The sequence below is a fragment of the Sceloporus occidentalis genome, unplaced genomic scaffold (genome assembly GCF_023333645.1).
Source record: "Sceloporus occidentalis isolate IW3139 unplaced genomic scaffold, rSceOcc1.0.p SCAF_307, whole genome shotgun sequence".
Taxonomy (NCBI): Eukaryota; Metazoa; Chordata; class Lepidosauria; order Squamata; family Phrynosomatidae; genus Sceloporus; species Sceloporus occidentalis.
In genome coordinates, this window is record NW_028317287.1 from 1 (window position 1) to 132,345 (window position 132,345).

General features: G+C 50.6%; 2 protein-coding genes and 1 long non-coding RNA gene across 3 annotated transcripts; all 3 read left to right on the forward strand.

Annotated features, from left to right (window-relative positions):
- The first annotated feature begins 6,322 nt into the window (after nt 1-6,322).
- Nucleotides 6,323-9,554, forward strand: LOC149274951 (beta-enolase-like). Its single transcript, XM_089505024.1, has 6 exons — nt 6,323-6,432; nt 6,555-6,650; nt 7,829-7,887; nt 8,828-8,897; nt 8,996-9,190; nt 9,469-9,554. Exons 1-6 carry the CDS (start codon nt 6,348-6,350, stop codon nt 9,552-9,554), a joined length of 591 nt encoding a protein of 196 aa, XP_089361150.1. The 5' UTR covers nt 6,323-6,347.
- A 1,280-nt stretch (nt 9,555-10,834) lies between these two features.
- LOC149274952 (uncharacterized) lies at nt 10,835-12,380 on the forward strand. The gene is made up of 3 exons (XR_016279415.1): nt 10,835-10,943; nt 11,066-11,161; nt 12,339-12,380. It is a non-coding gene; the product is annotated as an uncharacterized LOC149274952 (long non-coding RNA).
- A 25,966-nt stretch (nt 12,381-38,346) lies between these two features.
- On the forward strand, nt 38,347-102,955 carry LOC149274953 (uncharacterized). The gene is made up of 11 exons (XM_089505064.1): nt 38,347-38,415; nt 38,522-38,584; nt 38,690-38,752; nt 38,858-38,928; nt 99,833-99,911; nt 100,156-100,211; nt 100,524-100,575; nt 100,655-100,705; nt 100,897-100,961; nt 101,491-101,569; nt 102,896-102,955. The coding sequence occupies exons 1-11, from the start codon at nt 38,389-38,391 to the stop codon at nt 102,953-102,955; spliced, it is 666 nt and encodes a 221-aa protein (XP_089361190.1). The 5' UTR covers nt 38,347-38,388.
- The last annotated feature ends 29,390 nt before the right edge of the window (nt 102,956-132,345 follow it).

Consider the following 132,345-nt stretch of genomic DNA (forward strand, 5'->3'; position numbering starts at 1 on the left):
GGTCTCCCTGGCTGTTTGTAAGGCTGGTGCGGCCGAGAAGGGGGTCCCCCTCTATCGCCACATTGCTGACCTGGTCGGGAATAAGGAGCTCATCCTGCCTGTCCCTGTGAGTGACTTTGCAGTGCTTGAGATGGGGGTGTTTACACAGGGGAAGGGCACAGGGGAAGGTGGGGAAGGGGCCTGGGTCTTGGAACAGGAGGGGCTGGGCCCTGGTTCCTCAAAGGAGAGGGCAACCAAGGCCTTGGGCTTTTGGGGGGGGGGGGCTACAGAGGGAGCAGGCTGTGTCCTGCCTGTCAGCAAAGGTGTCTTCCCAGGAAGGATGGAGGAGGCCAGCAGATGGGGGAAGCACCCCCAAAGCAGGGCACGAGGGCATTGGGAGGCATTGAATGGGAAACCACCAGCTTGGCACTGGATCATAACACTTTCCTTCCCCCAAACTCCCCAGGCCTTCAACGTTGGGAACAAGCTGGCAATGCAGGAGTTCATGATCTTGCCCGTGGGGGCCACCAACTTCAAGGAGGCCAATCTTGAACTTACCTCAGATACTGAACGGAGTTGTTCCCGGCGCTGAACCAAAGACATCATGTTCCTTGGATGCTTGTCATACAATTCCCCACGTTCCTCAGTGGTGATGCAGCTATCCACTTCCACCTGAAACATATTCGTATTAAATCATTGCATTAAAGATAGACAAACTGAAATAAAGGAGAAGGAATGGAGGTTGTATTGTCTGCAATGGAAGAAGAGGTCCCCCTCAAGATGGTGGTCAGGACAGACCAGCCTCAGGATCCTTGAGAAGGGACCTAATCCCTGGAAGGCGGAGGGCTTTCTAACCGAGTATCCCTTTGCCACACTGCTGAGGATATATAAAACACACACCAAAAAGACAAGGTTCAAAAGAGTGGGTGAAGTTGGCATCTGTTCAGTATCCCTCTCCTGTTAAAAATAGATTAGTAGGGTCGAGATGAGGCTCCGAGGGGGAAGGAATTCCAGGTGTGTTGAAGGTCAGGATTACAGAGGGGCGTCCAAATGGGCCGGTTGCCCAGCAAAGCTGACGTTGGTTCAGGATGGGCAAAAAAGGAAGCAGTCTTGGCATTTGCACACCTCAGGCACAATCAGTGCGCGGAATTTGCTGCTGCCATATGGATGTGAGGGGGTGGCCACTAGCCAGCCCACTTTCAAAGCCAACGAGGCAAAGGAAGGGAGGGCAAAGAGCGGAGCGCAGGGAAGGAGATTCCTCATTTCCATCTCTTTCATTTAAACCACACTTTTCTCCCCACATGAGACCCAGGGGTCCTTCCTCCATGAAGCACAAGTTGTCCCTGAGGAGAGGTAATGAGGTGGGGGCTTGGGTTGCAGCCCTCCCTCACTGAGTGCCAGGAATGGATTGCCATCTGTCATTGGGGATGCTTTGATTGTGAGTTCCTGCATGGCAGAACGGCATTGGACTGGATGGCCCTTGGGGTCTCTTCCAACTCTATGATTCGATTCTATGATTCTACCCCTTCCTTTCCCCTCTCATCCCACAGGGCAGCTCCCTCCCAGCGGCCACTCAGAATGTCCCTGCTCACATTCGGATGGGATGCCAGACAAACAAGGAGGCCTTTGCTGGGCCCCTTGTGCCTGGCAGCCCCAGTCTTAATCTTGGGCCCATGTGCCGTGGGCCTTCCAGCCAGGTGCCCTCCTCAGCCACGGATCCCTGCACACTCCAGGGCAGGGCCAGGGCCAGGGCATGGGTGGCAAGTGGGTGGGCCTGGTTCCTTTGGGGTCTCTGTTGAGTCTGACCACCAGGAGCAGTGGGTCACCCTGCTGACCTCTCCCCTCCTTCCACAGCCATGTCCATCCAGAAGATCCTTGCCCGTGAGATCCTCGACTCTCGGGGGAATCCTACGGTGGAGGTCGATTTGCACACTGGCAAAGGTGAGTGCAGGCCAGAGAGCATGTGGGTTTTGTCCTCCTGGTTTTAAGGGGTGGGTGGAAATCTGTTTGTTTCCTTGGAGGTCAGTCAAGGTGCCCCGTTGACCCTTTTCTCTCCCTGCCAGGCCGCTTCCGGGCAGCCGTGCCCAGTGGCGCCTCCACCGGCATCTATGAGGCCCTGGAACTCCGGGATGGAGACAAGGCCCGCTACCTGGGCAAAGGTGAGAGGGTCCAGACCCACCTGATGGGCTGCATGGAAGGGCTTCCTGGCAGATGCCCCGGGTGGGGGGTGGGCTGGGCTGCACCAGGGTCAGAGGTCAGGTTGGAGGAGGAGGACGATGAGAGGAAAGGGCCCTGGGACCAGGAGGGGGCCTTTCTTGGAAATGTAGGTGCCTGAGTGCTGGCAAAGAGAGGCTGCAGCATGAACAAACTCCTTCCTTTCTCCTCAAAAGAAACCTCACTCAGGGGTATAGCTGTGGGGAAGCCAAAGGAGCACATTAGCCCCCCATAAGAGCTTTGCTCCCCCCCCCCAACTGCCACTATGTAATTTCCCTTCAATGCTCACAGTTCTAGCATTGCAGAGCGGGAGACCTTGAAACTCCTTCCCACCTGGAACGCCTCTTCTCCTTGCCACCTTTGCATCCCCTTGGAAACCCTTTGCCTTTCTTTGCATGCCTCCATGGTGGTTCTCAAGGCTCAGCTGAAGTTCCACAGTGCTGCAGTGCTGGAGATGTGGGGAACTGGTGGGAGATTTCTCTGGGGAGGGAAGAATCCTTATGGGGGTGCAATGCCCTCCTTTCCCCTGCTCCAAAGGTACATCTCTGGAAATGGGGAACAGGCTTGTGGCCCTCTTGGTTGCTGGATTGTGTAGCAGTGGCTCTCATGAGTGGCTTTAGGAAGGGCTTTGTTTAAATCTTGGGGGTGGTGGTGGGGGAACACTTGGAGGACCCCTCCTTGTCTGACTCTGGAGCACAGCTTGTCTCCAGGAAGAGGCAAGCCTCCTCCCCACCAAACCTCACCATCTCTGGCTTCCCCATGGTGGCTGGGGCCTTTGGATAAGGCCAGGGAGTCCTGGCCAGGTGCCCTCCCCATTTCTGTGGGATGCTCCTGCTTCCCACCATCTCCCTCTCCTCAAATCTGCCCCACTGGCTCTGTCTGCCTCACTCTCTGCCACTTGTTTTGATCAGGGAGTCTCTGACATCTCCCAGTTGGCCCACTAAGTCCACCTTCTGGCTCATTCACCCTGTTTCAGTCCTTCTGTGCCCCCCCCCCCCCCCGGCCAGGATAGAAGCTGGTCCTTGGGCAGGACTGTGACCGTGGGAAGGGGCTGCCATTGCTCCCCTTCATCCACCCATCCATCCACCCACTCCTCCCTCCCTCCATCTGTCTGTCTATATAGGGGTGTTGAAAGCCGTGGAGTACATCAACAAGACCATCACCCCAGCCCTGATTGAAAAGGTGAGCTTCGGGGGGGGAGGGACCCCGCAGCGGCTGGGATAAGTGGGGGGGTGGGAGGGAACAGGACATGTACGAGGCTCCCTGGGTGCCCTTCTTCCCCATCTTGGGAACCCATCTGACATCTCCCCATCACCAGCCCACAAGCAGGTCCTCTCCAGGACACAATAGGTCACAGTGGCTCAGGCCAAACCAGACCAACTCCTCCAAACGAGTACAGAGCAGGGATTCTGGTTGAGCGGATACCACAGATCCACTCATCAAATGACCACGTGGCCATTTTGATGGCCACATTTTCCATGTCCCACCCGTTTATTCTCACAGAGGAGAACAGAAGCCTCTTACAGTTTGTCTATGGCTGGGAAATGGTGCTCATCACATGCTCAGAAGCCCCTTCACTTGTTAATGAGGGGAGTTCTGCCTCTATGTAATGTCTGAGATGCAGCTAGGTCTCTCTTGGAATGCCACTTGTTTGGCAGAAGGATGTGGGCAGCACATGGGAGCAGGAGGAGGAGGGGGTAGACCAGGCTCCCAGGGGTAGGTCCTTCTGTGGGGTGTTGTGGGGGAAGGGGAGAGAGGTGCGGCCAGAAAGCACCTGGGGAAGAGAAGTCCAGCAGACATCCCCCATGCGCTCCATGCTGAAAATACCAGACAGCATCCAGTCCTTGGTCTATTAATGGAGGGGGAGAATGGATCAAGAAAATTGAATTTGCCATGGCTAGTCAACATTTCTCATCGTATCTCTTGCATCAACAACTCTTTGGACTGATTTTCAATTTCCCTAGTTCTGAATTTCAAGCACAAAATATGAATCTCAGCAGGTTTCCAAGTTTTGTGACAGATTTAAGCCGCAAGCTGGGATTTGGCTTTTTCTGGAAAATAAAACCCAGAGATAGACAGACCGACTGACAGACCTCCGCTCCTTTTCTCTCCCCTCTGCTAGAAAATCAGTGTCGTTGAGCAGGAGAAGATTGACAAAATCATGATTGACTTGGACGGGACAGAGAACAAGTGTAAGCAGAGCCTTTCTTGGGAGGAAGGGGAGGGAAGGGACCCCTGGGCCATGCTGGCCCCCGGTGCCTCACTTTTATTCTGCCTTTCCTTCTCACAGCCAAGTTTGGGGCCAACGCCATCCTGGGGGTCTCCCTGGCTGTTTGTAAGGCTGGTGCGGCCGAGAAGGGGGTCCCCCTCTATCGCCACATTGCTGACCTGGTCGGGAATAAGGAGCTCATCCTGCCTGTCCCTGTGAGTGACTTTGCAGTGCTTGAGATGGGGGTGTTTACACAGGGGAAGGGCACAGGGGAAGGTGGGGAAGGGGCCTGGGTCTTGGAACAGGAGGGGCTGGGCCCTGGTTCCTCAAAGGAGAGGGCAACCAAGGCCTTGGGCTTTTGGGGGGGGGGGGGCTACAGAGGGAGCAGGCTGTGTCCTGCCTGTCAGCAAAGGTGTCTTCCCAGGAAGGATGGAGGAGGCCAGCAGATGGGGGAAGCACCCCCAAAGCAGGGCACGAGGGCATTGGGAGGCATTGAATGGGAAACCACCAGCTTGGCACTGGATCATAACACTTTCCTTCCCCCAAACTCCCCAGGCCTTCAACGTTGGGAACAAGCTGGCAATGCAGGAGTTCATGATCTTGCCCGTGGGGGCCACCAACTTCAAGGAGGCCAATCTTGAACTTACCTCAGATACTGAACGGAGTTGTTCCCGGCGCTGAACCAAAGACATCATGTTCCTTGGATGCTTGTCATACAATTCCCCACGTTCCTCAGTGGTGATGCAGCTATCCACTTCCACCTGAAACATATTCGTATTAAATCATTGCATTAAAGATAGACAAACTGAAATAAAGGAGAAGGAATGGAGGTTGTATTGTCTGCAATGGAAGAAGAGGTCCCCCTCAAGATGGTGGTCAGGACAGACCAGCCTCAGGATCCTTGAGAAGGGACCTAATCCCTGGAAGGCGGAGGGCTTTCTAACCGAGTATCCCTTTGCCACACTGCTGAGGATATATAAAACACACACCAAAAAGACAAGGTTCAAAAGAGTGGGTGAAGTTGGCATCTGTTCAGTATCCCTCTCCTGTTAAAAATAGATTAGTAGGGTCGAGATGAGGCTCCGAGGGGGAAGGAATTCCAGGTGTGTTGAAGGTCAGGATTACAGAGGGGCGTCCAAATGGGCCGGTTGCCCAGCAAAGCTGACGTTGGTTCAGGATGGGCAAAAAAGGAAGCAGTCTTGGCATTTGCACACCTCAGGCACAATCAGTGCGCGGAATTTGCTGCTGCCATATGGATGTGAGGGGGTGGCCACTAGCCAGCCCACTTTCAAAGCCAACGAGGCAAAGGAAGGGAGGGCAAAGAGCGGAGCGCAGGGAAGGAGATTCCTCATTTCCATCTCTTTCATTTAAACCACACTTTTCTCCCCACATGAGACCCAGGGGTCCTTCCTCCATGAAGCACAAGTTGTCCCTGAGGAGAGGTAATGAGGTGGGGGCTTGGGTTGCAGCCCTCCCTCACTGAGTGCCAGGAATGGATTGCCATCTGTCATTGGGGATGCTTTGATTGTGAGTTCCTGCATGGCAGAACGGCATTGGACTGGATGGCCCTTGGGGTCTCTTCCAACTCTATGATTCGATTCTATGATTCTACCCCTTCCTTTCCCCTCTCATCCCACAGGGCAGCTCCCTCCCAGCGGCCACTCAGAATGTCCCTGCTCACATTCGGATGGGATGCCAGACAAACAAGGAGGCCTTTGCTGGGCCCCTTGTGCCTGGCAGCCCCAGTCTTAATCTTGGGCCCATGTGCCGTGGGCCTTCCAGCCAGGTGCCCTCCTCAGCCACGGATCCCTGCACACTCCAGGGCAGGGCCAGGGCCAGGGCATGGGTGGCAAGTGGGTGGGCCTGGTTCCTTTGGGGTCTCTGTTGAGTCTGACCACCAGGAGCAGTGGGTCACCCTGCTGACCTCTCCCCTCCTTCCACAGCCATGTCCATCCAGAAGATCCTTGCCCGTGAGATCCTCGACTCTCGGGGGAATCCTACGGTGGAGGTCGATTTGCACACTGGCAAAGGTGAGTGCAGGCCAGAGAGCATGTGGGTTTTGTCCTCCTGGTTTTAAGGGGTGGGTGGAAATCTGTTTGTTTCCTTGGAGGTCAGTCAAGGTGCCCCGTTGACCCTTTTCTCTCCCTGCCAGGCCGCTTCCGGGCAGCCGTGCCCAGTGGCGCCTCCACCGGCATCTATGAGGCCCTGGAACTCCGGGATGGAGACAAGGCCCGCTACCTGGGCAAAGGTGAGAGGGTCCAGACCCACCTGATGGGCTGCATGGAAGGGCTTCCTGGCAGATGCCCCGGGTGGGGGGTGGGCTGGGCTGCACCAGGGTCAGAGGTCAGGTTGGAGGAGGAGGACGATGAGAGGAAAGGGCCCTGGGACCAGGAGGGGGCCTTTCTTGGAAATGTAGGTGCCTGAGTGCTGGCAAAGAGAGGCTGCAGCATGAACAAACTCCTTCCTTTCTCCTCAAAAGAAACCTCACTCAGGGGTATAGCTGTGGGGAAGCCAAAGGAGCACATTAGCCCCCCATAAGAGCTTTGCTCCCCCCCCCCCAACTGCCACTATGTAATTTCCCTTCAATGCTCACAGTTCTAGCATTGCAGAGCGGGAGACCTTGAAACTCCTTCCCACCTGGAACGCCTCTTCTCCTTGCCACCTTTGCATCCCCTTGGAAACCCTTTGCCTTTCTTTGCATGCCTCCATGGTGGTTCTCAAGGCTCAGCTGAAGTTCCACAGTGCTGCAGTGCTGGAGATGTGGGGAACTGGTGGGAGATTTCTCTGGGGAGGGAAGAATCCTTATGGGGGTGCAATGCCCTCCTTTCCCCTGCTCCAAAGGTACATCTCTGGAAATGGGGAACAGGCTTGTGGCCCTCTTGGTTGCTGGATTGTGTAGCAGTGGCTCTCATGAGTGGCTTTAGGAAGGGCTTTGTTTAAATCTTGGGGGTGGTGGTGGGGGAACACTTGGAGGACCCCTCCTTGTCTGACTCTGGAGCACAGCTTGTCTCCAGGAAGAGGCAAGCCTCCTCCCCACCAAACCTCACCATCTCTGGCTTCCCCATGGTGGCTGGGGCCTTTGGATAAGGCCAGGGAGTCCTGGCCAGGTGCCCTCCCCATTTCTGTGGGATGCTCCTGCTTCCCACCATCTCCCTCTCCTCAAATCTGCCCCACTGGCTCTGTCTGCCTCACTCTCTGCCACTTGTTTTGATCAGGGAGTCTCTGACATCTCCCAGTTGGCCCACTAAGTCCACCTTCTGGCTCATTCACCCTGTTTCAGTCCTTCTGTGCCCCCCCCCCCCCCGGCCAGGATAGAAGCTGGTCCTTGGGCAGGACTGTGACCGTGGGAAGGGGCTGCCATTGCTCCCCTTCATCCACCCATCCATCCACCCACTCCTCCCTCCCTCCATCTGTCTGTCTATATAGGGGTGTTGAAAGCCGTGGAGTACATCAACAAGACCATCGCCCCAGCCCTGATTGAAAAGGTGAGCTTCGGGGGGGGAGGGACCCCGCAGCGGCTGGGATAAGTGGGGGGGTGGGAGGGAACAGGACATGTACGAGGCTCCCTGGGTGCCCTTCTTCCCCATCTTGGGAACCCATCTGACATCTCCCCATCACCAGCCCACAAGCAGGTCCTCTCCAGGACACAATAGGTCACAGTGGCTCAGGCCAAACCAGACCAACTCCTCCAAACGAGTACAGAGCAGGGATTCTGGTTGAGCGGATACCACAGATCCACTCATCAAATGACCACGTGGCCATTTTGATGGCCACATTTTCCATGTCCCACCCGTTTATTCTCACAGAGGAGAACAGAAGCCTCTTACAGTTTGTCTATGGCTGGGAAATGGTGCTCATCACATGCTCAGAAGCCCCTTCACTTGTTAATGAGGGGAGTTCTGCCTCTATGTAATGTCTGAGATGCAGCTAGGTCTCTCTTGGAATGCCACTTGTTTGGCAGAAGGATGTGGGCAGCACATGGGAGCAGGAGGAGGAGGGGGTAGACCAGGCTCCCAGGGGTAGGTCCTTCTGTGGGGTGTTGTGGGGGAAGGGGAGAGAGGTGCGGCCAGAAAGCACCTGGGGAAGAGAAGTCCAGCAGACATCCCCCATGCGCTCCATGCTGAAAATACCAGACAGCATCCAGTCCTTGGTCTATTAATGGAGGGGGAGAATGGATCAAGAAAATTGAATTTGCCATGGCTAGTCAACATTTCTCATCGTATCTCTTGCATCAACAACTCTTTGGACTGATTTTCAATTTCCCTAGTTCTGAATTTCAAGCACAAAATATGAATCTCAGCAGGTTTCCAAGTTTTGTGACAGATTTAAGCCGCAAGCTGGGATTTGGCTTTTTCTGGAAAATAAAACCCAGAGATAGACAGACCGACTGACAGACCTCCGCTCCTTTTCTCTCCCCTCTGCTAGAAAATCAGTGTCGTTGAGCAGGAGAAGATTGACAAAATCATGATTGACTTGGACGGGACAGAGAACAAGTGTAAGCAGAGCCTTTCTTGGGAGGAAGGGGAGGGAAGGGACCCCTGGGCCATGCTGGCCCCCGGTGCCTCACTTTTATTCTGCCTTTCCTTCTCACAGCCAAGTTTGGGGCCAACGCCATCCTGGGGGTCTCCCTGGCTGTTTGTAAGGCTGGTGCGGCCGAGAAGGGGGTCCCCCTCTATCGCCACATTGCTGACCTGGTCGGGAATAAGGAGCTCATCCTGCCTGTCCCTGTGAGTGACTTTGCAGTGCTTGAGATGGGGGTGTTTACACAGGGGAAGGGCACAGGGGAAGGTGGGGAAGGGGCCTGGGTCTTGGAACAGGAGGGGCTGGGCCCTGGTTCCTCAAAGGAGAGGGCAACCAAGGCCTTGGGCTTTTGGGGGGGGGGGGCTACAGAGGGAGCAGGCTGTGTCCTGCCTGTCAGCAAAGGTGTCTTCCCAGGAAGGATGGAGGAGGCCAGCAGATGGGGGAAGCACCCCCAAAGCAGGGCACGAGGGCATTGGGAGGCATTGAATGGGAAACCACCAGCTTGGCACTGGATCATAACACTTTCCTTCCCCCAAACTCCCCAGGCCTTCAACGTTGGGAACAAGCTGGCAATGCAGGAGTTCATGATCTTGCCCGTGGGGGCCACCAACTTCAAGGAGGCCAATCTTGAACTTACCTCAGATACTGAACGGAGTTGTTCCCGGCGCTGAACCAAAGACATCATGTTCCTTGGATGCTTGTCATACAATTCCCCACGTTCCTCAGTGGTGATGCAGCTATCCACTTCCACCTGAAACATATTCGTATTAAATCATTGCATTAAAGATAGACAAACTGAAATAAAGGAGAAGGAATGGAGGTTGTATTGTCTGCAATGGAAGAAGAGGTCCCCCTCAAGATGGTGGTCAGGACAGACCAGCCTCAGGATCCTTGAGAAGGGACCTAATCCCTGGAAGGCGGAGGGCTTTCTAACCGAGTATCCCTTTGCCACACTGCTGAGGATATATAAAACACACACCAAAAAGACAAGGTTCAAAAGAGTGGGTGAAGTTGGCATCTGTTCAGTATCCCTCTCCTGTTAAAAATAGATTAGTAGGGTCGAGATGAGGCTCCGAGGGGGAAGGAATTCCAGGTGTGTTGAAGGTCAGGATTACAGAGGGGCGTCCAAATGGGCCGGTTGCCCAGCAAAGCTGACGTTGGTTCAGGATGGGCAAAAAAGGAAGCAGTCTTGGCATTTGCACACCTCAGGCACAATCAGTGCGCGGAATTTGCTGCTGCCATATGGATGTGAGGGGGTGGCCACTAGCCAGCCCACTTTCAAAGCCAACGAGGCAAAGGAAGGGAGGGCAAAGAGCGGAGCGCAGGGAAGGAGATTCCTCATTTCCATCTCTTTCATTTAAACCACACTTTTCTCCCCACATGAGACCCAGGGGTCCTTCCTCCATGAAGCACAAGTTGTCCCTGAGGAGAGGTAATGAGGTGGGGGCTTGGGTTGCAGCCCTCCCTCACTGAGTGCCAGGAATGGATTGCCATCTGTCATTGGGGATGCTTTGATTGTGAGTTCCTGCATGGCAGAACGGCATTGGACTGGATGGCCCTTGGGGTCTCTTCCAACTCTATGATTCGATTCTATGATTCTACCCCTTCCTTTCCCCTCTCATCCCACAGGGCAGCTCCCTCCCAGCGGCCACTCAGAATGTCCCTGCTCACATTCGGATGGGATGCCAGACAAACAAGGAGGCCTTTGCTGGGCCCCTTGTGCCTGGCAGCCCCAGTCTTAATCTTGGGCCCATGTGCCGTGGGCCTTCCAGCCAGGTGCCCTCCTCAGCCACGGATCCCTGCACACTCCAGGGCAGGGCCAGGGCCAGGGCATGGGTGGCAAGTGGGTGGGCCTGGTTCCTTTGGGGTCTCTGTTGAGTCTGACCACCAGGAGCAGTGGGTCACCCTGCTGACCTCTCCCCTCCTTCCACAGCCATGTCCATCCAGAAGATCCTTGCCCGTGAGATCCTCGACTCTCGGGGGAATCCTACGGTGGAGGTCGATTTGCACACTGGCAAAGGTGAGTGCAGGCCAGAGAGCATGTGGGTTTTGTCCTCCTGGTTTTAAGGGGTGGGTGGAAATCTGTTTGTTTCCTTGGAGGTCAGTCAAGGTGCCCCGTTGACCCTTTTCTCTCCCTGCCAGGCCGCTTCCGGGCAGCCGTGCCCAGTGGCGCCTCCACCGGCATCTATGAGGCCCTGGAACTCCGGGATGGAGACAAGGCCCGCTACCTGGGCAAAGGTGAGAGGGTCCAGACCCACCTGATGGGCTGCATGGAAGGGCTTCCTGGCAGATGCCCCGGGTGGGGGGTGGGCTGGGCTGCACCAGGGTCAGAGGTCAGGTTGGAGGAGGAGGACGATGAGAGGAAAGGGCCCTGGGACCAGGAGGGGGCCTTTCTTGGAAATGTAGGTGCCTGAGTGCTGGCAAAGAGAGGCTGCAGCATGAACAAACTCCTTCCTTTCTCCTCAAAAGAAACCTCACTCAGGGGTATAGCTGTGGGGAAGCCAAAGGAGCACATTAGCCCCCCATAAGAGCTTTGCTCCCCCCCCCCAACTGCCACTATGTAATTTCCCTTCAATGCTCACAGTTCTAGCATTGCAGAGCGGGAGACCTTGAAACTCCTTCCCACCTGGAACGCCTCTTCTCCTTGCCACCTTTGCATCCCCTTGGAAACCCTTTGCCTTTCTTTGCATGCCTCCATGGTGGTTCTCAAGGCTCAGCTGAAGTTCCACAGTGCTGCAGTGCTGGAGATGTGGGGAACTGGTGGGAGATTTCTCTGGGGAGGGAAGAATCCTTATGGGGGTGCAATGCCCTCCTTTCCCCTGCTCCAAAGGTACATCTCTGGAAATGGGGAACAGGCTTGTGGCCCTCTTGGTTGCTGGATTGTGTAGCAGTGGCTCTCATGAGTGGCTTTAGGAAGGGCTTTGTTTAAATCTTGGGGGTGGTGGTGGGGGAACACTTGGAGGACCCCTCCTTGTCTGACTCTGGAGCACAGCTTGTCTCCAGGAAGAGGCAAGCCTCCTCCCCACCAAACCTCACCATCTCTGGCTTCCCCATGGTGGCTGGGGCCTTTGGATAAGGCCAGGGAGTCCTGGCCAGGTGCCCTCCCCATTTCTGTGGGATGCTCCTGCTTCCCACCATCTCCCTCTCCTCAAATCTGCCCCACTGGCTCTGTCTGCCTCACTCTCTGCCACTTGTTTTGATCAGGGAGTCTCTGACATCTCCCAGTTGGCCCACTAAGTCCACCTTCTGGCTCATTCACCCTGTTTCAGTCCTTCTGTGCCCCCCCCCCCCCCGGCCAGGATAGAAGCTGGTCCTTGGGCAGGACTGTGACCGTGGGAAGGGGCTGCCATTGCTCCCCTTCATCCACCCATCCATCCACCCACTCCTCCCTCCCTCCATCTGTCTGTCTATATAGGGGTGTTGAAAGCCGTGGAGTACATCAACAAGACCATCGCCCCCAGCCATGTCCATCCAGAAGATCCTTGCCCGTGAGAGCCTCGACTCTCGGGGGAACCCTACGGTGGAGGTCGATTTGCACACTGGCAAATTCTGGTTGAGCGGATACCACAGATCCACTCATCAAATGACCACGTGGCCATTTTGATGGCCACATTTTCCATGTCCCACCCGTTTATTCTCACAGAGGAGAACAGAAGCCTCTTACAGTTTGTCTATGTCTATTTTCCCTTCAATGCTCACAGTTCTAGCATTGCAGAGCGGGAGACCTTGAAACTCAGAATGATTACCAACCTTTGAAGTTACACCAGTCTGACGTATCGGAGAAAGTTTCCTTGGAAATTTTGGCTTATACGCTCTAGATCCGTCAGAAAGGACGTAAAACATCCTTCCTCTTTCGTATCCTCTGCCACTCGCCATTTTTACGGCAAAGAATGTCTTTCTATGTTGCTATGATACACTTCAGATTAGAATCATAGAATCATAGACTTATACAGCTGAAGAGACCACCCGTCCCAAGGAGTTCCAACAGAGAATGCTGTCTGCATTGGCATGCCGTCCCTGCCAGGTTGGACACAGGGGGCCCTCCAGAAGACCTCAGCCCCCAGGCAGGCCATGCATTTGGGGGCAAGAGGGGAGCATCCTCCCTCAGTCTGGGGCCCAAACTTAAAATGGAGGTGCTGATGGGTGGGCCGATGGTCGTGCCAGGAGAGCCTCCCTGGCGGCTGGGAAGCTCATGCAAGGCTGGAATGAAGGAGCTACTTGAGGGTATAAGATTACAGAACTCAGGAAATTCCTTATTTTTGGAAGGACTAGAAGTCCCAGAATCCTTCAACTGGCATGGCTATACTGACTCTCTGAGGCCTGAACACTGATTCCTTCCACATCATCATCTCCCTTCTATCTTTCCAGAACCTGAAAGCTGTTGTTGTTGTTATTTCATATCCTTTTATTTCGAGGTGTCATTCCTCTGTACAGACACCGGGGGGCGCCGGGAAGCTCCTAGGCCCTCTGCGAAGCCCTTTACTTCCATTGGCTGCTGCTCCTTCCCTTAATCCTCCCGGTTCCTCCATTCGACAGAGTGATTTCCCTTCATGGTGCAATGCCTCAGTGCGGACACAGGAGGGCGATAGATAGCAAGAAACGAGGCGCTGCCTCCCAGTGACGGAACAAACATCAGAGAATTCAAGTAGACCCAGAGAAGGGCCCCGCCCCTTCGCCGACGGTGGCGCATGAAGCTAAAGGTCCGCCCTTGGAGTCTTAGGAAGCCAGTTCGATCCCGGTTTGGGCTTTTACAAAAAGAAACCTGCTTAGAAAAGAGGAACTTTAATTGTTTTAAAATACTTTTTTAAATTTTATTTTAAATTTTTTTTTATTTTAATTTTATTTTACTGTATAAAACATACATTAAATATAAATATAAAATATAAATTAAAATAAAGAATAAAATAATAATAAAAACATTATTCACTTACTAGATCATTATATCATTTACTTAGTGGGGGCAAACTTTACTTTATTTGTGGTTTAGGTGTTAAGAGGGTGCCATATTTATTTTATTATTGGCTTAGATTTAGTTGGTGAACGAAATGCTTACTTCCTTTATTCTATATTGACTTGCTTTCTGCCACCCTTTTCTCATTTACTATTTGCATAGTTGCAGGGGGGAACATTCATTGATTTTAGGATTTATTTAGTTGCTAGGTGCAATTTTTATTTCATTGATGATTGACATCATTGGTCAGTCCAATATTCATTTCGGTTATTATTTGTTTATTTCGTGGGTGCAATGTTTCTTTATTATTTACATGGTTGGGGGGGACATTATTTTCATTTCTTATTTACTAGTCGTTGGCTAGAACATTTATTTTATTTGCTGTATTTGCAAATTAATAAATAAACTGTAATAAATTATGAATTATAATAAGGACAGGTTGCTGACCTGTCGCAGTATTGCTTCTTCGTGGTCATCTACGAATACATATAATTTCATTTTCACTGCGCCTGCGCAGTCTGTTCGGAAACTTCTAGAATCTCTGGGCAAAGTACACTTTGCAACATAAGGAAACTTTTGGGCAGTAACCCCACCCACCCATTATAAAGCCTCTGCTTCCCACTCTTTTCCCCACTTACGCACTTTTTACGCCGCATAGGCGCTATGAGAATAAGCCAATAAAGAGCAGGACACTGAGGGGATGGACGGGTGGGATTTGTATGTATTCGCAGATGACCACTCGAAGAAATACCGTTACAGGTAAGCAACCTGTCCTCCTTCTTCGTGGTCTCTACGAATCATACAAATGGGTTGAGACTGACAAGCTTAGGTCAGCGGCGGAGGGAGTGTCCTGAGACAAGTTGAAGTTCAAACAGAATTGGTTTATTAACAATAAACTCTAGAACCAAACCTTCGTGTCAATCATTCTTTGTGACAAACCTTAAACCGAGACTGAGGACTTGAACAATAAATCCTGAGCAAAGTAAGGCACATGGTACCTAGTAGCTAATGCAATTCAGATATCAGGTCAAGTAGAGGCCAGACAGGGCCTAACAGATTTATCAATAAACATGAGGTATCCGCACATAACTCATGATTACCTGCAAGCAGCGCAGGCGAACAAATAAGCAATAGGGAACAAAAACCCTAATGTAGAGGTTATAAGACAGCACATAGTTAAGGATTTCAAAACCACAGGTGTAAGCAATTCTGAGAGCACATAACAATGTAATCAGTGCAATCCTGAGATTAATACTGCCCTTCCAAAGGCTGTATCCCGTTTGGCCCTGACATCCAGCCTGTAATGTTTGATAAAGGTCATTGGTTGGGACCAAACGGCAGCCTTGCAGACATCCTCCAAAGGCATTCCATTCAAGAAAGCGGAGGATGCTGCCACTGCCCTGGTTGAGTGGGCCTGAACCCTGGCTGGGACAGGCTTTCCCAACAGCTCATAACAGAGATGGATGGTACTAGCCACCCATTTAGACAACCTCTGAGGAGATACAGGCAGCCCCTTTTTCGGTTCCGAGTAGCATTGGAACAATCTCTCGGACCGACTTGAAACCGCAGTCCTGTCCAAATAGAAGGCAAGAGCCCTCCTAACGTCCAAAGTATGCAGGTTGCGTTCGACCTCAGTGGTCAGGTCCAGGGCCAGGGTAGGCAGCACAATGACTTGACACATATGAAAAACCGAGACTACCCTCGGAAGGAAGGTGATATCGGTGCAGAGGACAACCTTATCTCTATGGAACCTAAGAAAGGGTTGATCCCTCCGCAAAGCACAAAGTTTGCCCACACGGCGAGCAGAAGTGATGGCCACAAGGAAGACATTCTTCCAAGTCAATAGTCTTCAGTCAGTAGTGGCCATTGGTTCATAGGGTCTATCTTGCAAGGCAGACAGCACAGCATCCAGGCTCCAAGCCGGGGTCGTTGTCAAGGCAGGAGGGTGAAGGTTAGCACAACCCCTCAAGAAAGTCTGTACCAGAGGGTCCCTGAAAAAAGAAGGTTTGCCGGATCGTGAGAAGGTCGGGACGGGGCTCGAGCTGAAGAAACTCTCTCTTGGAGAGCTGCAGAAGCACAGGGAACCACGGTTGTCTTGGCCACCAAGGGGTGATGAGGATCGCCTCCGGACGATCCGCTGTCATCTTGGAGACTATCCTGGAGATCATTGGAAACGGCGGGAAGGCATATAGCATCCGACCTGACCAGATGAACCCGAATGCGTCTCTGAGGCAGTTCTCGCTTTGCGTCCAGGAGCAGAACTGGGGACAGTGAGCGTTGTGAGCAGTCGCGAAGAGCTCGATCCGGGGGCAGCCCCATCAGTCGAAGAGGTCGCTGACTGTCTCTGGATGAAGCCTCCACTCCTGACAAGTGGTCGCAGATCTGCTGAGTTGGTCCGCTGAGTCGTTCTCGTCTCCAGGCAAGTGGATCGCTTGGAGGGTGATCCGTCTCTGCATGCACTAGTCCCAGATTCGAAGTGTGATGTCACCTGGACTTGGTCTCTCCCTGCTTGTTGATGTAGTACATCACCGTGGTGTTGTCCATCCTGGGCAAAACCATCTTGCCTGTCACATTGCGTTCGAATGATCGTGAGGCTTTCTCCACTGCAAGCATTGCCAGCGCGTTGATGTGGAGACATCTTTATCCCTGGGACCATCTGTCTCTTATCACGAGATCGAGCAAGTGTGCTCCCCTGCCTTCCAGTGATGCATCTGTCGTGAGGGTCACCTGTGGCTGTGGCGGGACGAACGGCATGCCAGCACAAACGTTGCAGGAGTCTAGCCACCATTGTAGAGAAGAGGCGACAGGTCTCAGGACAGTGAGCTACTTGGAAGGATGATCCTCCATTGGGTTGAAGACCGAGAGGAACCAAGCCTGCAAAGGATGGAGACGAAGCCTTGCCAAGGGAGTGACAAACGTCATCGACGCCACGTGTCCTAGGGCCACCTGGACATCCCTGGCTCTGACCCTTCTGTGGGCTATGCAAGACTGGACAGCCGTTGACAAAGCCTGGAAATGGTCTCGAGGGAGATATGCGATGCATAGCACGGACTCGAGGACAGCGCCGATGAATCTGATGTGGGTGGACGGAGCGAGATGGGACTTCTCTATGTTGACAGCGAGCCCTACGGATGCCAGGAGATTCAAGGCGAACCCGGTCGCCTCCTGAAGATGTCCCTGCAAGGTCACGGCGAAAAGCCAATCGTCCAAGTATGGGAACACAATGTACCCTCTTTGATGAAGGTAAGCCACCACTAGTGCCATGCACTTGGTGAAGACCCTCGGTGCAAGACCAAAGGCAAGGACATTGTAGTGGTAGGCGTCGGGCCCGACGGCGAAGGTGAGGAATCGTCTGTGGGACTCCCAAATTCCTATGTGGAAGTAGGCGTCCTTGAGATCAATGGGCGCGAACCACAGTCCCTGATGAAGCAAAGGCAGGATAGAGGCCAATGTTACCATACGGAAACGGCGATAGTCAAGGAATTGATTAAGGCTCCTTAAGTCTAAAATTGGTCTGATGCCCCCATCTGCCTTAGGCACAGTGAAGTATCGTGAGAAGAAGGATCTATGGAAAAACTCGGGAGCGACAGGTGAGATTGCTCCCTTGCTGAGCAAAGAGTGTATTTCGTCGAGAAGGGTGTCCGAGGGTGGGGTGCAAACAAAAGACCCGGTTGGGGAAAGGTCCAAAAACTTGAGGGCATAACCCCTACGGACAATGCTGAGGACCCACGAGTCAGATGTGATGGAGGCCCAGATGTTAACAAAGGGCCTCAAAATATTGAAAAAAGAAGGTGGGAGGGTGGCAGAGACGAAGCACGCTGAAATCTTTCAGCTCCTCTTTTTGGCCTAGTCGGGCTCCTGCCGACGGTTATTGCGGTACCGACCAGGGGTGTTCTGTTGACCGAAACAGGAGGAGGACTGTGAAGGGTACCTCGGTCTCTGGCATCCCTGCTGCTGGAAGGGACGGTCATGTTGGTAGGACCGTTGGGACTGACCTTGGTTCTGCCAAGGGCGCTGCCTCTTCCTGAATGGCGGAGTGGGGGCTGAGGACATGCCATGCTTTCTAGCGGCTGCCTTCACTCAGTATTTCTTGTTGAGTGTCTCATCAGTCTCGGCATGGAAGAGCCCGGACCCATCAATCGGCATCTCCTCAATAGCAGCTCTGGCGTTGAGGTTGAGATCAGAGCCCCGGAGCCACGCATGATGACGAAAGGCGATTGAGGCCGCCATCGCTCTCCCCATACAATTGGTCACATTTCTTGAGGTAGTGATGAGCCAGCTACCTATGGAGTGGGCCTCATCTCTGATCTCGACGAGCTTGTGTTGGATCTCGTCTGGCACATCAGGGATCAAAGGAAAGATGCCCTCCATCAGCGTCTAGACGTATGCCCCCATGCACACATTGTAGTTGGCAGCTTTGGCGGCAAGGGCAGCAGCGGAATAGGCCTTTTTGAGCAGCAGATCTACCTTCTTGGCTTCAAGGTCCCCCAGAGACGTGGCCTGTTTCTGGGTGAAGGTCTGCTGGGAGCCCTCCACGATGGCTGAGTTCTGCTTTGGATGTGATGTCAGCCACGAACAGCAAGAGGGTGAAATCCTGTAAAGGGACTCCACCTTACGGGATGAACCAGCCAGAGAAGTAGGGGAGTCCCATGCCCGCTTCAAGATGGTCTCAAAGACGGCAGTAGGGGGATCGAAGGAGGAGTCGGTACCCTGCCCTGTACTTGATGCTCGACGGGGTCTTGGGCGCCAACATTTGAGTAGGAGAGCTCAATTATATATTCATTAAATGAACAGAAGTTGTCGGTTGGGGAGACCGGTTCTGGGCGATGCATCTCCTGCAGGGAACCTGGGGGTGACAGTTCCGTCTCGGAAGGCTCCTCCGAAGACAAAACCATGTCGGGCTCTGATTCAAGCTCCTCGGGCTCCTGAAGCACAGCTGGAAGCTTGGGATGGGATGGTTCTCTAACCGGTACCGGGACTGTGGATGTTGAAGGCTTCTGCGGTCGGCGTGCAGAAGTTGCAGATGACTGCTTCGACGCCGGCGCCACTGGTCCCGGTGCCTTACATCCCAAATGCCTAGATGAAAAGTATTCGAAGGCATGCTCCTTGGACACAGACATATAGTATTGGTCCATCTCCAATTCGTAAAAGAAGTCAGGGTCTTCCTCCCGAGGAACCTCCCGTGCAGGCCTCAGAACTGGCGTGGTGGAACGCCGCCCAGAAGACACCGATTCTTCATCCTCAGACCTATCCTTCTCCTTCCGAGTGGAGGATGGAGACTCGGAAGACTCTCCCATGCCTGAAGCTTTATGAGGGCGTTTCGCGGGTTTGGTGGTGGCGCTGGGCACATTAAGACCACAGGCCACGGAGGTGGCGGCACTGGGTTCAGCAGAACCATGGGCCGCATCGGCTGGAGGCGCAGAGGACACGCTGACCAGGCTGTGACAGACGGGGGCAGAGCCAGTTGTCGGAGCTGAAGACGGCCGGGGATCCCCTTCCTTTGGTTTCTTCAGGACGCCTTGGGCAATGGCGGAGGTGAGGCGGAGGTGAGGCGAGATTCCCGGTTCTTCCTCGCCTGGGATGAATTTACAGAGTGGACAAGCCTTGACGTTGTGGTCCCTCCCCAAACAGAGAAGACAGGAGGAATGGGGGTCCTGGACCAGCACCTTACCGCCACAGATGTCGCATTTCTTGAACGGAGCCGGAGACATGGTCGAAGTCAAAAACGAAGCCAGAGTCAAGCCGATCCAAAGTCAACAATACACTGGGAGAGTAGAGCCAGATGAGTCAAAGAACAGTCCAAAGTCAAAAAACCAGTGATTCAATGAAAAAGAGGTAGCAAATGCAAGCAAAGTTCCCTCTACAGCAGCCAACGCAGCGGAAAAAAGGAACTGGGGAAAAGAGTGGGAAGCAGAGGCTTTAGAACGGATGAGCGGGGTTACCGCCAAAAGGTTTCCTTATGTTGCAAAGTGTACTTTGCCCAGTGATTCAAGAAGTTTCTATTTGTATGATTCACAGAGACCATGAAGAAGAAATTACAATATTAACTGGACGAATTAAAGACAGACGTGTTTATGGGGCCACTTTATCGAAGGCGCCATCATGGGACCCAGCAACTGAATAACTCATAAAATAAAGGTTGGCCCTCCACTGGCTGCCCATTCGCTTCCGAGCGCAATACAAGGTGTTGGTTATCACCTATAAAGCCCTAAATGGCTTGGGCCCAGGGTACTTGGAGAACCGCCTCTCCCCATATAATCCGCCCCGCACACTCAGATCAGCCGGGAAGCATTTGCTGACAGTCCCAGATTTTAAATACGCCACAACATCGCGTAGAGCCTACTCCATCTCGGCTCCTTTGCTCTGGAACGCGCTTCCCAGTGAGCTCCGCTCGGTTCCTCCCTTGAACGGTTCAGGAAGGAATGAAAAATCTTCCTGTTCCAAACAGCTTTCCCCTAATTTTCTCCCTTTGTAGCCTCCTTCCTCCCCCTCACCATTATTATCTTTGTTGTAAACATCTTATGCTAGTTGGATATTCCTATTGTGATTTTAATGTATACCTTGACCCCCCAATGCATAATAATTATCGGCTTGTATCGCTGTTGCCATTTTTGGGTAAGGTGATCGAGAGGGCGGTTGCGATCCAGCTCCAATCGATCCTAGATGAAACGGATTATGTAGACCCATTTCAAACCGGGTTACGGGGTTGAGACGGCCATGGTCGCCTTGGTCGATGACCTCCGTCTGGGCATGGACAGGGGAAGCGTGTCCCTGTTGGTGCTCTTGGACATCTCAGCGGCTTTCGATACCATAGACCATGGTATCCTTCTGGGGCGCCTGGCGGAGGTGGGAATCGGGGGCACTGCGCTTCAGTGGTTCCGATCCTACCTCTCTGGGAGGTTCCAGATGGTGCAGCTGGGAGACGTGTGCTCCGACAAGAGACCCCTAACATCTGGGGTCCCTCAAGGAGCCATTCTGTCTCCCATGCTTTTCAACATTTACATGAAACCGCTGGGAGAGATCATCTGGAGACATGGGGCGCGGGGTTATCAGTACGCTGATGACACCCAAATAGTCTTCTCGATGTCTCCGACTGATGCAGTGACCGGGGATGGCATCTCTCCTCTCGTGGCCTGTCTAGAGTCAGTAATGGGCTGGATGAGGGAAAGCAGACTCAGCTTGAATCCAGAGAAAATGGAAGTACTTGTGATAGGTTCTCCTGGCCCAGGGATGGCGGTGGTTCCACCTGTCCTGAATGGGATCACGCTTCCCGTGAGGGACTCTGTACGCAGTCTGGGGGTGCTCCTCGACTCGTCGCTCCACCTTACATCTCAAGTGGACGCAACGGTCAGGAGCACCTGTTATTAGCTTCGGCGGATACGCCAGCTGCGTCCCTACCTGAGCCCGGGGGACCTAGAAACAGTGGTACACGCTCTGGTAACCTCTCGGTTGGATTTCTGCAATGTGCTCTACATGGGGCAACCCTTGTACCATACTCGGAAGCTGCAACTAGTGCAGAATATGGCAGCAAGACTGATCACTAATACATCTAGGACCAGTCATATAACACCGGTCTTAAAAGACCTACATTGGCTGCCTATTCGCTTCCGGGCGCAATACAAGGTGTTGGTTATAACCTATAAAGCCCTAAATGGCTTGGGCCCAGAGTACTTAAAGGACCGCCTCTCTCCGTACAATCCGCCCCGCACACTCAGATCCACCGAGCAGCATCTGTTAAGAGCTCTGGAGGCTAGATTGGTTAATACCACTAGAAGGGCCTTTTCCATCTCGGCCCCCACCCTCTGGAACTCGCTGCCCATTGAGCTCCGTTCAGCAACCTCCCTGGCCCAATTCAAGAAGGGGCTGAAAACGTTCTTCTTCAAGCAGGCTTACCCCTGATTCTTTGCCCTGAGAGCCCCCTCTCCCCCCCTCTGTTAGTAGTTTGTGATCTGGCACAAGTTCTTTTATTACGGTTTTAATGGTATTGTTTTTATAAATTGTATTGAATAGGGTTCAATACCTGATGTTTCGAAGGGCGGGATATAAATAAAGTTATTTATTATTGTTTTATTTAATTGTTGTTGTTGTGTAATGTGTTTTTACTCTGGACTGTTATTGTTGTAACCCGCCTTGTTCTATGGAAAGGCGGGCAATAAATAAATATATTATTATTATTATTATTATTATTATTATTATTATTATTTAATCACTTTTATTTTATTATTGACTCCCTTTATTTGATTCTTCAAAGGGTTGCTGCCATATTTCTTGTATGGTTTACTTAGGGGTGGTTTTCGTTTTTATTTTGCGATGTCCATGGTTGGCGGGGCTGCCTTTTTCACTTATCATTTCTATATTTGCTGGGTGCAAATTGACTTAGAAGGAAGGAACAACACTTTTGCTCTGACTTTTGTTGGAATTATTATTTAGTTGGTTGCGGGATTCAACATTTAGCTTATGATTTCCTTGGTTGGAGAGTGCAATATACATCTATTTTGTACCCACCAACTATGGAAATAATGGATTAAGAAGTTCTTCCATCAATTAATTACATAATAAATAACATAAATGGGGAATCCACCAAGAAAGTTAATAATAAATGGAAAAAAAACCTTCACCCAGCAACTAAATAATAAAATGAACGTTGCAAACACCAACAAAGTAAATACTGTACCAAAATGAATATTACACCCACTTAATAAGTAATAAACAAAATAGATGTTACACCCACCAATTAAGGAAATAATGATAATAATAATAATAATAATAATAATAATAATTTAATTAAATGATTAATGAAATAAACATTTGTTTATTTGTTGCCTGCCCCAACAAACTAAATCATACATTACAATAAACATTTCACCTGTAAATGACTTCCGTAGAGCAGCCTAGAATTGGAGGGACCCCTGAAATGCCATTCAGTCCAAAGCCTTTTGGCCATCGCATGCAGATTGATGACAGACACAGAAAGACAATAAAAACAAAGCAATTAATGTCACATCCAGTGTGCTTTATTTCTTCCAAAGGTGTTGCCGTAAGTAACCATCATGTATGGAGATATATACACACACATAAAGTACAAAACGGGTCCAGAGGACTCCTAGGATCACACACAGTAAACATCCCATGCATTGGAATTACAAGAGAGAAGGGAAGCAGACCCTGTTCTCCCAGGCAGCCATAGAACATGAAGGCACTCCATAAAACAAGGTCACTATCTCTTGGCCCTTTTAAAAAGTGTACAATAGATGCTACATGTTCTCTTTGGATTTTTTGTTCAGACTGTTTTTCCACAGGAACATGAGTTCAAAACACATTTGCTAATAGAGAAACATTGGGCAACACATACCAGTCGGGAATCATAGGGGAACGGCTGCCCATAGGCAATCAGGGGGGAACACTTTCCCATAGGGAAACATTGGGGGACGCTTTCCCATAGGGAAACATTGGGGAATGCCTGCCCATAAAGAAACATTGGGGAACATTTGCCCATAGGGAAACATTGGGGAACATTTGCACATAGGGAAACATTGGGGAACGCCTGCCCATAAAGAAACATTGGGGAACATTTGCCCATAAGGAAACATTGGGGAACATTTGCACATAGGGAAACATTGGGGAACGCCTGCCCATAAGGAAACATTGGGGAACGCCTGCCCATAGGGAAACATTGGGGAACATTTGCACATAGGGAAACATTGGGGAACATTTGCCCATAAGGAAACATTGGGGAACATTTGCACATAGGGAAACATTGGGGAACGCCTGCCCATAAAGAAACATTGGGGAACATTTGCCCATAAGGAAACATTGGGGAACATTTGCACATAGGGAAACATTGGGGAACGCCTGCCCATAAAGAAACATTGGGGAACATTTGCCCATAAGGAAACATTGGGGAACATTTGCACATAGGGAAACATTGGGGAACGCCTGCCCATAAAGAAACATTGGGGAACATTTGCCCATAAGGAAACATTGGGGAACATTTGCACATAGGGAAACATTGGGTTCAGATGCTGTTTTTTCTGAGTCAGAAAGAAACACAGAGCTTTTGAAAAGAGATCCCCTTTTGAGTGAACTTTACTGTAAATTAAATCTGGGCTTGGATCAAGTGACTGAAGCTTTGGTAGAGCTGAATGAAAAAGGCAACACTCTCCTGTTGAAATCTGGAGAAGACAGAAGACAGGAGGAAAAAAAGGACATTTTGGACATTATATTCAGCATCACTCAGTGGAATCAGGATGCTAAGAAGGACCTACAAGATTATAAAAGGAGAAAAAGGCATTTATTAAAACAATCTGCCATGAAGACAAAGCAGGAGAAAACCAAACAAAAGACAAAACCTAAAAGGGACAGGAGGAAAAAAGCCCAAAGTCGGGATTTATCGGAGGAGGAGTGTCCAAGTCCAAAGAGAGATCGTTCTCCCCTTAGGCCACAGAGGCTCCTGGAAGAGGAAATACCCCTCCTTCCTTTGGCCAGAGGAAAACAAGCCCATTCCCAGAGAGCTGAAAGGCAAGACACTGGAGGAAGAGAAGAGGCTTCTGGTGGGCAGCCTGCAGAGACTACACCTTGCAGGGACTCCATTGACCTCGCAAAAGACTCTCAAAGCAAGGAAGCAGACAGCCTGGAAGGTCCTTCCTTTGAACAAAGAAGGGAGAGCGAAATGGAGTTCTCTGGCATCTCTTCCTTGGCTGCAACTAGTGACAGTGACACAGAGACCAGCAGTGAGGAAGAGGAGGAAGAAAGCCCTGAGGACAAAGCCCAGAGGAAAAGGGATAAGAAGAAAGCCAATAAAAGGAACCGGGGCCCTGATCCAGAACACCAAGTCACTAACGAGTACCTGGTCTATAAATATGACACGGACTTCCAAAGCGTGGAGGAGGAAGGGGAACAGACTGATCGGGAGAAGACCCTTTCGGAGGCTTCTCAGCAGAAGAGGCTCTCCCGAGAAAGGCAGATCTCTGCAGCCTGGACTGAATGTCTCCATACGCGGTGGGACAAAGTGACCGATATCATCTTGCCAAAGGACTTCGATAGGTATGACACTCTGAAACTATGGGGCTATGCGGTGGCTCACATTGCCCTGCCGACATCGAGCCATCGCCTGCCCAGCCTAAAAAAGTACAGCAGAGATAAACTTTGGGGGCTCTTGGAGAAAGGTTTCCCTCTCTTGAAGTCTGTACTTTCGGGATTAAAGGTGCCCGACTCGCAGGAGCAAGTGTCTTATGCCAGGACTCTAGCCTTAGACATTGTTCAACGCCTGCTATTGGGCAGGAAACCCAAGACGTCTCTCATCGTATTACCGGACTGGCTAAAGGAGACCCAATTGATAAAAACCTTCCAAGAGATCCATCGAATCTGGGAATGCACCCCTGAGAACCAGAAACCTCCGGTTTGGGCGCAAGTGGACAAGAGGGGAAAATGGTGTCCAGAGAGGCCTTGATGGAGTGGCTCTTAAACGTCGTAGCAGACCTGAGACAACGGGCAAAAATAGCTAAGCAGTCAGGCTTCGATCCGATGGAAGAAAAGACTAAAGGAACTGGAGCAGGGAGAGCTGTGGAGAAAGTGGAGAAAGCAGAGACCCCGAAAGAACCAGAACGGGCAGAAGGACGTCAGCGGACCGAGCGGCGCTCCAAAGGACATTTGCCATTGACTCCTGTCCTGGGGGTGAGTGCCACGATTTCACCCCCAGCAATGGGTGAGGAAAGCAGGGAGGTTAGAGGACGAAGGGAGGCAGCAGGGGAAGGGAAGGAGGTGCAAGGAGTGGGATTGGGAAACACTAGGCAAAGAGGGACACTGAGTGATATCAGCAGTTCGGATTTAGAGGAAACGGCTACCACTTCTCAAGCGAAGAAGAAACCTAGAGGGGAACAGCCTTGGTCAGAAAGAGTAGAGGTAGAATTGGGCCCAGCAACCGCACCGGATGGAAATATCTTGGGTCTGGGAGAGGAATTCAGGGGATCAGATTCACTGGGTCAGGGTTTGGGGGCTGGAGACAACTGGATGGAAGGTACTGCTGTTTCAGCTGGTGTTCTTTCCCAGGAACAATGCAAAAACCCATCCTTGCCAACCAAAGGACTAACTGCCCAGAAGAAAAGGCTTCTGGAAAATGGAGATGCAGCTGAGAATGGTCATATCTCGGCAAGACCCCGATTGGACCGGGAAACTAACAAAGACACACGGATTGGGAACGTAAGTCTAAACCCTCTGCCAGACAGACACATAAAGGGAAAGGAGGGCAGTCGCACGCATGGCAATGGCGCTCATGGAGAGGCACCGCAGGGTTTGCCGACTTTGGCATCCGGAGGACCCCTCGGGGTGCCGGGTGACAAGCTGCAAGAACTCAGAAAGGAAGGGAGGACATATGCCAGTATAGCGGGAGAGTCAGGGTCTTCCAGCATGACGGTAGATGAAGAGACATACCTTGACCGGTTCTTTAGTGAAGCCTCGGATGTAAGAAACCCTAGAGCACGCTTTGTAATACGGTTTAAATATTTAGGGTCAGACCCTGAGAAAGGGTCACGGGCCTATATTTCAAAGCGGCTTCTGAAAGATACATTGGACGCTCAGAGGGAAGATATTGTGGCAGTGATTCAGCTTCCGGGATCTACAGAAATAGATGTATGTTTAGCATCGGAAAGAGTTTACAGGCATTTCTGGATTAGCTGTAAGAGGGTGAAACGTCTGAACCCAGATCTGCTGTCGGAATATGAGATGTTCCCTTTGTTTAGAGGTGATACCAAGGTTCTGACTATAAGTTTCAGAACCACTACTATCCCTGCTGAAGACGTAGCGAGGTGGGTGTCTAAATACGCCACGATCCTGACAGGGCCAGATAAAAAGGAAGATGAGCAAGGCTACTGGACAGGGGAATACAGATGCGTAGTCTCCTTTAAAAATGAAGACCCTGAGTACAGGCATGGCAAGATACCTAAGTACTTTTTCCTAGGGGCTGATAGAGGGATCACCAGGTACAGTGGCCAACCACAGGCCTGCTTCCAATGTGGGTCCTATGAGCACCAGAGGCGCCTGTGCACCACTCCTTTGTGTTCACGGTGCGGCACCAGGGGCCACCCGACAGCTGCGTGCCACAGCAGCATCAAGTGCAACTTTTGTGGGGAACTGGGTCACACTTACTTTTGGTGCCCTCAGGCATATTATAACCAGCAAGATGCTCGAGTCTTTGAGAAGGCCCAGCAAGTAGCCAAAACGGGAAAAGAAAGGGCAGAAGTCCAGGAGAAGACAAGGGTTTTGAGGGAGAACTTGAGAAGGAGGGGAGAAAAGTTACCAAATCCAGAGAAGTTACCTAATTCAGAGCAGCAGGAGGACAGGGGCAGGCATAGCGACCCATTGCTTGCAAGGGAAGAAAGACAAAATGGGGCAGACAGATGCACAATAGGTGCTGAATGGAATGTAGTGCGCAGACGAGGGGCAGGAAGAGAAGAGGGGAGGCCACAGGAGAGGAGAGGTCCCCGGGAACAGATAGTCACAGAGAACAATAGGTTTCATGTTCTGGTGCATGAAGAAGAGGGTCAGAACAGGTTGGACAATGAGGAGCCCACCGATGATAATAATAATAATAATAATAATAATAATAATAATAATAATGATAATAATATTTATTTGTATACCGCCCTCTGGCAAACCAATCCGGGCGGTTAACAACAGTAAAATATAACATATGACAATTAAAAACACTTTATCCCTCCCCCCTTAAGACAGTATTAAACAGTATAACATATTAAAACACAATATCAATGCATAAAAACAACAATTAAAAACTAAAACCCCTGATATCCCTCTGTTGATCCTCGACCATCACTAAGATGGGGCCACGGGAGGAATGAGAGAATCAGGGAACCTGGGCCGGGATGGTTGATCTGGAAAGGCCTGCCGGAAGAGATCCGTCTTGACCGATAGCGAAGTCTTGGTAGCTGTCCAGGAGGTAGCAGATAGACAACCCATGCAGACAGAGGAATTGAAGGGGCAAAGGACTCCAAAGACCCCTAAGAAGAAAAAACAAAAGGAACATAACACACAGAGGAGTGAAGGGGAGGGGGAGAAGGTGATAGGAGGAACAGAGCAGATGGAGGTGAGGCAGGTGGTTGAGCCCCCCAAACCAAAGTCCTGAAGATCCTTCTAAAGACCCACCTGAACCCATGGTGATAGAAGTAGGAGCTGAACCAATAGGGACAGAAGTACCAGCAGAAGTACTAGCAGAGAACACATTGAGTGAAGCATCTGAGAATTCACCGCAGTTGTTTTCAGAAGAAACAGTAGCTTCAATACAGGAATCTGGTAATAGATTGGTGGAGCCTTGCGGGACGGATGTGGAACCCTTTTCCTGCCCCCTTCTACCCCTGACCCTTGATGGTGACCCTCCCCCTCCTCCTCCTCCTCCGGCTCCTCCTCCCCTTCCTCCTTCCCCTCCTCCCCCCCCTTCCAGTGCTCCCTCCCTTGCAACCACCTTCCCAATATCCCCTTTACCAACCCCTGTCTCTTCACCCCTTTCCCCTTCCCCCCAAATTGGTGAGGCTACACCTCCGGTTGCACCGGAGGAGGTAGAGAGGACCCAGCTGGAATCGGAGGACCAGAGGACTGAGAATCCTGGAGAGAACAAACAAGACTAGAATGGTTGGGAAGCCTTTATTTGGAAAGAATTTACCTGGATGTATTTTAATTGAATTGAATTAAATTTAGGTCAAATTCAAAATTAGAATTACATTAAAATTAAGTCAAATTCAAAATTACAACTAAAATTAAAATTACAAAATTAACAAAATTTAGAAATATAAAAACAATGGCAGTCTTTGTTTGGGAAGGAAAATCAATTACCTGTTTAATGGTTATGGAAATGTTTAATATTGACACTAGTCTTGACATTGTTATGATTATTTGGGTTAGGATAGTCAGGGTTAAGGTAATGTTGAGCCAAGATTAATCATGGTGTCTCTAAGAATCACCTCTTGGAACGTGAGAGGGCTGAGGATGGCCGACAGGCGGCAGGAGATCCTTCCTCTTCTGGCAACCGTGGCGCACGACGTGGTGGTCTTGCAAGAGACCCACCTGGTGAGCGAGCAGCAACGCTCCCAGGGGCAGAAACTCTGGACTCAAGGACCCTCCATTTGGTCTTATGGGGAGGAACACCAGGCAGGCGTGGCGGTCTTATTTAAAGCTAGGCAGGACCTGCAGATTGACTTTGTCTGGAGGCTTTACCGGGCAGGTTGCTGGTTGTGGACTTTACTGTGCTGGAGATTTCGAAGGATGGGAAGGAAGAAAGGACTCCTTTCCGGCTTTGCGGGCTTTATGCCCCAGTGGTGGCATCGCAACGGAAAACGTTTTGGCCTCATTTGAAAGGGTATTGTGCTACTTACAGGCATCTATTGGTTGTAGGGGATTTTAATAATAGGACCAGACTATCTGATTATTCAAATTATGTGGATCGAGGTAAAACGGGGAAAAAGTCAACCGCTTTAACACCCGAGGAGAGACTTTTGGAGACCTTTTTCTCAGATCGGAATTTAACAGATAAAGCCTTGGAAGTGAGTAATCGGTTCAGTTTTTTCCCTCTTCCCTGCAAAAAAGCATTTATGGATAAATATGGTTCGCTGGAGGGAGGCAAATTCACTTGGTATCAGAAAGACAGAGCCAGTCGATTGGACAGGATCAGAGCCCCTGCCGAACTGAAGGCCTTGAGTTGCCAACTGACGGTCACTCCGTGGTCTGACCATGCCATGCTTCACATGCAGTTTGCTTTGGGCTTGGAGCTCTACTCCAGAGGGAAACCTCTGTGGAGGCTTCGCCCAAAGACTCTTGGCAACGCCGGCTGCAAGGAGGAGATTGCGGGCGTCTTGGCAAATATGCTGACGCTGCAGGATCTCTATGTTGGAGAACTGTCTGTCTGGTGGGAGAGAGCCAAAAAAGTCCTCAAGAAGACTTGCCAAAACTACGAATATGTTATCAATAGGAAAGATTTGCAGGGCTATCAGAGAGCAGTCTACCAATTCTTGAAATGCCATTACAAGGTTAACAACGGCCTTCCAGTGAACCAGAAAGTGTTGGAATGGTCCAGAGGTGTAATAAGAGAATTTCAAATTAAACAGAAACGTAAGAAGAAATATCATAAAGAATTCAGGACCAAGGGGTCAGTGGTGGACATTGAGGATTGGGCCAGAGCCAAGGCCCCTCAAGCCTCAGTGGTCATGGGGGGCTTGAGGCACAGTGAGCAGGACCCAGTCAGGAGGGACCCCAGAGCAATGCTGAGAGTGATGGAGGATTTCTATAGGGACTTATACGCAGGGGAAGAAATAGGAAAGGAGAAAATCAAGGCTTTCTTGGAACACGTGCCCCAAAATATCCAAGACAAAATGTACCCAGGGCTGACTCAAATAGATAGGGATGAATTGGTGGCCCCTGTGACAGAGAAGGAAGTCCAGGAGGTCATTGTCCAGGGAAGGGGCAAATCGGCTCCGGGACCAGATGGACTCGGATGGAGCTTTTACAAGGCCTTTGCCAAGTGGCTGGTTCCCCCTCTCACCCGAGTCATCAATGAACTCTTGTCTAGAGAGAGCCTGACAGACTCCTTTTATCAGGGCGTTTTGATTTTCTTTCCCAAACAAGGAGATTTGACTTTGCCCAAAAACTGGCGACCGATCGTTTTGACAAACGTGGATTACAGGATTGTGGCAAAGGTTTTGAACAACAGACTGGCAAAAATAGCACCCAAAATGGTTTTAGCTTCCCAAACCAGTGCCGTTCCAGGGCGCTTTATGGTGGACTCTTTGTGTTTGTTTAGAGAGGTCTTTCATTTGGCCCAGAAAGGCAAGTGGGAAACAGGGGAAATACTGCTCTTGGATCAGGCCAAGGCTTTTGATCGCGTTCACCATCAGTTTATGTGGGAAGTGCTGGCAGGGAGGGGTCTCCCCATCCGCTTTGTCAGGTATCTCCAACTGCTTTACCTGAAGGCGCAGGTGACTCCTCAGGTGAATGGACACAGGGGGACTCCGATTAGGCTGAAGTCGGGGGTCAGGCAGGGCTGCCCCCTGAGCCCCCTCCTCTACGTCCTGGTTCTGGATTCGGTCCTTTGCCAAATCCAGGCAGAAGAAAGCATCAAGGGTTTGAGGGTCACCCTGAAGCCCAGCGGAGGAGTCATGCCTTTTCCCATAGAGGCTTCTAAGGTTGAGCAGGTGAAATACGCAGCCCATGCAGATGACATTTCCCTCTTTGCGAACGATCGAAGGGAGATAGCTTCAGCTATGGCTATTTTTGAGAGATATCAACAAGCTTCAGGGGCTCAGATAAACTTGCAGAAAAGCTCTTTGATTTCCTTTTCCCAAAAAGAGGAAAGTTTAATTTTGACTCCAGTAGAAGTTGTTGGTAGGATTCAGGAGGAGCAATGCGAACAGTCGGAAAAATTAGAGGAATATAAAATGTTAGGTTTGAAGTTCTCTATTAAGCTTTTCGGGTGGGAGAAGAACTGGTATCTCTGGTTGGAAAAAATAAAGGCGTGTTTTGATAGATGGAAACCGTGGCAGTTAAATGTCTACCAGAAAGCAGTGTACATAAAGACTTACCTGATGCCGCAGGCCTTGACTCTGGCCGCAGTGTATCCACCTCCCCAAAAGGTTTTGGGGGAGGCAGAGAAACTGGTCTTCCGTTTTCTCTGGGGAACGGCCTTTTTTCCTCTGGCTTGGGCCGTGGCCTATAGGAAAGTGGAACAAGGAGGGTTAGATTTGCCTGCGCTGAGACTCAGGTTCCTCTCAGCTTTCCTCAGCCAGAACTTTGGGAAACTCAGCCAACGGTTTCATCATGGATCTGGCCTGGAAGGGTGGCTGGCCCTGTTTGCCAATCACTGGGTGAATGAGAGCTGGGCCCAGAAATGGTGGCGGGAGGAAGAACCGGTGCCTTTCCGGGTGACGGCCGCCATGAAACAGTCCGGCCCCGACTTCCTCAGGGAGGTCTATGGGCAGATTCAGCACAACAAAGTCCTGGCAGAGTGGTTTCGGACCAAGGCGGGATGCATCAGGACCTTGAAGGGTTTTCTCTATTGGGAAATGGTGAGGGTGGTCTTCTTTCAGCCGCAGATGGAAAAGGACACCAAGAGGGACCAGTTGTCTCTCTATTTAAAAGAATGGCCCCAAAGCATCGAGTGTTTCACGGACCGGAGGGTCCCCTTCGGTCTCTGGGACATTCGATGGAGATTTTACCACCAAATATCTTGTTTAAAGGGGAATCAGCCTTGGCTGAAGGAAGCAGAGCAAATGTGTCCTAGACTGTTGTGTCAGAAACAATCTTGTGTGACTAGAAAACTATACAAAGAGACTACAGAACACTTTATAAAGGACTGTCCCTCGGCCAAGGACACTTGGGAGAAGGTGGCCGCTGCTTTGGATTGGCCGGACCTAGCCGGTCAGCCCTGGGAAGCGGTGGCCTCTGGACTGGAGCCGGAGTCAGGGGTCAGAGGACCGCGTTGAAGGCAGGAGAGGAAAAGGAAGAGAGGACACAAAGGGGGGACGGTGGACTCATACTGGGAAGTCCCTTGGTCAACAATTAGACTGGTCAATCTGTATGTTTTGCTGGCTATGGTTTTCCAGAGAAAGAAAGAGTTAGCGACACAAATGCAATCAGATGTTAGGATTGCTGTCCGTTTTGTATTGAGCAAAATAAAGACTCTGAGTGTAATAGAAGGAGGGAGGATGTCCTCCAACAAATGGAGGGAGTTCTGGCCATGGCTGACGGAGGCCACATCACCTGAGAAATGGCATCCATTGCGCATATACTCTTGTCATATGTTTATGTAAAGCATGTCACTTTTGGCTCTAGATTATTTATGTATCAGGATGTAAATTCTGGGTTTTGAAAGATTCGAAATAAGGGTAATTACAAAAGTAAAAGGAGAAGATTTAGACTTACAAGGGTTTTATAATGTTTAATGTTTTGTAATGGTATAATGGTTTTGAAACAGCTGAAGTAGCAAATTTGTTTGTAGGATGTACTTTTTTATATTAAACTTCATTTAAATTTTAAAATTCACACTCAGTGACAATAAAAACAACATTTCCAAAAAACAACAACATCTAAACCATCCCAATTTTACCTATAATCTGTATATATCTTGCAGAACTGACGACCGATTTCATGACGCTTCATAGATGATGCCTGCTATCTTTAACTCCAGACACTTCCTAATACTTACTGAGGGCACTCTATCCCTTACATAGATGTATCATACTAACTCTTAGTAAACAAAAACTGTATCACAACTAGAAAAGTCATTAGGATCAGCTTATAAACCTTGTGTTCCTGAATCTCCATTTCTACTCATCGTAACTAACCAGACTGTTTAAAATCCTGCTCAACGTTTTCCCTCCTTTATTAATCATCCTCAAAAGCAGGAACTAATTCTCCCTGAAGGTCTTTTTGCAGGTATTTTCTCCAAGGCTTCCATTCTTTATCAAACATTTCCAGCCTTGTTTGGCTTATCAGAGAAGTTCATTTGTCCATTTCGTACATAGCTAACACTTCCATGCTTCTATTGTAGGGATCTCCTCTGTTTTCCAGTCTTTGGCGAAGACAGTTCTTGCCGCTATAATCATAGAGAATAAAGGCTTTTCTTTCTCTTCCCCCAAATTCCAGGTATCTCTCAGATTCAGAAGGTAGACATTTAATTCAGGTCCTGATCTATTCTTCCCCAGAATGACTTTGACTTAGGACACTGCCACCAACAGTGTCAATATCTACCCATCTCCTCCTTTTTGCACCTCCTACATCTATTAGGGTTATGACTGTACATTTCAGATACTTTATGAGGACTAAGGGACCATCTATACCTTGATTTGTAGAGGTTTTCTCTAATCTCAGTTCTTGGGGGGTGTTTTGTTTTATTTTGCCATAATTTCCCCCAAGAATGTAGTTGTAAAGGTCTTTTAAATCTCTGGCCCATTCAATCATATATTCCTTCACGGTTTCATCTTCTAATTCAGGATTCCTAATCAGGAACTGTTTTATTATTTGGTCTAATTCAGGCTCATCTCAGCCAATTCCTAGATGCTTACTATCAATTAGAAACCTTTCTTTTAACTGTCTATAAGCAAACCAGTTAGATATAGATCCTTCCTTTTGCAGTTCTTCTTGAGATTTCATTCTCCTTTCCCCAATTCAACCGTTGTTATATTTTCCTATCTCACCCATTCGTTTTCTTTCAGATCTTCTCTTTCAAACAAAGCGTCATTTGAAGATGTCCGTAATGGGATCCATGGGCACCATTTCTTTCTAGATAGCTCCCATGTTCCAAGCAATGCTTTCCTAATTAAATGGTTCTTTGCATTCCCATCCAATTTTGTTTCATCATATATCAAATATCCATCTAACCCATGATTTAAATCTCAGCTCCCTGGCAGCCTTTCCTTCGCCAGACCTCTCTCTCCGGAGGGAGGTCTTGAGGAGGAAGGGCCCCCGAGGGAGCCCAGGGCCTGGCAGGCTACCCTTCTGGGCTCCCTGGCGGCCTTTCCCTCACCAGACCTCTCTCTCCGGAGGGAGGTCTTGAGGAGGAAGGGCCCCTGAGGGAGCCCGGGGCCTGGCAGGGCGTCATCCTGGGCTCCCCGGGGGCCTTTCCCTCGCCAGACCTCTCTCTCCAGAGCGAGGTCTTGAGGAGAAAGGGCCCCTGAGGGAGCCCGGGGCCTGGCAGGGCGTCATCCTGGGCTCCCCGGGGGCCTTTCCTTCGCCAGACTTCTCTCTCCGGAGGGAGGAGGAAGGGCCCCTGAGGGAGCCCGGGGCCTGGCAGGGCATCATCCTGGGCTCCCCGGGGGCCTTTGCTTCACCAGACCTCTCTCTCCCCGGAGGGAGGAGGAAGGGCCCCTGAGGGAGCCCGGGGCCTGGCAGGGCGTCATCCTGGGCACCCCGGGGCCTTTCCTTCGCCAGACCTCTCTCTCCGGAGGGAGGTCTTGAGGAGGAAGGGCCCCGGAGGGAGCCCGGGGCCTGGCAGTCCACCCTTCTGGGCTCCCTGGCGGCCTTTCCTTCGTCTTTCGGCCGAGGTGAAGAACCGAAGGGAAGGGCCTGGGACGGGTGCCCAAGCCCTTCCCTTCGTCTCCTTCCCCTTCGGCTGACAGGGCCCATTTGAGCCCGTTTGGCCGAAGGAAGGGACAGAGGAGGAGAGGCCGGGCACACACCTCCTCCTCCCCACGGGACTTCGGTAGCCCTGAGGTGTCCTTCGGAGGACACCTCAGGCCTGGCGAAGCACCGAGGAAAGGAGCAAGTGCTGCACGCCTGCTGCTCCTGCCCCTCACGGGCCCTTACTGGTCCCCACCTGTCTCTGAGAAGCAGCTGGGGGCCAAGGAAGGGCAGGTGCATGCCTGTCACCCCCTCTCCCAATCCCACCCCCTACTTCTAGCTGTCTCTTAGACAGCTGGAGGTCGGGAAAGGGAGCAGGGAAAGCCCCACCCCCTGGAGGGTGGAAGCTCCACCCCTGGCACGCGGCCCCACCCTCGGAGGGTTCGGCCCCCCAGTTGTCTGAGAGACAGCAACCCGGCCCCCAGTTCAAAAAGGTGGCCTACCCTTGCCCTAAAGCCTAACTCCTAACCTTTCCATCAGTCTCTCTTGTCTAGGTCTTTCCCCCTTTCTCCATTCATTGTAGTCTATCGGGGGGGGGGGGGGTCATCCTTGGACATTTCCAGTAAGCTGGCCAGGGGTCAGTCTGGATGACCACAAGATATTACCCTTTTCTAACCCTTCCATCAGTCTCTCTTGTCTAGGTCTTTCCCCCTTTCTCCCTTCATTGTAGTCTATCTACTTTTTACAACTCTTTACTTGCCTCAAGCTTTCCCCATTTCTCTCTTTTCAGTCAACCAGACTACCTCACAGGGGCAGCGGACTCTCTTGTGTCTTAAGCACAGTCTGGATGACCATTAGAGATACTCATTTCCAACTCTGTTCTATTTCTGGTTTGAGCCTCCCAGCCCCTTCTTGTCCTTAACGTCAATCATTCTGAATGACAGACTCACCCTCCCATTTTTCATGGACATTTCCTGTGTTTCCCCAGTTGCCCAGCATCCTTGTCCAGTGTTTAAATCACTGAACAAATGCACTTTGTTGGCTATGGTATCTATCGTGTGTGTGTGTGTCTGTGTGTATGCAGGGTGTCACTAGCCCACCTTTGAACCCCTCACACACACAAAACGGCAGCCTCTTTGGGGGAAAAGCAGCCCAATGTTGGGGCGCCATGAGAGACGCCAACGCGTTTCACACAACAAGCAGCAAAACCAACCTCACCTCCGTCCGCTTCTGCCAAATTGTCATCTTCCTGTTGCTTCTTCTTCCCCCTCTTTCTGCAAACTTGCCGCTTTTTCTTTCCAGACGCCTCCTTTGAACCGTTTTCGTCCTCCGGCCGCAAGGCCTTGCTCTCCGGACGCCTGGGTTTCGGAGAAACGGTGCCTTTGGGCCGCGCTTTCTGCAGCTCCCGCGTCCGGACGCGTCCTTGCAGGCGCCGAAGCAGCGGTTGGGAACGGCTTCCCAGGTGGTTTCCCTCTCCTCCGCCTTCTCCGCCGCTGACATCCTTTCCTGGGGAGGCAGGAAGAAAGATGCTTTAATTACTTTAAAGTATTGGTAAAGCCTTTTAAAAGTCATGTTTGCTTAGAGGTCCCAAGCCTCTGCATTATGCAATCCTGCGTTTAAAGAGATTATAACTCCCTTCTGGAGGGTTCAGCCCAGAGCTTGGAAAAGTTACTTTTCTGGGCTCATGTTTCCCAGAGCCTCCAAGAACCGTAGGAGGAGGGGTGGATTCTGGGACCTACAGTTTCCGCTCAACTAGACCATAGGTTTTCCTCTTTGCTCTGCAAAGGCCAACACACTTTGGGGGGACTACAACACCCAGAATCCCTCAGTCTATGAAATGGGCTTTCCTAGGGCTTAGAAAAGTTACTTTGAGGGGAGGGGGCTTTACAAGTCCCAGAACCACCTGCAGCCTTCCTGAGGAAGGGGATTCTGGGGTTCATTGTCCCCCCCCCACTTAAAAGTAACTCCCCCTCCTTGCTCTGCTTACTTTAGAGGCAACAGCTGCCCCCCTTTTTTGGAACTACAACTCTCAGAACCCCCCTCCATTCAGACTACCTTGGAGCTTGGAAAAGTTACTTTGGAGGGGCTACATTTCCCAGAACCTCCAGGAGCTGCATTCTGGGATTTATAGTCCCCCCTTTTAAAAAGTAACTCTTTCTTTCCATCCCGCTCCAACCCAGCTCTGTCCAAAAAGGAGCCAGACCCCTTTGTCTGGGACTATGACTCCCATAATCCCCCCAAACCTGGCCTTCTGGGGGCTGTAGGGGGACTACAACAATGTTAACTCTTGTGGCCCTTTATGTATAAAAGGGGAAAGAAATGATGACCCGGGGACGGCGACTCAGGCAGCTGGAAAGGCAGCCCTGATTGGGGGCCTTTTAGCCACACGGGAAACTCCGGGCGCCTCCTGATGACGTCACCGCACTCCAAGTGCGATGTACCGGCCCCGTTGCCCCTAGCAACGCGGCTCTCTCCTCTGGGGCGGGGAGAGGGAGAATAAAGCAGCCAAGCAGACTCGCAGGGGGCGTGGCCATGCAAATGAGTCCTCGCTGAGCATGATGGGAAGAGGAAAACTCCCATTTCCCCCTCTTCTCCCAGGAATCAGGCTTGGCTCTTCCTTCCCCAGATGGACTCCCCTTTCCCTTCCAGCCTCGAAGAGAGGAGCACTTTCAGGGCTTCTCCCTCCATTTTGAAAAGAGAATTTGAAAAGAGTAATTTCCCCAAAGGTGGTCCCACCCTCAGAAAACAACAGCCCTGCAAGGCTGGCCCCAAAACCTTACACAACCCAAATTCCCAGCAAAAGCCTGCCTTTGCAGCCTAAGAGCAAAGCCAAGAGGCGAGTCAGAAGGCTTCCCTTACGTTCAATTTAATATACACTTCATAGAATCCTAGAATCAGAGTTGGAAGAGAGCGCAAGGGCCTGCCATGCAGGAACTCCCAATCCAAGCATCCCCAGCAGATGGCCATCCAGCCTCTGCTCAAAGACCTCCAAGGAAGGAGGCGCCACTACACTCCGAAGGTGGATTTAATGCTATCAAAACGTTATCATCATCCTGGCATTTAATACACATGTAAACACTATTTTCAATGCTGATGACGGACGGTGGCCTCAGAACCCCTTCCAAATGCTATCAGGCCCCAACAGCCAGGGCTGCCTCTCTTCCTCCTCCTCCTCCTCACCAAAGACTACTCTGTGAATGCCTCCATTGAAGGGAGGCTTATTATGGAGGGAATATCACTATCTTTGCAGGGAATACTGTTATATCTGGAGCATGTTCAGGGCTTCTAGGCAGCAAAGCCCAGAGAACCCTCTATCTAGCCTTGCTTTCCCTCACAAAGGTTCCGTATCTGCTCTGGAACCTGTTTGACTCCATTCTGGAACCCGGCTGTTGGAGACCAGCGGCTGTTTTCTGTGAGGCTCCTTGGCCTGGACTCAGGACTCAGGCCTCCTCCATTGACCATGCCTGGCTTTAAGCACCGCATGAAAGTGAGTGAGGGCTGAAGGGCAGAGGCCAAGTGGTGGGAGGACAGCCAGGGCGCCCCTTCTTCTTCTCCCCTGGCTCTCCTTCATTGTCTCTCTCCTTTCCTTCCAGGCCATCAAGGAACATTTCAAGCGTCCTACACGGATCAAGCCTGACCCCAAGGGCTGCTTGGAAGTGAGTGAGGGCCGAAGGGCAGAGGCCAAGCGGTGGGGGGACAGCCATGGCCCCCTTCTTCTTCTCCCCTGGCTCTCCTTCATGGTCTCTCTCCTTTGCTTCCAGGCCGCTGGGGAACATATCAAGCCTCCTCCATTGACCAGGCCTAGCTTCAAGGACCGCGTCAAAGTGAGTGAGGGCCGAAGGGAAAGGCCAAGCGGTGGGGAGACAACCATGGTGCCCCTTCTTCTTCTCCCCTGGTTCTCCTTCATCGTCTCTCTACTTTGCTTCCAGGCCGCCGTGAAACCTTTCTGTTTGATGTTCCAATGCGTAAAGCGCCAAAAGGACGAGGACGATTGTCCAGGGTAAGGCCTCGTTTCCTTCCTTGCTGACTTGCTTCCTGTCCTCTTTCTTTCCTTCCTTCCTTGTTCTAACCTTTCTTCCTTCTGGGACATAGTAAAACAAAGGACTGTACTGTATTTGCCCAGAAAGAAAGCATGCCTTCCATAGAGAACCATTACAAAATACTTGGCCATCACAAGTACTCTTCAATGATTCTCTGGGCGGCCAAATATGGTTTCCCTATGGGAAGATATCTCCCAATGACTCCCTATGGGCCAGTATGGTTTCTCTATGGGCAAATATTCCCCAGTGATTCTCTATGGGGCAGAATGGTTTCTCTGTGTGCAAATATTCCCCAGTGATTCTCTATGGGCCAGTATGGTTTCTCTATGGGCAAATATTCCCCAGTGATTCTCTATGGGGCAGAATGGTTTCTCTATGGGCAAATATTCCCCAGTGATTCTCTATGGGCCAGTATGGTTTCTCTATGGGCAAATATTCCCCAGTGATTCTCTATGGGGCAGAATGGTTTCTCTGTGTGCAAATATTCCCCAGTGATTCTCTATGGGCCAGTATGGTTTCTCTATGGGCAAATATTCCCCAGTGATTCTCTATGGGGCAGAATGGTTTCTCTATGGGCAAATATTCCCCAGTGATTCTCTATGGGCCAGTATGGTTTCTCTATGGGCAAATATTCCCCAGTGATTCTCTATGGGGCAGAATGGTTTCTCTGTGTGCAAATATTCCCCAGTGATTCTCTATGGGCCAGAATGGTTTCTCTGTGGGCAAATATTCCCCGGTGATTCTCTATGGGGCAGAATGGTTTCTCTATGGGCAAATATTCCCCAGTGATTCTCTATGGGGCAGAATGGTTTCTCTGTGTGCAAATATTCCCCAGTGATTCTCTATGGGCCAGTATGGTTTCTCTATGGGCAAATATTCCCCAGTGATTCTCTATGGGGCAGAATGGTTTCTCTATGGGCAAATATTCCCCAGTGATTCTCTATGGGGCAGAATGGTTTCTCTGTGTGCAAATATTCCCCAGTGATTCTCTATGGGCCAGTATGGTTTCTCTATGGGCAAATATTCCCCAGTGATTCTCTATGGGGCAGAATGGTTTCTCTATGGGCAAATATTCCCCAGTGATTCTCTATGGGCCAGTATGGTTTCTCTATGGGCAAATATTCCCCAGTGATTCTCTATGGGGCAGAATGGTTTCTCTGTGGGCAAATATTCCCCAGGGATTCTCTATGGGCCAGAATGGTTTCTCTGTGGGCAAATATTCCCCAGGGATTCTCTATGGGCCAGAATGGTTTCTCTATGGGCAAATATTCCCCAGTGATTCTCTATGGGCCAGAATGGTTTCTCTATGGGAAAATATTCCCCAGGGATTCTCTATGGGCCAGAATGGTTTCTCTGTGTGCAAATATTCCCCAGTGATTCTCTATGGGCCAGAATGGTTTCTCTAGGGGCAAATATTCCCCAGTGATTCTCTATGGGCCAGAATGGTTTCTCTGTGGGCAAATATTCCCCAGGGATTCTCTATGGGCCAGAATGGTTTCTCTATGGGCAAATATTCCCCAGTGATTCTCTATGGGCCAGAATGGTTTCTCTGTGGGCAAATATTCCCCAGGGATTCTCTATGGGCCAGAATGGTTTCTCTGTGGGCAAATATTCCCCAGTGATTCTCTATGGGCCAGAATGGTTTCTCTAGGGGCAAATATTCCCCAGGGATTCTCTATGGGGCAGAATGGTTTCTCTAAGGGCAAATATTCCCCAGGGATTCTCTATGGGGCAGAATGGTTTCTCTAGGGGTAAATATTCCCCAGTGAGTCTCTCTGGGCCAGAATGGTTTCTCTAGGGGTAAATATTCCCCAGTGAGTCTCTCTGGGCCAGAATGGTTTCTCTGTGGGCAAACATTCCCCAGGGATTCTCTATGGGCCAGAATGGTTTCTCTAGGGGCAAATATTCCCCAGGGATTCTCTATGGGCCAGAATGGTTTCTCTGTGGGCAAATATTCCCCAGTGATTCTCTATGGGCCAGAATGGTTTCTCTAAGGGCAAATATTCCCCTGTGATTCTCTATGGGCCAGAATGGTTTCTCTAGGGGCAAATATTCCCCAGGGATTCTCTATGGGCCAGAATGGTTTCTCTGTGGGCAAATATTCCCTAGTGATTCTCTATGGGCCAGAATGGTTTCTCTGTGGGCAAATATTCCCCAGGGATTCTCTATGGGCCAGAATGGTTTCTCTGTGGGCAAATATTCCCCAGTGATTCTCTATGGGCCAGAATGGTTTCTCTAGGGGCAAATATTCCCCAGGGATTCTCTATGGGCCAGAATGGTTTCTCTGTGGGCAAATATTCCCCAGTGATTCTCTATGGGCCAGAATGGTTTCTCTAAGGGCAAATATTCCCCTGTGATTCTCTATGGGCCAGAATGGTTTCTCTAGGGGCAAATATTCCCCAGGGATTCTCTATGGGCCAGAATGGTTTCTCTGTGGGCAAATATTCCCCAGGGATTCTCTATGGGCCAGAATGGTTTCTCTGTGGGCAAATATTCCCCAGTGATTCTCTATGGGCCAGAATGGTTTCTCTAGGGGCAAATATTCCCCAGGGATTCTCTATGGGCCAGAATGGTTTCTCTGTGGGCAAATATTCCCCAGGGATTCTCTATGGGCCAGAATGGTTTCTCTGTGGGCAAATATTCCCCTGTGATTCTCTATGGGCCAGAATGGTTTCTGTAGGGGCAAATATTCCCCAGGGATTCTCTATGGGCCAGAATGGTTTCTCTGTGGGCAAATATTCCCCTGTGATTCTCTATGGGCCAGAATGGTTTCTCTAGGGGCAAATATTCCCCAGGGATTCTCTATGGGCCAGAATGGTTTCTCTGTGGGCAAATATTCCCCAGGGATTCTCTATGGGCCAGAATGGTTTCTCTGTGGGCAAATATTCCCCTGTGATTCTCTATGGGCCAGAATGGTTTCTCTAGGGGCAAATATTCCCCAGGGATTCTCTATGGGCCAGAATGGTTTCTCTAGGGGCAAATATTCCCCAGGGATTCTCTATGGGCCAGAATGGTTTCTCTGTGGGCAAATATTCCCCAGTGATTCTCTATGGGCCAGAATGGTTTCTGTAGGGGCAAATATTCCCCAGGGATTCTCTATGGGCCAGAATGGTTTCTCTGTGGGCAAATATTCCCCAGGGATTCTCTATGGGCCAGAATGGTTTCTCTGTGGGCAAATATTCCCCAGGGATTCTCTATGGGCCAGAATGGTTTCTCTGTGGGCAAATATTCCCCAGGGATTCTCTATGGGCCAGAATGGTTTCTCTGTGGGCAAATATTCCCCAGGGATTCTCTATGGGCCAGAATGGTTTCTCTGTGGGCAAATATTCCCCAGTGAGTCTCTCTGGGCCAGAATGGTTTCTCTGTGGGCAAATATTCCCCAGGGATTCTCTATGGGCCAGAATGGTTTCTCTAGGGGCAAATATTCCCCAGGGATTCTCTATGGGCCAGAATGGTTTCTCTGTGGGCAAATATTCCCCAGGGATTCTCTATGGGCCAGAATGGTTTCTCTGTGGGCAAATATTCCCCAGTGATTCTCTATGGGCCAGAATGGTTTCTCTGTGGGCAAATATTCCCCAGGGATTCTCTATGGGCCAGAATGGTTTCTCTGTGGGCAAATATTCCCCAGGGATTCTCTATGGGCCAGAATGGTTTCTCTGTGGGCAAATATTCCCCTGTGATTCTCTATGGGCCAGAATGGTTTCTCTAGGGGCAAATATTCCCCAGGGATTCTCTATGGGCCAGAATGGTTTCTCTAGGGGCAAATATTCCCCAGGGATTCTCTATGGGCCAGAATGGTTTCTCTGTGGGCAAATATTCCCCAGTGATTCTCTATGGGCCAGAATGGTTTCTGTAGGGGCAAATATTCCCCAGGGATTCTCTATGGGCCAGAATGGTTTCTCTGTGGGCAAATATTCCCCAGGGATTCTCTATGGGCCAGAATGGTTTCTCTGTGGGCAAATATTCCCCAGGGATTCTCTATGGGCCAGAATGGTTTCTCTGTGGGCAAATATTCCCCAGGGATTCTCTATGGGCCAGAATGGTTTCTCTGTGGGCAAATATTCCCCAGGGATTCTCTATGGGCCAGAATGGTTTCTCTGTGGGCAAATATTCCCCAGTGAGTCTCTCTGGGCCAGAATGGTTTCTCTGTGGGCAAATATTCCCCAGGGATTCTCTATGGGCCAGAATGGTTTCTCTAGGGGCAAATATTCCCCAGGGATTCTCTATGGGCCAGAATGGTTTCTCTGTGGGCAAATATTCCCCAGGGATTCTCTATGGGCCAGAATGGTTTCTCTGTGGGCAAATATTCCCCAGTGATTCTCTATGGGCCAGAATGGTTTCTCTGTGGGCAAATATTCCCCAGGGATTCTCTATGGGCCAGAATGGTTTCTCTGTGGGCAAATATTCCCCAGTGATTCTCTATGGGCCAGAATGGTTTCTGTAGGGGCAAATATTCCCCAGGGATTCTCTATGGGCCAGAATGGTTTCTCTGTGGGCAAATATTCCCCAGGGATTCTCTATGGGCCAGAATGGTTTCTCTGTGGGCAAATATTCCCCAGTGATTCTCTATGGGCCAGAATGGTTTCTCTAAGGGCAAATATTCCCCAGGGATTCTCTATGGGCCAGAATGGTTTCTCTGTGGGCAAATATTCCCCAGGGATTCTCTATGGGCCAGAATGGTTTCTCTAGGGGCAAATATTCCCCAGGGATTCTCTATGGGCCAGAATGGTTTCTCTAGGGGCAAATATTCCCCAGGGATTCTCTATGGGCCAGAATGGTTTCTCTGTGGGCAAATATTCCCCAGTGATTCTCTATGGGCCAGAATGGTTTCTCTAAGGGCAAATATTCCCCAGGGATTCTCTATGGGCCAGAATGGTTTCTCTGTGGGCAAATATTCCCCAGGGATTCTCTATGGGCCAGAATGGTTTCTCTAGGGGCAAATATTCCCCAGGGATTCTCTATGGGCCAGAATGGTTTCTCTAGGGGCAAATATTCCCCAGGGATTCTCTATGGGCCAGAATGGTTTCTCTGTGGGCAAATATTCCCCAGGGATTCTCTATGGGCCAGAATGGTTTCTCTAAGGGCAAATATTCCCCAGGGATTCTCTATGGGGCAGAATGGTTTCTCTAGGGGTAAATATTCCCCAGTGAGTCTCTCTGGGCCAGAATGGTTTCTCTAGGGGTAAATATTCCCCAGTGAGTCTCTCTGGGCCAGAATGGTTTCTCTGTGGGCAAATATTCCCCAGGGATTCTCTATGGGCCAGAATGGTTTCTCTAGGGGCAAATATTCCCCAGGGATTCTCTATGGGCCAGAATGGTTTCTCTGTGGGCAAATATTCCCCAGTGATTCTCTATGGGCCAGAATGGTTTCTCTAAGGGCAAATATTCCCCTGTGATTCTCTATGGGCCCGAATGGTTTCTCTAGGGGCAAATATTCCCCAGGGATTCTCTATGGGCCAGAATGGTTTCTCTGTGGGCAAATATTCCCTAGTGATTCTCTATGGGCCAGAATGGTTTCTCTGTGGGCAAATATTCCCCAGGGATTCTCTATGGGCCAGAATGCTTTCTCTGTGGGCAAATATTCCCCAGTGATTCTCTATGGGCCAGAATGGTTTCTCTAGGGGCAAATATTCCCCAGGGAATCTCTATGGGCCAGAATGGTTTCTCTGTGGGCAAATATTCCCCAGTGATTCTCTATGGGCCAGAATGGTTTCTCTAAGGGCAAATATTCCCCTGTGATTCTCTATGGGCCAGAATGGTTTCTCTAGGGGCAAATATTCCCCAGGGATTCTCTATGGGCCAGAATGGTTTCTCTGTGGGCAAATATTCCCCAGGGATTCTCTATGGGCCAGAATGGTTTCTCTGTGGGCAAATATTCCCCAGTGATTCTCTATGGGCCAGAATGGTTTCTCTAGGGGCAAATATTCCCCAGGGATTCTCTATGGGCCAGAATGGTTTCTCTGTGGGCAAATATTCCCCAGGGATTCTCTATGGGCCAGAATGGTTTCTCTGTGGGCAAATATTCCCCTGTGATTCTCTATGGGCCAGAATGGTTTCTCTGAGGGCAAATATTCCCCAGGGATTCTCTATGGGCCAGAATGGTTTCTCTGTGGGCAAATATTCCCCAGTGATTCTCTATGGGCCAGAATGGTTTCTGTAGGGGCAAATATTCCCCAGGGATTCTCTATGGGCCAGAATGGTTTCTCTGTGGGCAAATATTCCCCAGGGATTCTCTATGGGCCAGAATGGTTTCTCTGTGGGCAAATATTCCCCAGGGATTCTCTATGGGCCAGAATGGTTTCTCTGTGGGCAAATATTCCCCAGGGATTCTCTATGGGCCAGAATGGTTTCTCTGTGGGCAAATATTCCCCAGGGATTCTCTATGGGCCAGAATGGTTTCTCTAGGGGCAAATATTCCCCAGACATTCTCTATGGGCCAGAATGGTTTCTCTGTGGGCAAATATTCCCCAGGGATTCTCTATGGGCCAGAATGGTTTCTCTGTGGGCAAATATTCCCCAGTGATTCTCTATGGGCCAGAATGGTTTCTCTGTGGGCAAATATTCCCCAGGGATTCTCTATGGGCCAGAATGGTTTCTCTGTGGGCAAATATTCCCCAGTGATTCTCTATGGGCCAGAATGGTTTCTGTAGGGGCAAATATTCCCCAGGGATTCTCTATGGGCCAGAATGGTTTCTCTGTGGGCAAATATTCCCCAGGGATTCTCTATGGGCCAGAATGGTTTCTCTGTGGGCAAATATTCCCCAGTGATTCTCTATGGGCCAGAATGGTTTCTCTAAGGGCAAATATTCCCCAGGGATTCTCTATGGGCCAGAATGGTTTCTCTGTGGGCAAATATTCCCCAGTGATTCTCTATGGGCCAGAATGGTTTCTCTGTGGGCAAATATTCCCCAGGGATTCTCTATGGGCCAGAATGGTTTCTCTAGGGGCAAATATTCCCCAGTGATTCTCTATGGGCCAGAATGGTTTCTGTAGGGGCAAATATTCCCCAGGGATTCTCTATGGGCCAGAATGGTTTCTCTGTGGGCAAATATTCCCCAGTGATTCTCTATGGGCCAGAATGGTTTCTCTGTGGGCAAATATTCCCCAGGGATTCTCTATGGGCCAGAATGGTTTCTCTAGGGGCAAATATTCCCCAGGGATTCTCTATGGGCCAGAATGGTTTCTCTGTGGGCAAATATTCCCCAGGGATTCTCTATGGGCCAGAATGGTTTCTCTAGGGGCAAATATTCCCCAGGGATTCTCTATGGGCCAGAATGGTTTCTCTAGGGGCAAATATTCCCCAGGGATTCTCTATGGGCCAGAATGGTTTCTCTGTGGGCAAATATTCCCCAGGGATTCTCTATGGGCCAGAATGGTTTCTCTAGGGGCAAATATTCCCCAGGGATTCTCTATGGGCCAGAATGGTTTCTCTGTGGGCAAATATTCCCCAGTGATTCTCTATGGGCCAGAATGGTTTCTCTGAGGGCAAATATTCCCCAGTGATTCTCTATGGGCCAGAATGGTTTCTCTGTGGGCAAATATTCGCCAGAGATTCTCTATGGGCCAGAATGGTTTCTCTGTGGGCAAATATTCCCCAGGGATTCTCTATGGGCCAGAATGGTTTCTCTAGGGGCAAATATTCCCCAGTGATTCTCTATGGGCCAGAATGGTTTCTCTGTGGCCAAATATTCCCCAGTGATTCTCTATGGGCCAGAATGGTTTCTCTAGGGGCAAATATTCCCCAGTGGTTCTCTATGGGCAAGAATGGTTTCTCTATGGGCAAATATTCCCCAGTGGTTCTCTATGGGCAAGAATGGTTTCTCTAGGGGCAAATATTCCCCAGGGATTCTCTATGAGCCAGAATGGTTTCTCTAGGGGCAAATATTCCCCAGTGGTTCTCTATGGGCAAGAATGGTTTCTCTAGGGGCAAATATTCCCCAGTGAGTCTCTCTGGGCCAGAATGGTTTCTCTGTGGGCAACTATTCCCCTGTGATTCTCTATGGGCCAGAATGGTTTCTCTGTGGGCAAATATTCCCCAGTGATTCTATATGGGCCAGAATGGTTTCTCTAGTGGCAAATATTCCCCAGTGATCCTCTATGGGCCAGAATGGTTTCTCTGTGGGCAAATATTCCCTAGTGATTCTCTATGGGCCAGAATGGTTTCTCTAGGGGCAAATATTCCCCAGTGATTCTCTATGGGCCAGAATGGTTTCTCTAGGGGCAAATATTCCCCAGTGATTCTCTATGGGCCAGAATGGTTTCTCTGTGGGCAAATATTCCCTAGTGATTCTCTATGGGCCAGAATGGTTTCTCTAGGGGCAAATATTCCCCAGTGATTCTCTATGGGCCAGAATGGTTTCTCTGTGGGCAAATATTCCCCAGTGATTCTCTATGGGCCAGAATGGTTTCTCTGTGGGCAAATATTCCCTAGTGATTCTCTATGGGCCAGAATGGTTTCTCTAGGGGCAAATATTCCCCAGTGATTCTCTATGGGCCAGAATGGTTTCTCTGTGGGCAAATATTCCCCAGGGATTCTCTATGGGCCAGAATGGTTTCTGTAGGGGCAAATATTCCCCAGTGATTCTCTATGGGCCAGAATGGTTTCTCTAGGGGCAAATATTCCCCAGTGATTCTCTATGGGCCAGAATGGTTTCTCTGTGGGCAAATATTCCCTAGTGATTCTCTATGGGCCAGAATGGTTTCTCTAGGGGCAAATATTCCCCAGTGATTCTCTATGGGCCAGAATGGTTTCTCTGTGGGCAAATATTCCCCAGTGATTCTCTATGGGCCAGAATGGTTTCTCTGTGGGCAAATATTCCCTAGTGATTCTCTATGGGCCAGAATGGTTTCTCTAGGGGCAAATATTCCCCAGTGATTCTCTATGGGCCAGAATGGTTTCTCTGTGGGCAAATATTCCCCAGGGATTCTCTATGGGCCAGAATGGTTTCTGTAGGGGCAAATATTCCCCAGTGAGTCTCTATGGGCCAGAATGGTTTCTCTAGGGGCAAATATTCCCCAGTGATTCTCTATGGGCCAGAATGGTTTCTCTGTGGGCAAATATTCCCTAGTGATTCTCTATGGGCCAGAATGGTTTCTCTAGGGGCAAATATTCCCCAGTGATTCTCTATGGGCCAGAATGGTTTCTCTGTGGGCAAATATTCCCCAGTGATTCTCTATGGGCCAGAATGGTTTCTCTGTGGGCAAATATTCCCTAGTGATTCTCTATGGGCCAGAATGGTTTCTCTAGGGGCAAATATTCCCCAGTGATTCTCTATGGGCCAGAATGGTTTCTGTAGGGGCAAATATTCCCCAGTGAGTCTCTATGGGCCAGAATGGTTTCTCTAGGGGCAAATATTCCCCAGTGATTCTCTATGGGCCAGAATGGTTTCTCTAGGGGTAAATATTCCCCAGTGAGTCTCTATGGGCCAGAATGGTTTCTCTAGGGGCAAATATTCCCCAGTGATTCTCTATGGGCCAGAATGGTTTCTGTAGGGGCAAATATTCCCCAGTGATTCTCTATGGGCCAGAATGGTTTCTCTGTGGGCAAATATTCCCCAGTGATTCTATATGGGCCAGAATGGTTTCTCTATGGGCAAATATTCCCCAGGGATTCTCTATGGGCCAGAATGGTTTCTCTAGGGGCAAATATTCCCCAGTGGTTCTCTATGGGCCAGAATGGTTTCTCTAGGGGCAAATATTCCCCAGTGAGTCTCTATGGGCCAGAATGGTTTCTCTAGGGGCAAATATTCCCCAGTGAGACTCTATGGGCCAGAATGATTTCTCTACGGGCAAATATTCCCCAGTGGTTCTCTATGGGCCAGAATGGTTTCTCTAGGGGCAAATATTCCCCAGGGATTCTCTATGGGCCAGAATGGTTTCTCTGTGGGCAAATATTCCCCAGTGATTCTCTATGGGCCAGAATGGTTTCTCTAGGGGCAAATATTCCCCAGGGATTCTCTATGGGCCAGAATGGTTTCTCTGTGGGCAAATATTCCCCAGTGAGTCTCTATGGGCCAGAATGGTTTCTCTAGGGGCAAATATTCCCCAGTGAGTCTCTATGGGCCAGAATGGTTTCTCTGTGGGCAAATATTCCCCAGGGATTCTCTATGGGCCAGAATGGTTTCTCTGTGGGCAAATATTCCCCAGTGATTCTCTATGGGCCAGAATGGTTTCTCTGAGGGCAAATATTCCCCAGGGATTCTCTATGGGCCAGAATGGTTTCTCTGTGGGCAAATATTCCCCAGGGATTCTCTATGGGCCAGAATGGTTTCTCTAGGGGCAAATATTCCCCAGGGATTCTCTATGGGCCAGAATGGTTTCTCTAGGGGCAAATATTCCCCAGGGATTCTCTATGGGCCAGAATGGTTTCTCTGTGGGCAAATATTCCCCAGGGATTCTCTATGGGCCAGAATGGTTTCTCTAGGGGCAAATATTCCCCAGGGATTCTCTATGGGCCAGAATGGTTTCTCTGTGGGCAAATATTCCCCAGTGATTCTCTATGGGCCAGAATGGTTTCTCTGAGGGCAAATATTCCCCAGTGATTCTCTATGGGCCAGAATGGTTTCTCTGTGGGCAAATATTCCCCAGAGATTCTCTATGGGCCAGAATGGTTTCTCTGTGGGCAAATATTCCCCAGTGATTCTCTATGGGCCAGAATGGTTTCTCTGAGGGCAAATATTCCCCAGTGATTCTCTATGGGCCAGAATGGTTTCTCTGTGGGCAAATATTCCCCAGGGATTCTCTATGGGCCAGAATGGTTTCTCTAGGGGCAAATATTCCCCAGGGATTCTCTATGGGCCAGAATGGTTTCTCTGTGGGCAAATATTCCCCAGGGATTCTCTATGGGCCAGAATGGTTTCTCTAGGGGCAAATATTCCCCAGGGATTCTCTATGGGCCAGAATGGTTTCTCTAGGGGCAAATATTCCCCAGGGATTCTCTATGGGCCAGAATGGTTTCTCTGTGGCGAAATATTCCCCAGTGATTCTCTATGGGCCAGAATGGTTTCTCTAGGGGCAAATATTCCCCAGTGGTTCTCTATGGGCAAGAATGGTTTCTCTATGGGCAAATATTCCCCAGTGATTCTCTATGGGCAAGAATGGTTTCTCTAGGGGCAAATATTCCCCAGTGGTTCTCTATGGGCAAGAATGGTTTCTCTAGGGGCAAATATTCCCCAGTGAGTCTCTCTGGGCCAGAATGGTTTCTCTGTGGGCAACTATTCCCCAGTGAGTCTCTATGGGCCAGAATGGTTTCTCTAGTGGCAAATATTCCCCAGTGATCCTCTATGGGCCAGAATGGTTTCTCTGTGGGCAAATATTCCCTAGTGATTCTCTATGGGCCAGAATGGTTTCTCTAGGGGCAAATATTCCCCAGTGATTCTCTATGGGCCAGAATGGTTTCTCTAGGGGCAAATATTCCCCAGTGATTCTCTATGGGCCAGAATGGTTTCTCTGTGGGCAAATATTCCCCAGTGATTCTCTATGGGCCAGAATGGTTTCTCTGTGGGCAAATATTCCCCAGGGATTCTCTATGGGCCAGAATGGTTTCTCTGTGGGCAAATATTCCCCAGTGATTCTCTATGGGCCAGAATGGTTTCTCTAAGGGCAAATATTCCCCAGGGATTCTCTATGGGCCAGAATGGTTTCTCTGTGGGCAAATATTCCCCAGGGATTCTCTATGGGCCAGAATGGTTTCTCTAGGGGCAAATATTCCCCAGGGATTCTCTATGGGCCAGAATGGTTTCTCTAGGGGCAAATATTCCCCAGGGATTCTCTATGGGCCAGAATGGTTTCTCTGTGGGCAAATATTCCCCAGGGATTCTCTATGGGCCAGAATGGTTTCTCTAGGGGCAAATATTCCCCAGGGATTCTCTATGGGCCAGAATGGTTTCTCTGTGGGCAAATATTCCCCAGTGATTCTCTATGGGCCAGAATGGTTTCTCTGAGGGCAAATATTCCCCAGTGATTCTCTATGGGCCAGAATGGTTTCTCTGTGGGCAAATATTCGCCAGAGATTCTCTATGGGCCAGAATGGTTTCTCTGTGGGCAAATATTCCCCAGGGATTCTCTATGGGCCAGAATGGTTTCTCTAGGGGCAAATATTCCCCAGTGATTCTCTATGGGCCAGAATGGTTTCTCTGTGGCCAAATATTCCCCAGTGATTCTCTATGGGCCAGAATGGTTTCTCTAGGGGCAAATATTCCCCAGTGGTTCTCTATGGGCAAGAATGGTTTCTCTATGGGCAAATATTCCCCAGTGGTTCTCTATGGGCAAGAATGGTTTCTCTAGGGGCAAATATTCCCCAGGGATTCTCTATGAGCCAGAATGGTTTCTCTAGGGGCAAATATTCCCCAGTGGTTCTCTATGGGCAAGAATGGTTTCTCTAGGGGCAAATATTCCCCAGTGAGTCTCTCTGGGCCAGAATGGTTTCTCTGTGGGCAACTATTCCCCTGTGATTCTCTATGGGCCAGAATGGTTTCTCTGTGGGCAAATATTCCCCAGTGATTCTATATGGGCCAGAATGGTTTCTCTAGTGGCAAATATTCCCCAGTGATCCTCTATGGGCCAGAATGGTTTCTCTGTGGGCAAATATTCCCTAGTGATTCTCTATGGGCCAGAATGGTTTCTCTAGGGGCAAATATTCCCCAGTGATTCTCTATGGGCCAGAATGGTTTCTCTAGGGGCAAATATTCCCCAGTGATTCTCTATGGGCCAGAATGGTTTCTCTGTGGGCAAATATTCCCTAGTGATTCTCTATGGGCCAGAATGGTTTCTCTAGGGGCAAATATTCCCCAGTGATTCTCTATGGGCCAGAATGGTTTCTCTGTGGGCAAATATTCCCCAGTGATTCTCTATGGGCCAGAATGGTTTCTCTGTGGGCAAATATTCCCTAGTGATTCTCTATGGGCCAGAATGGTTTCTCTAGGGGCAAATATTCCCCAGTGATTCTCTATGGGCCAGAATGGTTTCTCTGTGGGCAAATATTCCCCAGGGATTCTCTATGGGCCAGAATGGTTTCTGTAGGGGCAAATATTCCCCAGTGATTCTCTATGGGCCAGAATGGTTTCTCTAGGGGCAAATATTCCCCAGTGATTCTCTATGGGCCAGAATGGTTTCTCTGTGGGCAAATATTCCCTAGTGATTCTCTATGGGCCAGAATGGTTTCTCTAGGGGCAAATATTCCCCAGTGATTCTCTATGGGCCAGAATGGTTTCTCTGTGGGCAAATATTCCCCAGTGATTCTCTATGGGCCAGAATGGTTTCTCTGTGGGCAAATATTCCCTAGTGATTCTCTATGGGCCAGAATGGTTTCTCTAGGGGCAAATATTCCCCAGTGATTCTCTATGGGCCAGAATGGTTTCTCTGTGGGCAAATATTCCCCAGGGATTCTCTATGGGCCAGAATGGTTTCTGTAGGGGCAAATATTCCCCAGTGAGTCTCTATGGGCCAGAATGGTTTCTCTAGGGGCAAATATTCCCCAGTGATTCTCTATGGGCCAGAATGGTTTCTCTGTGGGCAAATATTCCCTAGTGATTCTCTATGGGCCAGAATGGTTTCTCTAGGGGCAAATATTCCCCAGTGATTCTCTATGGGCCAGAATGGTTTCTCTGTGGGCAAATATTCCCCAGTGATTCTCTATGGGCCAGAATGGTTTCTCTGTGGGCAAATATTCCCTAGTGATTCTCTATGGGCCAGAATGGTTTCTCTAGGGGCAAATATTCCCCAGTGATTCTCTATGGGCCAGAATGGTTTCTCTGTGGGCAAATATTCCCCAGGGATTCTCTATGGGCCAGAATGGTTTCTGTAGGGGCAAATATTCCCCAGTGAGTCTCTATGGGCCAGAATGGTTTCTCTAGGGGCAAATATTCCCCAGTGATTCTCTATGGGCCAGAATGGTTTCTCTAGGGGTAAATATTCCCCAGTGAGTCTCTATGGGCCAGAATGGTTTCTCTAGGGGCAAATATTCCCCAGTGATTCTCTATGGGCCAGAATGGTTTCTGTAGGGGCAAATATTCCCCAGTGATTCTCTATGGGCCAGAATGGTTTCTCTGTGGGCAAATATTCCCCAGTGATTCTATATGGGCCAGAATGGTTTCTCTATGGGCAAATATTCCCCAGGGATTCTCTATGGGCCAGAATGGTTTCTCTAGGGGCAAATATTCCCCAGTGGTTCTCTATGGGCCAGAATGGTTTCTCTAGGGGCAAATATTCCCCAGTGAGTCTCTATGGGCCAGAATGGTTTCTCTAGGGGCAAATATTCCCCAGTGAGACTCTATGGGCCAGAATGATTTCTCTACGGGCAAATATTCCCCAGTGGTTCTCTATGGGCCAGAATGGTTTCTCTAGGGGCAAATATTCCCCAGGGATTCTCTATGGGCCAGAATGGTTTCTCTGTGGGCAAATATTCCCCAGTGATTCTCTATGGGCCAGAATGGTTTCACTAGGGGCAAATATTCCCCAGGGATTCTCTATGGGCCAGAATGGTTTCTCTGTGGGCAAATATTCCCCAGTGAGTCTCTATGGGCCAGAATGGTTTCTCTAGGGGCAAATATTCCCCAGTGAGTCTCTATGGGCCAGAATGGTTTCTCTGTGGGCAAATATTCCCCAGGGATTCTCTATGGGCCAGAATGGTTTCTCTGTGGGCAAATATTCCCCAGTGATTCTCTATGGGCCAGAATGGTTTCTCTGAGGGCAAATATTCCCCAGGGATTCTCTATGGGCCAGAATGGTTTCTCTGTGGGCAAATATTCCCCAGGGATTCTCTATGGGCCAGAATGGTTTCTCTAGGGGAAAATATTCCCCAGGGATTCTCTATGGGCCAGAATGGTTTCTCTAGGGGCAAATATTCCCCAGGGATTCTCTATGGGCCAGAATGGTTTCTCTGTGGGCAAATATTCCCCAGGGATTCTCTATGGGCCAGAATGGTTTCTCTAGGGGCAAATATTCCCCAGGGATTCTCTATGGGCCAGAATGGTTTCTCTGTGGGCAAATATTCCCCAGTGATTCTCTATGGGCCAGAATGGTTTCTCTGAGGGCAAATATTCCCCAGTGATTCTCTATGGGCCAGAATGGTTTCTCTGTGGGCAAATATTCCCCAGAGATTCTCTATGGGCCAGAATGGTTTCTCTGTGGGCAAATATTCCCCAGTGATTCTCTATGGGCCAGAATGGTTTCTCTGAGGGCAAATATTCCCCAGTGATTCTCTATGGGCCAGAATGGTTTCTCTGTGGGCAAATATTCCCCAGGGATTCTCTATGGGCCAGAATGGTTTCTCTAGGGGCAAATATTCCCCAGGGATTCTCTATGGGCCAGAATGGTTTCTCTGTGGGCAAATATTCCCTAGTGATTCTCTATGGGCCAGAATGGTTTCTCTAGGGGCAAATATTCCCCAGGGATTCTCTATGGGCCAGAATGGTTTCTCTAGGGGCAAATATTCCCCAGGGATTCTCTATGGGCCAGAATGGTTTCTCTAGGGGCAAATATTCCCCAGGGATTCTCTATGGGCCAGAATGGTTTCTCTAGGGGCAAATATTCCCCAGGGATTCTCTATGGGCCAGAATGGTTTCTCTAGGGGCAAATATTCCCCAGGGATTCTCTATGGGCCAGAATGGTTTCTCTGTGGCCAAATATTCCCCAGTGATTCTCTATGGGCCAGAATGGTTTCTCTAGGGGCAAATATTCCCCAGTGGTTCTCTATGGGCAAGAATGGTTTCTCTATGGGCAAATATTCCCCAGTGATTCTCTATGGGCAAGAATGGTTTCTCTAGGGGCAAATATTCCCCAGTGGTTCTCTATGGGCAAGAATGGTTTCTCTAGGGGCAAATATTCCCCAGTGAGTCTCTCTGGGCCAGAATGGTTTCTCTGTGGGCAACTATTCCCCAGTGAGTCTCTATGGGCCAGAATGGTTTCTCTAGTGGCAAATATTCCCCAGTGATCCTCTATGGGCCAGAATGGTTTCTCTGTGGGCAAATATTCCCTAGTGATTCTCTATGGGCCAGAATGGTTTCTCTAGGGGCAAATATTCCCCAGTGATTCTCTATGGGCCAGAATGGTTTCTCTAGGGGCAAATATTCCCCAGTGATTCTCTATGGGCCAGAATGGTTTCTCTGTGGGCAAATATTCCCCAGTGATTCTCTATGGGCCAGAATGGTTTCTCTGTGGGCAAATATTCCCCTGTGATTCTCTATGGGCCAGAATGGTTTCTCTGTGGGCAACTATTCCCCAGTGATCCTCTATGGGCCAGAATGGTTTCTCTGTGGGCAACTATTCCCCAGTGAGTCTCTATGGGCCAGAATGGTTTCTCTAGTGGCAAATATTCCCCAGGGATTCTCTATGGGCCAGAATGGTTTCTCTAGGGGCAAATATTCCCCAGGGATTCTCTATGGGCCAGAATGGTTTCTCTAGGGGCAAATATTCCCCAGGGATTCTCTATGGGCCAGAATGGTTTCTCTGTGGGCAAATATTCCCCAGGGATTCTCTATGGGCCAGAATGGTTTCTCTAAGGGCAAATATTCCCCAGGGATTCTCTATGGGGCAGAATGGTTTCTCTAGGGGTAAATATTCCCCAGTGAGTCTCTCTGGGCCAGAATGGTTTCTCTAGGGGTAAATATTCCCCAGTGAGTCTCTCTGGGCCAGAATGGTTTCTCTGTGGGCAAATATTCCCCAGGGATTCTCTATGGGCCAGAATGGTTTCTCTAGGGGCAAATATTCCCCAGGGATTCTCTATGGGCCAGAATGGTTTCTCTGTGGGCAAATATTCCCCAGTGATTCTCTATGGGCCAGAATGGTTTCTCTAAGGGCAAATATTCCCCTGTGATTCTCTATGGGCCAGAATGGTTTCTCTAGGGGCAAATATTCCCCAGGGATTCTCTATGGGCCAGAATGGTTTCTCTGTGGGCAAATATTCCCTAGTGATTCTCTATGGGCCAGAATGGTTTCTCTGTGGGCAAATATTCCCCAGGGATTCTCTATGGGCCAGAATGGTTTCTCTGTGGGCAAATATTCCCCAGTGATTCTCTATGGGCCAGAATGGTTTCTCTAGGGGCAAATATTCCCCAGGGATTCTCTATGGGCCAGAATGGTTTCTCTAAGGGCAAATATTCCCCTGTGATTCTCTATGGGCCAGAATGGTTTCTCTAGGGGCAAATATTCCCCAGGGATTCTCTATGGGCCAGAATGGTTTCTCTGTGGGCAAATATTCCCCAGGGATTCTCTATGGGCCAGAATGGTTTCTCTAAGGGCAAATATTCCCCTGTGATTCTCTATGGGCCAGAATGGTTTCTCTAGGGGCAAATATTCCCCAGGGATTCTCTATGGGCCAGAATGGTTTCTCTGTGGGCAAATATTCCCCAGGGATTCTCTATGGGCCAGAATGGTTTCTCTGTGGGCAAATATTCCCCAGTGATTCTCTATGGGCCAGAATGGTTTCTCTAGGGGCAAATATTCCCCAGGGATTCTCTATGGGCCAGAATGGTTTCTCTGTGGGCAAATATTCCCCTGTGATTCTCTATGGGCCAGAATGGTTTCTCTGAGGGCAAATATTCCCCAGGGATTCTCTATGGGCCAGAATGGTTTCTCTGTGGGCAAATATTCCCCAGTGATTCTCTATGGGCCAGAATGGTTTCTGTAGGGGCAAATATTCCCCAGGGATTCTCTATGGGCCAGAATGGTTTCTCTGTGGGCAAATATTCCCCAGGGATTCTCTATGGGCCAGAATGGTTTCTCTGTGGGCAAATATTCCCCAGGGATTCTCTATGGGCCAGAATGGTTTCTCTGTGGGCAAATATTCCCCAGGGATTCTCTATGGGCCAGAATGGTTTCTCTGTGGGCAAATATTCCCCAGGGATTCTCTATGGGCCAGAATGGTTTCTCTGTGGGCAAATATTCCCCAGGGATTCTCTATGGGCCAGAATGGTTTCTCTGTGGGCAAATATTCCCCAGTGATTCTATATGGGCCAGAATGGTTTCTCTATGGGCAAATATTCCCCAGGGATTCTCTATGGGCCAGAATGGTTTCTCTGTGGGCAAATATTCCCCTGTGATTCTCTATGGGCCAGAATGGTTTCTCTGAGGGCAAATATTCCCCAGGGATTCTCTATGGGCCAGAATGGTTTCTCTGTGGGCAAATATTCCCCAGTGATTCTCTATGGGCCAGAATGGTTTCTGTAGGGGCAAATATTCCCCAGGGATTCTCTATGGGCCAGAATGGTTTCTCTGTGGGCAAATATTCCCCAGTGATTCTCTATGGGCCAGAATGGTTTCTCTGTGGGCAAATATTCCCCAGGGATTCTCTATGGGCCAGAATGGTTTCTCTAGGGGCAAATATTCCCCAGGGATTCTCTATGGGCCAGAATGGTTTCTCTGTGGGCAAATATTCCCCAGGGATTCTCTATGGGCCAGAATGGTTTCTCTGTGGGCAAATATTCCCCAGTGATTCTCTATGGGCCAGAATGGTTTCTCTGTGGGCAAATATTCCCCAGGGATTCTCTATGGGCCAGAATGGTTTCTCTGTGGGCAAATATTCCCCAGTGATTCTCTATGGGCCAGAATGGTTTCTGTAGGGGCAAATATTCCCCAGGGATTCTCTATGGGCCAGAATGGTTTCTCTGTGGGCAAATATTCCCCAGGGATTCTCTATGGGCCAGAATGGTTTCTCTGTGGGCAAATATTCCCCAGTGATTCTCTATGGGCCAGAATGGTTTCTCTAAGGGCAAATATTCCCCAGGGATTCTCTATGGGCCAGAATGGTTTCTCTGTGGGCAAATATTCCCCAGTGATTCTCTATGGGCCAGAATGGTTTCTCTGTGGGCAAATATTCCCCAGGGATTCTCTATGGGCCAGAATGGTTTCTCTAGGGGCAAATATTCCCCAGTGATTCTCTATGGGCCAGAATGGTTTCTGTAGGGGCAAATATTCCCCAGGGATTCTCTATGGGCCAGAATGGTTTCTCTGTGGGCAAATATTCCCCAGGGATTCTCTATGGGCCAGAATGGTTTCTCTGTGGGCAAATATTCCCCAGTGATTCTCTATGGGCCAGAATGGTTTCTCTAAGGGCAAATATTCCCCAGGGATTCTCTATGGGCCAGAATGGTTTCTCTGTGGGCAAATATTCCCCAGGGATTCTCTATGGGCCAGAATGGTTTCTCTAGGGGCAAATATTCCCCAGGGATTCTCTATGGGCCAGAATGGTTTCTCTAGGGGCAAATATTCCCCAGGGATTCTCTATGGGCCAGAATGGTTTCTCTGTGGGCAAATATTCCCCAGGGATTCTCTATGGGCCAGAATGGTTTCTCTAGGGGCAAATATTCCCCAGGGATTCTCTATGGGCCAGAATGGTTTCTCTGTGGGCAAATATTCCCCACTGATTCTCTATGGGCCAGAATGGTTTCTCTGAGGGCAAATATTCCCCAGTGATTCTCTATGGGCCAGAATGGTTTCTCTGTGGGCAAATATTCGCCAGAGATTCTCTATGGGCCAGAATGGTTTCTCTGTGGGCAAATATTCCCCAGTGATTCTCTATGGGCCAGAATGGTTTCTCTGTGGGCAAATATTCCCCAGGGATTCTCTATGGGCCAGAATGGTTTCTCTAGGGGCAAATATTCCCCAGTGATTCTCTATGGGCCAGAATGGTTTCTCTGTGGCCAAATATTCCCCAGTGATTCTCTATGGGCCAGAATGGTTTCTCTAGGGGCAAATATTCCCCAGTGGTTCTCTATGGGCAAGAATGGTTTCTCTATGGGCAAATATTCCCCAGTGGTTCTCTATGGGCAAGAATGGTTTCTCTAGGGGCAAATATTCCCCAGGGATTCTCTATGAGCCAGAATGGTTTCTCTAGGGGCAAATATTCCCCAGTGATTCTCTATGGGCCAGAATGGTTTCTCTAGGGGCAAATATTCCCCAGTGATTCTCTATGGGCCAGAATGGTTTCTCTGTGGGCAAATATTCCCTAGTGATTCTCTATGGGCCAGAATGGTTTCTCTAGGGGCAAATATTCCCCAGTGATTCTCTATGGGCCAGAATGGTTTCTCTGTGGGCAAATATTCCCCAGTGATTCTCTATGGGCCAGAATGGTTTCTCTGTGGGCAAATATTCCCTAGTGATTCTCTATGGGCCAGAATGGTTTCTCTAGGGGCAAATATTCCCCAGTGATTCTCTATGGGCCAGAATGGTTTCTCTGTGGGCAAATATTCCCCAGGGATTCTCTATGGGCCAGAATGGTTTCTGTAGGGGCAAATATTCCCCAGTGAGTCTCTATGGGCCAGAATGGTTTCTCTAGGGGCAAATATTCCCCAGTGATTCTCTATGGGCCAGAATGGTTTCTCTAGGGGTAAATATTCCCCAGTGAGTCTCTATGGGCCAGAATGGTTTCTCTAGGGGCAAATATTCCCCAGTGATTCTCTATGGGCCAGAATGGTTTCTGTAGGGGCAAATATTCCCCAGTGATTCTCTATGGGCCAGAATGGTTTCTCTGTGGGCAAATATTCCCCAGTGATTCTATATGGGCCAGAATGGTTTCTCTATGGGCAAATATTCCCCAGGGATTCTCTATGGGCCAGAATGGTTTCTCTAGGGGCAAATATTCCCCAGTGGTTCTCTATGGGCCAGAATGGTTTCTCTAGGGGCAAATATTCCCCAGTGAGTCTCTATGGGCCAGAATGGTTTCTCTAGGGGCAAATATTCCCCAGTGAGACTCTATGGGCCAGAATGATTTCTCTAGGGGCAAATATTCCCCAGTGGTTCTCTATGGGCCAGAATGGTTTCTCTAGGGGCAAATATTCCCCAGGGATTCTCTATGGGCCAGAATGGTTTCTCTGTGGGCAAATATTCCCCAGTGATTCTCTATGGGCCAGAATGGTTTCTCTAGGGGCAAATATTCCCCAGGGATTCTCTATGGGCCAGAATGGTTTCTCTGTGGGCAAATATTCCCCAGTGAGTCTCTATGGGCCAGAATGGTTTCTCTAGGGGCAAATATTCCCCAGTGAGTCTCTATGGGCCAGAATGGTTTCTCTGTGGGCAAATATTCCCCAGGGATTCTCTATGGGCCAGAATGGTTTCTCTGTGGGCAAATATTCCCCAGTGATTCTCTATGGGCCAGAATGGTTTCTCTGAGGGCAAATATTCCCCAGGGATTCTCTATGGGCCAGAATGGTTTCTCTGTGGGCAAATATTCCCCAGGGATTCTCTATGGGCCAGAATGGTTTCTCTAGGGGCAAATATTCCCCAGGGATTCTCTATGGGCCAGAATGGTTTCTCTAGGGGCAAATATTCCCCAGGGATTCTCTATGGGCCAGAATGGTTTCTCTGTGGGCAAATATTCCCCAGGGATTCTCTATGGGCCAGAATGGTTTCTCTAGGGGCAAATATTCCCCAGGGATTCTCTATGGGCCAGAATGGTTTCTCTGTGGGCAAATATTCCCCAGTGATTCTCTATGGGCCAGAATGGTTTCTCTGAGGGCAAATATTCCCCAGTGATTCTCTATGGGCCAGAATGGTTTCTCTGTGGGCAAATATTCCCCAGAGATTCTCTATGGGCCAGAATGGTTTCTCTGTGGGCAAATATTCCCCAGTGATTCTCTATGGGCCAGAATGGTTTCTCTGAGGGCAAATATTCCCCAGTGATTCTCTATGGGCCAGAATGGTTTCTCTGTGGGCAAATATTCCCCAGGGATTCTCTATGGGCCAGAATGGTTTCTCTAGGGGCAAATATTCCCCAGGGATTCTCTATGGGCCAGAATGGTTTCTCTGTGGGCAAATATTCCCCAGGGATTCTCTATGGGCCAGAATGGTTTCTCTAGGGGCAAATATTCCCCAGGGATTCTCTATGGGCCAGAATGGTTTCTCTAGGGGCAAATATTCCCCAGGGATTCTCTATGGGCCAGAATGGTTTCTCTGTGGCCAAATATTCCCCAGTGATTCTCTATGGGCCAGAATGGTTTCTCTAGGGGCAAATATTCCCCAGTGGTTCTCTATGGGCAAGAATGGTTTCTCTATGGGCAAATATTCCCCAGTGATTCTCTATGGGCAAGAATGGTTTCTCTAGGGGCAAATATTCCCCAGTGGTTCTCTATGGGCAAGAATGGTTTCTCTAGGGGCAAATATTCCCCAGGGATTCTCTATGGGCCAGAATGGTTTCTCTGTGGGCAAATATTCCCCAGGGATTCTCTATGGGCCAGAATGGTTTCTCTAGGGGCAAATATTCCCCAGGGATTCTCTATGGGCCAGAATGGTTTCTCTAGGGGCAAATATTCCCCAGGGATTCTCTATGGGCCAGAATGGTTTCTCTGTGGCCAAATATTCCCCAGTGATTCTCTATGGGCCAGAATGGTTTCTCTAGGGGCAAATATTCCCCAGTGGTTCTCTATGGGCAAGAATGGTTTCTCTATGGGCAAATATTCCCCAGTGATTCTCTATGGGCAAGAATGGTTTCTCTAGGGGCAAATATTCCCCAGTGGTTCTCTATGGGCAAGAATGGTTTCTCTAGGGGCAAATATTCCCCAGGGATTCTCTATGGGCCAGAATGGTTTCTCTAGGGGCAAATATTCCCCAGTGGTTCTCTATGGGCAAGAATGGTTTCTCTAGGGGCAAATATTCCCCAGTGAGTCTCTCTGGGCCAGAATGGTTTCTCTGTGGGCAACTATTCCCCAGTGAGTCTCTATGGGCCAGAATGGTTTCTCTAGTGGCAAATATTCCCCAGTGATCCTCTATGGGCCAGAATGGTTTCTCTGTGGGCAAATATTCCCTAGTGATTCTCTATGGGCCAGAATGGTTTCTCTAGGGGCAAATATTCCCCAGTGATTCTCTATGGGCCAGAATGGTTTCTCTAGGGGCAAATATTCCCCAGTGATTCTCTATGGGCCAGAATGGTTTCTCTGTGGGCAAATATTCCCCAGTGATTCTCTATGGGCCAGAATGGTTTCTCTGTGGGCAAATATTCCCCTGTGATTCTCTATGGGCCAGAATGGTTTCTCTGTGGGCAACTATTCCCCAGTGATCCTCTATGGGCCAGAATGGTTTCTCTGTGGGCAACTATTCCCCAGTGAGTCTCTATGGGCCAGAATGGTTTCTCTAGTGGCAAATATTCCCCAGTGATCCTCTATGGGCCAGAATGGTTTCTCTGTGGGCAAATATTCCCTAGTGATTCTCTATGGGCCAGAATGGTTTCTCTAGGGGCAAATATTCCCCAGTGATTCTCTATGGGCCAGAATGGTTTCTCTAGGGGCAAATATTCCCCAGTGATTCTCTATGGGCCAGAATGGTTTCTCTAGGGGCAAATATTCCCCAGTGATTCTCTATGGGCCAGAATGGTTTCTCTGTGGGCAAATATTCCCCTGTGATTCTCTATGGGCCAGAATGGTTTCTCTGTGGGCAAATATTCCCCAGTGATTCTCTATGGGCCAGAATGGTTTCTCTGTGGGCAAATATTCCCTAGTGATTCTCTATGGGCCAGAATGGTTTCTCTAGGGGCAAATATTCCCCAGTGATTCTCTATGGGCCAGAATGGTTTCTCTGTGGGCAAATATTCCCCAGTGATTCTATATGGGCCAGAATGGTTTCTCTATGGGACAATATTCCCCAGGGATTCTCTATGGGCCAGAATGGTTTCTGTAGGGGCAAATATTCCCCAGTGAGTCTCTATGGGCCAGAATGGTTTCTCTAGGGGCAAATATTCCCCAGTGATTCTCTATGGGCCAGAATGGTTTCTGTAGGGGCAAATATTCCCCAGTGATTCTCTATGGGCCAGAATGGTTTCTCTAGGGGCAAATATTCCCCAGTGAGTCTCTATGGGCCAGAATGGTTTCTCTGTGGGCAAATATTCCCCAGTGATTCTCTATGGGCCAGAATGGTTTCTCTGTGGGCAAATATTCCCCAGTGATTCTATATGGGCCAGAATGGTTTCTCTATGGGCAAATATTCCCCAGGGATTCTCTATGGGCAAGAAGGGTTTCTCTGTGGCCAAATATTCCCCAGTGATTCTCTATGGGCCAGAATGGTTTCTCTATGGGCAAATATTCCCGAGGGATTCTCTATGGGCCAGAATGGTTTCTCTAGGGGCAAATATTCCCCAGTGGTTCTCTATGGGCCAGAATGGTTTCTCTAGGGGCAAATATTCCCCAGTGAGTCTCTATGGGCCAGAATGGTTTCTCTAGGGGCAAATATTCCCCAGTGAGACTCTATGGGCCAGAATGATTTCTCTAGGGGCAAATATTCCCCAGTGGTTCTCTATGGGCCAGAATGGTTTCTCTAGGGGCAAATATTCCCCAGGGATTCTCTATGGGCCAGAATGGTTTCTCTAGGGGCAAATATTCCCCAGTGAGTCTCTATGGGCCAGAATGGTTTCTCTAGGGGCAAATATTCCCCAGTGATTCTCTATGGGCCAGAATGGTTTCTCTGTGGGCAAATATTCCCCAGTGATTCTCTATGGGCCAGAATGGTTTCTCTGTGGGCAAATATTCCCCTGTGATTCTCTATGGGCCAGAATGGTTTCTCTGTGGGCAACTATTCCCCAGTGATCCTCTATGGGCCAGAATGGTTTCTCTGTGGGCAACTATTCCCCAGTGAGTCTCTATGGGCCAGAATGGTTTCTCTGTGGGCAAATATTCCCCAGTGATTCTCTATGGGCCAGAATGGTTTCTCTGAGGGCAAATATTCCCCAGTGATTCTCTATGGGCCAGAATGGTTTCTCTGTGGGCAAATATTCCCCAGGGATTCTCTATGGGCCAGAATGGTTTCTCTAGGGGCAAATATTCCCCAGGGATTCTCTATGGGCCAGAATGGTTTCTCTGTGGGCAAATATTCCCCAGGGATTCTCTATGGGCCAGAATGGTTTCTCTAGGGGCAAATATTCCCCAGGGATTCTCTATGGGCCAGAATGGTTTCTCTAGGGGCAAATATTCCCCAGGGATTCTCTATGGGCCAGAATGGTTTCTCTGTGGCCAAATATTCCCCAGTGATTCTCTATGGGCCAGAATGGTTTCTCTAGGGGCAAATATTCCCCAGTGGTTCTCTATGGGCAAGAATGGTTTCTCTATGGGCAAATATTCCCCAGTGATTCTCTATGGGCAAGAATGGTTTCTCTAGGGGCAAATATTCCCCAGTGGTTCTCTATGGGCAAGAATGGTTTCTCTAGGGGCAAATATTCCCCAGGGATTCTCTATGGGCCAGAATGGTTTCTCTGTGGGCAAATATTCCCCAGGGATTCTCTATGGGCCAGAATGGTTTCTCTAGGGGCAAATATTCCCCAGGGATTCTCTATGGGCCAGAATGGTTTCTCTAGGGGCAAATATTCCCCAGGGATTCTCTATGGGCCAGAATGGTTTCTCTGTGGCCAAATATTCCCCAGTGATTCACTATGGGCCAGAATGGTTTCTCTAGGGGCAAATATTCCCCAGTGGTTCTCTATGGGCAAGAATGGTTTCTCTATGGGCAAATATTCCCCAGTGATTCTCTATGGGCAAGAATGGTTTCTCTAGGGGCAAATATTCCCCAGTGGTTCTCTATGGGCAAGAATGGTTTCTCTGTGGGCAAATATTCCCCAGTGATTCTCTATGGGCCAGAATGGTTTCTCTAGGGGCAAATATTCCCCAGTGGTTCTCTATGGGCAAGAATGGTTTCTCTAGGGGCAAATATTCCCCAGTGAGTCTCTCTGGGCCAGAATGGTTTCTCTGTGGGCAACTATTCCCCAGTGAGTCTCTATGGGCCAGAATGGTTTCTCTAGTGGCAAATATTCCCCAGTGATCCTCTATGGGCCAGAATGGTTTCTCTGTGGGCAAATATTCCCTAGTGATTCTCTATGGGCCAGAATGGTTTCTCTAGGGGCAAATATTCCCCAGTGATTCTCTATGGGCCAGAATGGTTTCTCTAGGGGCAAATATTCCCCAGTGATTCTCTATGGGCCAGAATGGTTTCTCTGTGGGCAAATATTCCCCAGTGATTCTCTATGGGCCAGAATGGTTTCTCTGTGGGCAAATATTCCCCTGTGATTCTCTATGGGCCAGAATGGTTTCTCTGTGGGCAACTATTCCCCAGTGATCCTCTATGGGCCAGAATGGTTTCTCTGTGGGCAACTATTCCCCAGTGAGTCTCTATGGGCCAGAATGGTTTCTCTAGTGGCAAATATTCCCCAGTGATCCTCTATGGGCCAGAATGGTTTCTCTGTGGGCAAATATTCCCTAGTGATTCTCTATGGGCCAGAATGGTTTCTCTAGGGGCAAATATTCCCCAGTGATTCTCTATGGGCCAGAATGGTTTCTCTAGGGGCAAATATTCCCCAGTGATTCTCTATGGGCCAGAATGGTTTCTCTAGGGGCAAATATTCCCCAGTGATTCTCTATGGGCCAGAATGGTTTCTCTGTGGGCAAATATTCCCCTGTGATTCTCTATGGGCCAGAATGGTTTCTCTGTGGGCAAATATTCCCCAGTGATTCTCTATGGGCCAGAATGGTTTCTCTGTGGGCAAATATTCCCTAGTGATTCTCTATGGGCCAGAATGGTTTCTCTAGGGGCAAATATTCCCCAGTGATTCTCTATGGGCCAGAATGGTTTCTCTGTGGGCAAATATTCCCCAGTGATTCTATATGGGCCAGAATGGTTTCTCTATGGGAAAATATTCCCCAGGGATTCTCTATGGGCCAGAATGGTTTCTGTAGGGGCAAATATTCCCCAGTGAGTCTCTATGGGCCAGAATGGTTTCTCTAGGGGCAAATATTCCCCAGTGATTCTCTATGGGCCAGAATGGTTTCTCTAGGGGTAAATATTCCCCAGTGAGTCTCTATGGGCCAGAATGGTTTCTCTAGGGGCAAATATTCCCCAGTGATTCTCTATGGGCCAGAATGGTTTCTGTAGGGGCAAATATTCCCCAGTGATTCTCTATGGGCCAGAATGGTTTCTCTAGGGGCAAATATTCCCCAGGGATTCTCTATGGGCCAGAATGGTTTCTCTGTGGGCAAATATTCCCCAGGGATTCTCTATGGGCCAGAATGGTTTCTCTGTGGGCAAATATTCCCCAGGGATTCTCTATGGGCCAGAATGGTTTCTCTGTGGGCAAATATTCCCCAGGGATTCTCTATGGGCCAGAATGGTTTCTCTGTGGGCAAATATTCCCCAGTGATTCTCTATGGGCCAGAATGGTTTCTCTGTGGGCAAATATTCCCCAGTGATTCTATACGGGCCAGAATGGTTTCTCTATGGGCAAATATTCCCCAGGGATTCTCTATGGGCAAGAAGGGTTTCTCTGTGGCCAAATATTCCCCAGTGATTCTCTATGGGCCAGAATGGTTTCTCTATGGGCAAATATTCCCGAGGGATTCTCTATGGGCCAGAATGGTTTCTCTAGGGGCAAATATTCCCCAGTGGTTCTCTATGGGCCAGAATGGTTTCTCTAGGGGCAAATATTCCCCAGTGAGTCTCTATGGGCCAGAATGGTTTCTCTAGGGGCAAATATTCCCCAGTGAGACTCTATGGGCCAGAATGATTTCTCTAGGGGCAAATATTCCCCAGTGGTTCTCTATGGGCCAGAATGGTTTCTCTAGGGGCAAATATTCCCCAGGGATTCTCTATGGGCCAGAATGGTTTCTCTAGGGGCAAATATTCCCCAGTGAGTCTCTATGGGCCAGAATGGTTTCTCTAGGGGCAAATATTCCCCAGTGAGACTCTATGGGCCAGAATGGTTTCTCTATGGGCAAATATTCCCCAGTGGTTCTCTATGGGCCAGAATGGTTTCTCTAGGGGCAAATATTCCCCAGTGATTCTCTATGGGCCAGAATGGTTTCTCTGTGGGCAAATATTCCCCAGTGATTCTCTATGGGCCAGAATGGTTTCTCTAGGGGCAAATATTCCCCAGGGATTCTCTATGGGCCAGAATGGTTTCTCTGTGGGCAAATATTCCCCAGGGATTCTCTATGGGCCAGAATGGTTTCTCTAGGGGCAAATATTCCCCAGTGATTCTCTATGGGCCAGAATGGTTTCTCTAGGGGCAAATATTCCCCAGGGATTCTCTATGGGCCAGAATGGTTTCTCTAGGGGCAAATATTCCCCAGTGAGTCTCTATGGGCCAGAATGGTTTCTCTAGGGGCAAATATTCCCCAGTGAGTCTCTATGGGCCAGAATGGTTTCTCTAGGGGCAAATATTCCCCAGTGAGTCTCTATGGGCCAGAATGGTTTCTCTAGGGGCAAATATTCCCCAGTGAGTCTCTATGGGCCAGAATGGTTTCTCTAGGGGCAAATATTCCCCAGTGAGTCTCTATGGGCCAGAATGGTTTCTCTAGGGGCAAATATTCCCCAGGGATTCTCTATGGACCAGAATGGTTTCTCTAGGGGCAAATATTCCCCAGTGAGTCTCTATGGGCCAGAATGGTTTCTCTGTGGGCAAATATTCCCCAGTGATTCTCTATGGGCCAGAATGGTTTCTCTGAGGGCAAATATTCCCCAGTGATTCTCTATGGGCCAGAATGGTTTCTCTAGGGGCAAATATTCCCCAGGGATTCTCTATGGGCCAGAATGGTTTCTCTAGGGGCAAATATTCCCCAGTGAGTCTCTATGGGCCAGAATGGTTTCTCTAGGGGCAAATATTCCCCAGTGAGTCTCTATGGGCCAGAATGGTTTCTCTAGGGGCAAATATTCCCCAGTGAGTCTCTATGGGCCAGAATGGTTTCTCTGTGGGCAAATATTCCCCAGTGATTCTCTATGGGCCAGAATGGTTTCTCTAGGGGCAAATATTCCCCAGGGATTCTCTATGGGCCAGAATGGTTTCTCTGTGGGCAAATATTCCCCAGGGATTCTCTATGGGCCAGAATGCTTTCTCTAGGGGCAAATATTCCCCAGTGATTCTCTATGGGCCAGAATGGTTTCTCTAGGGGCAAATATTCCCCAGGGATTCTCTATGGGCCAGAATGGTTTCTCTAGGGGCAAATATTCCCCAGTGAGTCTCTATGGGCCAGAATGGTTTCTCTAGGGGCAAATATTCCCCAGTGAGTCTCTATGGGCCAGAATGGTTTCTCTAGGGGCAAATATTCCCCAGTGAGTCTCTATGGGCCAGAATGGTTTCTCTAGGGGCAAATATTCCCCAGTGATTCTCTATGGGCCAGAATGGTTTCTCTATGGGCAAATATTCCCCAGTGATTCTCTATGGGGCAGAATGGTTTCTCTATGGGCAAATATTCCCCAGTGATTCTCTATGGGGCAGAATGGTTTCTCTGTGTGCAAATATTCCCCAGTGATTCTCTATGGGCCAGTATGGTTTCTCTATGGGCAAATATTCCCCAGTGATTCTCTATGGGGCAGAATGGTTTCTCTATGGGCAAATATTCCCCAGTGATTCTCTATGGGCCAGTATGGTTTCTCTATGGGCAAATATTCCCCAGTGATTCTCTATGGGGCAGAATGGTTTCTCTGTGGGCAAATATTCCCCAGGGATTCTCTATGGGCCAGAATGGTTTCTCTGTGGGCAAATATTCCCCAGGGATTCTCTATGGGCCAGAATGGTTTCTCTATGGGCAAATATTCCCCAGTGATTCTCTATGGGCCAGAATGGTTTCTCTATGGGAAAATATTCCCCAGTGATTCTCTATGGGCCAGAATGGTTTCTCTGTGGGCAAATATTCCCCAGGGATTCTCTATGGGCCAGAATGGTTTCTCTGTGGGCATATATTCCCCAGGGATTCTCTATGGGCCAGAATGGTTTCTCTAGGGGCAAATATTCCCCAGGGATTCTCTATGGGGCAGAATGGTTTCTCTAAGGGCAAATATTCCCCAGGGATTCTCTATGGGGCAGAATGGTTTCTCTAGGGGTAAATATTCCCCAGTGAGTCTCTCTGGGCCAGAATGGTTTCTCTAGGGGTAAATATTCCCCAGTGAGTCTCTCTGGGCCAGAATGGTTTCTCTGTGGGCAAATATTCCCCAGGGATTCTCTATGGGCCAGAATGGTTTCTCTAGGGGCAAATATTCCCCAGGGATTCTCTATGGGCCAGAATGGTTTCTCTGTGGGCAAATATTCCCCAGTGATTCTCTATGGGCCAGAATGGTTTCTCTAAGGGCAAATATTCCCCTGTGATTCTCTATGGGCCAGAATGGTTTCTCTAGGGGCAAATATTCCCCAGGGATTCTCTATGGGCCAGAATGGTTTCTCTGTGGGCAAATATTCCCTAGTGATTCTCTATGGGCCAGAATGGTTTCTCTGTGGGCAAATATTCCCCAGGGATTCTCTATGGGCCAGAATGGTTTCTCTGTGGGCAAATATTCCCCAGTGATTCTCTATGGGCCAGAATGGTTTCTCTAGGGGCAAATATTCCCCAGGGATTCTCTATGGGCCAGAATGGTTTCTCTGTGGGCAAATATTCCCCAGTGATTCTCTATGGGCCAGAATGGTTTCTCTAAGGGCAAATATTCCCCTGTGATTCTCTATGGGCCAGAATGGTTTCTCTAGGGGCAAATATTCCCCAGGGATTCTCTATGGGCCAGAATGGTTTCTCTGTGGGCAAATATTCCCCAGGGATTCTCTATGGGCCAGAATGGTTTCTCTGTGGGCAAATATTCCCCAGTGATTCTCTATGGGCCAGAATGGTTTCTCTAGGGGCAAATATTCCCCAGGGATTCTCTATGGGCCAGAATGGTTTCTCTGTGGGCAAATATTCCCCAGGGATTCTCTATGGGCCAGAATGGTTTCTCTGTGGGCAAATATTCCCCTGTGATTCTCTATGGGCCAGAATGGTTTCTCTGAGGGCAAATATTCCCCAGGGATTCTCTATGGGCCAGAATGGTTTCTCTGTGGGCAAATATTCCCCAGTGATTCTCTATGGGCCAGAATGGTTTCTGTAGGGGCAAATATTCCCCAGGGATTCTCTATGGGCCAGAATGGTTTCTCTGTGGGCAAATATTCCCCAGGGATTCTCTATGGGCCAGAATGGTTTCTCTGTGGGCAAATATTCCCCAGGGATTCTCTATGGGCCAGAATGGTTTCTCTGTGGGCAAATATTCCCCAGGGATTCTCTATGGGCCAGAATGGTTTCTCTGTGGGCAAATATTCCCCAGGGATTCTCTATGGGCCAGAATGGTTTCTCTAGGGGCAAATATTCCCCAGGGATTCTCTATGGGCCAGAATGGTTTCTCTGTGGGCAAATATTCCCCAGGGATTCTCTATGGGCCAGAATGGTTTCTCTGTGGGCAAATATTCCCCAGTGATTCTCTATGGGCCAGAATGGTTTCTCTGTGGGCAAATATTCCCCAGGGATTCTCTATGGGCCAGAATGGTTTCTCTGTGGGCAAATATTCCCCAGTGATTCTCTATGGGCCAGAATGGTTTCTGTAGGGGCAAATATTCCCCAGGGATTCTCTATGGGCCAGAATGGTTTCTCTGTGGGCAAATATTCCCCAGGGATTCTCTATGGGCCAGAATGGTTTCTCTGTGGGCAAATATTCCCCAGTGATTCTCTATGGGCCAGAATGGTTTCTCTAAGGGCAAATATTCCCCAGGGATTCTCTATGGGCCAGAATGGTTTCTCTGTGGGCAAATATTCCCCAGGGATTCTCTATGGGCCAGAATGGTTTCTCTAGGGGCAAATATTCCCCAGGGATTCTCTATGGGCCAGAATGGTTTCTCTAGGGGCAAATATTCCCCAGGGATTCTCTATGGGCCAGAATGGTTTCTCTGTGGGCAAATATTCCCCAGTGATTCTCTATGGGCCAGAATGGTTTCTCTAAGGGCAAATATTCCCCAGGGATTCTCTATGGGCCAGAATGGTTTCTCTGTGGGCAAATATTCCCCAGGGATTCTCTATGGGCCAGAATGGTTTCTCTAGGGGCAAATATTCCCCAGGGATTCTCTATGGGCCAGAATGGTTTCTCTAGGGGCAAATATTCCCCAGGGATTCTCTATGGGCCAGAATGGTTTCTCTGTGGGCAAATATTCCCCAGGGATTCTCTATGGGCCAGAATGGTTTCTCTAAGGGCAAATATTCCCCAGGGATTCTCTATGGGGCAGAATGGTTTCTCTAGGGGTAAATATTCCCCAGTGAGTCTCTCTGGGCCAGAATGGTTTCTCTAGGGGTAAATATTCCCCAGTGAGTCTCTCTGGGCCAGAATGGTTTCTCTGTGGGCAAATATTCCCCAGGGATTCTCTATGGGCCAGAATGGTTTCTCTAAGGGCAAATATTCCCCTGTGATTCTCTATGGGCCAGAATGGTTTCTCTAGGGGCAAATATTCCCCAGGGATTCTCTATGGGCCAGAATGGTTTCTCTGTGGGCAAATATTCCCTAGTGATTCTCTATGGGCCAGAATGGTTTCTCTGTGGGCAAATATTCCCCAGGGATTCTCTATGGGCCAGAATGCTTTCTCTGTGGGCAAATATTCCCCAGTGATTCTCTATGGGCCAGAATGGTTTCTCTAGGGGCAAATATTCCCCAGGGAATCTCTATGGGCCAGAATGGTTTCTCTGTGGGCAAATATTCCCCAGTGATTCTCTATGGGCCAGAATGGTTTCTCTAAGGGCAAATATTCCCCTGTGATTCTCTATGGGCCAGAATGGTTTCTCTAGGGGCAAATATTCCCCAGGGATTCTCTATGGGCCAGAATGGTTTCTCTGTGGGCAAATATTCCCCAGGGATTCTCTATGGGCCAGAATGGTTTCTCTGTGGGCAAATATTCCCCAGTGATTCTCTATGGGCCAGAATGGTTTCTCTAGGGGCAAATATTCCCCAGGGATTCTCTATGGGCCAGAATGGTTTCTCTGTGGGCAAATATTCCCCAGGGATTCTCTATGGGCCAGAATGGTTTCTCTGTGGGCAAATATTCCCCTGTGATTCTCTATGGGCCAGAATGGTTTCTCTGAGGGCAAATATTCCCCAGGGATTCTCTATGGGCCAGAATGGTTTCTCTGTGGGCAAATATTCCCCAGTGATTCTCTATGGGCCAGAATGGTTTCTGTAGGGGCAAATATTCCCCAGGGATTCTCTATGGGCCAGAATGGTTTCTCTGTGGGCAAATATTCCCCAGGGATTCTCTATGGGCCAGAATGGTTTCTCTGTGGGCAAATATTCCCCAGGGATTCTCTATGGGCCAGAATGGTTTCTCTGTGGGCAAATATTCCCCAGGGATTCTCTATGGGCCAGAATGGTTTCTCTGTGGGCAAATATTCCCCAGGGATTCTCTATGGGCCAGAATGGTTTCTCTAGGGGCAAATATTCCCCAGGGATTCTCTATGGGCCAGAATGGTTTCTCTGTGGGCAAATATTCCCCAGGGATTCTCTATGGGCCAGAATGGTTTCTCTGTGGGCAAATATTCCCCAGTGATTCTCTATGGGCCAGAATGGTTTCTCTGTGGGCAAATATTCCCCAGGGATTCTCTATGGGCCAGAATGGTTTCTCTGTGGGCAAATATTCCCCAGTGATTCTCTATGGGCCAGAATGGTTTCTGTAGGGGCAAATATTCCCCAGGGATTCTCTATGGGCCAGAATGGTTTCTCTGTGGGCAAATATTCCCCAGGGATTCTCTATGGGCCAGAATGGTTTCTCTGTGGGCAAATATTCCCCAGTGATTCTCTATGGGCCAGAATGGTTTCTCTAAGGGCAAATATTCCCCAGGGATTCTCTATGGGCCAGAATGGTTTCTCTGTGGGCAAATATTCCCCAGTGATTCTCTATGGGCCAGAATGGTTTCTCTGTGGGCAAATATTCCCCAGGGATTCTCTATGGGCCAGAATGGTTTCTCTAGGGGCAAATATTCCCCAGTGATTCTCTATGGGCCAGAATGGTTTCTGTAGGGGCAAATATTCCCCAGGGATTCTCTATGGGCCAGAATGGTTTCTCTGTGGGCAAATATTCCCCAGGGATTCTCTATGGGCCAGAATGGTTTCTCTGTGGGCAAATATTCCCCAGTGATTCTCTATGGGCCAGAATGGTTTCTCTAAGGGCAAATATTCCCCAGGGATTCTCTATGGGCCAGAATGGTTTCTCTATGGGCAAATATTCCCCAGGGATTCTCTATGGGCCAGAATGGTTTCTCTAGGGGCAAATATTCCCCAGGGATTCTCTATGGGCCAGAATGGTTTCTCTAGGGGCAAATATTCCCCAGGGATTCTCTATGGGCCAGAATGGTTTCTCTGTGGGCAAATATTCCCCAGGGATTCTCTATGGGCCAGAATGGTTTCTCTAGGGGCAAATATTCCCCAGGGATTCTCTATGGGCCAGAATGGTTTCTCTGTGGGCAAATATTCCCCAGTGATTCTCTATGGGCCAGAATGGTTTCTCTGAGGGCAAATATTCCCCAGTGATTCTCTATGGGCCAGAATGGTTTCTCTGTGGGCAAATATTCGCCAGAGATTCTCTATGGGCCAGAATGGTTTCTCTGTGGGCAAATATTCCCCAGGGATTCTCTATGGGCCAGAATGGTTTCTCTAGGGGCAAATATTCCCCAGTGATTCTCTATGGGCCAGAATGGTTTCTCTGTGGCCAAATATTCCCCAGTGATTCTCTATGGGCCAGAATGGTTTCTCTAGGGGCAAATATTCCCCAGTGGTTCTCTATGGGCAAGAATGGTTTCTCTATGGGCAAATATTCCCCAGTGGTTCTCTATGGGCAAGAATGGTTTCTCTAGGGGCAAATATTCCCCAGGGATTCTCTATGAGCCAGAATGGTTTCTCTAGGGGCAAATATTCCCCAGTGGTTCTCTATGGGCAAGAATGGTTTCTCTAGGGGCAAATATTCCCCAGTGAGTCTCTCTGGGCCAGAATGGTTTCTCTGTGGGCAACTATTCCCCTGTGATTCTCTATGGGCCAGAATGGTTTCTCTGTGGGCAAATATTCCCCAGTGATTCTATATGGGCCAGAATGGTTTCTCTAGTGGCAAATATTCCCCAGTGATCCTCTATGGGCCAGAATGGTTTCTCTGTGGGCAAATATTCCCTAGTGATTCTCTATGGGCCAGAATGGTTTCTCTAGGGGCAAATATTCCCCAGTGATTCTCTATGGGCCAGAATGGTTTCTCTAGGGGCAAATATTCCCCAGTGATTCTCTATGGGCCAGAATGGTTTCTCTGTGGGCAAATATTCCCTAGTGATTCTCTATGGGCCAGAATGGTTTCTCTAGGGGCAAATATTCCCCAGTGATTCTCTATGGGCCAGAATGGTTTCTCTGTGGGCAAATATTCCCCAGTGATTCTCTATGGGCCAGAATGGTTTCTCTGTGGGCAAATATTCCCTAGTGATTCTCTATGGGCCAGAATGGTTTCTCTAGGGGCAAATATTCCCCAGTGATTCTCTATGGGCCAGAATGGTTTCTCTGTGGGCAAATATTCCCCAGGGATTCTCTATGGGCCAGAATGGTTTCTGTAGGGGCAAATATTCCCCAGTGATTCTCTATGGGCCAGAATGGTTTCTCTAGGGGCAAATATTCCCCAGTGATTCTCTATGGGCCAGAATGGTTTCTCTGTGGGCAAATATTCCCCAGGGATTCTCTATGGGCCAGAATGGTTTCTGTAGGGGCAAATATTCCCCAGTGAGTCTCTATGGGCCAGAATGGTTTCTCTAGGGGCAAATATTCCCCAGTGATTCTCTATGGGCCAGAATGGTTTCTCTGTGGGCAAATATTCCCTAGTGATTCTCTATGGGCCAGAATGGTTTCTCTAGGGGCAAATATTCCCCAGTGATTCTCTATGGGCCAGAATGGTTTCTCTGTGGGCAAATATTCCCCAGTGATTCTCTATGGGCCAGAATGGTTTCTCTGTGGGCAAATATTCCCTAGTGATTCTCTATGGGCCAGAATGGTTTCTCTAGGGGCAAATATTCCCCAGTGATTCTCTATGGGCCAGAATGGTTTCTCTGTGGGCAAATATTCCCCAGGGATTCTCTATGGGCCAGAATGGTTTCTGTAGGGGCAAATATTCCCCAGTGAGTCTCTATGGGCCAGAATGGTTTCTCTAGGGGCAAATATTCCCCAGTGATTCTCTATGGGCCAGAATGGTTTCTCTAGGGGTAAATATTCCCCAGTGAGTCTCTATGGGCCAGAATGGTTTCTCTAGGGGCAAATATTCCCCAGTGATTCTCTATGGGCCAGAATGGTTTCTGTAGGGGCAAATATTCCCCAGTGATTCTCTATGGGCCAGAATGGTTTCTCTGTGGGCAAATATTCCCCAGTGATTCTATATGGGCCAGAATGGTTTCTCTATGGGCAAATATTCCCCAGGGATTCTCTATGGGCCAGAATGGTTTCTCTAGGGGCAAATATTCCCCAGTGGTTCTCTATGGGCCAGAATGGTTTCTCTAGGGGCAAATATTCCCCAGTGAGTCTCTATGGGCCAGAATGGTTTCTCTAGGGGCAAATATTCCCCAGTGAGACTCTATGGGCCAGAATGATTTCTCTACGGGCAAATATTCCCCAGTGGTTCTCTATGGGCCAGAATGGTTTCTCTAGGGGCAAATATTCCCCAGGGATTCTCTATGGGCCAGAATGGTTTCTCTGTGGGCAAATATTCCCCAGTGATTCTCTATGGGCCAGAATGGTTTCTCTAGGGGCAAATATTCCCCAGGGATTCTCTATGGGCCAGAATGGTTTCTCTGTGGGCAAATATTCCCCAGTGAGTCTCTATGGGCCAGAATGGTTTCTCTAGGGGCAAATATTCCCCAGTGAGTCTCTATGGGCCAGAATGGTTTCTCTGTGGGCAAATATTCCCCAGGGATTCTCTATGGGCCAGAATGGTTTCTCTGTGGGCAAATATTCCCCAGTGATTCTCTATGGGCCAGAATGGTTTCTCTGAGGGCAAATATTCCCCAGGGATTCTCTATGGGCCAGAATGGTTTCTCTGTGGGCAAATATTCCCCAGGGATTCTCTATGGGCCAGAATGGTTTCTCTAGGGGCAAATATTCCCCAGGGATTCTCTATGGGCCAGAATGGTTTCTCTAGGGGCAAATATTCCCCAGGGATTCTCTATGGGCCAGAATGGTTTCTCTGTGGGCAAATATTCCCCAGGGATTCTCTATGGGCCAGAATGGTTTCTCTAGGGGCAAATATTCCCCAGGGATTCTCTATGGGCCAGAATGGTTTCTCTGTGGGCAAATATTCCCCAGTGATTCTCTATGGGCCAGAATGGTTTCTCTGAGGGCAAATATTCCCCAGTGATTCTCTATGGGCCAGAATGGTTTCTCTGTGGGCAAATATTCCCCAGAGATTCTCTATGGGCCAGAATGGTTTCTCTGTGGGCAAATATTCCCCAGTGATTCTCTATGGGCCAGAATGGTTTCTCTGAGGGCAAATATTCCCCAGTGATTCTCTATGGGCCAGAATGGTTTCTCTGTGGGCAAATATTCCCCAGGGATTCTCTATGGGCCAGAATGGTTTCTCTAGGGGCAAATATTCCCCAGGGATTCTCTATGGGCCAGAATGGTTTCTCTGTGGGCAAATATTCCCCAGGGATTCTCTATGGGCCAGAATGGTTTCTCTAGGGGCAAATATTCCCCAGGGATTCTCTATGGGCCAGAATGGTTTCTCTAGGGGCAAATATTCCCCAGGGATTCTCTATGGGCCAGAATGGTTTCTCTGTGGCCAAATATTCCCCAGTGATTCTCTATGGGCCAGAATGGTTTCTCTAGGGGCAAATATTCCCCAGTGGTTCTCTATGGGCAAGAATGGTTTCTCTATGGGCAAATATTCCCCAGTGATTCTCTATGGGCAAGAATGGTTTCTCTAGGGGCAAATATTCCCCAGTGGTTCTCTATGGGCAAGAATGGTTTCTCTAGGGGCAAATATTCCCCAGTGAGTCTCTCTGGGCCAGAATGGTTTCTCTGTGGGCAACTATTCCCCAGTGAGTCTCTATGGGCCAGAATGGTTTCTCTAGTGGCAAATATTCCCCAGTGATCCTCTATGGGCCAGAATGGTTTCTCTGTGGGCAAATATTCCCTAGTGATTCTCTATGGGCCAGAATGGTTTCTCTAGGGGCAAATATTCCCCAGTGATTCTCTATGGGCCAGAATGGTTTCTCTAGGGGCAAATATTCCCCAGTGATTCTCTATGGGCCAGAATGGTTTCTCTGTGGGCAAATATTCCCCAGTGATTCTCTATGGGCCAGAATGGTTTCTCTGTGGGCAAATATTCCCCAGGGATTCTCTATGGGCCAGAATGGTTTCTCTGTGGGCAAATATTCCCCAGTGATTCTCTATGGGCCAGAATGGTTTCTCTGAGGGCAAATATTCCCCAGGGATTCTCTATGGGCCAGAATGGTTTCTCTGTGGGCAAATATTCCCCAGGGATTCTCTATGGGCCAGAATGGTTTCTCTAGGGGCAAATATTCCCCAGGGATTCTCTATGGGCCAGAATGGTTTCTCTAGGGGCAAATATTCCCCAGGGATTCTCTATGGGCCAGAATGGTTTCTCTGTGGGCAAATATTCCCCAGGGATTCTCTATGGGCCAGAATGGTTTCTCTAGGGGCAAATATTCCCCAGGGATTCTCTATGGGCCAGAATGGTTTCTCTGTGGGCAAATATTCCCCAGTGATTCTCTATGGGCCAGAATGGTTTCTCTGAGGGCAAATATTCCCCAGTGATTCTCTATGGGCCAGAATGGTTTCTCTGTGGGCAAATATTCCCCAGAGATTCTCTATGGGCCAGAATGGTTTCTCTGTGGGCAAATATTCCCCAGTGATTCTCTATGGGCCAGAATGGTTTCTCTGAGGGCAAATATTCCCCAGTGATTCTCTATGGGCCAGAATGGTTTCTCTGTGGGCAAATATTCCCCAGGGATTCTCTATGGGCCAGAATGGTTTCTCTAGGGGCAAATATTCCCCAGGGATTCTCTATGGGCCAGAATGGTTTCTCTGTGGGCAAATATTCCCCAGGGATTCTCTATGGGCCAGAATGGTTTCTCTAGGGGCAAATATTCCCCAGGGATTCTCTATGGGCCAGAATGGTTTCTCTAGGGGCAAATATTCCCCAGGGATTCTCTATGGGCCAGAATGGTTTCTCTGTGGCCAAATATTCCCCAGTGATTCTCTATGGGCCAGAATGGTTTCTCTAGGGGCAAATATTCCCCAGTGGTTCTCTATGGGCAAGAATGGTTTCTCTATGGGCAAATATTCCCCAGTGATTCTCTATGGGCAAGAATGGTTTCTCTAGGGGCAAATATTCCCCAGTGGTTCTCTATGGGCAAGAATGGTTTCTGTAGGGGCAAATATTCCCCAGTGAGTCTCTCTGGGCCAGAATGGTTTCTCTGTGGGCAACTATTCCCCAGTGAGTCTCTATGGGCCAGAATGGTTTCTCTAGTGGCAAATATTCCCCAGTGATCCTCTATGGGCCAGAATGGTTTCTCTGTGGGCAAATATTCCCTAGTGATTCTCTATGGGCCAGAATGGTTTCTCTAGGGGCAAATATTCCCCAGTGATTCTCTATGGGCCAGAATGGTTTCTCTAGGGGCAAATATTCCCCAGTGATTCTCTATGGGCCAGAATGGTTTCTCTGTGGGCAAATATTCCCCAGTGATTCTCTATGGGCCAGAATGGTTTCTCTGTGGGCAAATATTCCCCAGGGATTCTCTATGGGCCAGAATGGTTTCTCTGTGGGCAAATATTCCCCAGTGATTCTCTATGGGCCAGAATGGTTTCTCTAAGGGCAAATATTCCCCAGGGATTCTCTATGGGCCAGAATGGTTTCTCTGTGGGCAAATATTCCCCAGGGATTCTCTATGGGCCAGAATGGTTTCTCTAGGGGCAAATATTCCCCAGGGATTCTCTATGGGCCAGAATGGTTTCTCTAGGGGCAAATATTCCCCAGGGATTCTCTATGGGCCAGAATGGTTTCTCTGTGGGCAAATATTCCCCAGGGATTCTCTATGGGCCAGAATGGTTTCTCTAGGGGCAAATATTCCCCAGGGATTCTCTATGGGCCAGAATGGTTTCTCTGTGGGCAAATATTCCCCAGTGATTCTCTATGGGCCAGAATGGTTTCTCTGAGGGCAAATATTCCCCAGTGATTCTCTATGGGCCAGAATGGTTTCTCTGTGGGCAAATATTCGCCAGAGATTCTCTATGGGCCAGAATGGTTTCTCTGTGGGCAAATATTCCCCAGGGATTCTCTATGGGCCAGAATGGTTTCTCTAGGGGCAAATATTCCCCAGTGATTCTCTATGGGCCAGAATGGTTTCTCTGTGGCCAAATATTCCCCAGTGATTCTCTATGGGCCAGAATGGTTTCTCTAGGGGCAAATATTCCCCAGTGGTTCTCTATGGGCAAGAATGGTTTCTCTATGGGCAAATATTCCCCAGTGGTTCTCTATGGGCAAGAATGGTTTCTCTAGGGGCAAATATTCCCCAGGGATTCTCTATGAGCCAGAATGGTTTCTCTAGGGGCAAATATTCCCCAGTGGTTCTCTATGGGCAAGAATGGTTTCTCTAGGGGCAAATATTCCCCAGTGAGTCTCTCTGGGCCAGAATGGTTTCTCTGTGGGCAACTATTCCCCTGTGATTCTCTATGGGCCAGAATGGTTTCTCTGTGGGCAAATATTCCCCAGTGATTCTATATGGGCCAGAATGGTTTCTCTAGTGGCAAATATTCCCCAGTGATCCTCTATGGGCCAGAATGGTTTCTCTGTGGGCAAATATTCCCTAGTGATTCTCTATGGGCCAGAATGGTTTCTCTAGGGGCAAATATTCCCCAGTGATTCTCTATGGGCCAGAATGGTTTCTCTAGGGGCAAATATTCCCCAGTGATTCTCTATGGGCCAGAATGGTTTCTCTGTGGGCAAATATTCCCTAGTGATTCTCTATGGGCCAGAATGGTTTCTCTAGGGGCAAATATTCCCCAGTGATTCTCTATGGGCCAGAATGGTTTCTCTGTGGGCAAATATTCCCCAGTGATTCTCTATGGGCCAGAATGGTTTCTCTGTGGGCAAATATTCCCTAGTGATTCTCTATGGGCCAGAATGGTTTCTCTAGGGGCAAATATTCCCCAGTGATTCTCTATGGGCCAGAATGGTTTCTCTGTGGGCAAATATTCCCCAGGGATTCTCTATGGGCCAGAATGGTTTCTGTAGGGGCAAATATTCCCCAGTGATTCTCTATGGGCCAGAATGGTTTCTCTAGGGGCAAATATTCCCCAGTGATTCTCTATGGGCCAGAATGGTTTCTCTGTGGGCAAATATTCCCTAGTGATTCTCTATGGGCCAGAATGGTTTCTCTAGGGGCAAATATTCCCCAGTGATTCTCTATGGGCCAGAATGGTTTCTCTGTGGGCAAATATTCCCCAGTGATTCTCTATGGGCCAGAATGGTTTCTCTGTGGGCAAATATTCCCTAGTGATTCTCTATGGGCCAGAATGGTTTCTCTAGGGGCAAATATTCCCCAGTGATTCTCTATGGGCCAGAATGGTTTCTCTGTGGGCAAATATTCCCCAGGGATTCTCTATGGGCCAGAATGGTTTCTGTAGGGGCAAATATTCCCCAGTGAGTCTCTATGGGCCAGAATGGTTTCTCTAGGGGCAAATATTCCCCAGTGATTCTCTATGGGCCAGAATGGTTTCTCTGTGGGCAAATATTCCCTAGTGATTCTCTATGGGCCAGAATGGTTTCTCTAGGGGCAAATATGCCCCAGTGATTCTCTATGGGCCAGAATGGTTTCTCTGTGGGCAAATATTCCCCAGTGATTCTCTATGGGCCAGAATGGTTTCTCTGTGGGCAAATATTCCCTAGTGATTCTCTATGGGCCAGAATGGTTTCTCTAGGGGCAAATATTCCCCAGTGATTCTCTATGGGCCAGAATGGTTTCTCTGTGGGCAAATATTCCCCAGGGATTCTCTATGGGCCAGAATGGTTTCTGTAGGGGCAAATATTCCCCAGTGAGTCTCTATGGGCCAGAATGGTTTCTCTAGGGGCAAATATTCCCCAGTGATTCTCTATGGGCCAGAATGGTTTCTCTAGGGGTAAATATTCCCCAGTGAGTCTCTATGGGCCAGAATGGTTTCTCTAGGGGCAAATATTCCCCAGTGATTCTCTATGGGCCAGAATGGTTTCTGTAGGGGCAAATATTCCCCAGTGATTCTCTATGGGCCAGAATGGTTTCTCTGTGGGCAAATATTCCCCAGTGATTCTATATGGGCCAGAATGGTTTCTCTATGGGCAAATATTCCCCAGGGATTCTCTATGGGCCAGAATGGTTTCTCTAGGGGCAAATATTCCCCAGTGGTTCTCTATGGGCCAGAATGGTTTCTCTAGGGGCAAATATTCCCCAGTGAGTCTCTATGGGCCAGAATGGTTTCTCTAGGGGCAAATATTCCCCAGTGAGACTCTATGGGCCAGAATGATTTCTCTTCGGGCAAATATTCCCCAGTGGTTCTCTATGGGCCAGAATGGTTTCTCTAGGGGCAAATATTCCCCAGGGATTCTCTATGGGCCAGAATGGTTTCTCTGTGGGCAAATATTCCCCAGTGATTCTCTATGGGCCAGAATGGTTTCTCTAGGGGCAAATATTCCCCAGGGATTCTCTATGGGCCAGAATGGTTTCTCTGAGGGCAAATATTCCCCAGTGATTCTCTATGGGCCAGAATGGTTTCTCTGTGGGCAAATATTCCCCAGAGATTCTCTATGGGCCAGAATGGTTTCTCTGTGGGCAAATATTCCCCAGTGATTCTCTATGGGCCAGAATGGTTTCTCTGAGGGCAAATATTCCCCAGTGATTCTCTATGGGCCAGAATGGTTTCTCTGTGGGCAAATATTCCCCAGGGATTCTCTATGGGCCAGAATGGTTTCTCTAGGGGCAAATATTCCCCAGGGATTCTCTATGGGCCAGAATGGTTTCTCTGTGGGCAAATATTCCCCAGGGATTCTCTATGGGCCAGAATGGTTTCTCTAGGGGCAAATATTCCCCAGGGATTCTCTATGGGCCAGAATGGTTTCTCTAGGGGCAAATATTCCCCAGGGATTCTCTATGGGCCAGAATGGTTTCTCTGTGGCCAAATATTCCCCAGTGATTCTCTATGGGCCAGAATGGTTTCTCTAGGGGCAAATATTCCCCAGTGGTTCTCTATGGGCAAGAATGGTTTCTCTATGGGCAAATATTCCCCAGTGATTCTCTATGGGCAAGAATGGTTTCTCTAGGGGCAAATATTCCCCAGTGGTTCTCTATGGGCAAGAATGGTTTCTCTAGGGGCAAATATTCCCCAGTGAGTCTCTCTGGGCCAGAATGGTTTCTCTGTGGGCAACTATTCCCCAGTGAGTCTCTATGGGCCAGAATGGTTTCTCTAGTGCCAAATATTCCCCAGTGATCCTCTATGGGCCAGAATGGTTTCTCTGTGGGCAAATATTCCCTAGTGATTCTCTATGGGCCAGAATGGTTTCTCTAGGGGCAAATATTCCCCAGTGATTCTCTATGGGCCAGAATGGTTTCTCTAGGGGCAAATATTCCCCAGTGATTCTCTATGGGCCAGAATGGTTTCTCTGTGGGCAAATATTCCCCAGTGATTCTCTATGGGCCAGAATGGTTTCTCTGTGGGCAAATATTCCCCTGTGATTCTCTATGGGCCAGAATGGTTTCTCTGTGGGCAACTATTCCCCAGTGATCCTCTATGGGCCAGAATGGTTTCTCTGTGGGCAACTATTCCCCAGTGAGTCTCTATGGGCCAGAATGGTTTCTCTAGTGGCAAATATTCCCCAGGGATTCTCTATGGGCCAGAATGGTTTCTCTGTGGGCAAATATTCCCCAGGGATTCTCTATGGGCCAGAATGGTTTCTCTAGGGGCAAATATTCCCCAGGGATTCTCTATGGGCCAGAATGGTTTCTCTAGGGGCAAATATTCCCCAGGGATTCTCTATGGGCCAGAATGGTTTCTCTGTGGGCAAATATTCCCCAGGGATTCTCTATGGGCCAGAATGGTTTCTCTAAGGGCAAATATTCCCCAGGGATTCTCTATGGGGCAGAATGGTTTCTCTAGGGGTAAATATTCCCCAGTGAGTCTCTCTGGGCCAGAATGGTTTCTCTAGGGGTAAATATTCCCCAGTGAGTCTCTCTGGGCCAGAATGGTTTCTCTGTGGGCAAATATTCCCCAGGGATTCTCTATGGGCCAGAATGGTTTCTCTAGGGGCAAATATTCCCCAGGGATTCTCTATGGGCCAGAATGGTTTCTCTGTGGGCAAATATTCCCCAGTGATTCTCTATGGGCCAGAATGGTTTCTCTAAGGGCAAATATTCCCCTGTGATTCTCTATGGGCCAGAATGGTTTCTCTAGGGGCAAATATTCCCCAGGGATTCTCTATGGGCCAGAATGGTTTCTCTGTGGGCAAATATTCCCTAGTGATTCTCTATGGGCCAGAATGGTTTCTCTGTGGGCAAATATTCCCCAGGGATTCTCTATGGGCCAGAATGGTTTCTCTGTGGGCAAATATTCCCCAGTGATTCTCTATGGGCCAGAATGGTTTCTCTAGGGGCAAATATTCCCCAGGGATTCTCTATGGGCCAGAATGGTTTCTCTGTGGGCAAATATTCCCCAGTGATTCTCTATGGGCCAGAATGGTTTCTCTGTGGGCAAATATTCCCCAGGGATTCTCTATGGGCCAGAATGGTTTCTCTAGGGGCAAATATTCCCCTGTGATTCTCTATGGGGCCAGAATGGTTTCTCTAGGGGCAAATATTCCCCTGTGATTCTCTATGGGCCAGAATGGTTTCTCTAGGGGCAAATATTCCCCTGTGATTCTCTATGGGCCAGAATGGTTTCTCTAGGGGCAAATATTCCCCAGGGATTCTCTATGGGCCAGAATGGTTTCTCTGTGGGCAAATATTCCCCAGGGATTCTCTATGGGCCAGAATGGTTTCTCTGTGGGCAAATATTCCCCAGTGATTCTCTATGGGCCAGAATGGTTTCTCTAGGGGCAAATATTCCCCAGGGATTCTCTATGGGCCAGAATGGTTTCTCTGTGGGCAAATATTCCCCTGTGATTCTCTATGGGCCAGAATGGTTTCTCTGAGGGCAAATATTCCCCAGGGATTCTCTATGGGCCAGAATGGTTTCTCTGTGGGCAAATATTCCCCAGTGATTCTCTATGGGCCAGAATGGTTTCTGTAGGGGCAAATATTCCCCAGGGATTCTCTATGGGCCAGAATGGTTTCTCTGTGGGCAAATATTCCCCAGGGATTCTCTATGGGCCAGAATGGTTTCTCTGTGGGCAAATATTCCCCAGGGATTCTCTATGGGCCAGAATGGTTTCTCTGTGGGCAAATATTCCCCAGGGATTCTCTATGGGCCAGAATGGTTTCTCTGTGGGCAAATATTCCCCAGGGATTCTCTATGGGCCAGAATGGTTTCTCTGTGGGCAAATATTCCCCAGGGATTCTCTATGGGCCAGAATGGTTTCTCTGTGGGCAAATATTCCCCAGTGATTCTATATGGGCCAGAATGGTTTCTCTATGGGCAAATATTCCCCAGGGATTCTCTATGGGCCAGAATGGTTTCTCTGTGGGCAAATATTCCCCTGTGATTCTCTATGGGCCAGAATGGTTTCTCTGAGGGCAAATATTCCCCAGGGATTCTCTATGGGCCAGAATGGTTTCTCTGTGGGCAAATATTCCCCAGTGATTCTCTATGGGCCAGAATGGTTTCTGTAGGGGCAAATATTCCCCAGGGATTCTCTATGGGCCAGAATGGTTTCTCTGTGGGCAAATATTCCCCAGGGATTCTCTATGGGCCAGAATGGTTTCTCTGTGGGCAAATATTCCCCAGGGATTCTCTATGGGCCAGAATGGTTTCTCTGTGGGCAAATATTCCCCAGGGATTCTCTATGGGCCAGAATGGTTTCTCTAGGGGCAAATATTCCCCAGGGATTCTCTATGGGCCAGAATGGTTTCTCTGTGGGCAAATATTCCCCAGGGATTCTCTATGGGCCAGAATGGTTTCTCTGTGGGCAAATATTCCCCAGTGATTCTCTATGGGCCAGAATGGTTTCTCTGTGGGCAAATATTCCCCAGGGATTCTCTATGGGCCAGAATGGTTTCTCTGTGGGCAAATATTCCCCAGTGATTCTCTATGGGCCAGAATGGTTTCTGTAGGGGCAAATATTCCCCAGGGATTCTCTATGGGCCAGAATGGTTTCTCTGTGGGCAAATATTCCCCAGGGATTCTCTATGGGCCAGAATGGTTTCTCTGTGGGCAAATATTCCCCAGTGATTCTCTATGGGCCAGAATGGTTTCTCTAAGGGCAAATATTCCCCAGGGATTCTCTATGGGCCAGAATGGTTTCTCTGTGGGCAAATATTCCCCAGTGATTCTCTATGGGCCAGAATGGTTTCTCTGTGGGCAAATATTCCCCAGGGATTCTCTATGGGCCAGAATGGTTTCTCTAGGGGCAAATATTCCCCAGTGATTCTCTATGGGCCAGAATGGTTTCTGTAGGGGCAAATATTCCCCAGGGATTCTCTATGGGCCAGAATGGTTTCTCTGTGGGCAAATATTCCCCAGGGATTCTCTATGGGCCAGAATGGTTTCTCTGTGGGCAAATATTCCCCAGTGATTCTCTATGGGCCAGAATGGTTTCTCTAAGGGCAAATATTCCCCAGGGATTCTCTATGGGCCAGAATGGTTTCTCTGTGGGCAAATATTCCCCAGGGATTCTCTATGGGCCAGAATGGTTTCTCTAGGGGCAAATATTCCCCAGGGATTCTCTATGGGCCAGAATGGTTTCTCTAGGGGCAAATATTCCCCAGGGATTCTCTATGGGCCAGAATGGTTTCTCTGTGGGCAAATATTCCCCAGGGATTCTCTATGGGCCAGAATGGTTTCTCTAGGGGCAAATATTCCCCAGGGATTCTCTATGGGCCAGAATGGTTTCTCTGTGGGCAAATATTCCCCAGTGATTCTCTATGGGCCAGAATGGTTTCTCTGAGGGCAAATATTCCCCAGTGATTCTCTATGGGCCAGAATGGTTTCTCTGTGGGCAAATATTCGCCAGAGATTCTCTATGGGCCAGAATGGTTTCTCTGTGGGCAAATATTCCCCAGTGATTCTCTATGGGCCAGAATGGTTTCTCTGTGGGCAAATATTCCCCAGGGATTCTCTATGGGCCAGAATGGTTTCTCTAGGGGCAAATATTCCCCAGTGATTCTCTATGGGCCAGAATGGTTTCTCTAGGGGCAAATATTCCCCAGTGATTCTCTATGGGCCAGAATGGTTTCTCTAGGGGCAAATATTCCCCAGTGGTTCTCTATGGGCAAGAATGGTTTCTCTATGGGCAAATATTCCCCAGTGGTTCTCTATGGGCAAGAATGGTTTCTCTAGGGGCAAATATTCCCCAGGGATTCTCTATGAGCCAGAATGGTTTCTCTAGGGGCAAATATTCCCCAGTGGTTCTCTATGGGCAAGAATGGTTTCTCTAGGGGCAAATATTCCCCAGTGAGTCTCTCTGGGCCAGAATGGTTTCTCTGTGGGCAACTATTCCCCTGTGATTCTCTATGGGCCAGAATGGTTTCTCTAGTGGCAAATATTCCCCAGTGATCCTCTATGGGCCAGAATGGTTTCTCTGTGGGCAAATATTCCCTAGTGATTCTCTATGGGCCAGAATGGTTTCTCTAGGGGCAAATATTCCCCAGTGATTCTCTATGGGCCAGAATGGTTTCTCTAGGGGCAAATATTCCCCAGTGATTCTCTATGGGCCAGAATGGTTTCTCTGTGGGCAAATATTCCCTAGTGATTCTCTATGGGCCAGAATGGTTTCTCTAGGGGCAAATATTCCCCAGTGATTCTCTATGGGCCAGAATGGTTTCTCTGTGGGCAAATATTCCCCAGTGATTCTCTATGGGCCAGAATGGTTTCTCTGTGGGCAAATATTCCCTAGTGATTCTCTATGGGCCAGAATGGTTTCTCTAGGGGCAAATATTCCCCAGTGATTCTCTATGGGCCAGAATGGTTTCTCTGTGGGCAAATATTCCCCAGGGATTCTCTATGGGCCAGAATGGTTTCTGTAGGGGCAAATATTCCCCAGTGAGTCTCTATGGGCCAGAATGGTTTCTCTGTGGGCAAATATTCGCCAGAGATTCTCTATGGGCCAGAATGGTTTCTCTGTGGGCAAATATTCCCCAGTGATTCTCTATGGGCCAGAATGGTTTCTCTGTGGGCAAATATTCCCCAGGGATTCTCTATGGGCCAGAATGGTTTCTCTAGGGGCAAATATTCCCCAGTGATTCTCTATGGGCCAGAATGGTTTCTCTGTGGCCAAATATTCCCCAGTGATTCTCTATGGGCCAGAATGGTTTCTCTAGGGGCAAATATTCCCCAGTGGTTCTCTATGGGCAAGAATGGTTTCTCTATGGGCAAATATTCCCCAGTGGTTCTCTATGGGCAAGAATGGTTTCTCTAGGGGCAAATATTCCCCAGGGATTCTCTATGAGCCAGAATGGTTTCTCTAGGGGCAAATATTCCCCAGTGGTTCTCTATGGGCAAGAATGGTTTCTCTAGGGGCAAATATTCCCCAGTGAGTCTCTCTGGGCCAGAATGGTTTCTCTGTGGGCAACTATTCCCCTGTGATTCTCTATGGGCCAGAATGGTTTCTCTAGTGGCAAATATTCCCCAGTGATCCTCTATGGGCCAGAATGGTTTCTCTGTGGGCAAATATTCCCTAGTGATTCTCTATGGGCCAGAATGGTTTCTCTAGGGGCAAATATTCCCCAGTGATTCTCTATGGGCCAGAATGGTTTCTCTAGGGGCAAATATTCCCCAGTGATTCTCTATGGGCCAGAATGGTTTCTCTGTGGGCAAATATTCCCTAGTGATTCTCTATGGGCCAGAATGGTTTCTCTAGGGGCAAATATTCCCCAGTGATTCTCTATGGGCCAGAATGGTTTCTCTGTGGGCAAATATTCCCCAGTGATTCTCTATGGGCCAGAATGGTTTCTCTGTGGGCAAATATTCCCTAGTGATTCTCTATGGGCCAGAATGGTTTCTCTAGGGGCAAATATTCCCCAGTGATTCTCTATGGGCCAGAATGGTTTCTCTGTGGGCAAATATTCCCCAGGGATTCTCTATGGGCCAGAATGGTTTCTGTAGGGGCAAATATTCCCCAGTGAGTCTCTATGGGCCAGAATGGTTTCTCTAGGGGCAAATATTCCCCAGTGATTCTCTATGGGCCAGAATGGTTTCTCTAGGGGTAAATATTCCCCAGTGAGTCTCTATGGGCCAGAATGGTTTCTCTAGGGGCAAATATTCCCCAGTGATTCTCTATGGGCCAGAATGGTTTCTGTAGGGGCAAATATTCCCCAGTGATTCTCTATGGGCCAGAATGGTTTCTCTGTGGGCAAATATTCCCCAGTGATTCTATATGGGCCAGAATGGTTTCTCTATGGGCAAATATTCCCCAGGGATTCTCTATGGGCCAGAATGGTTTCTCTAGGGGCAAATATTCCCCAGTGGTTCTCTATGGGCCAGAATGGTTTCTCTAGGGGCAAATATTCCCCAGTGAGTCTCTATGGGCCAGAATGGTTTCTCTAGGGGCAAATATTCCCCAGTGAGACTCTATGGGCCAGAATGATTTCTCTAGGGGCAAATATTCCCCAGTGGTTCTCTATGGGCCAGAATGGTTTCTCTAGGGGCAAATATTCCCCAGGGATTCTCTATGGGCCAGAATGGTTTCTCTGTGGGCAAATATTCCCCAGTGATTCTCTATGGGCCAGAATGGTTTCTCTAGGGGCAAATATTCCCCAGGGATTCTCTATGGGCCAGAATGGTTTCTCTGTGGGCAAATATTCCCCAGTGAGTCTCTATGGGCCAGAATGGTTTCTCTAGGGGCAAATATTCCCCAGTGAGTCTCTATGGGCCAGAATGGTTTCTCTGTGGGCAAATATTCCCCAGGGATTCTCTATGGGCCAGAATGGTTTCTCTGTGGGCAAATATTCCCCAGTGATTCTCTATGGGCCAGAATGGTTTCTCTGAGGGCAAATATTCCCCAGGGATTCTCTATGGGCCAGAATGGTTTCTCTGTGGGCAAATATTCCCCAGGGATTCTCTATGGGCCAGAATGGTTTCTCTAGGGGCAAATATTCCCCAGGGATTCTCTATGGGCCAGAATGGTTTCTCTAGGGGCAAATATTCCCCAGGGATTCTCTATGGGCCAGAATGGTTTCTCTGTGGGCAAATATTCCCCAGGGATTCTCTATGGGCCAGAATGGTTTCTCTAGGGGCAAATATTCCCCAGGGATTCTCTATGGGCCAGAATGGTTTCTCTGTGGGCAAATATTCCCCAGTGATTCTCTATGGGCCAGAATGGTTTCTCTGAGGGCAAATATTCCCCAGTGATTCTCTATGGGCCAGAATGGTTTCTCTGTGGGCAAATATTCCCCAGAGATTCTCTATGGGCCAGAATGGTTTCTCTGAGGGCAAATATTCCCCAGTGATTCTCTATGGGCCAGAATGGTTTCTCTGTGGGCAAATATTCCCCAGGGATTCTCTATGGGCCAGAATGGTTTCTCTAGGGGCAAATATTCCCCAGGGATTCTCTATGGGCCAGAATGGTTTCTCTGTGGGCAAATATTCCCCAGGGATTCTCTATGGGCCAGAATGGTTTCTCTAGGGGCAAATATTCCCCAGGGATTCTCTATGGGCCAGAATGGTTTCTCTAGGGGCAAATATTCCCCAGGGATTCTCTATGGGCCAGAATGGTTTCTCTAGGGGCAAATATTCCCCAGGGATTCTCTATGGGCCAGAATGGTTTCTCTAGGGGCAAATATTCCCCAGGGATTCTCTATGGGCCAGAATGGTTTCTCTGTGGCCAAATATTCCCCAGTGATTCTCTATGGGCCAGAATGGTTTCTCTAGGGGCAAATATTCCCCAGTGGTTCTCTATGGGCAAGAATGGTTTCTCTATGGGTAAATATTCCCCAGTGATTCTCTATGGGCAAGAATGGTTTCTCTAGGGGCAAATATTCCCCAGTGGTTCTCTATGGGCAAGAATGGTTTCTCTAGGGGCAAATATTCCCCAGGGATTCTCTATGGGCCAGAATGGTTTCTCTGTGGGCAAATATTCCCCAGGGATTCTCTATGGGCCAGAATGGTTTCTCTAGGGGCAAATATTCCCCAGGGATTCTCTATGGGCCAGAATGGTTTCTCTAGGGGCAAATATTCCCCAGGGATTCTCTATGGGCCAGAATGGTTTCTCTGTGGCCAAATATTCCCCAGTGATTCTCTATGGGCCAGAATGGTTTCTCTAGGGGCAAATATTCCCCAGTGGTTCTCTATGGGCAAGAATGGTTTCTCTATGGGCAAATATTCCTCAGTGATTCTCTATGGGCAAGAATGGTTTCTCTAGGGGCAAATATTCCCCAGTGGTTCTCTATGGGCAAGAATGGTTTCTCTAGGGGCAAATATTCCCCAGGGATTCTCTATGGGCCAGAATGGTTTCTCTAGGGGCAAATATTCCCCAGTGGTTCTCTATGGGCAAGAATGGTTTCTCTAGGGGCAAATATTCCCCAGTGAGTCTCTCTGGGCCAGAATGGTTTCTCTGTGGGCAACTATTCCCCAGTGAGTCTCTATGGGCCAGAATGGTTTCTCTAGTGGCAAATATTCCCCAGTGATCCTCTATGGGCCAGAATGGTTTCTCTGTGGGCAAATATTCCCTAGTGATTCTCTATGGGCCAGAATGGTTTCTCTAGGGGCAAATATTCCCCAGTGATTCTCTATGGGCCAGAATGGTTTCTCTAGGGGCAAATATTCCCCAGTGATTCTCTATGGGCCAGAATGGTTTCTCTGTGGGCAAATATTCCCCAGTGATTCTCTATGGGCCAGAATGGTTTCTCTGTGGGCAAATATTCCCCTGTGATTCTCTATGGGCCAGAATGGTTTCTCTGTGGGCAACTATTCCCCAGTGATCCTCTATGGGCCAGAATGGTTTCTCTGTGGGCAACTATTCCCCAGTGAGTCTCTATGGGCCAGAATGGTTTCTCTGTGGGCAAATATTCCCTAGTGATTCTCTATGGGCCAGAATGGTTTCTCTAGGGGCAAATATTCCCCAGGGATTCTCTATGGGCCAGAATGGTTTCTCTAGTGGCAAATATTCCCCAGTGATCCTCTATGGGCCAGAATGGTTTCTCTGTGGGCAAATATTCCCTAGTGATTCTCTATGGGCCAGAATGGTTTCTCTAGGGGCAAATATTCCCCAGTGATTCTCTATGGGCCAGAATGGTTTCTCTAGGGGCAAATATTCCCCAGTGATTCTCTATGGGCCAGAATGGTTTCTCTAGGGGCAAATATTCCCCAGTGATTCTCTATGGGCCAGAATGGTTTCTCTGTGGGCAAATATTCCCCTGTGATTCTCTATGGGCCAGAATGGTTTCTCTGTGGGCAAATATTCCCCAGTGATTCTCTATGGGCCAGAATGGTTTCTCTGTGGGCAAATATTCCCTAGTGATTCTCTATGGGCCAGAATGGTTTCTCTAGGGGCAAATATTCCCCAGTGATTCTCTATGGGCCAGAATGGTTTCTCTGTGGGCAAATATTCCCCAGTGATTCTATATGGGCCAGAATGGTTTCTCTATGGGAAAATATTCCCCAGGGATTCTCTATGGGCCAGAATGGTTTCTGTAGGGGCAAATATTCCCCAGTGAGTCTCTATGGGCCAGAATGGTTTCTCTAGGGGCAAATATTCCCCAGTGATTCTCTATGGGCCAGAATGGTTTCTCTAGGGGTAAATATTCCCCAGTGAGTCTCTATGGGCCAGAATGGTTTCTCTAGGGGCAAATATTCCCCAGTGATTCTCTATGGGCCAGAATGGTTTCTGTAGGGGCAAATATTCCCCAGTGATTCTCTATGGGCCAGAATGGTTTCTCTAGGGGCAAATATTCCCCAGTGAGTCTCTATGGGCCAGAATGGTTTCTCTGTGGGCAAATATTCCCCAGTGATTCTCTATGGGCCAGAATGGTTTCTCTGTGGGCAAATATTCCCCAGTGATTCTATATGGGCCAGAATGGTTTCTCTATGGGCAAATATTCCCCAGGGATTCTCTATGGGCAAGAAGGGTTTCTCTGTGGCCAAATATTCCCCAGTGATTCTCTATGGGCCAGAATGGTTTCTCTATGGGCAAATATTCCCGAGGGATTCTCTATGGGCCAGAATGGTTTCTCTAGGGGCAAATATTCCCCAGTGGTTCTCTATGGGCCAGAATGGTTTCTCTAGGGGCAAATATTCCCCATTGAGTCTCTATGGGCCAGAATGGTTTCTCTAGGGGCAAATATTCCCCAGTGAGACTCTATGGGCCAGAATGATTTCTCTAGGGGCAAATATTCCCCAGTGGTTCTCTATGGGCCAGAATGGTTTCTCTAGGGGCAAATATTCCCCAGGGATTCTCTATGGGCCAGAATGGTTTCTCTAGGGGCAAATATTCCCCAGTGAGTCTCTATGGGCCAGAATGGTTTCTCTAGGGGCAAATATTCCCCAGTGAGACTCTATGGGCCAGAATGGGTTCTCTAGGGGCAAATATTCCCCAGTGCTTCTCCATGGGCCAGAATGGTTTCTCTAGGGGCAAATATTCCCCAGTGAGTCTCTATGAGCCAGAATGGTTTCTCTAGGGGCAAATATTCCCCAGTGAGACTCTATGGGCCAGAATGGTTTCTCTATGGGCAAATATTCCCCAGTGGTTCTCTATGGGCCAGAATGGTTTCTCTAGGGGCAAATATTCCCCAGTGATTCTCTATGGGCCAGAATGGTTTCTCTGTGGGCAAATATTCCCCAGTGATTCTCTATGGGCCAGAATGGTTTCTCTAGGGGCAAATATTCCCCAGGGATTCTCTATGGGCCAGAATGGTTTCTCTGTGGGCAAATATTCCCCAGGGATTCTCTATGGGCCAGAATGGTTTCTCTAGGGGCAAATATTCCCCAGTGATTCTCTATGGGCCAGAATGGTTTCTCTAGGGGCAAATATTCCCCAGGGATTCTCTATGGGCCAGAATGGTTTCTCTAGGGGCAAATATTCCCCAGTGAGTCTCTATGGGCCAGAATGGTTTCTCTAGGGGCAAATATTCCCCAGTGAGTCTCTATGGGCCAGAATGGTTTCTCTAGGGGCAAATATTCCCCAGTGAGTCTCTATGGGCCAGAATGGTTTCTCTAGGGGCAAATATTCCCCAGTGAGTCTCTATGGGCCAGAATGGTTTCTCTAGGGGCAAATATTCCCCAGTGAGTCTCTATGGGCCAGAATGGTTTCTCTAGGGGCAAATATTCCCCAGGGATTCTCTATGGACCAGAATGGTTTCTCTAGGGGCAAATATTCCCCAGTGAGTCTCTATGGGCCAGAATGGTTTCTCTGTGGGCAAATATTCCCCAGTGATTCTCTATGGGCCAGAATGGTTTCTCTGAGGGCAAATATTCCCCAGTGATTCTCTATGGGCCAGAATGGTTTCTCTAGGGGCAAATATTCCCCAGGGATTCTCTATGGGCCAGAATGGTTTCTCTAGGGGCAAATATTCCCCAGTGAGTCTCTATGGGCCAGAATGGTTTCTCTAGGGGCAAATATTCCCCAGTGAGTCTCTATGGGCCAGAATGGTTTCTCTAGGGGCAAATATTCCCCAGTGAGTCTCTATGGGCCAGAATGGTTTCTCTGTGGGCAAATATTCCCCAGTGATTCTCTATGGGCCAGAATGGTTTCTCTAGGGGCAAATATTCCCCAGGGATTCTCTATGGGCCAGAATGGTTTCTCTGTGGGCAAATATTCCCCAGGGATTCTCTATGGGCCAGAATGGTTTCTCTAGGGGCAAATATTCCCCAGTGATTCTCTATGGGCCAGAATGGTTTCTCTAGGGGCAAATATTCCCCAGGGATTCTCTATGGGCCAGAATGGTTTCTCTAGGGGCAAATATTCCCCAGTGAGTCTCTATGGGCCAGAATGGTTTCTCTAGGGGCAAATATTCCCCAGTGAGTCTCTATGGGCCAGAATGGTTTCTCTAGGGGCAAATATTCCCCAGTGAGTCTCTATGGGCCAGAATGGTTTCTCTAGGGGCAAATATTCCCCAGTGAGTCTCTATGGGCCAGAATGGTTTCTCTAGGGGCAAATATTCCCCAGTGAGTCTCTATGGGCCAGAATGGTTTCTCTAGCGGCAAATATTCCCCAGGGATTCTCTATGGACCAGAATGGTTTCTCTAGGGGCAAATATTCCCCAGTGAGTCTCTATGGGCCAGAATGGTTTCTCTGTGGGCAAATATTCCCCAGTGATTCTCTATGGGCCAGAATGGTTTCTCTGAGGGCAAATATTCCCCAGTGATTCTCTATGGGCCAGAATGGTTTCTCTATGGGCAAATATTCCCCAGGGATTCTCTATGGGCCAGAATGGTTTCTCTAGGGGCAAATATTCCCCAGTGGTTCTCTATGGGCCAGAATGGTTTCTCTAGGGGCAAATATTCCCCAGTGAGTCTCTATGGGCCAGAATGGTTTCTCTAGGGGCAAATATTCCCCAGTGAGATTCTATGGGCCAGAATGATTTCTCTAGGGGCAAATATTCCCCAGTGGTTCTCTATGGGCCAGAATGGTTTCTCTAGGGGCAAATATTCCCCAGGGATTCTCTATGGGCCAGAATGGTTTCTCTGTGGGCAAATATTCCCCAGTGATTCTCTATGGGCCAGAATGGTTTCTCTAGGGGCAAATATTCCCCAGGGATTCTCTATGGGCCAGAATGGTTTCTCTAGGGGCAAATATTCCCCAGTGAGTCTCTATGGGCCAGAATGGTTTCTCTAGGGGCAAATATTCCCCAGTGAGACTCTATGGGCCAGAATGGGTTCTCTAGGGGCAAATATTCCCCAGTGGTTCTCCATGGGCCAGAATGGTTTCTCTAGGGGCAAATATTCCCCAGTGAGTCTCTATGGGCCAGAATGGTTTCTCTAGGGGCAAATATTCCCCAGTGAGACTCTATGGGCCAGAATGGTTTCTCTATGGGCAAATATTCCCCAGTGGTTCTCTATGGGCCAGAATGGTTTCTCTAGGGGCAAATATTCCCCAGTGATTCTCTATGGGCCAGAATGGTTTCTCTGTGGGCAAATATTCCCCAGTGATTCTCTATGGGCCAGAATGGTTTCTCTGTGGGCAAATATTCCCCAGGGATTCTCTATGGGCCAGAATGGTTTCTCTGTGGGCAAATATTCCCCCGGGATTCTCTATGGGCCAGAATGGTTTCTCTAGGGGCAAATATTCCCCAGTGATTCTCTATGGGCCAGAATGGTTTCTCTAGGGGCAAATATTCCCCAGGGATTCTCTATGGGCCAGAATGGTTTCTCTAGGGGCAAATATTCCCCAGTGAGTCTCTATGGGCCAGAATGGTTTCTCTAGGGGCAAATATTCCCCAGTGAGTCTCTATGGGCCAGAATGGTTTCTCTAGGGGCAAATATTCCCCAGTGAGTCTCTATGGACCAGAATGGTTTCTCTAGGGGCAAATATTCCCCAGTGAGTCTCTATGGGCCAGAATGGTTTCTCTAGGGGCAAATATTCCCCAGTGAGTCTCTATGGGCCAGAATGGTTTCTCTAGGGGCAAATATTCCCCAGGGATTCTCTATGGACCAGAATGGTTTCTCTAGGGGCAAATATTCCCCAGTGAGTCTCTATGGGCCAGAATGGTTTCTCTGTGGGCAAATATTCCCCAGTGATTCTCTATGGGCCAGAATGGTTTCTCTGAGGGCAAATATTCCCCAGTGATTCTCTATGGGCCAGAATGGTTTCTCTAGGGGCAAATATTCCCCAGTGATTCTCTATGGGCCAGAATGGTTTCTCTAGGGGCAAATATTCCCCAGTGAGTCTCTATGGGCCAGAATGGTTTCTCTAGGGGCAAATATTCCCCAGTGAGTCTCTATGGGCCAGAATGGTTTCTCTAGGGGCAAATATTCCCCAGTGAGTCTCTATGGGCCAGAATGGTTTCTCTGTGGGCAAATATTCCCCAGTGATTCTCTATGGGCCAGAATGGTTTCTCTAGGGGCAAATATTCCCCAGGGATTCTCTATGGGCCAGAATGGTTTCTCTGTGGGCAAATATTCCCCAGGGATTCTCTATGGGCCAGAATGGTTTCTCTAGGGGCAAATATTCCCCAGTGATTCTCTATGGGCCAGAATGGTTTCTCTAGGGGCAAATATTCCCCAGGGATTCTCTATGGGCCAGAATGGTTTCTCTAGGGGCAAATATTCCCCAGTGAGTCTCTATGGGCCAGAATGGTTTCTCTAGGGGCAAATATTCCCCAGTGAGTCTCTATGGGCCAGAATGGTTTCTCTAGGGGCAAATATTCCCCAGTGAGTCTCTATGGGCCAGAATGGTTTCTCTAGGGGCAAATATTCCCCAGTGAGTCTCTATGGGCCAGAATGGTTTCTCTAGGGGCAAATATTCCCCAGTGAGTCTCTATGGGCCAGAATGGTTTCTCTAGGGGCAAATATTCCCCAGGGATTCTCTATGGACCAGAATGGTTTCTCTAGGGGCAAATATTCCCCAGTGAGTCTCTATGGGTCAGAATGGTTTGTCTGTGGGCAAATATTCCCCAGTGATTCTCTATGGGCCAGAATGGTTCTTCTAGGGGCAAATATTCCCCAGGGATTCTCTATGGACCAGAATGGTTTCTCTAGGGGCAAATATTCCCCAGTGAGTCTCTATGGGCCAGAATGGTTTCTCTAGGGGCAAATATTCCCCAGTGAGTCTCTATGGGCCAGAATGGTTTCTCTAGGGGCAAATATTCCCCAGTGAGTCTCTATGGGCCAGAATGGTTTCTCTAGGGGCAAATATTCCCCAGTGAGTCTCTATGGGCCAGAATGTTTTCTCTAGGGGCAAATATTCCCCAGGGATTCTCTATGGGCCAGAATGGTTTCTCTAGGGGCAAATATTCCCCAGTGAGTCTCTATGGGCCAGAATGGTTTCTCTAGGGGCAAATATTCCCCAGTGAGTCTCTATGGGCCAGAATGGTTTCTCTAGGGGCAAATATTCCCCAGTGAGACTCTATGGGCCAGAATGATTTCTCTAGGGGCAAATATTCCCCAGTGGTTCTCTATGGGCCAGAATGGTTTCTCTAGGGGCAAATATTCCCCAGGGATTCTCTATGGGCCAGAATGGTTTCTCTGTGGGCAAATATTCCCCAGTGATTCTCTATGGGCCAGAATGGTTTCTCTAGGGGCAAATATTCCCCAGGGATTCTCTATGGGCCAGAATGGTTTCTCTAGGGGCAAATATTCCCCAGTGAGTCTCTATGGGCCAGAATGGTTTCTCTAGGGGCAAATATTCCCCAGTGAGACTCTATGGGCCAGAATGGGTTCTCTAGGGGCAAATATTCCCCAGTGGTTCTCCATGGGCCAGAATGGTTTCTCTAGGGGCAAATATTCCCCAGTGAGTCTCTATGGGCCAGAATGGTTTCTCTAGGGGCAAATATTCCCCAGTGAGACTCTATGGGCCAGAATGGTTTCTCTATGGGCAAATATTCCCCAGTGGTTCTCTATGGACCAGAATGGTTTCTCTAGGGGCAAATATTCCCCAGTGATTCTCTATGGGCCAGAATGGTTTCTCTGTGGGCAAATATTCCCCAGTGATTCTCTATGGGCCAGAATGGTTTCTCTGTGGGCAAATATTCCCCAGGGATTCTCTATGGGCCAGAATGGTTTCTCTAGGGGCAAATATTCCCCAGTGATTCTCTATGGGCCAGAATGGTTTCTCTAGGGGCAAATATTCCCCAGGGATTCTCTATGGGCCAGAATGGTTTCTCTAGGGGCAAATATTCCCCAGCGAGTCTCTATGGGCCAGAATGGTTTCTCTAGGGGCAAATATTCCCCAGTGAGTCTCTATGGGCCAGAATGGTTTCTCTAGGGGCAAATATTCCCCAGTGAGTCTCTATGGGCCAGAATGGTTTCTCTAGGGGCAAATATTCCCCAGTGAGTCTCTATGGGCCAGAATGGTTTCTCTAGGGGCAAATATTCCCCAGTGAGTCTCTATGGGCCAGAATGGTTTCTCTAGGGGCAAATATTCCCCAGGGATTCTCTATGGACCAGAATGGTTTCTCTAGGGGCAAATATTCCCCAGTGAGTCTCTATGGGCCAGAATGGTTTCTCTGTGGGCAAATATTCCCCAGTGATTCTCTATGGGCCAGAATGGTTTCTCTGAGGGCAAATATTCCCCAGTGATTCTCTATGGGCCAGAATGGTTTCTCTAGGGGCAAATATTCCCCAGGGATTCTCTATGGGCCAGAATGGTTTCTCTAGGGGCAAATATTCCCCAGTGAGTCTCTATGGGCCAGAATGGTTTCTCTAGGGGCAAATATTCCCCAGTGAGTCTCTATGGGCCAGAATGGTTTCTCTGTGGGCAAATATTCCCCAGTGATTCTCTATGGGCCAGAATGGTTTCTCTAGGGGCAAATATTCCCCAGGGATTCTCTATGGGCCAGAATGGTTTCTCTGTGGGCAAATATTCCCCAGGGATTCTCTATGGGCCAGAATGGTTTCTCTGTGGGCAAATATTCCCCAGTGATTCTCTATGGGCCAGAATGGTTTCTCTAGGGGCAAATATTCCCCAGGGATTCTCTATGGGCCAGAATGGTTTCTCTGTGGGCAAATATTCCCCAGGGATTCTCTATGGGCCAGAATGGTTTCTCTGTGGGCAAATATTCCCCAGTGATTCTCTATGGGCCAGAATGGTTTCTCTAGGGGCAAATATTCCCCAGGGATTCTCTATGGGCCAGAATGGTTTCTCTAGGGGCAAATATTCCCCAGTGAGTCTCTATGGGCCAGAATGGTTTCTCTAGGGGCAAATATTCCCCAGTGAGTCTCTATGGGCCAGAATGGTTTCTCTAGGGGCAAATATTCCCCAGTGATTCTCTATGGGCCAGAATGGTTTCTCTAGGGGCAAATATTCCCCAGGGATTCTCTATGGGCCAGAATGGTTTCTCTAGGGGCAAATATTCCCCAGTGAGTCTCTATGGGCCAGAATGGTTTCTCTAGGGGCAAATATTCCCCAGTGAGTCTCTATGGGCCAGAATGGTTTCTCTAGGGGCAAATATTCCCCAGTGAGTCTCTATGGGCCAGAATGGTTTCTCTAGGGGCAAATATTCCCCAGTGAGTCTCTATGGGCCAGAATGGTTTCTCTAGGGGCAAATATTCCCCAGTGAGTCTCTATGGGCCAGAATGGTTTCTCTAGGGGCAAATATTCCCCAGGGATTCTCTATGGACCAGAATGGTTTCTCTAGGGGCAAATATTCCCCAGTGAGTCTCTATGGGCCAGAATGGTTTCTCTGTGGGCAAATATTCCCCAGTGATTCTCTATGGGCCAGAATGGTTTCTCTGTGGGCAAATATTCCCCAGGGATTCTCTATGGGCCAGAATGGTTTCTCTGAGGGCAAATATTCCCCAGTGATTCTCTATGGGCCAGAATGGTTTCTCTAGGGGCAAATATTCCCCAGGGATTCTCTATGGGCCAGAATGGTTTCTCTAGGGGCAAATATTCCCCAGTGAGTCTCTATGGGCCAGAATGGTTTCTCTAGGGGCAAATATTCCCCAGTGAGTCTCTATGGGCCAGAATGGTTTCTCTAGGGGCAAATATTCCCCAGTGAGTCTCTATGGGCCAGAATGGTTTCTCTAGGGGCAAATATTCCCCAGTGAGTCTCTATGGGCCAGAATGGTTTCTCTAGGGGCAAATATTCCCCAGGGATTCTCTATGGGCCAGAAACGTTTCTTTATGGGCAAATGTTCCCCAGTGATTCTCTATGGGCCAGAATGGTTTCTCTAGGGGCAAATATTCCCCAGTGAGTCTCTATGGGCCAGAATGGTTTCTCTAGGGGCAAATATTCCCCAGTGATTCTCTATGGGCCAGAATGGTTTCTCTGTGGGCAAATATTCCCCCATGCTTCTCTCTGGGCCAGAGGGGTTTCTGTATTGGCAAGGAAATAATAGTATCCTTATGGTCAATAATAATACCAATCTCCTTCTCCTGTCCCTCTCTCAGTCTCCCAGAAGTCAAGGTCAGCTATATTGACGAGGACATCCCTGAGTCACTTGCATCACGGAGTTGTATCTCTTTAACGGTAAGGAAAGATAGGCATCCTTCCCTTTTCCTCCCCTTTCCTGCCCAAATTCATCCTTCTTTTATCTTCATAGGATGGCAGGGGAATAGACCTTTCAACTCATAGGTAACCAAGGGGCAAAACTGGGGGCGGACGCGTCTCCCTTCTCCCCCTTTTTAGGGAACGGTTTTTAGGCTCAAGGCCAACCCAAGAGCATCCCTTTGTGGCCCATGGACTCTCCTTCACTTCTCTCCTTCTTTTGTAGGATTCGGAGAGCGATGGCTGTCCTGCAGAGGCTGATCTTGGGTCCAGGTCTGACAGGTAAGGTCTTCTCCGTTTGGGTTCTGGATGGGGACTGAATGAAGAAGTCTCCGCAAGTGGTCTTTCCACTTTGTTCCATGGCCTGTTCCTGTCTTTCTTTCTTTCTTTCTTTCTTTCTTTCTTTCTTTCTTTCTTTCCTTCCTTCTTTCCTTTGTTTTTTCTGTCTTTTTCTCCTTCCTTGTTACTTTCCCTTCCCCTTCCATCATTCTCCCTTCCCTTCCCTTCCTTCCTTCTTTCCCTCTTTCTTCCTACTGGGACTGAGAGGGTGATGATGATGGTGATGATGATATCATATTCCTGTCTGTGTTTCAGTTTGGAAGGGATCCCTGAAATGCTTGAGGCAGAGAGCCTTCCCTCTTTGATGGTAATGTAATAAAGTCCTTTCCCCCTTTTCCCTCTTTATTGGAGGACTGTCCAAACTCATTCTTCTTTTTCCTTGCTAGGAAAACGATGAAGAGATGGAAGCCACAGGGAAAGGAAAAGATGGGGAGAAGGTGAATAACTCTTTGGGCTCATGGGTAACAAAAGGGGGAAACTGGGGGGGAGACTTTTAGGGTCAGGGCCAGCCCAAGGCCACCCCCTTGTGTCCCATGGTCTCTCTTTCACTTCTCTTTATCGGTCAGGGCCAGCCCAAGGCCACCCCCTTGTGTCCCATGGTCTCTCTTTCACTTCTCTTTATCTATAGGATTTGGGCAGCCATGATCCCTGTCCTGCAGAAGCAGAGCCTAATCCTACACCCGCTTCAGACAGGTGAGTCCTTATGTCCCCCCAAGCGGCTTTTCCAGAACTTCATTCTGGCCCCGGTTATTTCATGGTCTTTTTCCTTCCTTCCTTCCTTCCTTCCTTCCTTCCTTCCTTCCTTCCCTTCTATCATTCCCCATCCCCTCCTTCTTTCCTTCCTTCTTTCTTTGCTTCCTTTTTCTTACTTTCCTTGTTTCCTTTCTCTTTCCTTCCCCTCCTTCCTCTTTTCCTTCCTTTTTTACCTTGCTCCTTCCTTTCATTCCTCCCTCCCTCTTTCCTTCCTTCTTTTCCCCTCCCTTTCTTTTCCACCTCTTTCCTCCCTCTCTCCCTCATTCTTTTCCTTGAACCCTTCTCTCTCTCCCACCCTCCTTTCTTCCTTCTCTTTCTCTCCCTTTCCCCTTCTTTCCCCTCCTCTCCTTCTTCCTTCCTTCCTGCCCTCTTTCTTTCTTTCCTTCCTTCCTTCTTACTGTGACTGAGGGATAATGATGATGATGATGATGATGATGAGGATGATATGTTTTTCCTGTCCCTATTTCAGTTTGCCACAACCACAGGGGACCAATGCAGAGGAGACCATCCCTGAGACGCTTGGCCTAGAGAGTATTTCCTCTTTGACGGTAATTGAAGAGTCTCCCCTTTTCCCCCCTTTTCTGTCCAAATTCTGTCCAAATCTATTCTTCTTTCATCTTGATACGATGACCATGAAGTTAAGGAAGCCCCAATGGGGGCCGCAGGGAAACGAAAAGGTGGGGAGGAGGGGAATCATAGAACCCAAGGGCCTTGATCCAGTCCAACCCCCTTCTTCTGCCATGCAGGAACTCTCTATCAAAGCAGGCCCATTGACAGATAGATGGCCATGCAGCCTCTGTTTGAAGACCTCTGAGGAAGGAGACTTCACCACAATCTCTCAGGAAGGAGTGTCTTCCACTGTCAAACAGCCCTTACTACTCCTAATGTTGATCTGGAATCCCTTTTCCTGTACCTTGCCTCCCTTGCTGCATCGGGTCCTATTCTCTGGAGCAGCAGAAAACAAGCTTGCTCCCTCTTCAGCAGGGCATCCCTTTAATATTTAAACAGGACTGTCATATCACCTCTTCACCTGCTCTTCTCCAGGCTAAACATCCCCAGCACCTTAAGTCTCTCCTCAGAGGGCTTCATGGTTTCCAGACCCTTTCCCTCCTTTGGACACATGGCTCCAATTTCTCAATGTCCTTCTTGAATTATTTTGCCCAGAACTGGACACAGGGCTATTCCAGGTGGAGCTTGACCGAAGCAGAATAGAGTGGCACTATGACTTCTCTTGATCTAGAGACTATACTTCTATTGATGCAGCCTAAAATCGCATTGGCCTTTTTAGCTGCTGCGTCGCACTGTAGACTCACATTCAATTTGTGGTCTAATCTAGGACTCCTAGATCTCTTTCACACGTAGAAGTCTCTCATTCAGCCAGGTGTTTCCCATCCTATTTAACTATTTGAGGGGATGTCATCTTGAGGAGGGAGCAAGCTTGTTTTCTGCTGCTCCAGAGAATAGGACCCCATGGAGCAATGAAGCTGAAGGAAAAGAGATTCCAGCTCAATATGAGGAGGACCTTCCTGAGAGTAAGGGCTGTTTGACAGTGGAACACACTCCTTCCTCCTCAGAGATTGTTGTGGAGTCTCTCTCCTTAGAGGTCTTTAAACAGAGGCTGGATGGCCATCTGTCAATGGGGATGCTTTGACGGAGAGTTCCTGCATGGCAGAAGAAGGGGCTTGGACTGGATCAGGGCCCTTCTTGGGGTCTCTAGGATTCTATGATTCTATATTTATGCATTTCATTTTTCCACCCTAAAGAACTCTGAAGAACTCTTTCAAATCATGAGTAACAAAAGGGCCACCCCAAGAAGATCCCCTTGTACCCCATTTTCTGTCTTTCACTTCTCTCCCCCCTCTGTTTATTTATAGGGTTCAGATGCTGGTCCCTGTCCTGCAGAGGCTGATCCTGGGCCCAGTTCAGACAGGTAAGTTCATCTCTCCAAATGGCCGAATGACCGGCGTATGACAATGTCCCCGCAAGCGGCCTTTCCGCAGCATCGTCCTGTTTTGTATCCTGCTCCGTTTCAGGGTCCCAGAACCTCAAGGGAGAACCTCTGATGAAGAGCGCTGTGTTCAGGAGTCTGACGCGAATAATTCTAACTGTTCTGTGGTAAGGAAGAAAAGGGCCTTTTAAAGAAATATTTGCAAAGGGTGGGGTAGGCTTTTCCAGGGACTGGAACCCGCTTCCTCTGCATTTCTATTTTTTAAAGTTTGCAAGTGATGGGGATAAATACATCCCTTCTTTTTTTAAAAAAAGGTCTGTTCTGAAATGTGAAAAGTTAGTATGAACTTTGGCATTAAATGTTCTGTTGACTGGCATCTACTGGAGAGGGCTTCTTGTTATCTCAAAGTAACGACCTATTTTCCAGGCCTCTTGTTATATCACAGGAGTTATCTGTTTTCTTTGCTTGCCTTCGGCAAAAGGCATGCAGAACCTATGACTTGGAGCACCAACGTGGAAGGCTGACTACTTGCATTCCTAAAAGTGGGTTGGGACTGCCACTCCCATTAGCCCTTGTGCATATAGCCAGTGGTGGTGGATGCTGGGAGGTTTTTTGGGGTTATAAGGTTCCCACCCTGTCATTTATATTCCTAGTTTAGTGAGAGAGGCACCCAATTTTCCAGGGCCATTTTTCCTTGCCATTGGTTAGGGCTGATGGGAGTTGTGGTCCAAGAACACATAAAGAACAGCGGAGTCTAGTTTTAGGGAATTCGATCATCCACCTCTGTAATAAAGCCAACATGAAAGAGAGAGATGAATCATTTAGAAGAAAAATTGTGCATTTCATAAGCATGGATTACTTCCACCTTGTGCTTCAGTGTAAAATGAGTGGGTGGCCTTCCAGATGATGCTTGACTGCATCTCCCATCATTCCTTTCCATTCACCAGAGCTGTGGTCTAGCATCACCTGGAGGGTTGCCTGATTAAAACTCCCTTTTAGATAAACTTCCCTGCTGTAGCCAATGCAATGGATGCAGAATTTCACTTAGAGCAAAGGCCCTCAACCTTTGGCCAGTGTCTCTGGTTGGAGGCTCTGGGTTATTCAGAGAGAGGACTTTGACATTCACAACCAGGCTGTAATTGCACCGTCATTTGCTGATTTCCAGAATGTTTTAGTTGTCAGACATTGCCATCATATATGTGTGTGTGTGTGTGTGCGTGGTGTGTATGTATAGCTATATATGATGTGTGTGTGTGTGTGTGTATATATATATATATGGATGGTGTGTGTGTGTGTATATACATACCATCCATATATATATATATATATATATATATATATATACACACACACACACACCATATATAGATATACATACACACACACACACACACACACACACACACACACATATATATATATGGTGGCAATATATTATATAATCATATTTCCAACATGGATCTTTTGTATGTTTTGACATTTTAGCAATTCTTTGGGTGGAACCTAAAATAGAGCTTATAAAAATGTCTTTTAATGTACAACTATTTTAGATATTTATTCCCTAGTCTTTCCTACTCTTCAGGTTTAATAGGATGCACCACGTTTTGAGTCCATTTGTTCATATTTTCTTTTATTCCTTCTGCTCTTGGCCTAATTTTAGTAAATTTTTATATAATTTGGCTATTATTTTTTTATATCTTGTTTTTGTTCAATCTTCAAATGCCAAACTTGTCTCGAAAACCCTCTCATTTTGGGTCCGTTCTGAACCTCTCTCTCTGTTCACTGTCTGTAAGGAAACCAGGGACAGAGGACCCCCTCTTCAGCTAATCCCTCTCTGGTTTGGTATATTCCTTCATTGGGGTTTTTGTTAACCCTCCTTTACTACAAGTCATCCATGTTTCAGAAGCTAGGCTCCTCTCCTTAAAAAGGCCGCTTTGGGGTTTTGGGAAACAGTTTGCTTTGACGCTTCCTCCAAGTCCTCTGCAGTGGCTTCCTAATATAATGGTCTGGGAATTCTTGATGCAGCTTGTCTTTCTGAGACCAAAGGTAAGCGTGGAAACCAAAATGAGCATTGAAACCTTTGAGAGACAATAGGTTCCCCCCCCCTCCTTTTTAAATGTATCCAACCCAAAACCCACATTAGAGACCAGGCCTGATAGGAAGGAAGGCAGGACACGTTCCCAAGGCTTGTCACATACGGCAACAAACAACGGGAGTCACCTCCTTTTCCCTGCTGCTGTCTTCTTTCCTCCTGGCAGACAGAGGACAACATACATCTCATGTGCGACATATTCAACACTTCCTCCAAAGAAAAGAAGAGGTCTCTGGCAGATGCCATTGCATCCAAGAGCATGGACCTGATGCTGGAGCATTTCTTGAAATCAGAAGAAACGTAGGTGGCTTCCTCCTCCCAGGATGCGGCCCATTTTCCCTCCTGGGGTCTGGGGGTCCGGCAGGGATGCCATTGGCTCTCCTTCCCTTTCTCTAGGGCCTGCGATAAACTCATGTATGCGGTCTTTGCTTCACCCAAGTGTATCCTTGACATGTGCCTGGATGAGTTCATCGTCACGCTGAATGAAAATCAGATTCAGCAGGAAACCCAACGTAGTTTACCATCGGTGGGTGGCCCTTCCTTCTTCTGGGTTGTTTACCAGGAAACCTGCTTCTCTCCTCAGCTGAAGGCGCTCAGAGGGATCAGGGCCATTGTAAGGGACCACAGCGACATCAAGAGCCTGAAGGACTGGCTGTCGTGCCATTTTGTGGCCCTGACCAACATCTTGGTCAGCCAGTTCGAACCCAAGAAGCAGGGGACCAGCAGGAAGCCTAAAATGTACCTGGTCCCAGGGTAAGTTGGCTGCAAGGCAGGGCTGGAATAGGAGTGGCCAGTGGGGCTGGATGCAGGGATACAAACCAGCCCTGAACCAACTCTCTTTTCTTTCCCCTCTCTCTTTCCTGCAGGGAAGCAATTGATATCTTTGCAATCTTTCTCCAGAGGCTGGACCTGATGCACAGCATGATGTCTGTGTTCAACCCCAGATGAATGCGGTGAGTCCAGTTTCCCTTCCTCCCTCTCTCCTTCTCTCTCTCTCTCTGGGGGATGGCCTTCTCTTCAAAAGAGAAGACACACGGCTAAAAGGCATCTCTCCTATCCCCCCCCCCCCCACAGGACTGAAAGACCGTGGCTTCCACCCGCGCCGTGGCTCCGCCCGAAAGGACCTCCATCCCCAGCCTCCAGCCAAGGTCTGCAAAGTCCCCAGAAGACTCCTCTCCGGACTCCCTGCTGCTCTGGACAAAGGCAAGGATGCCATCGCACAGCCTTCCCACGCTGCCGCCACTCGGACGCTGGTTGCGGATATTTCCCCATTTGGGGCGGGATAATCCCGGTTCCCCCAGGGTTAAAATGTCCCATCAAGGCCAAGCCACCTGCCCCAGGTTCCAGTGATGGAGAGCGCTAGCAGCCAAAGCCGCGTCTGGATGGAGCTCTGAGGTTTCAACTCCCAGTCCAGCTGGGTGCTTTGAGCGCTGGCTGGGTTCAAATCCCTGCTCTGCCAAGGAAGGAAGCCAGAGGGAGGGAGGGAGGAAGGAAGACATGACTACATCTCCCATCTGCCCCCGTCCACCATCCCCTTCCTGCCACTGCTGGTCAGTCGGCCAGACTCCCCTCCTTCCTCCCTTCCCCTCCTTCCTCCCTTCCCCTCCTTCTTCCCCTTCGTTTCTTTTCCCTCTTTCCTCCCCCTCCTTTCCATTTCCTCTTTCCTCCCCTTCATCCCCTTATTCCTCCTTCCTCCCTTTTCCTCTCCTTCCTCCTCCTTCCTCTCCTTTCTCCTCTATTTCTTCTCCTTCCCTTCCTCCCTTCCTTGCTTTTTATTTCATTGCCTTTTACTTTCCTTCGCCCCTTTCTTCCTTCTTCCCTCCTTTCTTCCTTCTCTTTCTTTCTTTCTCTTCTCTTTCTTTCACCTTTCTTCCTCCTTCATTTCTTCTTTATCTCTTTCTTTCTTTCTTTCCTTCCTTCCTTCTTCTTTCTTTCTTTCCTTCCCTCTTTCTTGTTCCTTCCTTCCTTCCCTCATTCCTTTCTTACCTCTTTATTTCCTTCCTTCCTTTCTTCCTTCCTCTTTCTTTCTTTCATTCCCTCCTTTCCTTCCTTATCTTTCTTTCTTCTTCCTCTCTCCCTCCCTTCCCTCATTCCTTCCTCCCTTCCTTCCTAACTCCCCCTCCCTTTTCCCTCCATCCCTCCCTCCCTCCTTTCCTTCATCTCTTCCTTGCTTCCGTCCTTCCTTCCTTCCTTCTCTCTTACCTTCCTCCCTTCCCTCTTCCTTTCCTTCCTCCATTTCTACCACCTTCCTTGCTCTCTTCCTTGCTTCCTTCTTTCTATCATTCCTTCCCTCCTTCCAATCTCTTTGTTCCTTCCTTCTCTTCCCTCTTTCCCTCTTTCTTTCCTTACTTCCCCCTTCCCTCCCTCCCTCCCTCCCTCCCTTTCTACCACCTTCTTTCCTTCCTTCCTTCCTTCCCTCCTTCCTTCTTCTCTTCCTTGCTTCCTTCCCTTGCTTCCTTCTTTCCTCCCTTCCCTCTTCCCTCCCTTCCTTTCTCCCTTCCCTCTTTCCATCCTCCCTCCCTTCCTTTCTACTGCCTTCTTTCCCTCCTTCCTTCTTTTTTCCATCACTCCTTCCCTACCTTTCTTCCTTCTCTGCCTCCTTCCTTGCTTCCTTACTTTCCTTCCTTCTTTCCACCATTCTTTCCCTCTTTCCTTCCCTATTTTCCTTTCCTTCTTCCTTCCTTCTTTCCTCCCCTCCTTCTCCCTTCTTCCCACCCTCCTTCTTTCCCTTCTTTCTTTCCTTCTTTCCTTCCTTTCAACCTCCTTCCTTCCTCCCTTCTCTCTACCCATCCTCCATGCCTTCCTTCCTTCCTTCCTTTCTTCCTTCACTTTCCTTCCTTCCTACCGCTTCCCTTCTTTTTTCCCTCCCTCCCTCCCTTAGTTCTTTCTTTCCTTCCTTCCTTCCTTCCTTCCCTTGTTTCCCTTCTTCTGTCCTTCCTCCTCTCTTCCCATCCTCCCTTCCTTTTTACTGCCTTCCTTCCCCTTCCATCCTTCCTTCCTCCCTCCCTCTTTCCTTCCTTATTTCTTTTCTTTCTTTCTTTTCTTTCTCCTTCCTTTCTCTCTCTCCATCCCTCCCTCCCTTCCCTCATTCCTTCCTCCCTTCATTCCCTCCCTCCCTTTCTATCACCTTCCCTCCTTTCCTTCCTTTCTTCCTTGCTTCCATCCTTCCTTCTTCATTCCTTCCTCCTCTTCTTTTCTTCTCTCTTCCCTTCCTTCCTTCCCTCTTCCCTCTCTTCCTCCCTTTCTACCGCCTTCCTTCCTCTCTTCTTTGCTTCCTTCCTTCTTTCTATCATTCCTTCCTTCCCTCCTTCCTATCCCTTCCTTCATTCCCTTTCCTCTTTCCCTCTTTCTTTCTTTCCTTACTTCCTCCCTCTCCTCTTCCCTCCCTCCCTCTCTTTCTACCGTCTTCCTTCTCTCCCTCTTTCCTTCCTTCTTCCCTTCCTTTCTTCCTCCTTTGCTCCATTCTTTCTCTTTCCTCCCTCCCCTCTTTTCCTTCTTTCCCTACCTCCTTCCTTCTTTCTTTCCATCATTCCTTCCCTCTTTCTTTCCTTCCTCCCTTCCTTTCTACCACCTTCCTTCTTCCCTTCCTTACCTACTTCCTTCCTTCCTTTCCTTGCTTCTCTCTTCCCTCCCTCCCTCCCTCTCTCCCTTCCCTCTTTCTTTCTTTCCTTCCCTTCTTTCCTCCCTTCCCTGTTCCATCCTCCCTCCCTCCCTCCCTTCCTACCACTTACTTTCTTTCTTTTTTCTTTCCTTCCTCCCTCCCTCTCCCCTCTTTCTTTCTTTCTTTCTTTCTTTCTTTCTTCCCTCCCTTCCTTCTTTCTTTCTTTCTTACCTTCTTTCCTTCCTTCCTTCCTTCGTGCCTTCCCTTCCCTCTTCATCCTCCCTCTCTTCCTTCCTACTACCTCCCTCCCTCCTTCCTTTCTTTCCTTCTCTCCTTCCTTCCGTCTTTCCTTCCCTCCTTCCTTCTTTCCATCATTCCTTCCCTCTTGCCTTCCTTCCTCCCTCCCTCCCTCCCTCCTTCCCTTTTTCCTTCCTCCCTTCTTCTCCTTCCCCTCTTCCCCTTCCCCCTTCTTCCCCCTTCCCTTTCCCGCCCCTCCCCTTCCTCCTTCCCTCTCCCTCCATCCCCATGCCTTTCTCATGGAAGAGGCGGACCCCAGACCCAGGACTCTGGGAGCCAGAGGCAAAGCAATGGGGGGGGGGGTTATCTGCTGCCCCTCTGATGCTGATGCTGCCTGAGGCTGGCATGGCACACACTCCTGCTCTCTGCCAAGGCAGCCCCAGCCTCACCAGGAAATGTCCTTTCCCTCCATCTCTCCCTCCCTCCCTTTCTTCCTTCCTCCCTTCCTTCCGCCTGGCCTTCTGCAGAGAGAATGGCAGGAACCAGATCCCAGTGGGACAAGGCCAGCAAAACCAGCCCAGGCTCCCATCAATGGAGGAGGAGGAGGAGGAGGAGGAGGAGGAAGCAGAGCCCAAAAGGCCTACTGCTCTTATAGTTTTTAAAAGTATTATCATACTTGAAGGATTGCATGAGTGTATTGTTCTTTTATTCTTGTTGTGATGATGATGATTATTACTACATAGGTATGGTATAGTATAGCATTTGTAATGAGTGTAACCTTTCATGTTTAGACTGGGTCACTCTCTGCTAGCCTTTTGTTACAGCAGTTATTACTGAACCTTTGTTTTAATGACTCTTCTAATAATAAACCCTTATGTTGAGTAGTAACTTGTGTGTCCATGCGCTTGGCTGTGTTTTCTCTTCAAACCCTCTAAAACCTCCCACTTTTAATCATGCCCCAGTTTCTCTTTCTTCTTCCTCCTTCGTCCTCAGCTTCCTTCCATTGCAAACCCAATTAATCCTTCCCACTTTCTTGATTGCTTTTAAGATCATTAATTGGGATAATAATTAGAGGGTTTGCAATGGAAGGAAGCTGAGGACGAAGGGGGAAAGCGGACGAGAAACCGGGGCAGTCGAATAGAAATAAATGCAACAAACATGATAATAACATGATATACTGTGGTACACACACTTTTATATCTGTAGCTTAAGTCAATAATAATAATAATAATAATAATAATAATAATAATAATTAATTAATAATAATAATAATAATAATAATAATAATCATAGAATCATAGAGTTGGAAGAGACCGCAAGGGCCCTGATCCAGTCCAACCCCATTCTGCCATGCAGGAAATCCAGATCAAAGCATCCCTGACAGATGGCCATCCAGCCTCCGTTTGAAGACCTCCAAGGAGGGAGACTCCACTACACTCCTAGGAAGTGTCTTCCACTGTCGAACAGCCCTTACTGTGAGGAAGTTCCTCCTAATGTTGAGGTGGAATCTCTTTTCCTGCAGCTTGCATCCATTGCTCCAGGTCCTAGTCTCTGGAGCATCAGAAAACAAGCTTGCTCCCTCCTCAATATGACATCCCTTCAAATACTTAAATAGGGCTATCATATCACCTCTTAACCTTCTCTTCTCCAGACTAAACATTTCCTGCTCCCTAAGTCCTTCCTCATAGGGATTCATGGTTTCCAAACCTTTCACCATTTTAGTCGCTCTCCTTTGGACACGTGGCTCCAGTTTCTCAATGTCCTTTTTGAATTGTGATGCTCAGAACTGGACACAATATTCCAGGTGGGGCCTGACCAAAGCAGAATAGAGTGGCACTACTACTTCCCTTGATCTAGACACTATACTTCTATTGATGCAGTCTGGAATTGCATTGGCCTTTTTAGCTGCCGCATCGCACTGTTGACTCATGTTCAACTTGTGGTCTACTTGGACTCCTAGATCCCTTTCACACGTAGTTTCATTCAGCCATGTGTCCCCCATATTCCTATATCTGTACATTTAATTTTTCTGCCCTAAGTGCTATACCTTACCTTTCTCCGTGTTGAATTTCATTCTTTTAGCTTTGGCCCAGCTTTCTAGTCTATTCAGGTCATTTTGAATCTTGATCCTGTCCTCCGGAGTATTAGCTACTCCTCCTAATTTGGTGTTATCTGCAAATTTGATAAGTTTTCCCCCAATTTTTTCCTCCAAGTTATTGATAAAGATGTTGAATAGCCCTGGGCCCAGGACAGAGCCCTGCAGGACCCCACTGGTCACTTTTCTCCAGGATGAAAAGGAGCCATGGCTGACCATCCTTTGGGTTCGACCGGTCAACCGGTTACAAATCCACTTAACAGTTGCCTTTTCTAGTCCACATTTTACAAGCTTGTTTGCAAGAATGTCAAGGGGGACTTTGTCAAAGGCCTTACTGAAATCAAGACATACTACATCCACAGCATTCCCTTCATCTTTCAAGATGGTCATTTTATCAAAGAAGGAGATAAGGTTTGTCTGGCATGACTTCTTTCTCTGAAACCCGTGTTGACTTTTTGTGATGATGGCATTGCCTTCTAGATGTTCACAGACTCTCTGTTTAATGATCTGCTCCAGAATCTTTCCTGGGATTGATCTCAGACTAACTGGAGGATCATTGTTGGGATCCTCTTTCTTCCCCTTTTTGAAGATGGGGACAACGTTTGCCCTCCTCCAGTCGGCTGGGACTTCTCCTCTTCTCCAGGAGTTCTCAAAGGTTATTATTGCCAATGGCTGTGAGATTTGCTGTGGGCCCCCTGTGGACCCTCAATCCACATGGGCCCTAACTGCATTTCCCATTTCTGCCTGGGTCCCTAATCTCAAGGTTTTTGGGCCCCTGGGCCATTAGCCCTCTGATTCCTTGCCTTCCAGCCCCAATAAACCCAGGGGTGCCTTTAACACATTTAACACAGCCATGGGGACCCCCTTCACCTTTGGGCCACAGGGAGCCCTGGCCCCCTGGGCCCTGCACCATTAGGGTCCCTTTTTTTTATAGATCCCTTGGCCACTAGCTACTGTGTCCTTGGCCCCCTAAGCCCTTAATCATCAGGGCTCTAGGCCAGGGGTTCCCAACCTGGGGGTTGCGACCCCTTTGGGAGTCGCGCCAGCTCTTCTCAGGGGTCGCCAGGTTGGGAATCCCACTGCTTCCCCCCCCTTCTCTCCGTGGGTGCCAGCGCTGGAGCAGGCATCGGCGGGGAAAAGGGGAAGGGGGGGCAGGGCTCCTTCCTTTCCCTTTCTCCCGCCTCCTCCTCTCCTTTCCTTCCCACGGGTGCAGCCACCTCCAAGGAGGAAGGGATGGGTGGTGTCCGCCTCCTCCTCTCTCTTCCTTACCGCGGGTGCTTGCTCCCCTGAGGAGGGACGGGTGGGGGCCTCCTCCTCCTCTCCTTCCTTCTCGCGGGTGCAGCCACCCGCGAGGAGGAAGGGACGGGTGGTGGCCGCCTCCTCCTCTCCCTTCCTTCGGGCAGGTGCTTGCTCCCCCGAGGGGGAAGGAACGGGTGGGTGCCGCCTCCTCTCCCTTCCCACGGGTACAGCCTCCTCCAAGGAGGAAGGGATGGGTGGTGGCCGCCTCCTCCTCTCCCTTCCTTCGGGCAGGTGCTTGATCCCCTGAGGAGGGACAGGTGGGGGCCTCCTCCTCCTCTCCTTCCTTCTCGCGGGTCCAGCCACCCGCGAGGGGGAAGGGATGGGTGGGGGCCGCCTCCTCCTCTCCCTTCCTTCCCGCGGGTGCAGCCACCTGCGATGGGGAAGGGATGGGTTGGGGCGGCCTCCTTTCCCTTCCATCCCGCAGGTGCTTGCTCCCCCAAGGGGGAAGAGACGGGTGGGGGCCGCCTCCTCCTTTCCCTTCCTTCCTGCGGGTGCAGCCACCTGTGAGGGGGAAGGGATGGGTCGGGGCCACCTCCTCCTGTCCGTTCCTTCCCGCAGGTGCTTGCTTCCCCGAGGAGGGATGGGTGGGGCCTCCTCCTCCTCTCCTTCCTTCCCGTGGGTGCACCCACCCGCGAGGGGGAAGGGACGGGTGGGGGCCGCCTCCTCCTCTCCCTTCCTTCCCGCGGGTGCAGCCACCCGCGAGGAGGAAGGGACAGGTAGGGGCCGCCTCCTCCTGTCCCTTTATTCCAGCGGGTGCTTGCTCCCCCGAGGAGGAAGGGACGGGTAGGGGCCGCCTCCTGACCCTTCCTTCCAGGGGGTGTTTGCTCCCCTGAGGAGGAAGGGACGGGTAGGGGCCGCCTCCTGACCCTTCCTTCCAGGGGGTGCTTGCTCCCCTGAGGAGGAAGGGACGGGTAGGGGCCCCCTCCTCTCCCTTCCTTCCTGCGGGTGCTTGCTCCCCCAAGGAGGAAGGGACGGGTAGGGGCCGTCTCCTCCTCTTCCTTCCTTCACGCGGGTGCTTGCTCCCCCGAGGAGGAAGGGACGGGTAGGGGCCGCCTCCTCTCCCTTCCTTCTCGCGGGTTCTTGCTCCCCCGAGTAGGAAGGGACGAGTAGGGGCCGCCTCCTGACCCTTCCTTCCAGGGGGTGCTTGCTCCCCTGAGGAGGAAGGGATGGGTAGGGGCCGTCTCCTCTCCCTTACTTCCTGCGGGTGCTTGCTCCCCCGAGGAGGAAGGGACAGGTAGGGGCCGCCTCCTCTCCCTTCCTTCTCGCGGGTTCTTGCTCCCCCGAGGAGGAAGGGACGAGTAGGGTCCGCCTCCTGACCCTTCCTTCCAGGGGGTGCTTGCTCCCCTGAGGAGGAAGGGATGGGTAGGGGCCGTCTCCTCTCCCTTCCTTCCTGCGGGTGCTTGCTCCCCCGAGGAGGAAGGGACGGGTTGGGGCCGCCCACTCTCCCTTCCTTCCCGCGGATGCTTGCTCCCCCGAGGAGGAAGGGACGAGTAGGGGCCGTCTCCTCTCCCTTCCTTCCTGCGGGTGCTGGCTCCCCCGAGGAGGAAGGGACGGGTAGGGGCCACCGCCTCCTCTCCCTTCCCGCGGATGCTTGCTCCCCCAAGGAGGAAGGGACGGGTAGGGGCCACCTCCTCCTCTCCGTTCCTTCCCGCGGATGCTTGCTCCCCCGAAGAGGAAGGGACGGGTATGGGCCGCCTCCTCCTCTTCCTTCCTTCACGCGGGTGCTTGCTCCCCGAGGAGGAAGGGACGGGTAGGGGACGCCTCCTGTCCCTTACTTCCTGCGGGTGCTTGCTCCCCCGAGGAGGAAGGGACGAGTAGGGGCCGCCTACTCTCCCTTCCTTCCTGCGGGTGCTTGCTCCCCCGAGGAGGAAGGGACGGGTAGGGGCCGTCTCCTCTCCCTTCCTTCCCGCGGGTGCTTGCTCCCCCGAGGAGGAAGGGTCAGGTAGGGGCCGCCTCCTGACCCTTCCTTCCAGGGGGCGTTTGCTCCCCTGAGGAGGAAGGGACGGGTAGGGGCCGTCTACTCTCCCTTCCTTCCCGCGGATGCTTGCTCCCCCGTGGAGGAAGAGACGAGTAGGGGCCGCCTCCTCTCCCTTCCTTCCTGCGGGTGCTTTCTCCCCTGAGGAGGAAGGGACGGGTAGGGGCCGCCTCCTGACCCTTCCTTCCAGGGGGTGCTTGCTCCCCCGAGGAGGAAGGGACGAGTAGGGGCCGCCTACTCTCCCTTCCTTCCTGTGGGTGCTTGCTCCCCCGAGGAGGAAGGGACGGGTAGGGGCCGTCTCCTCTCCCTTCCTTCCCGCGGGTGCTTGCTCCCCCGATGAGGAAGGGACGGGTAGGGGCCGCCTGCGCCTCCTCCTCTCCCTTCCTTCCCGCGGGTGCAGCCACCTGCGATGGGGAAGGGATGGGTTGGGGCGGCCTCCTCTCCCTTCCATCCCTCAGGTGCTTGCTCCCCCAAGGGGGAAGAGATGGGTGGGGGCCGCCTCCTCCTCTCCCTTCCTTCCTGCGGGTGCAGCCACCCGTGAGGAGGAAGGGACGGGTAGGGGCCGCCTCCTCCTGTCCCTTTATTCCAGCGGGTGCTTGCTCCCCCGAGGAGGAAGGGTCGGGTAGGGGCCGCCTCCTGACCCTTCCTTCCAGGGGGTGTTTGCTCCCCTGAGGAGGAAGGGACGGGTAGGGGCCGCCTACTCTCCCTTCCTTCCCGCGGATGCTTGCTCCCCCGTGGAGGAAGAGACGAGTAGGGGCCGCCTCCTCTCCCTTCCTTCCTGCGGGTGCTTGCTCCCCCGAGGAGGAAGGGACGGGTAGGGGCCGCCTCCTGACCCTTCCTTCCAGGGGATGCTTGCTCCCCTGAGGAGGAAGGGACGGGTAGGGGCCGTCTCCTCTCCCTTCTTTCCCGCGGGTGCTTGCTCCCCCGAGGAGGAAGAGATGGGTAGGGGCCGCCTCCTGACCCTTCCTTCTTCTTCGTGGTCTCTGCGAATCATACAAATGGGTTTCACTGCGCCTGCGCAGTGCTGCTCGGAACCTACTGGAATCACTGGGCAGAGTTAACTCTGCAACATATTGAAACTTTTTGGCGGTAACCCCGCCCATCCGTTATAAGGCCCCTGCCTTCCCGCTCTTTCCCCAGTTCCTTTTTTCCGCCGCGCTAGCTGCTTCTAGGAACTTTCGCTTGCTCTTGCTTGATTGGAATCACTCTCGTTTTTGACCTTCGGACTGTTTTTGACCATTCTCTCTCTCCCGCCCCTGGTAACTTCGGACCTTCGGACTGTTTGACTTCACCTTTGGATCTCGCTTTGACTCGCAGGATGTCTCCTCCTTTCAAGAAATGTGACATCTGCAGCGGAAAGGTTCCTGTTCAGGACCCCCATTCCTCTTGCCTCTTCTGCCTGGGCCGGGACCACGACCCCAGGGTCTGCAGCCTCTGTAAGTCCATGTCCTCCCAAGCCCGTAAGAATCGGGAGTCGCGGCTTACGTCCGCTATTGCCCAGGGCAAGATCAGGGAAGGGGACCCTCGCCCGGCGTCAGCTCCTTCTGCCTCGGCTCCACCTGCCCAGGCTCGTAGCGGCCCTTCCAGCGCCCCTCCTTCTACTTCTCTGGGGCAGGACAAGGGGAGTTCAGACTCTTCTCGCCCGCCGGCTCGCGGTGCCGCTCCCAAACCCCCGAAACATCCCCGCACATCGGGATCAGTCGGGCAGGAAACGGCTACCGGCCGTACGGAGGGAGTCTCCTCTGAGACATCGGGAACGTCCCGGGCGGCTCCGGAGAAGAAGAGGTCCAAGTCCAAGCCTGGATCGGACCCCGCACCGAGGAACACTGTCTCCGAGGAACCCTCGGGCTCGAGGGATTCCGCTGCCCGTACCGAAGAGCGCGCTAGTCGGACGGCTACTATCTCGGAGTCCCCGATCCAGTTCTTCCCTCCGGATGCCCCGCCTCGTCACAAGTCAGCCAAGAAGAGGCAGTCTTCAGCCCCGGAGGCGACCTCATCCTCTTCGGCTAAGAGGTCCAAGTCGACCTCCAAGACTAGCTCCCATACAGGCTCACCTTCCAAGAGGCGCTCGGACGACGCTTCCCTCCCTCGCAAACCTCACCGGGAGTCCCGCCGTGACCGCCCGCGTCCCGACTCTCCGGGACGGGTCGACCCTCTGGCCACGCCTATGGTGGGCAATCGTTCACCCACGGGAGACCTTCACCATTCCCCGACTGCGAGCCGCGTTCGGGACACCGCTGCCCAGACTGTGCCAACTCAGACTCAGTCGGCGACAACGCTCCCTTTCCTCCTGTCGGACGACGAGGAGGTAGCTGATCAGCCACCGAGGTCTCCTTCTCCAGTTTCGCTGGCTCCACGCTCTCCGACTGATCCTCAGTATTATTACGACTCGGAGACGGACCAATTTTTTCTCCCGGTCCCTAAGGAGGTGGTCCTCTCCAAATCTTCCCGAGGTCGGGACCGTCCCCGGGATTTGGACCAACCTCGCGGCCAAGGATTCCATCGTCGCGAACTTCCTGACCGACCAGGCCCATCGGCAGCGGCTCCATCTCGGCGTGTGGACAGGCCTGTCGAGCACCCCAGACCGTATGCTGCGGTGGACTTGGTAGTTTCTGATTCCGAACCCGAGCCTGTGGATTCGGAATACTCTTCGGGAGATGACGACCCGGCCCAGAACTCTCCACAGCTCTTGCACCACCCAGAGGCGGCCTCTCCTACAGATGATGTCAGGTCGTTCCTCGAGCATGTCATCAAGATGTCCAGGGCTCTGGACATTGACCTCCAATATCCCGAGGAAGAGGCCAGGGACCCCCTTGAACGCAGGGTTCGCAGCAGGGCCCACTCTACACCTCTGGTCCCCTTTATGCCGTCCCTGGAAGCCCTGGTCAGACGCTCGTGGGACTGCCCCTCTTCCCTGGTGGGGCCGCCGCGCAAGATCGAATCCCTTTATAAGGTTTCGGCCCCAACTGCTCCGTGGCTGACCTCCCACCCTCGGCAGAATTCTGCTATTGTCGAGGGTGCCCAGCAAACTGCGACTCAACGGCAAGCGGCTGTGCCGTTTGATAAGGAGGCCAAGAAGGTCGATGCCTTGGCCAGGAAGGCATACGCGGCTGCAGCACTGGCGGTGAAGGCAACCAACTACACCGCTTGTATGGGTGCCTATATTCAGACCCTTATGGAGGGCATCTCTCCCATCGTGCCCGACGTTCCTGATGAGGCCCAGCGGACCCTTACGGAGATTAGGGATGAGGCCCATTCCATCGGCGCGTGGCTCATCACCGCATCCAGAAATGTGGTGGAATGTTCGGGCAGGGCCATGGCGGCCTCCATCGCCCTAAGAAGACACGCTTGGCTGCGGGGCTCGGACCTTAACACCAACGTTAGGTCCACCATAGAGGACATGCCAATAGACGACTCGGGCCTCTTCCATGCCGAGACGGATGACAAGCTGAACCGAAAGTTCAGGTTGAAGGCGGCGGCGAGAAAACATGGTATGTCTGCCCCCGCCCCGGCCCCCTTCCGTAAGAGGTTCCGCCCCTGGCAACAACAGCAGGGCCAGTTTAATAGGTCTTCTTACCAGGACCGACAATTCCAACAACAGGGGTCCCAACGCCAGAGGTACCCGTCTCAATCCCCATCGTCCTCGGGCCGCCGAAATCAGTCTTCTCGGTACCGGAGGAACCAACGACAAGACCCTGACCAGTCCAAAAAGAGGGCATGAAACCTCCCCGTGCACTTCGCCTCCCCTAGATGCTTTTTGGACATTCTTAAGCCCTTTGCCAACATATGGGCTTCCATCTCCGCCGACTCTTGGGTGCTAAACATCGTGCGTAGGGGCTATACCCTCGAGTTCGAAGAGCTCCCGCCCACCGGAGCTTTCATTTCCACCCCACCCTCGGACACCCTTCTCGACGAAGTGCGCGCTTTAATGGACAAAGGGGCCATTTCCCCACTATCCCCTGATTCCTTCCATACGGCCTTTTTCTCCAGGTACTTCACGGTACCTAAAGCAGACGGGGGCATTAGACCAATCCTGGACTTGAGGGACTTAAACCTCTTCCTCCAGTATCGCAGGTTTCGTATGGTAACCCTAGCCTCTATTTTGCCTCTCCTTCGCCAGGACCAGTGGTTTGCGACGGTCGATCTCAAGGACGCCTACTTCCACATCGGAATTCGGGAGTCCCACCGGAGGTTCCTCGCCTTCGCCGTCGGCTCCGACGCATACCACTACAATGTACTTCCGTTCGGCCTTGCTACAGCCCCACGGGTCTTCACAAAGTGCATGGCCCCAGTGGTAGCTTACCTCCACGGGAAGGGCTAAAGAGTCTTCCCTTACTTAGACGATTGGCTGTTCGTCGCAGACTCCCAGCACGAACTTCAGGAGGCAATTGCATTCGCTACCCGGCTGCTGGATTCTCTCGGACTGGTGATCAACAAGGAGAAGTCCCATTTCACTCCGTCCAAGCAGGTGAAATTCATCGGAGCCATCCTCGATTCCGAAAAATGCTCCGCCTTCCTTCCTGCAGACCGCTTCCAATCACTGGTGACATCACTGACACCTTGCATCTCCCACAGAAGAGTGAGAGCCAGGGAAGTACAGATCGCTCTGGGTCACATGGCGTCAACGACTTTCGTGACGCCGTGGTCGAGACTTCGCCTACGCCCACTCCAGGCTTGGTTTCTGTCGGCCTTCTCCCCGATGGAGGATTCCCCATCCAAGTGGCTGACGGTACCGAGACCGGTGGCCGCCTCTCTCAACTGGTGGCTGGACGACCACAACGTGTGCGCCGGGATGCCCTTTCACCAACCACAACCGCAGGTGACGCTGACAACCGATGCTTCCTTAGAGGGCTGGGGTGCCCATCTCCTCGACCTAACTGTCAAAGACAAATGGTCGCACTCGGACAGTCTTCTCCACATCAATGCCCTCGAGATGCTCGCGGTCGAAAAGGCCCTGAGAGCTTTCGAGTCCGCTGTGTCAGGCAGGGTGGTGCTCTTGAGGACGGACAACACCACCGTGATGTATTACATCAACAAGCAGGGTGGCACCAAGTCAAGGACCCTCCTCGAGATTACCCTGCACATCTGGGACTGGTGCATACAGAGACAGATTCTCCTTCAGGCGATCCACTTGCCAGGGGAGGACAACGACTTGGCAGACCGTTTGAGCAGATCACCCTCGGTATGCCACGAGTAGAGGCTCCATCGCGAGACAGTCAGCGACCTCTTCGATCGGTGGGGAACCCCCCGGATCGACCTCTTCGCGACCGGATGGAACAGCCATTGTCCCCAGTTCTGCTCCAGGAGGCCAATGACCGGATCCTTAGGAGACGCATTCGCCTTCCTGTGGTCGGGGGAGCTCCTTTATGCCTTTCCCCCCTTCCCTCTCATCATCAGGGTGGTCTCCAAGATGATGCTAGATCACACGAACGCGATCCTGATCACGCCATGGTGGCCGAGACAGCCCTGGTTCGCATCTCTTCTGCATCTCTCCAGAAGGTGCTTTCTCCGCCTCGAGCCTCGCCCGGACCTGTTGTCGATCCAGGACGGACGAATTCTCCACCCCGACATCGACAACCTGCCGATGGTAGCCTGGAGGATCCAGCCCTGATTGCCTTGCCGGAGTCGGTGAGGACGGTGATCCTGGCTGCTAGGAAACCGTCCACCCAGCGGTCCTATGCCCTGAAATGGAGAAGATTTTTCCTCTTCCTAGACCAGAAGGGATTGTCTCCAGCACAGGTTTCCACTCCGGTGGTGCTGGAGTTCTTGATGGCACTTTTGGATGGAGGGCTGTCCCTCACGTCCATCAAGTGCTATCTTTCGGCCATCTGTGCCAAATATCAGTTCGGGGGGAGGGTTTCTTTCTTCAAGGATCCCTTGGTGAAGGGGTTCCTGAAGGGTTGTGCCAACCTATACCCTCCTGTGTCGGTGCCAACGCCGGCTTGGAGCCTGGAGTCGGTACTGTCCGCGCTCCAATCCAAGCCTTTTGAACCGATGGCCACAGCGGACTTGAGACTACTGACTTGGAAAACCGCTTTCCTTGTGGCCATCACCTCCGCCCGCCGTGCGGGCGAACTTTGTGCTTTACGGAGGGACCAGCCATTTCTGAGGTTCCACAAGGACAAGGTGGTCCTCCGTACGGACATTACCTTCTTGCCTAAGGTAGTGTCTGCCTTTCACATGTGCCAGGACATTGTGTTGCCCACTCTCGCATCCAACCCGGTGTCGGATGATGAGACACGCCTGCACTCTCTTGATGTCAGGAGAGCGCTGGCCTTTTACCTGGACAGAACTGCTGCCTCCAGCCGGTCCGAGAGACTTTTCCAATGCTACTCGGAACCGAAGAAAGGGTTGCCTGTGTCCGCGCAGAGGTTGTCGAAATGGGTGGCTGGTACCATCCACCTCTGCTATGAACTGTTAGGCAAGCCTCTCCCTGGCAGGGTTCGGTCCCATTCCACGAGGTCGATGGCAGCGTCCTCCGCGTTCCTATCGGGAATCCCATTGGAGGAGGTCTGCAAGGCTGCTGTCTGGTCCCAACCTCTGACTTTCATTAAGCATTATAGGTTGGACACCAGGGCCATCCGAGACGCAGCTTTCGGGAGGGCTGTGTTGGTTTCAGGGTTGCATTGATTGCACTACTGATGTTTGTGTGTTCACTACACTTGTACAGTTGACACTGTTTATATGTTGTTGAATGTATTCTTGCACAAGTCCTATGGGATCGGTCTTGCATGACCTCTGCTCCCTTCTCAGGTTTAGCAAAGTTATTGCTATGTGTTCTGTGCATGTACAAAAGGACTGACTCTTATGGTTTAAAGGTGTTTATTGTAATAAATATACCTTGGTTTACCATAGCTATGGTCTCAGGACACTCCCTCCGCCGCATACCTTAGCTTCTTCTTCGTGGTCTCTGCGAATCATACAAATGGGTTTCACTGCGCCTGCGCAGTGCTGCTCGGAACCTACTGGAATCTCTGGGCAGAGTTAACTCTGCAACATATTGACACTTTTTGGCGGTAACTCCGCCCACCCGTTATAAAGCCCCTGCCTTCCCGCTCTTTTCCCCAGTTCCTTTTTTCCGCCGCGCTAGCTGCTTCTAGGAACTTTCGCTTGCCTTTGCTTGATTGGAATCACTCTCGTTTTCTGACCTTCGGACCGTTTTGACCATTCTTACTCTCCCGCCCCGGTAACTTCTGACCTCTCGGCTTGTTTTTGACTTCGTTCGTGTGTTTGCCCTTGGACTTGACGACTCGGAAAAATGCCTGCGCCCTTCAAGAAGTGCGACAGCTGCGGGGGCAAGGTGCCCGTCCAGGACCCTCATTCCTCCTGTCTGTTCTGCCTGGGAAGAGATCATGATGCCAGAGCCTGCCATCTCTGTAAGTCTCTGTCCTCCCAAGCTAGGAAAAACCGGGAATCCCGGCTAACCTCAGCCATAGCCATGGGAAAGGTCCGGGAAGGCCGCCCCCGCTCGTCATCACTCCCTCCGGCTGCTCCGCCCGCCTCATCTTCACGGGCCAGCGCCTCAAGTGTGGTCTCTGTCCCGGCCGGGACACGGTCTCCGACCACCTCCGATGTGACCCGCGGTCCCTCAAGACCCAGTGTCACCGACGAACCCTCCAAGCGCCCCCATAAATCCTCGGGGACTGAGGGTTCCGAGCCCAAGGAGAGATCCGGGAGGAAGCCATCCCCGGAGGGCTCGCGCTCGGGAGGACGTCGAGAGTCGGAGGTTCGCACCGCACCGATACCGTCCTCCAAGGCGTCGTCGAAACCATCCCGACACACCCCCAAGCCTCCTGTGACCGAAGCATCCTCCTCGTCGAGGGCGACACCATCGGAAGGGGCCAAACCATCTAAGGCCCACTCCAAGCGGACCACCGTCCTTCTTGACCTACCGGAAAACCCGTTCTTTCCGACCGAAGATCAGGCGGTGACTCCAACGTCCTCCAAGAAGAGACGTCACACCGAGACCACTGAGGCTTCCCCTCCCAAGAAATCCAAGTCCAAACCCCGGACTAAGGACCACCCAGCGTCGGAGCGCCCGGCTAAGTCATCTGAACAAGCTCCTCGCAAGCATCGTTCCCCTCCCCGGGAGACCGCTGAAAGGACCTCCTCGCGCCCTGTCCCGGCGACCCCGAGACATGCGACAACGGAACCGACCACACCGCTTCCACGGGCCGAGGACTTGGTCGCCACCAGTCAGCCAGCCTCTCCGGTTTGGGAGCCTTCTCCACTGTCGGTCCACTCGTATGCGGACGAGGCAGCCCCCCTCTCGGAGGCTGAAGATCCTTGGGAGATGGACACTGACATGTTCTTTGACACTGAGACTCAGAGGTACTACATGTCAGTCCCCAAGGAGAAAGCCTTCAGGGAATTCACCAGGCTCAACCTGCGTCCTGCGATGCCTCGGGCTGACAGGCCATCGTCCTCCCAGACTTCAGTACCTCGCCGCCAGTCCCTGGAGTCGTCGGCACCGAAGATCCCGGCTCGCATTCCATCCCGGGCCAGGGTACCAGACATCCCCCTGACTTCTGATTCCGAGTCCGACTGGGAACCCTTGTCACCATCGCGGGATCCTTCGGACGTGGAGGACGACCCATCTGATCCACCTTCACCGCAAGAGATGCACCACCCGGGCTCGTCGTCGCCCACTGATGATGTTCGCGCCTTCAGTGAGCACATCATCAAGATGTGTCGCACCCTGGACATCGAACCGTCTCCACCTGAAGAGGAGGCCCGCGATCCTGTGGAGCGTCGAGTCCTCGGACGTGTCCCCACCCCACCTTGCATCCCGATGCTGCCGTCCCTGCAGGCCATCGTGCAAAGATCCTGGGACACCCCGGCCTCACTGGTTGCGTCCTCGAGGAAGGTCGAGAACCTCTACAAGATCGCGCCACCGGTCTGTTCATGGCTGACCGACCACCCTAAGCCGAATTCGGCCATTGTAGAGGGGGCACAGCAAACCTTTGTGCCAAAACAGGCGACCTCCCCGGCTGACCGCGAGGCCAAAAAGATCGACGGCCTAGCGAAGAAGGCGTATTCCTCTGTTGCCCTCATCGTAAAGGCCATAAATTACAACGCCTGCATGGGGGCATACGTCCAGGCCCTGATGGAGACCATCTCACCCATCGTCCCTGACGTTCCCGATGAGGTCCAGCGCCGCTTGGTTGAAATCCGCGACGAGGCCCACTCCATAGGCAACTGGATCATCACCGCCTCCAGGAACATTGCCGACTGTGCGGGACGAGGGATGGCGGCCTCGCTAGCCTTGCGTCGACACGCTTGGCTCAGAGGATCTGACCTCAACACCAACGTGAGGGCGGCCATTGAGGACATGCCCCTGGATGGCACCGGCCTTTTCCACGCCGACACCGACGAGCGTCTGAACCGCAAGTTCAGAATGAAGACCGCTGCTAAGAAGCATGGGATGTCTTCCAACCCCATCTCGCCCTTTAGAAGGAGGAACCGTCCTTGGCCACCACAAGGTCAGTCCCAGGGCTCTTTCTCTCAAGACCGACAGCCCCAGCAGCAGGGCTCGCAGAGGCGCCGTTACCCCTCCCAGTCTTCCTCCTCCTCTGGCCGTCGTAACTTCCCGCCACGGTACCGCAAGTCCCGCCGGCAGGACTCCGACCAGGGGAAGAAGAGAGCCTGAAGGGACGCAGCGCACTTCGTTTCTCCGTCGCCCTTATATTTCTTGGACATTCTAAGGCCTTTTGCTAACACCTGGGCCTCCATTACATCGGACTCGTGGGTGATTAACATCGTCCGTAGGGGGTATGCCCTCGAGTTCCAGGAGCTCCCTCCAACTGGAGCCTTCATGTCCACCTCCCCCTCGGACACCCTTCTCGACGAAGTGCGCACTCTTCTTGAAAAAGGGGCAATTTCCCCTTTACCTCCTGATCTAGTGTCTAGAGCCTTCTTCTCCAGATACTTCACGGTACCCAAGGCTGATGGGGGGATCAGGCCTATCCTTGATTTGAGACAATTGAACTTGTTCCTTGACTACCGTCGCTTTCGAATGGTAACCTTAGCCTCCATTCTGCCTCTGCTCCATCAGGGTCTGTGGTTTGCGACCGTCGACCTGAAGGACGCCTATTTCCACATCGGGATCCGGGAGTCACATCGAAGATTCCTCGCCTTCGCTGTAGGCTCAGTCGCTTACCACTACAACGTCCTCCCCTTCGGCCTGGCCACGGCACCGAGAGTCTTCACGAAGTGCATGGCACCGGTGGTGGCTTATCTCCATCAAAGGGGATACATGGTCTTCCCATATCTCGACGACTGGCTGTTCGCCGCCGAGTCCCAAGGAGAACTGCAGGAGGCACTCTCATTCGCCTTACACCTTTTGGACTCCCTCGGTCTGGTGGTCAACCGAGAGAAGTCCCACCTCACACCTTCAAGACAGGTCAAGTTCATCGGCGCCATCCTCGACTCCGAGGTATGCTCCGCCTTTCTCCCTCCAGACCGTTTCCAGGCACTGACGACCGCCATCAGGCCTTGCATCTCCCACAGAAGGGTGAGAGCCAGAGACGTCCAAGTCGCCCTGGGCCACATGGCTTCAACAACCTTCGTCACCCCTTGGGCAAGACTTCGGCTCCGTCCTCTCCAGTCCTGGTTCCTCTCCGTCTTTTCTCCGTTGGAGGACCCTCCTTCAAAGTGGCTCACGGTACCGAGACCGGTGGCCGCGTCCCTCCGATGGTGGCTACACGGCGCCAACGTCTGTACCGGGATGTCCTTCCACCAGCCCCAACCACAGCTCACCTTGACAACCGATGCATCCCTGGAGGGCTGGGGCGCCCACCTGCTCGACCTGGTCATCAAGGACAGGTGGTCTCCTCAAGACAAGCGCCTCCACATCAACGCCCTGGAGATGCTGGCAGTCGAAAGAGCACTGAGGTCATTCGAGGGTGCAGTCTCAGGAAGAGTGGTTCTCCTGAGAACGGACAATACCACCGTGATGTACTACATCAACAAACAAGGTGGCACCAGGTCCAAGACCCTGCTCGACCTCACGCTCCGCATCTGGGACTGGTGCATCCAGAGACACGTCCTCCTCCAGGCGATTCACCTTCCCGGAGAAGACAACGAGCTGGCAGACCGCCTCAGCAGATCTCCATCGGTGTGCCACGAGTGGAGGCTCCATCCCGAGACGGTCAGCGACCTCTTCAATCGGTGGGGAGACCCCCGGATCGACCTCTTCGCGACCAGCCGGAACAGCCACTGTCCCCAGTTCTGCTCCAGGAGGCGTTTCGACGGATCCCTCGGAGACATGTTCGCCTTCCTCTGGACGGGGGAGCTCCTCTACGCCTTCCCTCCGTTCCCCCTCATCATCAGAGTGGTGTCCAAGATGACAACGGACCGCTCGCATGCGATCCTGATCACCCCGTGGTGGCCGAGGCAGCCGTGGTTCGCATCCCTTCTTCACCTCTCCAGGAGATGCTTCCTCCGCCTCGATCCCCGCCCGGACCTGCTGTCGATCCAGGACGGACGGATTCTCCACCCCGACATCGAGAGCCTGCCGTTGGTAGCCTGGAGGATTCGGCCCTAACTGCCTTGCCGGAAGCAGTGAGGACGGTGATCCTGGCTGCGAGGAAACCTTCTACCCAGCGCTCCTATGCCCTAAAGTGGAAGAGATTTTGCCTTTTCCTTGAGCAAAAGGGCTTGTCTCCTGCACGGGTGTCCACTCCAGTGGTGCTGGAGTTTTTGATGGCACTTTTGGATGGAGGGCTTTCCCTCGCATCCATCAAATGCTATTTGTCTGCTATTTGTGCCAAATATCAGTTCGGGGGGAGGGTTTCTTTTTTCAAAGACCCCTTGGTGAAAGGGTTTCTGAAGGGTTGTGCCAATCTTTACCCTCCTGTGTCGGTACCAACACCGGCTTGGAACTTGGAGTCGGTGCTGTCCGCCCTCCAATCCAAGCCCTTTGAACCGATGGCCACAGCGGACTTGAGACTTGTGACTTGGAAAACCGCTTTCCTTGTGGCCATCACCTCTGCCCGCCGTGCGGGCGAACTCTGTGCTTTGCGGAGGGACCAGCCATTCCTAAGGTTCCACAGGGACAAGGTGGTCCTCCGCACGGACATCTCCTTCTTGCCGAAGGTTGTGTCTACTTTTCACATGTGTCAGGACATTGTGTTGCCCACTCTCGCATCCAACCCGACGTCAGATGAGGAGAGACGCCTGCACTCTCTTGATGTCAGGAGAGCGCTGGCCTTTTACCTGGACAGAACTGCTGCTTCCAGTCGGTCCGAGAGACTTTTCCAATGCTACTCGGAACCGAAGAAAGGGTTGCCTGTGTCTGCGCAGAGGTTGTCCAAATGGGTGGCTGGTACCATCCACCTCTGCTATGAACTGTTAGGCAAGCCTCTCCCTGGCAGGGTTCGGTCCCATTCCACGAGGTCGATGGCAGCGTCCTCCGCGTTCCTATCGGGAATCCCATTGGAGGAGGTCTGCAAGGCTGCTGTCTGGTCCCAACCTCTGACTTTCATTAAGCATTATAGGTTGGACACCAGGGCCATCCGAGACGCAGCTTTCGGGAGGGCTGTGTTGGTTTCAGGGTTGCATTGATTGCACTACTGATGTTTCTGTTATACAGTTTTTCACTGTTTATACTGTTGAATGTTGATTTGCACAAGTCCTATGGGATCGGTCTTGCATGACCTCTGTTCCCCTCTCAGGTTTAGCAAAGTTATTGCTATTTGATTCTGTGCATGAACAAAAAGGACTGACTCTTTTATGGTTCAAGGTGTTTTATTTGCAATAAATATACCTTTGGTTTACCATAGCTTTGGTCTCAGGACACTCCCTCCGCCGCATACCTTAGCTTGTCAGTCTAAACCCATTTGTATGATTCGCAGAGACCACGAAGAAGAAGGACAGGTTGCTTACCTGTAACAGTATTTCTTCGAGTGGTCATCTGCGAATACATACAAATCCCACCCGTCCGTCCCCTCAGTGTCCTGCTCTCATTGGCTCTCTTTCCATCTGACCCCCCTCTTCGTGGCCATTGTCCATCTGGAAGTCAGAGAGAATCCCTGACCAGCGCAAGAGAGCGCCCCGAGAGGAGAGTGGGCCGGACTGCACTGTCCTCGCGGCGCTCCTTCCCCGCCTGCTCCTCCTCTTGCCTGCCTCCATCTGTGCATCCTCTTTGCACATGGAGGGGGGGGGGAGGCAATGTGGGGCTGCGCCGAGACCTTCTGGGTCAGCGCGGTGGGATCGGCGCAGGGGACAAACCCTTGGGCCCCTGCCTCCAGCCCCCGCCCCACATACCTTCCTCTCTCCTGCCGGAGCCCCCTTCGCGGAAGGAAGGACAGAGGGGCCACCGACCTGGCGCAGTACCCCACCCCACCCCCCCGCCTTCGGCTCTTTTACAGCCCTCTTACAAGCGAGTCCTTCTCGCCCGACGGGGCCCACTTTGGCCCTTCAGGTTGCAGCGCGGCGCCTCCGCCGAGGAGGGCCCGAAAGAAGCGCCAAAGTTTGCGACCGGGGAGGGTGGGCCGGAGCGTCGGGAGGGGGACATGTCCCTCGTGCTCCGCCGCTGCTCCTGACTGGCCGGCGGCATCCGGCCCTGGCCATTGCGGAGGTCCGCCGAAGGGAGGGAGGGTTGAGACGATGTCTCCCCTCACCGCATTCCGCGAAACCGAGGGGAGAAGCCGGCCGGGAGGCCCGGAGGAGGAGGGAGCAGGGTCGCCCCCGTGGCCCCTCCCCTCGTGCGCCGGATGCCGAGATGGCGGTCGGGGCCGGGCCCCTGTCGAGTGCCCCGGGGCTTATTCGAAAGAAAGGCCGACCTCCCGGTTGCAGAGAAAGCCTTCTGCCTCAGGCGGAAGATTCGGGGGGGGCAGATAAGGAGGGAGGGGCGCTGGCCGCATGTCTGCTGCCATCCGGGGGGAGGGGAGGGAGGGGGAGAGCAAGTGGCCGGGGGCGGGTGAGGCTCGCCTAGACCCACAGTCAGCACTCGAGGCCTGAGGGGAGGAGAAAGGGGGGGGAGTCCGGCCGGCGAGGAAGTTCCTCTGGCCGGAGGTCGGAAGGTCTCCGGAGCCTCTGGGCTCGGCTCCTCCTTTGTCCCCCCGGAGGAGACCGGGAGCAAGGTGCCCCTCCCCTTCTTCTTCTTCCTTCCTCCTCCCCGCCCCTCCCCCACCCTCACGCTCCTACCCCCCAAAAACCTCCCAGGCTCCTCCCACTGAAAGGGCCCCGGTTTGGTCCGAGGGGAGGATCCTGGCCCCTCTTTCGGCAGCAAGTGGGGCTGTCCCTCACCGACCATTGCTCTGCCCCCCCCGGATCGTTATTACCTGGGAGAGACAGCCGTGTCCCTTCCGAATGGTCCCCCCGCCCCCCCCTCGCCGCCCCCAAAAGGCGGGAGATAACTCCAAGCGATCGGCCAAGGAAGGGATGGAGGCTTTGCACCTGGCGGGCAGCGGGCGAGGGGCGAGGGAGGCAGGGTCAGGCTGGCTCACCCGCCTCCCTCCCTCCCTCCCTCCCTCCCCGGCAGGAGAGCACCTCCGCATCTGCCCCCAGGAATACCCGTGTTGCGCCATCCAGACGGAGGAGCGCCTGAGCCAGCAGAGCCCCGGGGACCTCCAGCGCCCGGTTTCGGAGGCGGCGGCCTTCCTGCTCAACTCCCTGGGCTCCCGACAGCGCCGCTTCCACGGTGAGAGAGAGAGAGAGAGAGAGAGACCCCGAAGGGGCAGGTCCGGCCCAGGAGCGGAGGCAGGGGGTCTGTGGCAGCGCTGGGGCGAATGAGGGGGGGGCGGGGAATCTCTCTCTCCCCCATCCCCACCCCCTTCTGGAGGGGGGTCTTCCAGCGGATCCTCGCAGAGTCTTCCCTGACCCCCCCATACCTGCGCCCCCTCCTCCGTCAAGAGTTGGGTGGTTCTGCTATGGAGGGGCCAGGAGGAGGGCAGGGCGGTCAGCACTCTGTGCATCCTCAGGAGAACCCTTCTTTCATGGACTGTTTCCTCCAACTGAATTTTACCTTCAACCCCCCCCCCCCCGTCTCCCCATTTTGCGGATTTCTTCCGGGAGCTGCTGGCCGGGGCAGAGCGGTCCCTCCAGGCCATGTTCACCCGGTCCTACGGGCGGCTCTATGCCCAGCATGCCCGCCTCTTCCAGGGCCTCTTCGCTGAGCTGCACCGGCACCTGCAGGGATCCCGCCCCGGACTAGACGAGGCCCTGGGCGACTTCTGGGCCCGGCTCCTGGAGCGGATGCTGCCCCTCCTCAACCCCCAATACAGCTTCCCCGAGGGCTACCTGGACTGCGTGGGGCGGCAGGTGGAGGGGCTCCGGGCTTTTGGAGAGAGCCCCCGCCAGCTCCGGATCCAAGTGAGCCCTCCCCCCCGCCACCCCCCGCCCGAGGCCTCATTCGGACCGGTGGCTGGGCTGCCTACTGGCCACAGCAGCGCCTTCCTAAACCCCGAGCCCCCACTTCCCCCGTCTTCCCCACGTCATGGACCTCCCCATTGTTTCACACAACCCCCTCCCCAGCATGTATGGGGCTTCTTCCCATCAGTCTGCCCGTTCCTCCAAGCATTGCAGCCCATCAGGGAGAACCCGAGCGAGGCTAGTTTGGGCGGAAGGCTGAGGACAAAGGGAAGGGAAAGTGGGACGGCAGAGGACTAGGGAGACTCTCCCTGCGAAATTCTGGAGCAGAGCCCCAAAGATCTGTGCAGGACTGGAGGTCTGGGGGGGGGGGCAGAGAGAGGTACCCCTGTGCAGCAGACGAAGCCTTTCAGACCCAGAGGGAGCCTCTGGGATCCGCTCCAGGGGATTTGCATTAGATTTGTGGTTGCCGCAGGCTCCCCGTCCCTCCTCTTGCCTTCAGATCAAGCCTCTCTTGAATGAGCCCCAGCCCAGCTTCAGGGCAGTGACCCCTCTGGGTCTGCCCCTCTCCCTTCTGCTGCCATGGCTGCAGGTCCATCATTTTGGCACAGTGTTTGGTTTCTGGAGGCTTCACTCCAGTTCCCGCACTAGTTTTGAGGGCAGATGGGTTGGATGGGGACAGATGCGCATGTGTCCATGACCCAGGCCATGGGTCGCAAAGCAAAACCACATTTCATTCCCCCCCCCCCCCCAACTAGGGCTAGAGCTGCATCTTTTGCGGAGGGGGAGGAAGTGGTGCCCCCCCCCGTGCCACTTACTCTCATCTATCCCCCCTCCCCCCACAGGTGACTCGGGCCTTTATTGCGGCTCGGACCTTTGTGCAGGGCCTGGCAGCTGGACGTGACATCGTTGCCCAGGCCATCAAGGTGAGAACTAGCAGCCCACAGACAAGATGGGGTCTGTGGGGCCTTTAGATCCAAGCTGTAGCTTCTCGGTTTCAAGGGGGGGGTAGTGTTAGCAGCCAGGAGAAAGGGAGGAAAAGGGATGGCAGCTGGAGGGAGAAAGGGAGGAAGGTAAAGAAGAGAGACGGAGGAGGGCAGCGCAAGGGACCCCCATTTGCTGCCAGGATGCCACCCCTCTTCTAGAGGTTATGTTCCAGGGCAAGAAACTCCTGGTGTTCCAAGCAGAGGCCACTGCAGAGTGCTCTGGGCAACGCTTGGAAGGGAAGCAGAGCCAGAGAGGCCTCTGGGGCAAGGAGGGCAAGGCAGCCCAGTTTCCCCTTGGAAGCAATGCAACAGCCAGAGTGAAAGGTGGTTATTCTACCCCTCCTTCAGACGTCTGCTTCGTTCTCTCCTTTTGGGGGGAACAGAAATATATTTTTCCAGGGAGTTCTGATCAGCTGTTTTATATTTTAGGCCGTTTTCTTACTTTTTAAAGAAATCTCTTAGTGGGATCCTGCATGGTTTGAGCTTTGGTCTATGACTCCAGAGACCAGGGGCTGAAAATCAGTGGCTGGCCTTGGGCAATAAGTCACACTCTCTCATCCTCAGAGGATGGCAATGGCAAATCCCACTGAAGAAGTTTGCCAAGAAAAGTCCGTGATAATATGTTTGCCTTACAGTTGCCAACAGCTGGATAGGACTTGAAGGCACACAACAACTTAGAGAAGGGACTAAAAAGGAACAAGTACTGTAATGACTGCTTAAGATCGTGAGAGGCTAAGAGAGGCATTCTGTTTGGGGTTATTGCATTAAATTGTAAAGCTCACTTGCCACTTGTGGGTTCTGAGCAGGTTCCCTGCCCGCCTGCCCTAACCCTAACCCTAACCCTGCCCCTGCCTCCTGTGCAGAGGAAGCAGTGGAGGGGAGGGGTACTCTCCGGTCCTGGCTGGCTTTGGCCAGGCCCCTCAGCTGTGGCTGGCCCTCTGACCAAGGGGTCTGAGCCTTAGGAGGACCTGGGGCGGGGGGGGGACCTCTCTCCTCCGCCACCTTCCTCCTCTCTGGTTCAGTTCAGCTCCTGACTCTCTCCTAACTTCTCTCCTTCCCCGCATCCCCCCCCCGCAGCTCTTTCCCAGTGGGGAGTGCCGCCGTGCCCTCACGCGCCTCTTCTACTGCCCGCTCTGTCGGGGGACCCCAACCCTCAAACCCTGCAATGGGTTCTGCCTCAACGTCATGAAAGGCTGCCTGGCCAGCACCATCGAGATGGACAATGCATGGGGACGCTTCTTGGGTGAGACCTGGGGGAGCAGGCCCCTTGGATGAGGCCAAAGGTCACCACTAAATGACACTCCCAGCAGGAGAAATTGGTGCCCCAGCTGGGCACTTGCTTGTGTTGGCAGCTGCCATGGGGCAGGAGCAGTGGGCCCAAGTTCTGATCTCTGTCCAGATATGAAGGCTGCTGCCAGGTGGCCAGGGGCCAGTCTCTCCCTCTTGCCAGAGAGCATGCAAGGGGCCCAAGGCCAGCCATGCCTCCCCTCCAAATGTCCTGGGTGGAAAGTGGGGAGGGGTCTTGGATCTGACGACCTATTCATGCAAGTTGCAGTTGCAGCTCAGAGATTGCAGATTACATGCATGGCATCTCACACACCTTCCTCCAGTATAACTATCTCTTCTTTCCTTTTTTCTAAGATGCATTAACTCAACTTGCAGAGCGCCTCGGGGGTCCCTTTAACTTTGAGCTGGCAGCTGACTCTATTGGTGTGAAAATTTCTGAGGCCATCATGTATCTACAGGAGCACAGTAGCACAGGAGCACAGGTGGGTGTTG

Excerpts from the sequence above, each read along its gene's own strand:
- LOC149274951 (XM_089505024.1), top strand. The coding sequence starts at position 6,348 with ATGTCCATCCAGAAGATCCTTGCCCGTGAGATCCTCGACTCTCGGGGG. Across the intron at positions 6,433-6,554 it reads CGATTTGCACACTGGCAAAG|GCCGCTTCCGGGCAGCCGTG; the intron begins GTGAGTGCAGGC and ends TCTCCCTGCCAG. Across the intron at positions 7,888-8,827 it reads CCCCAGCCCTGATTGAAAAG|AAAATCAGTGTCGTTGAGCA; the intron begins GTGAGCTTCGGG and ends CCCCTCTGCTAG.
- LOC149274953 (XM_089505064.1), top strand. The coding sequence starts at position 38,389 with ATGCCTGGCTTTAAGCACCGCATGAAA. Across the intron at positions 100,706-100,896 it reads AAGGAAAAGATGGGGAGAAG|GATTTGGGCAGCCATGATCC; the intron begins GTGAATAACTCT and ends CTTTATCTATAG. Across the intron at positions 100,962-101,490 it reads CCTACACCCGCTTCAGACAG|TTTGCCACAACCACAGGGGA; the intron begins GTGAGTCCTTAT and ends TCCCTATTTCAG.